At 39.5% G+C, this 121896-nt stretch overlaps 1 protein-coding gene across 2 annotated transcripts; it reads left to right on the forward strand.

Moving 5' to 3' along the window:
- Positions 1 to 48866: 48866 nt before the first annotated feature.
- LIFR (LIF receptor subunit alpha) lies at positions 48867 to 119574 on the forward strand. 2 transcript variants are annotated; one of them, XM_081053898.1, is made up of 20 exons: positions 48867 to 49180; positions 70623 to 70783; positions 72152 to 72266; positions 74614 to 74753; positions 80152 to 80315; positions 85778 to 85952; positions 87593 to 87853; positions 91744 to 91873; positions 92318 to 92487; positions 94364 to 94509; positions 95518 to 95680; positions 97594 to 97664; positions 99182 to 99395; positions 101688 to 101867; positions 104574 to 104675; positions 105249 to 105416; positions 110014 to 110175; positions 111106 to 111199; positions 112871 to 112949; positions 113328 to 119574. In XM_081053898.1, the coding sequence occupies exons 2-20, from the start codon at positions 70642 to 70644 to the stop codon at positions 113949 to 113951; spliced, it is 3300 nt and encodes a 1099-aa protein (XP_080910024.1). In that variant the 5' UTR covers positions 48867 to 49180; positions 70623 to 70641; the 3' UTR covers positions 113952 to 119574. The 2 variants fall into 2 exon arrangements, with proteins under 2 accessions (XP_080910024.1, XP_080910025.1); XM_081053899.1 differs by lacking the exon at positions 48867 to 49180 and adding an exon at positions 52379 to 53928.
- The last annotated feature ends 2322 nt before the right edge of the window (positions 119575 to 121896 follow it).

Consider the following 121896-nt stretch of genomic DNA (forward strand, 5'->3'; position numbering starts at 1 on the left):
GGGAAAAGAACAGAGACATGTGGAAGGGTGGGGAGGGAACCTGAATGCCCCTTTTGGAGGATGAAAATGTTACATTTGGATTGGACTGTTGAGGACAGCGAATGAGAAGAAGCTATTCTTGATAGGGTGGAACTCCTGGATAGTAAGTTACTAGAATAAAAAGAAAAACAGACTGCTTGGAAATCACCTCAAGATTTATGTAACACTATAATTAATGTTTCATTAGTCATAGGCATTAAAGGAGGACTTTAAAAGTTATACTGCGTTTCCTTCGACTCTCATAAATTCAGTCATATTTACCTACTTCACTCTCCCTCCTTAGATAAAAGAGAAAAGGGAGGCTAGAAAGGATGAGAGAGAGCAATTTCCAAAGCCTAAGAGATTAGTCCTAACTCCACAATTTAAACCACATAATTCTACCATTTACGTTTGTAGGGGACCATCATTTCATCTGTGTTTTTTAATGATATTCTCATACAGAAAGATCACCGATTATGTCTACAATGGCAAAAGTAGTTATGGCTTTGGTAAAACGATGTATGATATTAGGTTGGTGCAAAAGTAATTGAGGTTTTTGCAATCATTTTTAACCTTTTAAACCGCAATTACTTTTGCACCAACCTAATACGATATACATATATGTTTTACATATGTGCAGTAAATTCTTTGAAACAAACAAAAACAATTCAGAAACACTTTAAAGAGGTGGTTTACGTAATTCACCAGGGTTTTCAGGTTTAGGGAGCAAATGACTTTCTTTTAATAGAGAATCATAAATTTTAAAGCAGAAAGAGATGTTAAAGTTTATCTGGTCCATCAATTATCAATCTTAAAAAAAAAACGAAAAAACCTGTACTACGAGAATGTTGTATTATCCAATTCTACCCTTAAAAAGGCATTTGGCTAACTACAAGGAATGTTAAAAGGTGCTTAAGCTTCAAAAGAAAAAAAGAAAAAATCATTAGCTCTCTATTTCTCCTTCTGACATATATAACTACCATTTTGCCACTGCTCATTCAATAGTTTAGGAAATATGCTGTTAATTCAGCATCTTCAAGTATTTCAATGGAAATAAACCAATTGCTACTTGGAAAAATTGTTGAAATGTGTTTGGAGAACCTTACACCAAGGTTTAGCTGGTTGCCGTCCAGGTCCCATATCATGTTACAAACAGGCTGCTTTTAGACTAGCTCAGCTTGTGCTTACTTTTTTTTTTTTTAAAGGTCATGGAAGCTGAAGGTTGAAAAAACAAACAGAAAAAAACACATTTTCTTCAACTTAGAGATAAGCGGGCAACCCAAAGAACATGTTCTTTACAGTAAGACCTCAGGAATAATACTGAATAGAAATTCAACCAAGTGGATCTGACAGAAGCCCAGGCAGACATCCAGGAGAATTATGTGGTGAGCTGCTGAGTCACACCTGTGCCTTTCTTTCCTCATCTGTACATTGGGGATATAAGTGATGACGTCTGTATCACTATGAAAGCATGATCCCATTTGTATATATTTTTTAAATGTTTATGAATATATCATTTCTGAAAGAGACTTCCTCTCGAGAGATAAAGGTAGAGTTAATGCACAATAAACAACAAAATAACTATTAATAAAATGATCTATGCATTTGTTTTTGAAATATTTTCCAAGACTTTTGGGAATGAAAATGGTGAGGGTGGAAAAGGTAAAAGAGGAAAGAGGCTTGCTTTTCATTGTCGTGTGTGAAAGAAAAAAGTATCATGTGCAAGTGTAACTTTTCCAATAAAAGTACTAATTAGTTCTAAACACCCTGTTTCCCCGAAAATAAGACCTAGCCAGACAATCAGCTCTAATGTATCTCTTGGAGCAAAAAGTAATTATAATATAATATAATATAATATAATATAATATAATATAATATAATACTAGATCTTTTATATTATTTTGCTCCAAAAGACACATTAGAGATAATTGATTGTCTGGCTAGGTCTTATTTTCAGGGAAACACCGCATATAGGTGGGATGACATGAATTGTGTGATTTAAGACGCTTATGAACCACGTCCCGATCAGTAAGTCATGGAGGTATTGGGTTGCCTCTAACCGAAACACCCCTATAAGAGAAAGTATCACTTGATAAGAAAGGATTGGGCTTGGCAGTGGGACAGACGTGAATTTGAGAACTGGTTCCATCACCTAGTGTGGAGCTATACAGCACTGAGAATGTTAGCCTCTGAGCCTGTTTCCTCTGTAAAACATGAAATAATATCCACTTTGTAGGTTGTTGGGAGAATGGAATCAGGCAATAGAAGTACTAGCTTTAATTACAATTTTTAAACAATATGCATTGGTATTGCAGATAAGTTTCACTCTCTGGTCATGATTTATTGTCTCATCCTGGATCTGCCCCCACTAATATTGATTGACTGATTTTACAAACATACACTGGTAGCACTTGCTACATGATAGGCACTCTTCTTAATTCCACGTGTATTGTAACTCATTGAGTCCTCAGAAGAGTCCTAGGAGGTAGGTACTATGATTATCATCCACATTTTACAGATGAGAAAACTGAGACACAGAGAGGTCAAGTAATTTTCCTAGAGTCACACAGACAGCAAGTGGTGAGGCCAGGATTCCAGTCTGTGCACTGAGCACAATGCTTAGCATAAACCCATATGCTGCACTGTCTCTGTGCAAAACTGGAAATATAGCCTGATGTCTTTAAAACAATTGGTCTTCTTTGGGTGAATGTACTGGATAACCAAGTCAGAGGTGCTACTCTGCTTCTTTCTCTCATCCAGGGTCTGGGAGTTAAATAGGAACCAGTGAAAAGGGTCTGCTTCCCTCAGCCTCAGCAGGTGCAGAAAATGTCCCCCCAGGGCCTCCAGGTACCCGAACTCAGGCTGTGCGTCATCACATTTGTATCTCTGCTGCCTCAATGCAAATAGGAAATAATAAATTGTGCTTGTATTTCCTGCATTTGATAAACATTTGTTTGGTGCCCACTGTGTGCTTGGATCTTCCAGTCAAGAACAGAGTGAATGACCAGTGCCTGCCCCCCCCCCCGCCCCCGGAAGCCTGAAGTATTGTGATGGGAGACCACTACGACAGTAACAGGAAAACACAACAACAATAGGATAATAGATGGAAGATGTTAAGTGAGTTGCGTTTAGAGATACGATTCAGCCTGGGGCAGGCCAGTTCAAAGCTGAAGTCTGACCACAGGAATGAATGTGAAAAGAGAACATGCTGGAAGACTTGATTTTCTTTACATAATAAACTCTTCTGATGTTCACATCCAATCCAGAAGTTCAGCCTCTGGAGGTATTAGGATACCCACGTTTCCCTTGCTGGGGATTGAATTGGTGACTGTCCTAGCATCAGTGATGAAGATCAGTACCTCCGGCAGTGCTGCCTGAGCCCCTGAGCCTGGGCAGCGTCTCCTCTGTTCTCCAGGGTCACCCTGGGCACCATTCCATCTTTGCTCTTTGCTCTTGTGTTATAAGGACCTGCTTACGGCTCTTCCCCTGCCCTGACGTTTGGAGGGACTCAGTTAAACCAGATCACAGGTCTCTGCTGAAAGACTTCCCTGAGCTCATGTGATTATCAAACATATAGCTTTTGTCAAACATGTTTGACCATATGTTCTCATGTGAGGGATGCCTTTTACTTACTTGTGGGACTAGAACTCTGAAGAACACAGTTTTAGCACTGCTATGCTAGCTAGGAAGGGCTGAGAATCATGAGACAAGAACATGCGCTCCAGGAGCTCAGATTTTAGTGGGAAAGACAAAAGCCTAAGCAAGGAATTCAGTCCACTAAGTACTAGATTACAGGTATGTACAGGGGTGTGGTAGCAGACGTGTACAGAGAAACAAGAAAAGGTCAGAAGAAGCTTCAAAGAGCAGCTGATACAAGAACTGAGTTTTCAAGGATGAGTTGGCCTCCCCCAGGATACAAGGAAAGGTCATTCCAGCTGGCAATAAGCATGAGTAAAGGCAAGGAATTACGAAACCATGTCTATTCAGGAGATTGCCACTAGTTGTAGATGAAGCATGAGGTACTCAGTACTCGGAAAGGGGCTATAAATAAACCTAAAAGGAAGAGGGCAAATCAGGAAGGAGATTCTGTTCTAGGGATCGTGTTTAAATTTTATCTGGTGGTAGGAAATGAGAAGTCATTGAACACTGGAGTAAGATCATCAACTTTCTACTTTGAAAATTATTGAGTGGCATGGAGGTCAGATTGCAGGGATTGTAAAACTGGACACAAATGACTGGTTAAAAAATGGCTGAAATATCCAGGTGAGACATGATGGGGGATAACCAAGAAATTTGCAGTGGAGAAAGAAAAGTGTGACCAAATGAACAAATGATTAAGAGGCAAAATTGACTTATGGATGGATGAAGGAAGATGAGTCAAAGATGACTCTCCAGTTTCTGGCTTGGATGATTGGTGGCTGGTTGTATCATTATCAAGAGAAAGAACACAAGCAGAGGAACAGTCAGCTTGGAGAAGAAGAGAATGGCTTCAGTTTGGGGCATAATGATTTGTTTGAGGAATGTTGATTTTTAGGTTTTCATGGAATCTGTAGATAGAACTACAGTTCTGGAGTAGAGGCTGGAGATACATATTTGGGAGTTGCCAACCTAAAAATAGTATCTCAAGCCATGGGAGTGGATATCAGCCAGCAAAATGAAAAAGGAAATGAAAAGAAGCAAGCCAAGTGCAGAATGCTGGAGACCAAATGCCAAGTGAGCATGGAGGAAGGATGAAGAGAACCCAGGAGAGTGATGTGGCAAAGCCTCGTGGAAACATGGTCTGGAAGTCAGCACTATATAAGGAGTGCACTACCCATGCAAGAGCTGTGTCATGATCAGAACTCGGGGTCTGTACGAGCCATCTTGAACTGACACCAGACTTGCCTGCACCTTAAATCTCTCCCCCTTCCTATTTCTACTCCAGTCCTTCAAGTTTGTACCCTGGTTGACTGCCCCACCCCCAACGTCAATCTTCCTTCTGCGTTCCCCACTCTACCTCCATCCTGGTCTATTTCATCAGACCAGTGTGTGCTTCTAGCATCGACCCAGGGCTGCTGGCCACTTTGTTAAAAGGTGCTTGCTCCTTCCCTCAATTCCAGAGGACCAGGCCCAAAATGATCAGGAAAGGATCAGGGCTTGAGTCTTAGAATTCCAAGTCATTCTCAAAGAAGCCATAGTTGAGACCTTGGATGAGATTGTCAAGGTAGAGTTTGAAAAAGGAGAGGAGAGAGATGAAAAGAAATTTGAGCAGGAATCTGCTTTCAGGGGACCAAGAGAGGAACAGGACCCGCAAGGAAGGCTGAAGAGTAATATTCAAGCAGATTGGAAAAACAAGCAAGCAAACAAACCCCAAGAAAACACAGTGACATAGAAACTGTGGGAGGCAGCTGGTAAATGAAAGAAGGGTGTTCACAGTGCTGAATGCTCAGTTTGCAGAAGGATTCTCAGGAACAGGCCGATGGATTTGGTAATGCAGAAGTCAGACAATTTGCTAAAGACAGTTTTCAGTCCCTTGATGGTGGTGGAACTCAAATAGTTAAAAGTAAAAGGAATGGGAGCGGCTAGATAGCTCAGTTAGAGCGGGAACTCTGAACAACAGGGTTGCTGGTTTGACTCCTACATGGGATGGTGGGCTGGGCCCCCTGCAACTAAGACTGAAAACAGCCACTGGACTTGGAGCTGAGCTGCACCCTCCACAACTAGACTAAAGGACAACAATCTGGAGCTGATGGGCCCTGGAGTAACACACTGTTCCCTAATATTCCCCAGTAAAATTTATAAAAAAGAAAAAGAAAAAAAAAGTAAAGGGAATGGAGGCAAAAAGAAGTCTCTTTCCAGAAGTTTAATGATGGAGAAGTATAATGATAGAGGTTTATTTAATTAATTCATTTACTACATTTAATTCTTAGGCATCTACTCTGTCCAAGCCATAAGAGGATAAAAAAATTTTTTTAAGTGTCTAAAGCTGCCCTTAATAGTAAAGAACCTGCAACAGAATGGAGAACATAAGCTACACATAAAAAGTTAAGTTACATTGCAGAATTGCTTGCCATTTTCCATGCTCAGACCTCTTCTCACTCTACTTTTGTCCGTTTGTAAGTTCATCCACTCCCACAGCTTCAAAGACCACCTGGGACATAAGCCCTCTACACTAACTGAGCTGTGCCGTAGGTCTCTACCTGCCCTCCAATCTCCAGATCCTTGCTTCTGCCTCCAAATGGAAGTCTTCCATATCTACTGGTATTCTTATACCCCATGGATTCTGTGACTGGGCTGGGTACCCTTTTAATATTGGTGCCAGCACACTTAAAGTCAAATTTGAGGTCACTTTACCAAAAACGCTTATCTTAGCTCTAGGACTTTAAGGCAGTGGTTTTCAATCTGTAGTTCCTGGAGACCTAGGCATGGCCCCCAGTTTATCTTATAGAACGGAGAATGGAAAGATATTGTATTTATGCAACCTGTATCCCTGACTCACTTTTTGTCATTACTTTTTGTTTCTTCTGTGGCCCATTTCTATTTCTAAGTCATGCTCTTTTATTGGAAGCACAGTGCTTGGGGAAGCCTGCTCATTCTCTGTCAGGGCCATAGGTCTGGGTGAGGTTTAGGACCCAGAAAGGGGTATTGTTGGGACGCTGTCCTGTGCATGGTAGGATGTCGAGCAGTATCCCTGGCCTCTGCCCCTAGGTGCAAGTAGCACCCTTCTTCCCAGTTGTGACAACAAAGAAGACATTGACAATGTCCCTTGATTGAGACCCACTACTCTCGTGCTTTTGCTGCTGGTTCTTTTGCTCCTGCAAAGCAATGTTTGTAATTACAGTGACTCATTTTTTAGCCCAGGAGAGATGGCATCCCTGGACCAGAGGGGAAGGGAAAGCCCTTTCCCCTTGCTTTGTAATCCTCTCACTCTACAAACTGCTTCTGTGTCTTTTCTTTATGCAACACTGAACTCTCCAGCTCAGACCTCCTGGTCCTGGGTTGATAATCTCATTACAGCTAATCCTGTTTACAGCCATTCTCTTGGCAGAACAATCTTGTCAGGACCCAGGCTCTGGAGGCTCTTTCCTTGCTACCTACTTTTCTTGCTGCTCCATTGTTCCTGAGGACTGTGGCCTGGCTGAGTGTGAGCTTTCATTGATAGGGCTTATCCTGTTTACGGGGAGTCTGCAAAAGGGCCTCATCAAATACTTCCATCCTTTCCTTCAAGAAATGGCTCCCTTTGATCTGTGCAAGGCAAAAGTATGTTTATCAGAAGCTGGGCTTCCTTTAGCTGATGATGGGGACATCCTGTCCCAGAAAGTTCCCCAAAATAATACTTTCTGAATTTCAGCATATTTTCAGGATTCTTTTTTATTGGTAAGCATTTTTTGCAGGGTATCTCTTTATGGCAAGTGAAGAACGGGGCTGGTTTTTGTTTTTGAAGCCCAAGGTAACACAAAGCTGAATAGTTTTCTGCAAATCACCACCAAACAGGAAAAAAGGACAGGTCTGGTGATAATATAAACTTGAAACTGGGACAATATATAAGATTAGGGCTGGCCAGGTGAGATCCCTTTTCATGTTGCCAATTTAAAACTCCAAGTTATTTCACAAGATGAAAAAGCAGGTCATGGGTGTTAGTCATCTGGACAATAGGGTAGTGGAAGCCTGTTCAGTTATGTAGATGAATGTGTTGTGTCTGCTCGCTCACGGGCTATGAAAGCATTCGTGAGTCAGGTAGAAATAGAGATGGAGGATTTATTAAAGTAAGAGAAGGGTCCGCTGGGCAGAGTCTGTTGGAAACTACTGCAAACTCCTGTGTCGAGTCTTTGTTTGGTCTCAAATTTTATATTTTCTAACCAGGATGTAAATTGCTTTGGCCTATAGTGGAATTTTCTACTGATTTCAGCTTTGTCCGTTGGAATGGGGGAATGTTCAGTTAAACTGGTTATTGATTAAACTGGTTATCAAAACCTTTGCATATGTTATGTAGATTTAAGTTGGAGTGAGGAGTGGATCCCACACAGATACAAAATCTCTCCCAAGTCCCAGGGCCAGCGCTGGGCCGAGGTAAACAGAACCATTGAACCTGCACAGTAAATGCATAGGAAGCAGAATCATTAAGAGGCAAAGAAAAGAAAGCTTTCAAAAAGTCCCAAGCTAGATTACACTTGTTAAATTATACCCAAGATCCAAATCTCAAAATAGAAGATTTAGTGCCACCGTTACAATCCACTGTCTTAACAGAATGATAAGTGGATTTTATACTTGCTTAGTTTTTTTTTTTTTTTTTTAGGATCTTTATTTTTTTTATTTATTTTTTTTTAATTTTTTTTAAAAATGTATTTATTGGGGTGACAATTGTTAATGAAATTACATAATTTCAGGTGTACAATTCTGTATTACAGATTCTCTGTCTATAGCAGTGGTTCTCAAAGTGTGGTCCTTAAGTCCAGCAGCATCACCAAAGAACTTGTTACAGCCCCCTGGCCACCCTCCACCGTCCCCAGATACTGAACTGGCAACTCTGGAGGTGGCGCCAGCAATCTGTGTGTTAAGGAGCCCTCCAGGTGATTCTGGTGCCTGCTAGAGGCTGAGAACCACCAGTCTACGTCAATAACCCCCAAAGTGCTGCATTTATACAGAATCACTTAGGAAGCTGATTAACACACAGAGTCCCAGATCCCATCCCTAAAGATACAGAACATGGGTCACTTGGTCTAGGGTGGATCCTGGAAGCCTGTCTTATTTTTTGTTTGTTTTATTAAAACATAGTTGACAAAAATAATATACTAATTTCAGGGGCACCACATAGTGATTCTACATTTATATACCATGTGATCACCATAAGTCTAGTAACCATCTGTCACCATACAAAGTTATGAGATTATTGACTCTATGTGTCCTCTGCGGTGCATTATACCCCTTTGGCCTATTTATTTTATAACTGGAAGTTCATCCTGCTTGTTTCCCTTCACCTTTTTTACGTCCCTCCTCTCTGGCAGCAATCAGTTTGTTCTTTGTATCTATGAGTCTGTCTCTGGTTTGTTTGGGTTTGTTCATTTGTTTTGTTTTTTTACATTTCACATATAAGTGAAATCATAAAGGATTTGTCTTTCTCTGTCTGACTTATTTCACTCAGCATAACGTTCTCTAGGTCCATCCATGTTGTCGCAAATGGCAAGATTTTATTTATTTGTATTGTTGAATAATAGTTCATTATATATACCACTTCTGTACCCATTTGTCTATCAATGGACACCGAGCTTGCTTCCATATCACGGCTATTATAAATAATGCTGCAAGGAACTTAGGGGTGCATGTCTTTTTGAGTTTGCGTTTTTGTTTTCTTTGGATAAATACCCAGAAATGGAATTGCTGGATGATATGGTAGTTCTATTTTTAAGTTTTTGAGTTAACTCCATACTGTTTTCCACAGTGGCTGCACCAATTTGCAATCCCACCAACAGTGCACAGAGGGATCCCTTTTCTCCACATCCGCGCCAGCACTTTTAGATAATAGCTATTCCCACAAGTATGAGGTGATTATCTCAGGTGTTTGGTTTTGATTTACATTTCCCTGATGATAAGTGATGTTCAGCATCTTTCAGATGTCTACTGGCCATCTGTATGTCTCTCTTGGGGAAATGCCTATTCAGGTCCCCTGCCCATTTTTTAATTGAACTGTTTTGCTTTTTTGATATTGGATTATACGTGTTCTTCATATATTTTGGATATTAACCTCTTATCAGACATGTCATTTGCAAATATCTTAATATCTTCTCCCATTTAGTGGACTATCTTTTCATTTTGTTGATGATTTCCTTTACTGTGCAGAAGCTTTTTAGTATGATGTAGTCCCATTTATTTATTTTTGCTGTTGTTTCCTTTCCCCAGGGATATGTACTCAAAAAATATACTGTTTTATACTGCACTTATTTGTCAAAATAAAGATTCTCATATACAAAAATATATATATTGCTAAGACTGATGTTAAAGAGTTTCGGTCTATGTCTTCTTTTGGGAGTTTTATGGGTTAAGGTTTTACATGTAAGTCTTTGATCTATTTTGAGTTTATTTTTATATGTGGTGTAAGAAAGTGGTCCAGCTTCATTTTTTTTTTTTTTGTATGTGTGTATCTATTCAGCTTTCCAAACACCATTTATTGAAGAGACTGTCATTTCTCCCATTGTGTATTCTTCCCTCCTTTGTCATGGATTAATTCACTGTATAACACTGGGTTTATTTCTGGGCTCTCTATTTCTTTCCATTGATCTATGTGTCTGTTTTTGTGTAACTACCATACTGTTCTGATTACCATAGCTTTGTAGAATAGTTTGGTCAGGGTGTGTGATATTTCCAAGTTTGTTCTTCTTTCTTAGGATTGCTTTGGTAATTCAGGGTGTTTTGTGGTTTCATATAAACTTTAGGATTATCTGTTCTATTTCTGTGAAAAATACCACTGGTATTTTTGATAGGGATTGCACTGAATTTGTAGATTTCTTTGTGTAGTATTTTTAATTATGTTAATTCTTCCTATCCATGAGCATAGTATAGCCTTCCAATTATTTGTGTCATCTTTAATTTCTTTCATCAGTGTCTTATAGTTTTCAGAGGACAGGTCTTTCACCTCCTTGGTTAAATTTATTCCTAGGTATTTTATTCTTTTTGATGCAATTGAGATCATTTTCTTAATTTTTTCTTCCTGCAGTTCCCATTTGTTTGTCAGGTACCTAGGGGTTAGTATGGATTTTTTTTTTTTCAAGTCTAGTCTAGTCTTTAAATCACTGACTTATCTCAATGCCTCATAGCAGGTTTGTATGCCCTCACGAGCGCCTGAGTGATATCCCTCCTACTGCAGACCATCCAGTTAGGGGTGGGATTCCCACAATTACCCTGTCTCTGTCTTTCCTGACCCTTTTCTATGTGGTCTATCTCTCGTTTGTTGTGCAAAAGCTGATCAATTAACACACAGTTGTTCTTCAGGAGGAATTGGTCTCTATATAGGTGCACTTTTGGTGTGTCCGCGGAGGAGATTGAGTATTAGGGTCTTTCTACACCACCATCTAGGACTTGCCTCTGCCTTGTTAATAAGCACCTCAGGATGACTTGGATGCAGAGGTCCAAGGTTCAAGTTCAGAGAAACACTGACCTATGTACATAGGGGCAGTAGAAAATTTCCACTGTACTCCAGCACTGTTCTGAAGAGACTCCCTTCATGGCTAAGAATGAGCAGGTATTACAGTTTAGCTTCCCTCCCAGTCATTCTGTGAAGCTGGCAGCTAGGGTTACCTATTGTGGCAGGTGGTTCTTTTCAGGATTACTCTAATACTAGAAGGTTAGACTGGCCCTATCAGTTCCTTTCACGCTGATATCTGAAGCAGTTTGCTAACTCCTAACCTGGGTTGGGCTCACCTGCTGGCCTGGAGGCAAAAGCTTTTTATCCCATTATCAGTTCCCTTGAGCCACAATCCAAGATAAAACTTGGTTTTCCCAGGAGTTTTGTTTTGCACAGCTGATGCATTCCAATCATTGTTGGGGTGTATTTTCCTTCTCCTCTTTCCCTCCAGCCCCGGGACTTTGTATTTGGTGCATATATAGTCTCCTTGTTTCGACATCCTCAAATCCTAACCCTCTCTCCCAAATGCTGTCTCTCCCACCAGGTACCTGGCCCTTCACTCTGCAGAACTGTGCTCACTAAGACCACTATCAACTCTGAGTCCCAGCTCAGAATGGAAGCTGTTGCACCTTAGCTTTTAGGTACAGTATTGTTGTGGTTTCCCTCCTGCCTTCCTATCTTCGTCACCCGTGTCCCTTTAGGCTTGTTATCACCCCACTTTTATGTCAGTTCCAAGGGTCTCTCAGGACTCTGCCCTTAGCTCTCCACTAATAAAAAATAATACTTCTCAAAAGGTTGATTTTGATCTGTTTTCAACAGACTCTTTCTCCAGTCAGTCATTGGCATCTTACAGAGATGGTCATCCTTTGTTCCCTGCCATATAACCACACCAGCCCCTGTTGGGAACCCCACAATAGTAAAGGATAGCGTCCCCGTAGAACCACGGTATGCAGTTATGTAGTTTGTGCGTACAAGCACATCTGAGGAAGGGAACAGTGTGAACTAAAATCCAGCTTGTGCTGTGTTCACCGAAATGAGTGCCTGACATTGTGCTGGGGATACCTGGAGGAAGGTGTACTGGCTTTTTGTTGTTGTTGTTTTTTTAGTGTGACAAATATTTATGTAAACACATAATTACACTAGATTATCAACTGAGATTAGAATGATATGTTTTTGTTGTCATCTCATTGTTTATGTGAAAATGTACTCTTTTGGAGAGCTTGAAAATATTTTATGGGAAATAGTTAATTCATTAATTTTATTTCTTGGAGCAGTTTTAGGTTTACCGATAGACTGAGTAGAAAGTACAGAGTTCCCTGATACTCCTACCCACTCCCTCCCATCCCACCTCCAGCTTCCCCAATTATTAGCTCCTTGCAGTAGTGTGGTACATGTTATAATTGATGAACCAATATTGATACATTATTAGGAACTAAAGTCCATACTTTACAGTAGGGTTCTCTCCTGGTGTTGTACATTCTATTGGTATTGACAAATATATAATGACATGTAGTCACCATTTTTGTATTGTACAGAATAGTTTCACTGCTCTAAAAACACCCTGTGTGTTTTATGTGTTCACCTTTCCCACCCTTCCCTCCCCTCCCTAGACCCTGGAAACCACTGGTCTTTTTACCCTTTCACAGTTTTGCAGAAGGTATGTTTTTTGCTTTGTACAAAGGAATATCTGCCAGCCAAAACCACAGGGATATTTCTACCCAGTGGCACACCATTTTTAAAATTTAGCCAATGCCTTGAGTCTAAGATCACACCCAAAGTAGGATCTTTCTCTGGGTCACTTGAGTGTATCCCATCTTTCTTGTTTCTCCTTATCTAACACGTCTTTTTCTTGGTAAATATTACCTTCTGCTCCCCTTTCTCCCATTCATCCATCCCTCTCCTTCTCTGATGCATTTCTATGTCAGTGCTATCTAGAACTTTCTTCAATGATGGAAATATTCGATACCTCTGTAGGCCAGTACAGTAGCCACTACCTTCAGGTGGCTCTTGAGCGCTTGAAAGGGGACTACTGTGATGGAGGAACTGAATTTTAAAATTCTATTTCATTTTAATGATCTCAACTTAGCCCCAGGTGTCTAGTGACAATTTTACTGGACAGCACAGGTTTAAGTTTTTACCTATGCCAGATCACCCATTCTGATACCATTCTACCTTCATACTTTAAATTCTTCCCTTCCTCTTGAATCTTCCCTAATCAGAAAAGAAACAGAATTCCGCCTGACCTCGTTGCTGAAACACATAGCTCCCATGTCTATCCCACTCACCACCATCAAATACGTGCATATGCTTTTCTTCTACAGAACATTAAGATGTCTTGTAAAAGTTCTTTAATTTATGAGACTCTTCCATGTTTTTTGTCTATACATATTTATGTCTTCCTCTATAAAATGTTTTCTGTCAAAACTCTAGAAAAAAACTCCTAGAAAACATAGTAGAATTATATAACTAACACTTTCATTGGCAGTAACTATAAACCATTGTTAGTGGGTTAACACATGCCATTTTAGATGATTGTGGCACAACATTAAAGGCATGAAAAAAGGAGAAAAGAAGAAACAATATCATCAAAAGAAATTAAGGCTTTCTGTCCAGGATTCAGCATGGAGTAAGGAGCTGTGGCTCTCAGGAGGCGGGAGTTCTAAGGCTACCTGTGCCACCCACCAGCAGACCTGTGACATTGGTCATTTTACTTAATCACTCAGGGACTCAGCTTTGTCTTTCATAGAACACAGGGTTTTGCCCAGATGCTCCCATGTAAGGTGTCTCTTAGATTAAAATGCTCCTTGTGTCAAAAGTAGTCTGGGAATAACTGGACAAGTTGAAGCTAACTTTTGTCACCCAGAATATTTCACATGATCCCACCCCTACCACCGCTTTCCCCACCTGGCAGTGTTTGTGTTGAACACATCAACTTTGCTAAGGACAAGTCCAAAACAATATTTTAAGAACCAACAAAACCCAGGTCAGAGTGAGTCATTGGTCCTTCTATAGTGGCTAAACCGACCACAAAAGTTTGTGAAGAGTGTATATGGCGTCCTTAAAACATCAGCCCAAACCTTTTATTTCTAGTGCTTTGAACAGAAATAAACACAGTCATTAAGCCCAATTCTGTGTTCCACCAAACAGATGAAAAGTTAAAGTATAAGCATGGATTCCCTAGCTGAGTATGTCTTGTCTGCATGCCCATGTGAGTGGTCAGTGAAATGCCTGGGCTTTGTTATAGAAGCGGTAGGAAATCTTTCCATAGAAAAACAGGGTGAGTGTGTGCTAGAATAAAGATCTGTGTTCTGGAACTCTTAATGTGCACATAATTACCACTTAGGCTTCCAAGCTAAAGGATTTGCTAATGACAACTAAAACGGAACACGATCCAGAGTGAAATAATTGATTCATGACTTGGGAGGGTCTGAGTAGATTGTCCTCAGCCAAGTGCCTAAATGTTTTTTTCTTTCTCTCCTTCAACCTTGCTTCTGCAGCCCCCTGTGTGGAATGGGAATAGCATTGTTGTGATGACTAAGTGACACTTGGGGCACAGCCTTGCAAACTCTTCCTCCCAAGTCATTGGCATCGTTGCAATTATACATTTGTTTACATCAGCACTTTACTGTCTCTCTTTCCTCAACTGTAAATTTCAGGAGGGCATGGATTGTGTCATTTTTGGCTCTGCGCAGGGAGTAAGGAGTCAGCAAAAATCTTTTGAATGAAACATGTCAGCCATTTGCAGCCACTGGAGTCAAATCCCTGGGCCTGGATCCTTTGTTCTTGGGCAAGTGACTGTCCTGCCTATGCCTTCATTTCCTCTTCTGTAAAGGAAGATTATAATGGCGTCTAGTTGATTGGATAGTTGTGAAATGTAAGTGAGATAACACATGCAAAGAGCTTAGAACTGTGTCTGGCACATGGTGAGGACTCAGTACATGTTAGTGATTTTTAATGTTCGTGATAATGTTAGTTGATATGTAATAAGCCTTTAAAAATGACAGTTCTTCTTCTTATTTACTGTCATTGAAAGAATATTTGCCTTTTGAAGTATCAGTTATATGGAGGTCCTCCATTGCTTATACTATAAGAGGACCACTGCTTACCTTTATTTGCCGTGCTCATGGGCAGAGACTCTGCCAAAGGAAACACCAAAATGGTGTTCACAATGGTATATGGGTCTCTAAGGTCCAAGGGAAATTTAGAGTGTTGTTCCACCTCCCTATATCCATCCCTGTCTTCCCTCCCAGGACCCTCCTCTCATCTCTGTTTGGCCAGTCCTCCCAGAAAGTCCCCAGCTTGCAAATCAGCCTTCCCTGTAGGATCTGTCTTTACCCGTAGTTAAAGGATGCTTTTCAGCAACTTGTTCTCTTGTGAAAATAATTTATTTCCCGAAGGTAAATGATAGAAGCCTATATTCTTGTATTTAAGACAGGAAGGGAAAACAAGAGAAAAGACTTGAGGCTAATTCTAAAGTCTCCGTTTACTAACTGAGTCACCTTCGGTAAGTTTCTTGATTAATTGCGTCTCAGAATATCATCAGTTAGGTGGAATAATGAGTATGTGATCTACCTACTGGGCTTATGAAAATTAAATGAGATAAACAGATAAAGGACCTCGTTCCAATTAAGATAAGAGAGTTTCTAAGTTGTGAAAAGTAGAAATTTTGCCACCTCCCACCCTTCCAACTCTAGCCCTGAGTTTCCAAATTGATGTGGGAGATTTAGCTAAGGGTGTTTTCCTTTCTCTAGGGACTCCTTTTTTAAATGGTGAGACTTCTTCTTGTCCCACAAAGGACAAAAGAGAGAGTGGGGAAGGACACACACACTTTGTTTTCAAATTCTTCGTCTTCTGTTTCTTCTCTAATTTGTAAATGAAATTTGAATAATGTCATAATTCCATTCCAGTATTTTTCATACACTGTTCTTTAATGGAATAAGGTTATCAAATTTTATCCTTACCTCCCTCCTTTAATTTTCTGAATTTAATGACACTAGATTTGAATTTTAAGGCATTTTCAGGAACAAGATTTTGCCCATATAATTTGGGATTCAATTTCATTATTTGAGAACTGACACTTGTTAAAAATCAAATTATTTTTAATAAGCAAAATCACATTGATCCATTTTCTTTTCTTTTTTACAATTAAGAAACACTTTAATATTCATAGTTCTTGAAATTACAACACTATGTACTACTATTTCTTCTTTAAACGTGATCTAGCAAGATCAATAGTTAACTTTTAGAAAAAAGTGGGGGAAAGAAGAGTTTGCATGACACTTAAAAAAGGCAGTATCCCAAGAAAAAAAAATTGTAAAAGAATGATAAAAGTATTATAGATCTCCTCAATGTAAAAGTACAATAAATACTAAGAAATACAGAGGGTGCCAAAAAATATATACACATTTTTAAGAGAGGAAAAAACTGTATTAAAATTGTAGTACTCGATATATAACCATAACAAAAGTTGAATACAAGTCATGTTTGACTTCTGCAATTACAAGAGGTGCTCAAAGTGGTTGCCATCAATGCAATTTTAATATAGTTTTTTTTTTCCTTTCTTAAAATATGTATACTTTTTCTGGCATCCTCTGATAACCTGATCCATTTTATTCTGATGGGTAGGATATATAAAAATATTGCTAACCTATAAACATGTGGTTTAGGTAGATGATTGGGTAAATGATCTGGGGGGAAAAAAGAGAAAACTGCTTGGCTGTACAGCCCTGAGAGTTTGGTTTTTCAGAGGACAGATACTGATCTCCTAGTTTGAACTTTCTACCTGTGTGAGCTTGAGTAGTGACCTGACCTTCTGAACCTCAGTCTACTCACCTGCAACAGGGTACCCATTTCACAAGGTTGTTTTCAGAATTAAATTGGATAGTGGGGATATTGCTACGTAGAAGGAAGAATGGGTTCCTTCACAGACCTGAATTCCAGTTAAACTTTTTCTTTGATATAATGTTACTATAATTAAAAAACAAAATGGTCCTTGGGATATGTATGAATGGAGGGGGTCAGAATACAGTTTCCAAATTTTCCTGTAGTAACCAAGAAGGAAGAAAAGCCAGGATATAGAAGGTCTGGCAATTAAGTTCATGAACTTGTTACAATGTTGCTAAGCTTTTTTGATATCAGAGGGATTATTCATTATTAATTTGTACCAACTGGACAAGCAGTTAACCAAATTTACTATTTGGAAATGCTGAAAAGGCTGTGTGAAAAAGTTAGACGACCTGAACTTTTCACCAACAATTCACGGCTCTTGCATCACGACAATGCAACAGCTCACACAGCACTGTCTGTGAGGGAGTTGTCAGCCAATAAACAAATAACTATATTGGAACACCCTCCCTACTCACCTGATCTGGCCACCAATGACTTCTTTTTTTACCCAAAGATAAAGGAAATATGAAAGGAAGACATTTTGAGGACATCCAGGACATCAAGGATAATATGACAGTTCCGATGGACATTCCAGAAAGAGTTCCCAAATTGCTTAGAAGGGTGGACTAGGTGCTGGCATCAGTGCATAGCTTCCCAAGGGGAGTACTTCAAAGGTGACCATAGTGATATTCAGCAATGAGGTATAGAGCACTTTTTCTAGGCTGAGTTCACGAACTTAGTTGTCTGACCTTCATATCTCCTGGCCAGGACCTTTGCACCCCATACACATATCATGTTCCCAGGTACATATTAAGCATGAGACACACGTGTTTTTGAATGGTCTTTTGGTGGGTGTGATAGAGATAAGTCACCCTGACTAGAATGAAGGTAGTAAAACCAGAAGATGTAAGAGAATGATGGATTAAGAACAAAAGATGGACATCTATGACACTGGGTTTAAATTCCAGCTTTAGGGAGGAGGACCCTTCACTGGAAAAATGCTGACGGTCCTCCATTCCTCCTCCTGAAGCCACACACCTCAGTCTGACCCCCGTATGTCTCCGAGGCCCCCAAAGTCACTGTCCCTTCACTGGATCCCAAGAAATTATTCTGTTTCAATCACAGAGATTCTCTACTTGTGCATGTTGTTTGTACTTTAAAAAAACAAAAAAGAATGAAAAGTGGTGGCTTCAAACAGGAAGAAGGCAGTGTGTGTGCTATGTGAGCAACCAACACCATCCTTCCATAACGGAGAAACAGACAAGGTAGCTGAGTGTTCACAGCCACGGGAGCAGAAGACCACGAGGAGCACAACATGCAAAGGTGCAGAGTTGTTCTGATTACGTCCAAGTACTACATCACTACACGCTCCTCAAACTGGAGGACACAAAACAAGAGCACCCAATACATCTTTGTGAAGCAACAAGTGTATTGCAAGATTTGTAAGAAACAAGTACTTTAATAAGAACCATCTTCCTCTAAAAGATCAGGAGAGAAAGGCCCCGGGAAAAACAGTCCAGTCTCCGAAGTCCCACCCAGGTGGGGGCCGAGTGGTGGACCTGCAGTGAGGGCAGCCTTTCCTCTTGTCCCCCAGGAGGCTCCAGGCCATCCTCCGAGCTCACCAGCAATTTTGGGTATGATGCTTCTGAAGGCCACGGTGATGGCAGGTGCCCCCCTGATATGAATCCCATACAGAGCACACCCGGGCAGTTTGCACAACTCCATCGTCCGCTGGACCAAGTCCTCTTGCCCACAGCTCTGTGCACACACAAGTGTACTCCTTGCACTCCTGCCAGCTGCAGTTTCTGTCCTGCCTCTGGCCAATCTCCCCCACCAAGTGGCTGGGCCCTTGGACCTCAGCATGTGCGAGTTCAGCATTTAAAATGCAGGGAGTCTGGCTTGACCTCCCCAGAGTCTGTTTGTAGCCCTGCCTTAGCTGTCACAATCTAAGTGGGCTTCACTTTATTGAGTTTGGACAGCTCCCTTTAGGACAGCCTAAGGCAGAGCTTTCTTAAGAAGTTGCAGTACCTCCTAGCCACCCCCCCTCCCCGCCATCCGTGCCTGGTTTCCTCTGGGGTTCCGCTGCTGCTGCTACTGCTCGGGCTGTGTCTGGTGAGGGAGACCCCAGAGCTACTCTGGGGGCCAGGACTAAGGGTGGGGGTCCTCCATCAAGGTCTGGATCCGAGAGTGGCAGTCCTGAGCTTCGGGCTGGGTCCAGGAGTGACGGTCCAGGCTTCGGGCTGGCTGGAGGACCGGCCTTCTGTCCTGACTTGTGGTTGTCAGGCTGCTCCTCTGCCTGTTGGAAACTGGAGTACTCTGGCTGAACCTTCTGAGCTGGAGCAGGACTGTGGTCAGGGGAATGGAAGGGCCTTACCCAGATGGTGCGACCCTGGAATTTGGGCTTTTCTGTATTGAGAATCACGTATGTGGCCATGACATTGTTGAATGTCTTGTTAGTTATCTCCTGGATCCGGTCCCACTGAAAGCCAAGGTTCACCATCTCCTTTGTTATCCAGGGGTCTATGTCATCATGGGGTGGCTCATTATAGGGCCTGAGTTCCTCCTCCGGGCCCATGTTTAGCCCCGGGTCCGGCATGATGTCTATTAAATTTTCTCTATCCTGGGGCTTGAGGGTTATCAGTTTTTTTTTGGAAGTTTTCTACTTCAAGGATAAAAAGAATGGTATGGCGTACTTCCCCTTCAAGCCCCGCTGGCCCAGCTGCCTCCAGGTGCTTCCCTCGAAAGGGAGGGTCCTAGTGACCAGCCCATACAGCATCACTCCTAGCCTCCAAATGTCCACTGCAGGACCATCATACTCTGGGTCCAGGAAGAGTTCTGGGGCAATATATAAGGGGCTGCCACAGATTGTGCTTGGTTTACTGGTATTGAACTGCATGCTGAATCCAAAGTCAGCAATTTTGGCATTCATTTTACTGTTGAACAGCATGTTCTGTGGCTTCAGGTCCCTGTGAGCAATGACCCTGTGGTGGCAGTAGTGCACGGCTGATACCAGCTGCCTCGTTCTCTTTCATACGGCCGTGGGTCTTCAGGGAGTCCAGCATATTCCCTTCGCTCACGTGTTCCATTATCAGGAAGAATGATTCCTCGGTGCCAATCACCTCATATAATTGCACTGTATTGGGACGATGCAATGCTTTCATGCAGCTGACTTCTCTCAGGAGAAGCCTGTGGAGGCTGGTGAGGCCCTGCGGCTTTATGATTTTGATAGCACCTCTGTCTCAGTGGGAATGTGCTGGCCCAACTTCACCTTGGCATAGGTGCCCTGGCCAATGGTGTTCAGGAGCTGTAATGGCCAGTAAGGGGCTCCTGGTCAGCAGAGGTGGTGCAAGTTCATGCAACATGGTGACCGGCTAACTACATTCACTGACAATACTAACTATGCTCACTATGCTTACTAACTATGCTAATGAACAATAAAAACTACACTAACTATGCCGACTAATATCCTAACTATATCAACAATATTACTAACTATGCTAATAAACAATAATAACTACACTAACTGTGCTGACTAAATATACTAACTATATCAACAATGCTAACTATACTAACTGTATTAACAATGCTAAAAAAAAAAAGAGAATACTAACTGAAAAAATTTAAAGAAAAAAGTGAGAAAAAAATAATGAAAAAAATGAAAAAACAAAAAATTGAGAAAATTAAAATAAAAGAATGACAAAAAAGAACCAAAGAAAAAATGGGAAAAGAAAAAATAAGAAAAAAGAAAATAATAAAAAAAAAATGATAAAAAAAAAAAAAACAAGAGTGTAGAGGAAAAATAAAATGGGGGGAAAAAGGAGAAAACAAACTAACAGGTCCAAGTCCAACAGGTCACCACAAATCAGCTTCCTGGGCTTATACCGACAAAAGCCTCAGCCCAACCAGGGCCTTATGTAGGAATTTTTTGTAATTACACACTGGTGCTTTATGAGGTCAGAGCCAGATACTGACCCATCACTGCCAAGGATAAATCACAGTGGTTTTTCTCAATTTTTGGTCTCAAGATCCCTTTACTCTAAAAAACAATGGGGAAGGACCCCCAGAGAGCTTTTTGTTTATGTGGGACATTGAAGACTGACACTTTATTAGAATTTAAAATCTGTAGGATGCTTAAAAAAAAAAAAAAAGATGTATATTAGAATGTTCTTCCCAGGGTGGGGGGTAAGGTAGTGAATAGTGTTGTGTTTTGAAAAGTCCCTAAAATATGATATGTTTTCACTCCCTCAGCCAAGAAATGGTGCTGCCCTGTGAGAATCACTGCTTGGGTGTATAATGAATTAGCGTTTTATGTAAAATGTTCATGTAAAATGTATCTACAAGCAATTGTTCTTAAAATTTATCTTCTGTTATTAATACCATGGATTAGCTAAGCAGTTCCCTTTGAAAATAATTTCAGATGTGTATTCATTTTGGATACTTTAAGTTTTTTTGTTTTTTTGTTTTTAATACATGGGACCTTGTTGAAAGTGAAAAATAATGGAAAGTGGTAATAAAAGAAAAATATTGGGGGAATCATTTCATAGATTATATAAATGCCTAATCCCTGTGCTGTATACCTGAAACCAATATAAAATAATATTGAATATCAAATATATATATAGTCACAGGATGTAAAGTACAGCATAGGGAATATAGTCAATGGTACTGCAATAACTATGTATGATATTAGATAGTAGACTCGGTGGGGTTATCACTTTGTGAGGGGTGTAAATGTCTAATCATTATGTTGTTTTGCACACCTCAAACTAATACAAAATAAATAAATAATGGTACCACCACACACAAAAAAATCCAGCTTTAGAGTGACTTTGGACAGAAGTACTTAATTTTTCTCAATCTCAGTTTAAATCTGGTGTTTAATCTCCCTACCCACACTCCTGCGACTGACACACACACACACACACACACACGCACACCAATGACAACAGCTACCACTTTGAATGACTTTACACTGCCTTAGGATAAAGGCCCAAGTATGGCCTACAAGATCTGGCCACTGCCTATCTTTCCATCCTTCTGGCTTCCTATTTTAGCCGCAGTTCTCTTAGTCCCAGCAGTAGACTTTCACCCCCAGTGTCAATACTGCCTCCCCCTTTATGTGAATAACCATGAATGTCTAGGCTTAAACATCATTTGTCAGTAAGATTTTCCCACCCATTCCCAGCTAGGTTAGAGTACTTGTTATAATTCAGGAGTGTCCAAACTGCAGCCTGCGGGCCAACTGCAGCCCGCAATCCATCGTTAATTGGCCCGCAGCGAATTCCAAAAATATATTTAGTTTACTTAAATAAACCAGGGGAGGCAATACGTACTTCACCTCGAGTGAGTGGCCCGGCTGTTTGTGTATTTTACCGCATATGGCCCTTGGTGGAAAACGTTGAAAAAAGTTTTGACACCGCCCGTGTTATATGCTCTTAGTTTCCCTCTTTCTTCATGCTCCCTGCACTATGTCTCTTTCTACCCTTTCGACAACATGAGTTATCTGTGGAAGCATTGAGGGTGAGTCCAGGGTGGGTGGGGAGCATCAGGTCCACTTTTTTCACTATTGCAGTCCCAGAGGCTAGCCCCACAGTCGCTCATAATACTCAGTGACTGGATGCGTGAAGGACTTAATTTCAGGAGACTGATATCTACTCATAGACTTGTGAGGGTCAAGGGAGATGATGTTTGTATAGAGTTTAGCAAAACTCATGGCACATGATAAATGTCTGTGTCAAGGATGACTATTGTCATTGAATGCTTAAGGGATGAATTTGTTTCACTGCTAAATTCTTTGGTGTGTACTTCTCCAAATGGTGGAGTTAAAGGAAAATAAGCACGCTGCCTTTTTGCACCTATTCTTTTGAATACTATTTGAGAGTTTTAGAGCAGAATGAGATGAAACAAAGTGCCAAACCTAAAATTGGAGCCAGGATAGACGACGGCTTTGATGTGATAGCTCTAGCGTAATTGTATGTTTGCATGGGCCTCAGGTCTGGCTACGCTCCAGGTGCAAACATTTACAACCCAATTCATCAACAAGATGTTACCAGCGTGGAGAGTTTTTTTGTTTTGTTTTGTTTTGTTTTTAACAAAAAAACCCAGAAATATGATCTATGCCTATAGAAACCTACATGTTAGTACTTGGAAAATGAGTGCAGTGAGTATCAGATCAAAATACAGGTTGCAAAAGTATTTTTCAATACTTTTGGAATCAACTTATGAAATCCACGTGAAAGTCAATACTTGAGTCTTATACCTGAGTAACACAAGGTGAATATGGTTCCTACAACTGGAATTTTAAGGTAGGGTTTTCATAATGGAGAACAGATTATGTAAAATTTGGGGTGGTAGAGTTGCATTTTCTTTTATTGAACCATTATAAATAATTGTGTGACTTCTTTTATTTTCAGCTGACCAGGTCTCTTAAGTTACAAATTTTGCTGAAAATCTAAGATGAGTAGGATACAGGTAATGATTCTTAGTGCTGGGAGAAAGTTCGTGATTCAAAAGAATGAAGTCATAATGTTGGTATGTCATGTATCATAACTGATGTTTTAAAATGGGAACTTTAATCCATCTTCTAAGAGTGGTCCAAAATTGTATGAGAAGGTGGTGGTGGAGGGTAGGCAGTGGATATGAAGGGACATTTGGAAAGAGGAAGGAAAACCTAACTAGCTTCTACCTCTTCGAAACTATAATCCCTCTACTTCTAGTGGCCTGAGACTGGCTTTTCTCTGAGGATCCCTCATTGAGCTTCTATTAACAGACTTCATGTATCAGGAATGTGTTTGGTTGCAAGTAACAGAAAACCCAACAATAGTGGCTTCAACAAATAAGGGTTTATTTTTCACACGTTACAGAAATCCAGAGTTAGGTGGTTGCTGGGATTGTTTGAAATTCATAATGCCATGAGGGATCCCGTCATTTTGTCTTTCTGCTCTGCTATCCTTAGGTCCTCACATTCTAAGATGTTTGCTGTAGTTCACCTCTGCTTTGAAAGCACGGAGAGAGTAGTGTCTCTGTCTCCTTTAAATGGGAAGTTAAAGGCTTTATCAGAATTCCCAGGTAAACGTCTACTTGTGTTTCATTGGCTGGGAAAAATGAATATTTAGTTGGACAATTATTTAGTGAGAAAAAGAGGGAAGTGGGTATTGGATGAGCAATTAACGGTGGTGCCACACTTGGCTTAGTCAGGAAGGAAATGGATTGACTTACATATTCAGCCAGGCTTCTTGGTAGGGAGTGGGTGAATAAGTGAAGATTTGACAGGCCTTTTCTGGTGGCTTCCAAACCCATAATAGCTCAGCTAGCAAGGAACTCACTAATGATATTTTGCTATTAACTGATACTTTGAAGATTGTGATGTTATTTGTAATAAGGTAGATAGCCACTGAGCTAAGCTAGATGCTTTTCTCCATAGGAGATGAGCGACTAAATCACTCATCTACGCAAAGGCGCTCTGCTCTGAGTATCTAGAAGATGAGTTCATAGGTGACTCGCTGTGACTGTGTGTCCCTGTGCTTTAGAAATACCTGAGCCTTTCTGATATCCAGGCTGGCACACAGCCTTTTTGCCACATTGGAAAGAGATCTGAAAATTCCCATTCCATTCCATTTGCAAAAGCCACCACAGCATTTCTTCTTCTGACCCTAATGGGAAGCACATGGAGATCATTGACTGTTGCGAGCCCTTCGATGCTCAAATTATGTTTTTCAAGCAAAGGCTATGATAAGCTAACCTCCCAACATGACCCTGGCAAAAGTCAGTAGCCTTGCTTATTCTGGCCACATTCCTGGTGCAATCCAGGCTTCTGGGAAGATTCACTTTAATTACAACCTCCTTCACCCTCTTTCTCCCTCTTGCACTCATAATCTCTTATATAACATGTGTTAGAAATACCAAAACTGAAAAATGTCTTTCTTGAAATAATTAAATAGATGTAATTTGCTTTTATTAGAAGATCTGGTCAAATTAACATGTTGTACTGTTTTTCTAAGGCACACATAACTTAAATTCTCTTTGTTTCTTTACTTTTTATGTCACAGTGAAACTTTCACTTTTGTTTTCTATGGCAAAGACAATAAAGAGACATATGGTATCGTCTAAATTTTCTTTAGCCATACGATATCCTATAAGGAATATTTCTTTTAAATACTTTTTTTTTTGTATACTAATAAGTTCTCATGAGAACTGGTTCTTTTCCAAAAAGTTTTGCATGGAGCTTATGTATGAAAGTTAAAATTCACACTAATTAACTCAAACTATATTGGCTAATTCTAGAAACACTACATTCTCCATAAATCATGAAAATATTAGCCTATGTTTAAATGCCAGATCCAAAAAGCATTTTCAGTTGTTCCATATTACTTACTACAAAATGTATGTCCTGTTTTTGCCTTCAATTCCACAGCAACTCAAGGTAACAAACACTAACTGAGCATCTTAAGTATGTCAAAGGCGTTCTGCTCTGAGTATCAGGCGGAATTAGACACACCGGCACCTGCTCTCAAAAGGACTCTTTTTCTGTTAAGAGGAAACAGACACATAAACAAGTAATTACAATGCAATGTAATAAAACACAATGATAGAAAGTTATGCAGGGACAGGATTTAACTCTGCTGGAGGACGGTGAAGAGGGGGCACCAGAAAGAGTTCTAGAAGGAAAGTGATGCCTGAGGAAAGCTTTTCTTGATTGGAGGGGGGCTGAGGGAGTGGCAGGAAGGCATTCTGGGCAGAAAGAAATCAAGTAGAGATGTGCAGTAGAATGCAAATTTGTAACCACTAAGCTGTTTATGGTTATAGTCTGTGAGGTTTTTTTTTTTTTAAACCACAGTTTAGTGGTTACCAGAGCGTAAGGGAGGAGGGGGGATGGTGGAAGAGGGAAAAGGGGGTCAAATGTATGGTGATGGAAGGAGAACTGACCCTGGGTGGTGAGCACACAATGTGATATATAGATGACCTATTATATAAATGTGCCCTTGAAATCTATGTAATTTTACCAACCATAGTCACCCCAATAATTTAATTTTAAAAACTACAGAAAAAATGCAGATTAGAAGTGATGAGAATCTGAATTAAGACAGTGCTGGTGAGGAGATGGCAGGGGATGAATTTTCAGTACTTTGAAGGAAAAACTGAACACCTTAGCAATTTAATTTAGTATCTTCTTGAAAGGCTACCACAGATGAAACTTATTGATGGTTCATCGAGATGATTTCACTCGTATTCTTTTCAACAGATAATCTGATTTGAGGCAAAGTTTTGACAACTACTATGTGGACATAATCTGTTTTCATTTGAATATTATGTGTATATAAAGGCCCAAGGTTATCTGCATAAACAAGGCATTTGTTCTGGGTACATAGCAATGGACTGAAGGCAAAATAAGAAAATGATCTCTGTATCTAGTGGGTATGGAGAACAAAACCAAGCTGACTTTCTTACTGGTCTCTAAGTCTCCTTTCTTCCTGTATGAAGGAGTTACTTGGCTACTTACCACTGCATGTAGACAGAAAAGCTTTCCCAATTTTGCCTATCAAATGACGAAGCAGCAGACTGCCTCATTCATTTATTTTGTTGACATGTTCTGAGTACTAGGATGTTTGGAACTGGGGAATAGAGAAGTCAAGAAATTGTAGTCCTTGCCCACAAGAGAAAGGAGTATGTAAACAGATACTTAGTACAGTGTGATAAGCACTTTGTTAGAAATGGGGGCCAGAGTCCTGAGAGAATGCAGAGAAATGAGCTAATTGCCCAGTGGCAACAAAAGAACTTCACAAAGGTGGTGATAAGATAGCTTTGAACAGTTTGAAGAATGGGGAAAAGGAGGGACAAATGGTGGCATTTCAAATATAGGGAACCCTGGGAGACAATATCATTGTTTTTAATTACTTGCTCCATCTCCCTGTGAAAGGTTGATGTTTCCCTGGCCCAGTTAAGTTCTGGCTTGGTCATGTGACTTGCTTTGATTAAGAAAATGTGACTGTTTTGTGCCATTTCTGAATAAAACTTTTAAGGTCCATTATGATATTCCAACATTACTCTTATTCCCTCTGCCACCTGAGAAAATCATTTTCAGAAAGGGGTTGCTCAGTCAGTGTGAGTCTCAGAGTAAAGAAGACTCTTAGAGTAGAGCTGAAGCCAACCTGTAGAAAACATGTAATGTAAGAAAGAAATAAACCTGTGTTGTTGAAAACCACTGAGACGTGAGGATGGTTGTTATAGCAGCAACTTAGAAAAGCTGACTAAGTCAGAAGCAATATATGCAAAGGTGCAGAACTATGAATAGGTATGAGTGTTTGAGGAATGGCGAGTTTAGCATGGACCGGGGTTTAGACTTAGTGTTTAGAGTCAGTGAAGCTGGAAAAGTAGCTTGGGAATCAATTGAAGGGTCTTAAATGTCCTGCTAAGAAAGTTGGACTTTATTCTTTAAATGGCAGAAAGCCAATAGAAGCTAAGGAATGACATGATAAGATTTGTTTCTTAGGAAGATGATTCTAATGGAAGTGGAAAGAGACTAGTACCAATGAAAGCAGCTAGAAAGGTATGATAGTAGCAACTAATTAATTGTGCACTTACTATGTACCAGGCATTTTGCATATATTTATCAAAGTAATCCTCACAACAACCCCATTTGGTAAGTGTTATAATGGTTCATTTTTTTAATAGGCAAGGAAACAGAGGCACAGAGACGTTAAGTATCTTGGCTTGGTCACTGCACAAGAAGTGGTAGAGTCAGAATCCCATCCCAAGCCACCTGGGCCAGAAACCATACTCTTCACCACTACACTCCAGACACATGGTACTCACCACCTGGACTAAGTGCATGAGACAAAGAAGAAGGTCTCAAGTCTCATATTTCTGAGATTGCACAGAATACGGGCATGAGTTGGAGGCTAGGGTGAGAGAAATGAAGGGCCACAGACAATACCTCATTGTTTTATTTAGGAGACTAACTAGCTGGTGAAACAATGACTGGAAACAGGGAATATGAAATCAAGTTTGGGCAAGAAAATGAAGAGTTTTGTTGGGGAAATGCTCATTTTGAGGTACATACACAATACCTGGTAGTGATTAGAATATGGTACCAAAGCTCAGGAGCAATGTGGGGTGGAGACAGATCCAGGTGGGCCAGAGAGCAGACTAATTCCCCTGGCAGATGTAATGAGTGAGCTGAAAAGAGGGCCAAGGGCAGAAATCAGAAGAACCCCATTATTTAAGAAGTAGACCTAGAAGCAGGAGCCAGGGAGAGACCGAGAGGCAGTGATAAAGGCCAGAAAGGTGTCAGAGACCAGAGTATGGGTTTTCAAACAGATGTTCACCGTCAGTGACTTAAAAGTAGAAAAATCGGGAGGTGACCATGGCCACCTCTGTGGTGTGCTTCAGCCACATAATGACTTGGAGAGACAAGAACCTCCACTTACACAGCGGCATAAACAGTGTAGCTCACTAGCGTCCCCAGTGCAAGGATACATTGAGTGGAGGTAGATAAAAAGTTAAAAATGTGCTTCCCCAATCATGACTTTGTAACTACAGAACTGCTTATGAACTTTTAAAATGATGGGTTCCCATAAATTAAAAAAAAAAGTACATTACTTCAATTTACGGGAATTGCCTAATTCCAAACACAGTAGTGAATAAGATTTAAAAGTAAAATCTTTTCTGGAACACTCCCATACCTGGAAGAACCAGCTTATTAGATTCATTTCTTATGTGCTCTCCAGTAACACTATTAAATTTCAACAGCCTTTAACTAGTTAGAATGATATTAAAGATATTTGCATAGACTTTCCCTAGCTTTTGATGACTTAGTGGAAAACCAGAATATTTTTTTTACATACAAATAGCTTAAAGCTACACAGAATTTATTATGCAATATTCTACTAGGAATATCCCACATGTATGTTTTGTAGTCGGGGAAGAAGAAAATATTATTTTGTCTACAACACAAATGACATCCTTCTCTAGTGCACCTAAAATTGTTGAAGTATGTTGAGATGGTGTTTGAAAAGGGTTTCATGGAAACAAAACTTAGAAACATGGGGTTAAATAATATTACTTTTTTTTCCATTGAAGGATTTCCAAGAGCCTTTAATATGCTGGTTTACTCTGTATAGCTCCAGAGATGACTACAGTATGCAGAAGTCTTTAAACTTATGTGACTGTAAATTCCCCACTTTTTTTCAAGAATGCATGACCTATTTTATCAAATGTCCTATATGGCAGATTATATTTCTATTTAAAATATTTTCTGTCTCTCCCTATACTATCCTTTTCAATAAGATTATCCTTTCCTACTCCAGTGAACATAGGAGTGGTCATGTGACCTGCTTTGGCCAGTGTAATGTGGCTGAAAGTAACCTGTGTCACTTCTGAGCAGACACTTTAAGAGCCAGCCTGTAGTCCATCTATCTTTTCACCCTCTGGCTACAAAAGGCCAGCTACAGTCCAGAGAGAGTGTTCCCATAACCCAGAGTTCTGGAGTATGCTGTGATGGAAATGTAAATGCATAAGAAATAATCTTTAATGTTGTAAGCTGCTGTTAATATTTTGGGTTATTTGTTACCACAGCTAACTTCCCCTAAGCTGACTACATCCTACCTCTAAATTACTTGCATTCTAAATTACTTGAACCTTACTGCTTATTCCATGTGTACTCATTCAGTCTCAATCTTATAAATGATGAGATGTTCTTAGAATTATTCTTTAGGTTCAGACAGTAGCACTTGAAGATGAACTGAAAAATATGTATGAAACAGGACTTAAAACAATGGTACACATACTCTTGTATGAGGTCTGACAATCAAGTTTGTGAACTCATCCTCGAAAAAGTGCTACATACCTCATTGCTGAATATCACTATAGTCACCTTCCAAAGTACTCCCTTTGGGAAGCTATGCACTGATGCCAGCACCTAGTACACCCTTCAAAGCAATTTTAGAACTCTTTTTCTGGAATGGCCATCAGAGCTGTCATCGTATTACACTTGATGTCCTGAATGTCATCAAAATGTCTTTCTTTGAATATTTCCTTTGCCTTCAGGTAATGAAAGAAGTAATTGGGTGCCAGATCAGGTGAGTAGGGAGGGTGTTCCAATACAGTCATTTGTTTACTGGCTAAAAATTCCCTCACAGACAATGCCGTATGAGCTGGTGCATTGTCGTAATGTAAGAACCATGAATTATTGGCGAAAAGTTCAGATTATGTAACTTTTTCATGCAATCTTTTCAGCACTTCCAAATAGTAAACTTGGTTAATTGTTTGTCCAGTTGGTACAAATTCATAATAAATAATCCCTCTGATATCAAGAAAGGTTAGCAACATCGTTGCAACAAGTTCTCGAACTTAATTGTCAGACCTCGTGTGTGTGTGTGTGTGTGTGTGTGTGTGTGTGTGTGTGTGTGTGTGTGTGTTGGTTACAGAATTGAAAGGTCCATGGTTTGAGGAAATGAAATTTAGTTATTCACTGAGCATGCAGGACATGTTGGAACTGGAGGCCAGATCTGCCTCTGGGAAGGTATCAGGAGTGGGGGATGTTGTGGGTAAGAGGGTGAGATGAGGATGGTGTGCAGGTTCTATGGGAGGAAAACCCAGCCGGCAAGGCACTGCCTGGAGAATCTGGGGACAGTGATTTGTAACAGTAAAGTTTGGCAAGGTGTCATCAGGCAGAAGTCCTGGCAATTGGTTAGGAAATGAACATAGAGCAGGAAATAGGGAGGTAGATAGAGTAAGGGTGTTAGTCAGCTGAAATCAGGGCTTCACTTATAGTTGGATCTAGATGCTCAAAAGTTCGTGTCAAGTATCTATTTCTTTCCATCTCTCAACTTGACTTTCCTCCATGTCAGCTTCATTCTTGGGTGGATTCTCCCATGAGGAGCAAGATGGCAGCTCCCAGTTTAGTGATCCCCAAACTGAATCTCACTGGTCTGGCATGGGAAAGCTAACCTATGGCTTGAGGTGCCCTTTTTGGCCAGAATTGGACTATGTGCCCATTTCTGGAGACAGGGACGAAGTTCCAGCTGCCTGAATTACGAATACTCCCCCAAAAGAAATTGGGTCACTGTTTCCAGCAGCAAGGGGGTAATGAGGACTGGGCAGGAAAAATTCAATCTGTCTACTGTAGACTTGATGACACTTTTCCTATTGTGAACGAGCAATCTAACAGGAAAGGGAACTCACTGGATTTTTCCCCCCAAAGTGAGTTTTTTTATCAGATGAATAAAGCAAGCAATTTTATTCCAAAGTGTTTGAAGTAAGCAAAGTATCTATTCTTTTTGGAGAAAATAACAGAGAGGAGCTCACTGTTATAGACCTCAGCTCTAATTGCAGTCTTAGGAACCTGTGTTTTCTACTTCAACGTTGCCTGTTGATAAAAATTTTCCACTAGATATGTTAAACCTACATACTTATTAACCTTGCTTTGAATTCACAATTATTTAGTTTGCATGGAAGCCATGTTTTCTTCAGGTACATAAAGTTTAATGAGAAAACTACTGGCAATCTCTTGTCCCTTTAACTCAATTACTAAAAGCGGGAATCAGAGACATTTGCTACAGAGTTCTCAAAATATCACAGAGAAAAGCAGTTCAGTCTTCATTATGACTTCTGTTGACTCATGTGTGATTTTTACACCACGATGCTGCATATCAAGTCTCTTTATCGAAACAGGTTTTGGATTCTGTGGTATCTTTCTATTTATAGCTCATCTTTTCACTTATTTATTATCATGGCAAAATTTTAGAGTAAGGGAGCTTATAAGTAGAGATGTTTATTGACCTGTTTCCTTTACCTGAAGAAAGGTTCCTCTGCTTGTATTCCAAGTATAATTAGGCTCTTTTGCTCAATGTTTTGTTTATGTACTGTGTTCGTCTGATGCCTTATATACAATGAGTGTCTAATAAATGTCACTAATTAATGACTCAGCACAGGGCCCATGTGTTTTGCCTTATGCCAGCATTCACGGAAGCACTTGGAGTCATTTCTGAGACAACTTGGAACTTTGCCAAGATCTAGATATTTGGGATGTTTTATCAGAAATTTGGGAAATTCCAAAAATGAGATTTTTTTTAATGTGGCTTCTTTCTAAAAATCAAAACATCACAGCCATATTTATTTGTTAATGCTCAAAATATAAAGTGGAGCACAATTAATAAAGTGAAGTTTATTTAGGAAGGCTATGAAACTCTTTCAAGTTGTTGACAGCCTCAGCCCTCAAGATTTCAACATCTGACTGCTCAGAGAAATATCTCTGATGTATATAATCCATAAATAACTGTGTGATCATGCAGAACAAGCAATTTATGCCCTTTCTCCCTTCACATTTCCTTTTCTGCAGGGCTGATAAAATAACAAGTGTATTTGTTGTTTTCAGACCATTGTAGAAAACATGGAACCAGCCAGGAAGTTCGACTCTTGCCCCTGCAGCTTACTGACTATTGTGAAGGTGATTTATGACTACCATCCCATATAGCATTCAGGAACTGAAAAAGTGAAGGACATGGAGGGCTTATCTGTGTCAGTCCCTTCCTGTGGTAGCTTGTAGAAAAGCTGTTAGACGTCAGAATGGAAAGAGAGAGGAGGGAGGAGAGCGAGTTGGCTGAATACCATGGCCAGATGTCCAGAAACCAAATCATAATAGTCTTTTCAACTGGTGTCCTTGAATTCCTTGAGCTATTCATGAAATTCTTATAACCTCGAATATCTGTTTATGTCATCAGTGTCAGTTCAAATCATGGATTCCTCAGACAACTTGATAAATGATCTTCAATTTTATCTCAGACAAATGCATTCTGGTTCAATCAATTGTTTTGGTTATGTGAGCACTTTGGGACTGTATCCATAGATCTATTTCTAGTTAAAGATTTAGTTTTCAAAGTGTTGCTTGACCAATTTTCACAAGTTTGTGCTTTGGATGTATCTGGATTTTGCCCAAACCTCTCCTTCCAACAGGCACACAAGCAAACCTGAGGTAAAAGTGTCATGTATTTGGTTACTTGATCTTTTCTTATCACAGGCAACTAACTACTGTATCCAGATAAGTCCCTACCGGCATTAGTGTGAGGCCTGCCAAGGAGACTGTCTAATGTCACATTAGCACGGTAAAACTAATGACCAACCCAACTGAAAGTCCTCCTTCACTCGAGGTTCTAACGGCATGTTGACTCTTGGCATTTACAGTTGTTTGCTTATTGAACCGTGTCAGGTTTCTATGGCTCCGAGTGCTGGCTCGCGTTACAGTCAAGTGGAAGCAAGAAAATTCAGGCAAGCCTTTCATGGAAAGATAGGCCTGCCACAATTTCAGGTTTCTTGGTAAATGAACAGAGAAAAGGGAGATGTAATCTCCCTTGACTTCTCCAAGATTTTGACAGAAGGAAGTTGTGGAGTTGGGGATGTGGGTAGGTCATGTTAGAACTGGAGATCAGACCTGCCTCTGCCTCTGGGAAGTCAGTGGGTGGGGTGCTGCTGGTAGAAGGGGAGGGAGGAGGATAGTGTGCAGGTCCTGTTGGGGTGGGGTGGGGGTAAAGTAGCAGAGGGGCACAGACCCTGGGACAGGAAGGTGGCAATCGAGACAAGTAATCTGCACTAGAAGGGTTAGGTAAGGTATGAGCAAGTGAATGTCCTCTCAGGGTTGGGCTAAGCAAGACCAGATGTGGTGGGAAGGAATAAGGTAGCCAAAGTCATGGCACCATCTGGGACTAAGGGGTAGACCCTAGTCTTGGGAGATGGAGAATATAAGGCAGCAGTAAGGCAGAAGAAGCACAGTGATTAAATCCTGAAGCAATCTGATTACAACAGTGACTTTGTCACGAAGAGTGAGGAAAAGGGAACTAATATTCATTGATTGCCTCCCATATGCATGTCAGACATTGAACTGGGCTATAGATTTAATTCGTGTATCCATTCAACAAGTTTTAATTTAGCACCTACTATGTACCGGTCACTGCTCTAGGCACAGATGAATGAGCAGTGAACAAAACGAAATCCTTGGCCCCTTGGATCTTACATTGGCATAAGGGAGACAGACAACAAACAAAATAAATGAACTTTACACTAGATTAGAGGGTAATAAGTATTCTGGAGAAAAACAAAGCAAGGTTAGAGAGATGGGGAGTGGAGGATTAAAATTTTAAATGAGGCCAGGGAAAACCTAACAGGGAAGGTGACCTTTGAGCAAATTCTTGAGGGAGTGAGCAATACAGATACCTGGAAGAACATTCCAGGCAGAGGAAATAACAGGAGCAGACGTTGTGTTGTGAGGTAAGAGCGTGCCTGGTATAGTCAAGAACAGAAGAAAGATCAGAATGGCTGTATTCCTACAAGTGGAGGCAGAACAGAAGGAAATAAGAGAAGAAGCAGGCTAGGGTACAGGTAAAGATATCATCATTAGGCCAGTGGTTCTCCACTAGGGTCAATTTGCTTCCTGGGCAGCAAATTGCTTCCTGGGGAGACTGGGCAGAAAAAATTCAATCTGTCTACTATAGACTTGATGACACTTTTCCTATTGTAAACCAGCAATTTAACAAGGCAGGGAACTCACTGGACTTTTTTCTCCCAAAAGGAGATTTTTTTCCTCAGATGAATAAAGCAAGCAATTTTATTCCAAAGTGTTTGAAGTAAGTAAGATATCTACTCCTTTTGGAGAAAATATCAGAGAGGAGCTCAATGTCTAATTGCAGTCTCAGGAACCTGTGTTTTCTACTTCAACGTTGCCTGTTAATAAAATTTTTCCATTAGATATGTTTTCCACTAGATATTTGGCAGTGTCTGGAGACATTTTTGGTTATCACAGTTGGGGGCTGTTTGTTTCAATTTAGACTTTGAACAATTGAAATTGGGCTCTTTACATGCATAGGAAGTTCCCATCTGGGCAAATGCATGGCCAGCACATTGGACAGAGGCATTAGATTTCAGACTGGTCTCTGTACATTGAAGTAGTCAGACACAAACAGATATGAAGTTGTTGTGTAAAGCCTATTAATGAAGTATGATATACATAAAGAACAGTGTACATGTCAACAGTACACATTGGTGAATTTTCAAAAGTGGAACACCAGGTAACTAGCACCCAGATTAAGAAACAGAACGTGATCGGTACCCTGAAAGCCCCATGCTGCTTCCTCTAATCACTACTCTTCCCAGAGTAGCCACTCTTCTGATTTTTAAGACTGTAAATTAGTTTTGCCAGTTCTTGAACTTCTTATGATGGAATCCCATAGCATGTACTTGGCTTCCTTCCCTCAACATTATATTAGTGACATTCATTCACATTGTTGTGTAAAGTTGTAGACCTTTCATTCTCATTGTTATGTAATATGCCATTGTGTAAATATAAAACAGTTCATCTAGTCTACCCGGATAGGCATTTGGATAGGTTCCAGTTTAGGGTTACGATTAGTGCTGCTATGAAAGTTCCAGTGCATGCCTCTTTGTGACGACACGTACACATCTTCTTGGGTGTACATCTAGGAATGGAATTGCATGGTGTAGGAAGAAAAGAAAGCATCCTAAAATGAAATGTAGCTTATTCTAGCTAGAGCAGTAAACAATGTGTATAGATGTAATGGCGAAGGTTTGGATAGGTTTAACAATGAAAGAAAAAATCCAGAGCTTAGGATAGAAAAGGCTGCGATGGCCAGGATGTGTAGGTTAAGCTAAGGAGAACAATAGTTTACGTGGATAGGCAGCTTGCAGAAACCAAATAGCAGCTGTGGGAGGTAGTAAAGGGCTTGGGTAGGCGTCAAAAAGTCCTGAGTTTGAATCTTGCTCTGGCAAATGTAACCGTGTGACTTGAATGCATAGCTGAAAGCTTTGGCTTTCCATTGCAGGCGATGGAATGGGAAGATTAAATGTATTCATTCAACAACCACTGATGGAATACACACCCATGTGCAGGGTACTAGAGATACAGTGGTGAAAAAAACAAAAGGATCCTAGTCATCACTGATTTTACTGGGAAAGAATTCAGTGAACAATGGTCATTTAATCACAATTATGGTGAGTGCAATGAAGGGAGACTACCTAGGCTGGGGGTCTGGGAAGCTTCTCTGAGGCCAAGTAGACACCAGCCAAGCCAAGAGCTGGAGTGAGAAATCCCAGTCAGATGAAACAGCATGAGGAAAATCTAAGGAAGGTAAGGAGCTTGGCCTGTGTGAGGAAGAGACGGTGAGTGTGCAAAAAGAAAGCAAATGGAAGAGCAGCAGGGAGAGGAGATGGGAGGGGCAGGCAGGGCCTTTAAGTGATGAGCTTTACCTTAATTGAGGGTTAAGCGTTTGAAACTAACACGAAGAGAGAGCTGAGAATGGAGTAGGAGTGGTGACACAGTCGGGTGAGTGCAAAGATACAGATTGATTGGTGAATTACCATTTCAGTCTTCATCCATGAATACATTTACATTTATGGGCTGATGGACTGCTAAGTGACTCTGGTAGTGTTTGAAATTATTTGGGTCACCACTGAACTGAAATTATTTGCAGTCAGTCACTATTGACTGCATGGATACATAAATAGTAGTATATGAGGTTAACACAACCTGAAAAAATTCTGTTTAAGATTAATTCCCTTTGCTCTGATATTACATTAACTTGGTTCTTTATGTAGACTTTCATTCTAGGAACAGTACCTAATACGTGTTGTGTTACTATGCACCAACTTCCAATCTAAGGAGTAGGTAACAGGTGTATTCTCTCATTTAATCCTCATCATAACCCAGGGAGGTAGGTTATATTATAGTCTCTCTTTCACTGATGGGGAAGTAAACACCGCAAGGCACACTGATCCACCTGCCCGAGATCACATGGTTAGTAAGCGTAGAGCGAGGATTCACACTCAGGCAGTCTGATTCCAGCCCACAAGCTCTCAAGGACCATGCCTCCAGAAAAAGGTCACAAACAAGTCAACAAAAACATCTGGTTGATTTGGTTGCTCCACTTCTCATTTTAAATTAATAAATTGACATCATGCATTACACATGAATCTTGTGGGTTGATTAGCATGACTCTATTCCCTAGGGCTTCATCCCCTCACAGTGGATTACGAAGGCTGAGCTTCCAAACCTGCAAACCTAGCTGTGGATCACTGACTGGACCTCAGGAGAATGACAGGCGTAGAGATTGGGCAGGTACACAGGGTCCAAATTGCACAAGCCTTGTAGACCATGGAGGTGTTTTAGATTATTTTCTTGGTGCGGATCTGATTGGTTAGGAGGTGAATGCAATAGTCTGGGTGAGAGATGCTGGCCAGTTAGACCAGGGTGATAGCAGTTAAAATAGAGACGAAATGAGAGTTTCTAAGTAAAAGTCCTCGCAGATTGCTTGGGACATGATGAGAACATTGTGGCTATTGTTAAGAAAAAAGCCAAATTTATTTCAATGTAGCAGGCCAAAATTCATGGACTGGAAACTTCTGCCTAACAGAAGTTTTAGGCAGAGAAAGATTGTTGAGAAAGATTCCGAACCCCTTTCAGACCTGTGTGGAGTCTTGTGATGAATGAGAGATGTCTGCCATAAGCTCTGAATAAGCAGCTGGTAGCATGCATACTGAGGGGTGCTTTGATAATGATTTTCAAGTAAAGGCAAGATTCTTATACAGGTAGTTTTGTCATTTTTCTTAATATAAAAATATTAAAATATCTGAAATATGATATAAAAGATAGGAAGGCTTAAACTTTAAAAGGATATTTTTTATTAGGAAAAAGCAATGTCTGATGGATGGTGGATTATAGAAACTTGCTGAATTCACCTCAGGTTTGTAAATATTCATGGACAATACATTGCCCGTGAAGCGTTCTTCGGGCAAGTTAGTTTGAGTTAGGTGAAATTCTTTGTTCCCCTTGTAGAGATCCATAATGCAGATTAGCATGTTAAACGTTAAACGTTCAGAAAAGCAAGCACACCAAAGAAACCTCTTTAATGTTGTTGCTCCCAGAGTTTTCCAAATTGACTTAACTCTGGAATTTTTTTCACCCAACACTTATTAATATCTCATAGAAGCACATGCATTCATGTTGTGTTACAATAATATGATGCGGTGCTACAACATTTGGTCAAGTCTTAATTTTTGGTGCTGGCTTTTGCAGAGTTCCATCAGTGAAAGAAAGAGCTAGAGGAAAAAGGAGCCCAGGACATCGTATTTGTTTGCGTTTAGAGAATCATTCTCACTTAACAATAATTGATTGTTTACGTGGAAACTTTGCTCTGAATCCAATCACTGACTGTGTGACTGACAATATTTAACTTTTAGCTGATGAAGATCAATTCCAAATCTGAACCCACGTTCTGAAGTTGCTTGAATTTGGACTACCCAGCAGACACACAGATTGCACAGATGGGGACCAGTCACAGAACACTAGGGCTTATTCATTTTGAAACAATTTAAAATTCACTTCCAATTTTCAGTTCAGTGCTTGGTACATGAAAATCACTCCACAAATATCTTTTGAGGAAATGAATGAATGTATAACTGAATGAATAATTATGTTCACTATTTGTTCTCATAGCAGAAGGTAATTATGAAACCAGTATGTGTTTGTGCCAAATCTAGGAGAAATTTTAAATAAGACAATGAGTCTGAGAAATAAACAAAATTTCCCCTTTTTAATTTTTTTTGTTTTGAGATTTAGCAAGTTAGATCAACTATTGTTTGAATTATACACATTGAAAAAATTAACGCCTCTGGGCAAAAACTGGCTAATGTTATTGAGTAACTTTGTCCTCTAATAACTTGGACAAGTTTGTGGGCATTAGACAAGTCACATAATCTCCTTGTTTTCTTGTCTCCTGGACTAGGTGATCTCTAAAATCCCTTTCAATTCAAAAATGTCTGTGAATCTATTCACTTATAAATGCGATGCTTTGTGCTTGCTTTTTCCTTGCCACATTGGAAAAGTTCATAATTTTCATCATAAAACCAGTCTGAGGCCAGATTGAAAAGGCCCCAGGAAAGCAAAGAATTCCAATGTTTTGCAAGAATATCCTTTCATTAAAGGAATGCTCGTAAGAGGAAAACAAGAGCTCTATTAACAGATATCCCTACACGAGAGCTGTATGAAGTCCCCTTTGCGGAGTACCTGCATCTCAGAGAGAGCAGCAGTCTCCTCTGCAGCAGACTTGATAAGCATGGACGAAGACTGGTCAAAACAGACACTGGTGACACAGGCAGGTCCCCTCATCATCTCTACGAGCCAACACTTACATGTGCTTATTAAGTGGTAGCCACTTTTCTAAATGCTCTATTTATACTAATTCATTTAATCCTGACAATAATCCTATGAAGTAGGTGTTGTTACTGTTCCTATTATACAGATGGGCAAACTGAGGCATAATATGTTGAATTTACCCATGATTAGGAAGTGGTGGAGCCAAATTTAAACCCAGGTAGTATGGTTACAGAAGCTTCATCCTCGACCACTCTGCTATACTGCTGTCTCAGGATATTGTCCTGCCATTGATGAAAGCTGAAACCAAGGCATCCAACATTTATGGGGAGCTCACTATGCTAAATGTGGTTAGGGAGTGAGGGGGGTGAAATGATGAGGACCTCATTGCTGCTCTTGCCCAGGTAACAAATAAGCGACTCACTCCAGACCGAATGAAATGGTTCTGAGGAAAGAGGAAGATAGAATTTGAGCTAGCCTCCAAGAATGGATTTTGATAGATAGGATTTCTGGAGGAGAGCATTTCAGATCCAAGCAGCAGCATGGTGTGCGACATAGGTGTGTTTGCCCAGATTGTGAGACGTGCAGTGGGGAGATGATGCTTGGCTCTTAGAAAGTTCCGGATTCTATGCTAAGGTGTCTAACTCTAATTCTATCGGCAATAAGGAGAAATCTGGCTTTTACTCTGTAGTATAATTCTTGAGGTAGCATGGTGGGCTGTAGTCAAGCAGGAGGAATGAGAAATTAAATCAGGGCAGTTTCAGAGACAAATGGAAAAAGGGATGGTGTAGTGGGTGTCGTGCCCAGACCCTCTTCAAGAATAAAGGTCTTATTGTCCAAGTCACTGGGGATGCTGCCAACAGAGACTCCTCAGCTGTCAAGCCCCTTTACCCATGGACATGCTCTCTTCCTGGGCTGGTTGGTATCCAGTGACTGATTATTGTGGGGGTTTAAAGACCCCTACCTCTTACCACCGCTCAGGACAGCTCCGAAGGATCATCATAGCTTCAGAACACCCAGCATTGCCGTTGAACTTCTTTTTCTGCTCAGGCCTGCTCTTTCCCTTCTCTTCAATAGGCTGTTGTCCCAATAGCACTCCTTAAGAAACCACCTCCATGATAGTCTGTTTAAGAGTCTGCGTCCTAGGAAACTCAATGGCTGTATGATGCATTGTGGAAATGAAATCCACATATGGGTATCTGTACAGAAATGTAGCAAGTGAAAGAGAAGGATGAGTCAAAGAAGATGCCTATCCAAGGTAGCTAGAAAGATGATAGTTTAAGCTAGCATGATTTCTACCCTGGACGACTGTAATGGGCCCCTCAATGGTTTCCCTGATTCTCTTCTTGACCCAAATAAGCGACTGTTCACACACTGGCCAGAGGGATCACATACAGAAGAAAATCCAAAGTCTTTATCATACCCCCAGTGCTCCACCTAATCAGGCCCCAGATACCTCTCCGACTTCCACGCTCACCATGCACCAGTCACTCTGGCCTCCTTGAAGTTCTGGAACATGTCAGCCTTGTACCTGTTAGTCCTCCAGATATTCCCAAGGCTCCATCTCTCATTTCATTTAGGCTTCTCTGCTCAGAAACTCCTTCTCAGGGAGGGCTCCCCACTTACCCCATTTAAAATAGCAACCCCTATTATTCTCAGTCCCTTAAACCCTTTATTTTTTTCCAAAGCACTTATTTCAAGTTGACACTGACATTATATGATTTACGTATTTATTTGTTGACGTGTTCGTTGTCTGTTTCTCTCTCTAGAATGAGAGGTCTATGAGGGCAAGAACTGTATGTTGTTGACTGTCATATCCCTGGTCAGGCACATCATCTGCGTATAAGTTAATGAAAATTGGGGACATAGGAGTAGTGTACTTTCAGCAGAAAATACGAGTTTCATTTGAAAATGTTGAATCTGAACAGCCTTTCGAATAGTTGTATCCGAGGTTGAGAAAACAGTTACCAGTTCGGATTTCCAGGTAAAGACAGAAAAGAGGAAGTTCCTCAGAGTGTGTATTGGGGAGAAGTTTATTGGGGAGAATGAGTAGAACCACAGTTCCCAAGTTGCTCTGGGGAATATTAGTCTCATGAGGGGCTCTTTGGGGAAAAAAAAAAAAAAAAAGAAGAAGCATGCCCATATTTTTTCAATGGAACAGAACCCAATTCAAATAGGTTTAATAAAAGAAAAATAAATAAGTAAGCAAAGAAAGGAAGAAAGACAGAGATAGAGATAGAGATGAGAGATAGAGAGACAGGCAGATAGAGGTAGAGATCTCCATACGTGTATGTATATGTGTGTGTATGTATACATGAGAGGCACACAGAAGGAGAAAAGAAAGGAAGACTTTATATTGGCTCGTGCATCTGCAAAGTCCAGAGGTTCAGGCTGGACTGGACACAGGGACTCAGACAGTGAGTCCAGAACTGGACTCTCTTCACCCCTCAGTTTTGCTCTTCTCTTCTCTGAGGCAACTGCTTTCTCAGCCAGGCTCTTTTGAAATGGATCACATATGGCAAAAGATCACCAGAACTATTTCCAATTCCTTCCTATCAGCAAACCCAGCTAAAAACCTGACTCTTCCACAACAGTTCCAAAAATATTCAAGGATTTGGGTCTAAGGAGCTGGCCTGGCTTGAGTCAGACGCCTAGAGGGATAAATGGTCTGATTCATGTTGCCTGGGACATATTTGATACGCTGAGCTGGGGGCTCCCAGAAGCTGACTGTGTGTGTCACTTCCCAACTCTGCATTCCGTGATTTCACCTTGGTAGCTTGAAATTGGCCATGGTGGGAATACTGTACCATGAAAATAGGCAAATGCTGTAAATCAGAGCTATTTTTCTTAGGAGAATTGGTTGTTAAACACTAAGCAGCCCATCACTGGTCACATGATCGTTTCTAAAGCCAGGGAATGGGGGACAAACCCACTAGAACTCAAGAACTAAGAATGGGGGAAGGGTGGATCCTCAAAGGGCAATCAGGATGCTGTTACTGAAGGAATGAACATTGGGCAGTATCCTCTATACTGTATATTGTTATATTATCACGTCCCGTGCCATCCCTTCCCATCACATTTGGGGATCCACAATAAATTTATAGCTTTAAAATGGCCTGAAAACGTCAAAGCTGTTTGGGTTTATTGTCACCTAAAACCTACTATGATTAAGGAGCTCCTTTTTTAATAAAACTCTGACTAACTTCGCAACATCTTTGGAAAACAGTGAACTAGAGTATAGCAACACAAGATAGGGGAACTGAGAACGGAAATATAATTAATATGAAGATCTGTTGCTGTGTTAGTGGCTGGGGAAAAAAATGGTTCTTTTATGTTCCCCTCTCCCTTGCATAGCAATTAGAAAATATGTAAAATGAAGGAAGTGTTGATTTTACAGCAACTGATATGGCTGCATATTTTAATTTTGACTTTTAGCCACTAGAAAGATTTTAAAAATCAAAGAAACAACAAGTTTTCTATATCTTTTGTGCTGATTATTATATGTTAATTTGTAATACTTTTATGAGCTGTAATTCACCTCGGGCTTTTGAAAAATCAAATGTTAAGGTGTTAAATATTTAGGTCTAAACTTAATCTACTGCCGTGACAGGAACAAAAAATGAAAAACAGAGCAATAGAGGTTAGTTAATAGGAAATTAATTTTAAAGCAGTTTTTCTTTCTTTCTTTTTCTTTTTTTTTTTCTGGCAACTCAGGGTCATACAGGACATTCTGACCATGTTTTAAAAGGGTCTTACAATGTAAACTTCATAAAGATAAAGGCTCTGTTTGTTTTCCTCATTGTTGTATTTTTAGCATTTATGTGTAATTAAGTACGCAATACATATTTGTTGAATATGAACTTAAAAATCTAATAATGATGACAGAGATACGTTTTTATGCCACTTTACACTTCCTCATAAACGTGCCCATCACACCTCCCTTCAGGTAGGAATTGATCTTTTTGTCCACAGCCCCTGATCACAAATCTACAAAGCCATCTGAAAATGTTTATGCTTATTCATGATCTCTCCCACTCCCTTTATGCCCTGCGTTGCAAAATTAGTTAGGGTTGCATTTTAACCATTTGTAGGAAAGGAATCTTCATTGCGCAATCTTCATTGATATCTGTTATACTGAAAACTCTGCAGAATACTAACATTGTCTTTAAGTGATATTTTTTATTTTCTTAAGATAGACGAATGTATTGAAAATCTAGGGCTCATAAACTTAGTATACTTCTGAGAAAGTCCTAACTAAGCTGCTGTGTGTAAAATAAAGATGTTATCATAAGGCATAAGCAAAAGGAACACTCTCTCTAAATCCAATGGAAATATCTAGGGGTGCTCCTGGCTGTTGGGGGCTTTGAATATAAAGATACTTTCATAGTGAAGTAAGCAGTCACCCCACACAGGTAAACGGTAGTGTGAAAATCTGATCATGGTGTCTCAATGCAGACGGGAGAAGCTTGGGGACAGTGTAGTGAGCCAGGTGTCACAAAGACACAGTGCTATACAATATGGCAGAACTCAAACAATACCCAGAAGAAACAGCATGTCATCGGTCTCAATAAATAATGAAATCTGAAACAGGAATGTGAAGAAAAAGAGTTGGATTCAAGCCAACAGAGGCAAAGCAGAGTAGCATATTGGACTAAGGAGACACTGGAGAGCACGCCCTTTGGGTTGGGAAAGGCTTTGTGGAGCTCTTGGTCAAAACCCAACTTTGTCAAAGCCTCGCCTACAGTGGTAGTGAGTAGTAGGCAAGATCCTTGTGAAGCCCCTGAAACTAGAAGTGGTGAAAGCTTTGGTGGCCGGTACCGACGGGAATGCAGAGTCTAGTTATTAGAAGTGGGGTTTTGGACCCAGACTGAGATGGTTGGAATTGTGCTGTTGTCAATAACTGGGTGGCTTCCTTTGTGAAATGGGGATGGCAACCCTCCCTGCAACTCACAGAGTTGCTGAGAGGATAGAATGAGTTGTTGGTACACAATACCCAGCACACTGTACATGCTCAATAAGTGTTCATTGCTGTTACCTACCAACTAAGTATTCTGAACCCTACATCTAGTCAATGTCTTCTAAATCATCATAACGACTTTGGAATTAGATTGGTATGTTCAATCTTTGTTATTTTACTTTTTTGAGCTTTGATCTCTTTATCTGTAAAGTGGGACTGATACCTATAACACAAAAAAATGCCTTGCAGTGAGACTATTTATGTTACTAACCAATTAATATCAATATCCCCACTGGAGGGTCACTGGAGGGTCTCTCTTTCCTAGGGTTAAGAAAAAAAAAATCTAGCATGCTTAGGTTAATTTGTATAATCCAGATTAGGCCTGCCCAGGTATATAGGACGGGATTCTATGAACACTTGAATTTGAAATGAACGGTACCTTAATTTAGGTAGTGTTAAGGTTTCTGTCAGCTCTTTGAGCATAAGCTTCTGTGATTAAACAAAAAGGCCAGAAATCTGGGATTTCTTGGGCATGTCTCAGAAAGAATCTCAGAGCCGCAGACTTTCTCTTTGAGAGTGATATCCTCAGTTACTTTAAATTCCAGCACGGAAATCATCAACAGAAATGTCCCTGTTGACCAGAACTGCCATAGTGATGACTACTTTTGTTTTCCGAGAGGAGACTCAGGCAATGTACCAGATTAGGTACTCAAAGGAAACCCTAGGGACATTGCTGTTTTTGAAATTATTTAACTGACTCATTATTTTTCAGCTACCTAATGTGTTCTAGACGTTGAATTAACCCTGCTGGCAAATGTGTAACCATTGAAAAATTTTCAGTCAGAAGCTGGAAACATGAACTCACTCTCTTTTGCTGTTGTACAGGCCATTGAAGGCTGCGGATTAAGTGCATTAGTTAGGATAATATATTCAAAGATTTAAGGAATTTGGGTCCAATTTAAAACCACTCTACTACCTCTGGTTTGACCTCAGTTCAATTCCTTAATCTTTTGGCCTCTTTCTCCATCTGTGCAAAATGCCTCTGGCAACACACTGTGTAGAGTAGCTGTAGGAATAAATTAAATAATGGGCTTAATATCACCACTGAGAATGGAGTAAATTGCTCTTTTGTGGGATCCATTAGCTCAACTGAGAATATTAGCACAGGATTCTGGGTCTGTGATGGACTATACGGAATAAGGTAGCATCAATTTTAATGTCTTGCTTTGCCCTAAAATGACTCTAGACAACAGATAAAAAGAATGCAGGAGAAGAAAGAGAAAACAGAGGTGAGGCCTCAGTAAGTGAAAAGAAGAGATAAAGGGTGAAGGGATGGAGGACCCTTCGATAAAATGGGAGGTAAGAGTGGAGACATATGCAGAAAGAGAAGATGAGAGTGGCAGGAAGAAAACCGAGAGGATTATTGAGTGAGAGGAAGAGCAAAGATGTGAAATGAAGATTCTAATCAGACAGTAGTTTGTTGGGATCAAATGGGAGGTATGGAGAAGAGGGCAGAGCAGAGGGGCAGACAGGGTGTATTCCAGAAAGAGACGGTTTGCTCATGGTGTTCCCCTTGTCCTTTCAGTGGCTTTCTCCACACTCCTGCTACTCCCCTAGGCTTCTGACTCTGAGAATTAGCTTTAACAGCTTAAGGTATTAACCTCTCAAAACTATAAGAAATTTAACAAGAGTCTTGAGGTGACAGGTCTTAAAGACCCAAGGAGTTAAATAAATGATAGTCTGTTGGGGGAAGGGCCCTTACTCGATGCTCCTCAAATCAAACTATTAAGTGTAGTCATGTAGGACAGGAAATGATAGGCAAATAACAAAAGGAATCTAAGAGAACAAAGACAGTTTTATGGGCATCTTAGTGATACCTGTTTATTCCTCATAATCCTCTAAGCTTTACCCACTAAGGATAACAGGATTTTATAACCACCTCACAACCTCATCTAGCCTCAAAGCAGGCTCATAGATCTGCTTTGATAGACTCAGAAGCGGTAGCAGAAATCACAATAATGATAACATTCACAGCTAATATTTATTGCTTACTTTGTATCAGGCGCATACACCATGAATTCTTCCAAAAGGGATTTGAGGTGGTTTGCAATAAAAGACAAACTATAGGAGGGGAGGAAAATATATACATACACACCTTGGCTGAGGAAAACTATAGCAAATTTAACACAGCAGTAAGTGGTTTTACAGAAATTAACTCCTTTGTTCTCTCCACCACCCTATGAAGTAGGCACTTTTAATTACCCCTTTTTATGGAGAAGAAAACTGGGAAAACCAAGGTTGGATATTATATCCTTGTCTTGCTTTCAACCGCGAGTATTAAAAACAAATAAACAAATAAACAAACACTTGGTAAGAGTCTTGCTACTTACTTTTAACTTGAAAGCTGTTCACCATAAAAAATATATTAGCTCTGCCTGCTACCAAAAGATGGCCACAGCCGTTGTTGTATAGCGTCTCTCTTAACTTAGACTTCTGAAAATCCTCACATAAAGACCCTTATGACACATTCCTCTCAGAGCCTGGGCCGGGAAAGACTTTCCTTTAAGTAAACTATGATTCCTTCCACTTGGCAATGAGAATTATGAAAATCTTCATTTCTCCTATTTCACTTGGCTATGAGGAAGCTTGGAGCTAAGTTTTGTGCTCAAATGCTATTGTTAGTCTCAGTCAGAATTTTTCTTGACTTTTTTTTTTTTTAAACATTTGTCTTTCATTGCAAACCACCTGAGTCTCTTTGGAAGAAGGCATAATATAAACAAACAAAGACAAACGAAATACAGTCCTGTTGGGGCCATGCTAGGAATATAATAATTACCAAAATAGTTTACATAAGACCCCTGAAATCTTTTTATCTGAGAGTATTCTAAACAGAATCATGGGCAGATACTATTATTCATGGTCTTTATCACATTTTTCATGCCCCTCAAGTAGCATTCCAACCACTTTGGGTAAGGAACATAACATGTAGAGAAAATTAGCTGATTGCTCTCATATGTCTTCTTGTTACAGGAATCTTATTAAAGTTTTGAATCTTGTCCAAAACTGTGCTCTAAAATAAACCAATTTAAATCTACATTTATCAGTCAGGCTTAAAATGAAGAATAGTTTCACTCATTTCAACAATTCACTGGTTAATAACTGCTTAATTTGTAGATTTTATTTGGTCCCAAAATTTCTTCTAAGAACAAAGCCATATCTCAGCCCACTGATACTCTATTACCCATCCTGAGAAGCCTGTTTAAGGGCCGAGATGTGAGTAATTTAATAGCAAAACCCCATCATCTCACGTTTGCTGCTTTTGTGATTCATCCTTTCAAAGAACAAAGCCTCTCATTTCCAGAACTTTCATTATAGGTGTGATTTCCTCTGCTTCTATCTACTTGATTTCAGTAATTTAGCAGCTTGACTATAGTGACTTCATTTTATTTGTTCACTCTATTCCTCAAAAGTATTACTTCTGATGTTCAAAATATGCACATTGATAGAGTTGGTCATCAGGACACACAGGTAGGGACCACGTCGTACCGTGAAACATTTTCATCTGGTAGGAAGCCCAATGTACTGGCTGGTGTTTTGCTGCCCATTTTACTTACTTTATCAACAGGGAAATGTTATTTCAGAAAATAAGCATCATTTTGCCAACTTAGAAATTGCTTTGGAATTTCATCCAAAGGTCTCTCTAAAAAACACATTGGCCTCAGTGCTGGTGCAACAAATAAATCACAAATGAAACAAGATGGTTTCTCATTGAAGGTGTGTCTGCAGAGCCCGGTGACTCTGCGTGCCAGGGGCTCTATCTGGCACATTTCTGAACTTTGCAAAATTAATTGTGCCGAAGAGAACATCATCAAACGCGTCCGGCATAGAGCGTAAACATCTTCAAATCATGATTCTGTGCCATCAAACGCTCTCCAGCTAATTTCATTTGGTGCATTACTCTGGAAGAAAATCGAGGCCAAGTGAAACTGCGGAAATGGGAACAATGCTGGGAGGAAAAATCTCACCCCATTAAGAGAGCCGTTTTTTTCTCCGTACAAATATGCCCACCACGCCTTGGAGGCACGACTGTAAGGCTCCAGGATATTCTTAGAATGCCCCGCGGGCCCTCTCGGGGTGAGTGAGCGCTGCACCAGGGCGGAGGAAGGTAGCCCGAGCCGCAGCGACCCAGCCCTCGGGGCATTTTAGGTAACTCAGAGAATCTTACGTAGCAATCGCTCACGCCCCCCCTCCCTCCTGCACCCCGCCGCCCCACTCCAAGGCACAGAAGCTGGTTTTCATGTGTGTTTACAGAGGAAGCTAGAACACGGCTGCACGTTTTCCTCCCCTCCATGCACTGTTTGCAGAGTGCATTGCCAGCATTTTGGGTGCCATTCTCCTCCCCGCAGGGCCGCCGCGCACTAGGCCCGCCTGGCGTGAGGGTTTGCACCGGCTCGGCAGCGTCGCTCTCCCTGGCTTTTCCGTGACCTTCCGAGACTGGCCTCGGGACGGGACTCTCCGCGGAAGCACCACTCCTGGCGCAGGAGCCTCGCGCGCCGCCGCTCTCCTGCGACTCCCAGGGGCCGCCTCGCGGGCGAGCGCCGGACGCGCGCGACCGGGCCGGGGGGCGGCGGCGGGGGCGCGCGCGCGGCTTCCGGCGGGGGCGCGCGGGGCGCGCGGGGCCGGGCGGCGGGGCGGGGCGGGGCGGGGGCGGGGCCTGGGCTGCAGCGCCCCCCGCCGAGTGGCGTGCAGGCGCCGCCCCCGCGCGCCGCAGACCCGGCTGGATCGTCTCCGCCGCGGCGGTGGCGGTGGCCGTTACCCTTGCCTGTGCGCGGCTCTGGCGGCGGCCGGCGCTCTCGGGGCTCGCAGAGGGCAGCGGGCCGCCCCTCGCCCGTGGCCGCCTCGCGCCGTCCCAGCTGGGACCGGGAGGCGAGGCGGCGGCGGGTCGTGCTCGGCCCTCCTCCTTGCCTCCAGCCCCGGGCGACTGCGGACTCCGGGCAGCCCCCGGGCGGCGGCCGAGGCAGCGGAGCCGACGGCGGGGGATGGCGAGATAGCGGCGCGGGAGCGGCCCGTGAGTCCCGGGGGCGGGTGGGCGCGGCGCGGGGAGTGCGGCCGCGGAGCCCGAAGCCCGTTCCGTGGGCGCGTCGCCGCGAGCGCCTGGGCACCGCTCCGGCCGGCTCCGGTCCCCGGGTCGGGGCAGGGTCCCAGACGGGTGCCCTGGGTGGGGGGCGGGGGCGAGGCGCTCCGTGCCGTGCGGCTCCGCGCGCGCCCTGGGACGCTCGGGTCCCGGAGGGCGCCCACTCCGCGGCTGCGAACCTGTGCCCCACGGAGGGCGAGCAGGGCTAAGACCAGAGGCTACTACCTGGGGCACGGAACGCCGCTCTAATGTTTATTTTCCTTCGGAGATGTGATCCAGCAAAGAGGTCCGTGACCCAGTGCCGCGACTCTTCCTTAAACCAGTTCTTCGTCCCTTCTGTACTGACAGTGTACTCTCTGCTTTACCTGTATGTTTGTATGCTGATATCCCGAGGTGCTGTACTTATTACGTGCAAAATTAAAGTGTGGGCGACCACAGTTAGCCTTCATGAAAAAAAATGCCACGACTGCTGTGTTGTTAAAAAGGACAGAGCCGGAGTCATTAAGTTCTGACCGACAGAAAACTGCACATCAAGTGTTGTGCATTTGCAGCGGGGGTTTGAATAATGGGATTCTGGTCCTCACTTTCGGTTACCAAAACTATATGAGGTCTGATTTGAAGTTAGGTATCTTTGTGTTCCTTTTTGTTATGGGTGTGTTTCCTAGTCAAATATTGATAACAACGTGTGGTGGTGTTATGAGTGGCGATCGTATGGAAATAATTTCTTTTTTCATTTATTGTTGTGTTCTTTTAAGATACACATTCAACAGAAAAGTTTCAGTTTAAACTTTGCCTTCTTATTTGTTCGTTTTCCTTTTTAGATTTGTCTTTACATCTTTAAAAAAAAAATGCTTGGAGCAAAATTAATGTCACTTAATATCAGTTAGGGGTACGAAAATGATTCCTAACAAATTTAAAGCAAACTCCCCTCCCCCACAAATGAAAACACTTTAATAAGCTTTTGTGTAGTGCAAGTGATGCTTGCCCCTCCCCTGAAAGATTATTTTGCCACAGATCTGAAATTCCACTAATATCATAGGGTTCCTTGTCTAAGTCTGGCAGAGGAAAGGAAACCTAAGTATAGTGTGTTTTTAAAAAAGCAGGAGACAGTCCTCTTGTTTCCTACTTTGACTTTATTTTATGGCCAGGTGGAAATTGTGTTGGTTTGGAGGTTTCATTAGGTAGTTACACGCTCAATTTAAATGTGAGGTATGTTTTTTGGGTGAACCGAACAGCTTTCTCCCTTCCAAGAATTGAATTGAGGCTTATTTGCTTTGTAATAGGTGAGATCACTAGCGCGCCTCTCTAATTAGTGGAGACTTGGATTCTCTTCTGGGAATTAAGGATCGGGAACTGTGCCATCAAAGAGGATAAACTTTTGTGATTTTTCAAGGCTTTTGCTTTTTGATGGTTATCCTTGACTAATATGTTGGTAATAGTGTAAAGTATTACAATATTAAAATGTATCATATTAATTTGTGGGACAGGTGATTTATGCACACTGGAGAAGATTCAACAGATATAAAAAGCTATAGAATGGAAAGTGTCCCTCTCTCCCCCACGCCCCACAGCAGCACTCTGTTCTCCCCAGGACCTGGGGTTACCAGCCCCTTGTGTATATCTTTCCAGATCTGGCCTATGCTAGTATAAACATTTACTATGTGTTCTTTTTATTTGTCTTTCCACAAATAAAGACACATTGTATACTCTGTTCTGCACCAGCTCCCTACCTTCCCTGTAGAGTACTAAATCTTGGCAGCCTCTCTATCAGTACCTAAGAGAGCTGTCTCACTCCCTAACAGCTGCTGAGTACTCCATTAAGGATAAACCATAATTGATTTAACCTATTCTTTATTGAGACCTGTGTAGGTTGTTTCTAATATTTTGCTATAAAATTGTAAAACACTAGTTTTTGAGGTTTTTAAGTGGATTTCAATTATTCCCAAAAGCCCACAGGCAATAGTAACTTGCTTGTTTGCATCCCATTCCAGGAAATAAATGCCCTTTCTCTCCAGTGTATATCTTTTGCTTTTATGTCATTTTAGAGCTATCCATAAGGATCTTTGGTGTCTTTGTGGTGAAGCATGAGCCATGATGGCCAGTAACTAAAATCATATTCCTTGAGTAACACCTTAGCTCTTTGTTTCAACACAAGGAATAAAAGAACAGATGTAAATTTTTAAGGATCAACTGTAAGAAAAATTCTCAATGAGCTTAAATATTTTTGAACACGGCGAAAGGCATGTATCTTTGATTAAATTGAAGGCAAAGGTGGTTTGTGTTTTATAAAACTTATTTGCCAGTAGGTACTAAAATCCCTGCCTTCTGTAGATTATCACCAATAGCTCATATTTTAATATTGCTGAAATACAGTTACAAATTGTACAGTTTGGGAGGTTATTAATAAGTCTTAAGGAGGAATATGCTTTTAGAAACTACTTGGCTCTTTTATTTTAAATTAAAATTGAGTGCTTTCAGCATAGAATAAATGGTAGAAGTAATGCTAATGCTAAAACAGCCCGATACATTATAAAATTTGAGTATTAGCCAATATTGAGGTTTATATTTCCATTTTTTTAAAAGACTAGTGTAAGGTATAATGATCTTTTTGTTGTAACTGATCAAACAAATCTTTTGGCAGTTAAAGAGTTTTCTTTTTCCTTTATTATTTGGTACCTGTCATTGTGATAGAAAACCGCTAATACTGCCTATTTTTGCTCTTCTTAAATAAGAATTTATTGAGCGTCTGTTGTATTTCAGGCAACTTCTAGGAACTAAGAATACAGCTGTGCACAGGACTGGCAGGCCCCACTATGAGTTCACATTTTAGAGGGAGAGATGCAATAAAGGAGATAATATCTGATAGTGACAAGTACTTGAAAAATAATAGAATAGCATTGCTGTAGTAAAGGGGCAGGGAGAGATGCCACTGTTTTAGATTGAGTGGCCCTAGAAGCCTCTCTGAGATGGAGAGATTTGAGCTGAGAGTTGAAGGACGGGAAGAAGCCTTTGTTTTTTGCAGGGAGAGTGGTTCAGGCAGAGGGAACAGCAAGTGCAAAGGCCCTGGAGTGGGGCTGAGCCTCACATGCCTGAGCAACAGAGGGCTGCCTGTGTGGTGGAGTTTATGATGAAGGGGAAAGGGGGAGAGTGGCAGGCAGGAGAGAGCAGGCGCCTGGACTGGTGCCCTGTGTATTTGCCCATGTCAAGGAATGTTTACAGGAGTGGAGGAGAGACCTAGGCTGGTGGAGCTCCTCCACCTGCTGGAAGCCCCAGAGAGCAGGCACCCTCAGCTTTCTTTTGTTCCTCATTGCTTTCCCAACACCAGGAACAGCCTTCATCACAATGGGCTGTGAATATTTGTTGAATTAACGAATAATCAAAGTTGAAACAATAATCTTGCCTAATTTGGGTCAAAATGCGTGAATTCAGAAGTCTTTTCTCTGAGCTTTCCATCTTGGCTCTGGCCCTTGACATTACCAAATCTGTTTTACTGTTAACACAGCCTCTAAATCATTGCTCTAGGTCAGTTGTATTTGATTGCTATTACATGAAATTTACGTATGAAGCCTTTAAGACGTACCTGATTTTCCAGGACATGATAGTGATTTCTGAGTCATTTAGTCGGTAGTTTCCTCTTTGATTTCAGTGGATTAGCCATTTGCTTAAGTGTGAAATTTTCAAAGATGCCTTTTTGTTTTTTGGTGTTTTTTTTTGTGTGTGTATTGAATATCTTAATTCTTTTGAGCCAATGACAGACTAATGAACACATATATGGATTTTATGCAGGTACTTTTTTTTTTTTGTCCTCAGGAAGAATGTGTGCATGTTCTATTTCAGGGAATATCAGGAACTGTGGTATTTCCTCTTCCGAACTTCTAATCTGTTTGTCATTCTAAATATATGTTCCTTTATGTTAATTGAAAGCTCAGGAAATGAGTTTTGGGCCAAACGATTGTTATAAACATCTCATAGGAATCTGTTGTCTTTATCTTGCCTGTGACTGTTGGGCTCCCGTTCAACATCAGGAGTTCTGTGATCTTGCAGAATGAGCGTTTTTAATTATTTCATTTCCAATTCTAATTGGTCGATACCACAACCCAATAAGTTGTTTCCATGTAAGATAAGTTTATCTTTCAACCCTCTCAGAAGCTCTGTGCAAACACTCGGTAAAGAATGTATCCTGTGACTCCTAAATCTTAAGCTAAGTCACTATCATCGCAGCGAAAGCTCTTCATTCAGGCAAATAGCAGAGGCAGCACGTAAGCATCTGTTTTACATGGAACTGGTTGTGGTAAATCTGGAAACTTAGATGTTTGAGTTGAAGTACTTTTACTACTTCCTGTACATTTCCTTTGTGAACTGTAGGCACGCAGGAATTCCCAATTCATCCTACGTTGTCTGTAATTCCAACACGTACCCTTTTCACCAGTTGCTGCTGCTACTGTGAGCGAAAGGTGTGTTGTACGTTTTATGTTGGAAGTTGAGAAAAATTTCCCGTGGGTGAATTTTTCCTGTACTTTTGCGCAGAGGTGAGAACCTCTTGGCTCTTACCCATTCTTCTCGTTTGTAGGGCAGGTACAGAGGAAGACTGGAAACGTCTGTGCCTATAGATGAGAGTACATGTGCTGTTAAGTGGCAGTACCCTGAGAGACCACAAGGAGGCGCCACTACTTCCTGAAAGGGTTTGTGTGGCGCTTTCCTTCCCTGGGGAGTCGGGGGGGCGCTTGGGATACTGAGGCCCCTCGCTGTGCTGGCCTCTTACCTGCTGTCAGAAACAGGCTTGTCCAAGGAGACCCTGATCTGAGGACAATTGAAATGGTGGTGGCAGGAGCATCAGGTGGAAAATAACAAGTGGTGGCAGTAGTGCCTCCCTTTTCTAATATTAGAAATGCAAATGGAGCAGTGAGTTGTAGACATTGTACAGACAGAATTGTGTGCGTCTGTTGTGTTGGGGTCTGGGGGTACGCTGGGGAGAAGTAAGAGTTCTTCACTGGAACGTCGGTGCTGCAGCCCCTGAGGGTGCCAGCCTTAAAGCGGGGTGCCAGCCCATCCCATCCACCGCCATACCAGTGAGGTCCTGGTTCACGTTTCATGTCTTGGTATTTACAGTGCAGTGCAAAAGTGAAGGAGGTTCTAGAAACCTAAGAAACAGTTAAAGTTGGGAGCAAAAATCTTTTTTTTTTCTTCTACAATTATTTTTTTAAATTTATTGGGGTGACAATTGTTAGTGAAATTACATAGATTTCAGGTGTACAATTCTGTATTACATCATCTATAAATCCCACTGTGTGTTCACCACCCAGAGTCAGTTCTCCTTCCATCACCATATATTTGACCCACTTTCTCCTCTTTTACCCCCCTCCACCTCCTTACTCTCTGGTAACTACTAACTATTGTCTGTGTCTATGAGTTCTTGTTTCTCATTTGTTTGTGTTGTCTCCTTTTGTTGTTTTTGGTTTATATACCACATATCAGTGAAATCATAGGGTTCTCTGCTTTTTCTGTCTGACTTATTTCGCTTAGCATTATTCTCTCGAGATCCATCCATGTTGTCACAAATGCTCCTATATCATCTTTCCTTAACGCCGAATAGTATTCCATTGTGTATATGTACCACAACTTCTTTATCCATTCATCTATCGAAGGACATTTTGGTTGTTTCCATGTCTTGGCCACCATAAACAAAGCTGCAATGAACATTGGAGCACACGTGTCTCTATAGAGAAATGCTTTTATATTTTTGGGGTAGATACCCAGGAGAGCGATTGCTGGGTCATATGGTAATTCTATTCGTAATTTCTTGAGGAACCTCCACATTGCCTTCCATAGCGGCTGCACCAGTCTGCATTCCCACCAACAGTGTATGAGAGTTCCTTTTTCTCCACAGCCTCTCCAACACTTGGTATTATTTGTCTTGTTGATGAAAGCCATTCTGACTGGGGTGAGGTGATATCTCATTGTGGTTTTCATTTGCATTTCTTCGATGATTAGTGATGTTGAGCATTTTTTCATATGTCTATTTGCCATTTGTATGTCCTCTTTGGAGAAATGTCTCTTCAGGTCGTCTGCCCATTTTTCAATTGGGTTGTTTGTTTTTCTGTTGTTGAGCTTCATGAGTTCCTTGTATATTTTGGATATTAGCCCCTCATCAGAGGCACTGTTTGCAAAAATCTTCTCCCATTCAGTTGGTTGCCTCTTTATTTTGTCGATGGTTTCTTCTGCTGTGCAGAAGCTTTTAAGTTTCACATAGTCCCATTTGTTTATTTTAGCTTTTACTTCCATTGCCGTTGGAGTCAGATTCATAAAATGCTCTTTGAACCCAAGGTCCATAAGTTTAGAAGAAAACTTATGTTTTCTTCTATGCAGTTTATTGTGTCAGGTCTTATGCTTAAGTCTTTGATCCATTTTGAATTAATTTTGGTATATGGTGACAGATAGCAGTCCAGTTTCATTCTTCTGCACGTGGCTATCCAATTCTCCCAGCACCATTTATTGAAGAGGCTGTCTTTCCTCCATTGTATGTTTTCAGCTTCTTTGTCAAAAATTATCTGTCCATATTTATGTGGTTTTATTTCTGGGTTCTCAATTCTATTCCATTGGTCTATGTGTCTGTTTTTCCGCCAATACCAAGCTGTTTTGATTATTGTAGCCCTGTAGTACAAGCAAAAATCAGGGAGTGTGATACCTCCAGTATTGCTCTTTTTTTTTTAAGATTGCTTTGGCTATTCGGGGTCTTTTGTGGTTCCAAACAAATCTGATGATTTTTTGTTCTATTTCTTTAAAAAATGGCAATGGGATTTTAATGGGGATTGCATTAAATCTGTATATTGCTTTGGGTAATATGGCCATTTTAACTATGTTGATTCTTCCAATCCATGAGCACGGAATGTCTTTCCATTTCTTTGTGTCGTCTTCAATTTCTTTCAAAAATGTCTTATAGTTTTCAGCATATAAATCCTTCACATCCTTGGTTAAGTTTATTCCTAGGTATTTTATTCTTTTTGCTGCAATTGCAAAGGGAATTGTTTTTTGTATTTCTTTTTCTGAGATTTCATTGTTAGTATATAGGAATGCAATGGACTTTTGTACGTTGATTTTGTAGCCAGCAACTATACTGTGTTAGTTGATTGTTTCTAACAGCTTTTTGGTGGAGTCTTTAGGGTTTTCTATATATAACATCATGTCATCTGCAGAGTGATAATTTAACTTCTTCATTCCCAATTTGGATGCGTTTTATTTCTTTCTCTTGCCTGATGGCTCTGGCAAGGACTTCCAACACTATGTTGAAAAGCAGAGGTGATAGGGACAGCCCTGTCCTGTTCATGAACGTAGAGCAAAGGACTTCAGTTTTTCACCATTAATTATGAGATTAGCTGAGGGCTTGTCGTATATGGCCTTTATTATGTTAAGGTATTTTCCTTCTATACCTATTTTACTAAGTGTTTTAATCATAAATGGATGTTGTATCTTGTCAAATGCTTTTTCTGCATCAATTGATATAATCATATGATTTTTGTTCTTTATTTTGTTTATCTGATGTATCACATTGATGGATTTGCAGATGTTGAACCATCCTTGGGGAGCAAAAATCTTCATCTAACTGGAACCTTATCCTATGTTTATTCCTTGAACATACCTGAATCACCAAAGTTTTACTATAGACGTAAAATTATTTTTCTTCGAAAGCCTAGGTCTGATTTCATGGAAGAACTGTATAGAACTTAGAATGCAAAGCTCTTATAAGTAGTCGGAATTTAAACATTCAAACAAAACCAGAGGACATCTAGAATTTGAAAGCCAGAAGAGACCTCAGATCAGCTGGCCAACTTCTTAAGTTTACTGATAAAGAAACCAAGACCCTAAGGTGTTGTAATTTGCCCTAGTATCCAGTGGTTCCAGACTGGCGTCCTAATGGGTTTGCTGATTCTTCACTGCAGGGTTCTGGAACAGCAGCTCCTTAAAGGCAGAACCCTGGGCTTCACCACTGTGCCTTAGCATGGAGCAGTGCCCAGCCCCTACTGGGCATGCAGAGATTTGTGGAATAAATGAATATCTGAAAGGATTTCGAGAACTTCAGATTGCACATTAGCTATGAGATAGTATTTATAAATTTTCAAAGAGTATACAATTTCTTGAGTTTTTCATTAAAAAATAGAACATGTTGCTATGAAAGCCCAAGCTAGTAAGCCTAGTCTTAGCCAGACAGGCAAGTGAAGATACGGTCTTTCACTTACCAGCTTGGCATATTTCTGTGCCTGGTGTCACGAGGTTTTCTAATAGTCATTCTTTTAAATTCAGTCTGCTGGGATCTGGTGTCATTAAAATTTTATATTTTGTATTTGAAAACATGTACTTTAAAATCTAGCATTTGTTTTATGAATTGTTTGCTGTTTTGCTAGATATGTTTTATTAGTAGTTTCACTGTTTTTAGAATTTAGGGCTATGTAGGGATTTGATTGTTTAAAGACAAATCTAACCAACTGGAGGGTTTTGGAAATTGTCACTTTCAAATGCTACTGGTGGGTGTTTCAATTGTTACAACTTTCCAGGAGGGCAATTTTGTATTACTCATCGAAAGCCTCAAAAATGTGCCATGTCCCTTAGTCAGACATTTCCACCACGAGGAATTTAAGGGAAAAAAAAAAAAAAGCATGTGTACAGAGACCAGTCTATAGCAGTGGTTCTTGACTAAGCTGTGCATGTGGAAGTCCTATTCCTGTTAGGAGCTTTCTCCCCAGGGTGATTCTTAACTTGGTAGGAAGTGTGCTTAGTGGGGTGTCGCAAAATCAGGAGGGAGGTGCTTTCTGAAAGTTTGGGGAAAACTCATCTCTAGATTCTGCTGACCTCCTCAAAAAGTACATGCCAAAAACCCTCTGATTTTCAAAGATGATTTTTGTGGTTTTGTTTGTCATGGTGTGTATAAATGAGAAACAACTTAAATGCTCAATAATAGGAAGATTGATTACACAGATTGTGGTATATACATGCAATGGAAAACCCTTTGTTCATTAACGATGAGGTAGGGGAGTATTTATTGATGTGGAAAGATACTCAAAATTTGTAAACTGAAAAAGCAGATTGTAAAATTGTGTGTGTAAGTTGATCTAAGTTTTTGTTTGTGTTTTCGGAGGGTGAATGTGTGTGAGAGAGGGAGTGTGTGTGTGTGTGGACAGTTTCCTGATTTTGTAGGAAAATTATATACCAACTTTTAGGTGAGATTATCTTTGTTGAAATTACAGGTGACTGTTATTCTTTTTATCTTCCTGAGTTCCAACATGAAGAGCATATTACATAGTAAAAAGGATGAGATCAGATCCCATTTCCCATTTACTGGTTTTATGGGAGGTTCTGCGTCTGTTTCCTTATCTGTGAAAATGGCGATAGTAACATCAAGCTCACAGTGCCTTCATGTAGAGGTGGACAGGTGTTCCTTCCACCTTACCAACTTGATACGATGATTGAGGCCAATATTATGTTCCTATTAATACCGGATTTCAAGCAGAATAATTTTATTTTATAACTTATATCAAACTGTTGTGAAAAACACTTGGGGGCATTCTAACAAAATATTTCATGGCTGCTGGTCACTGGGAAATATTTTGTTGAGTCTTTACATACTTTAAAACAAATTCTTTCTGTTGACAAGAAATGATATTTTGAATCGAGACTTTTTCTTCTTTTTTTGTTGTCTTCAGTAATCCTATATAAGTTCTTGGAGGTCAGGGTCTGATCTTTCAGAGTTGTTGGAATGCAATGTGATTCATTCATTCAGTAGCTATTCCTTTTTCTTTTTTTCCTGCCAGGCAGTGGGTAGGCATCAGATATGCAGCCGTGCCCAGGACAGACATGCCCCGCCCCGTGAATGACACAGGACATGACGTGGCCAGGGCCAGCAGGCACACACGCTCAGTGCCTCAGTGCGTGGTGGTACAGCTGACTGTCAGTTAGGCCTCATTTCCTCTCCTTCAATTTTAGAAGAAACTTTGTTGTTGTGTTCCTGTTGTGTTCCAGTGAACACAAACACGCCTTCCGCCTGCTTATTCCACAAACTACGTAAGGAACAGACTAGGTTATTTCTCCTTGACATTCACCAATGATTTAGTGATGGCTTATATTATACCTGTGTGAGAATATCCTAGGCTAATAGGCTTAAAATTGCTACTATATATATCTTCTGTGAAAGACTTGCCTTTTTGAGATTATCTTTTATAAAATTACTGAGATAGGTTCCTACTAATAAATTTAGCATGAATGGAATTCATGAATATTCTATTTGAAAAATTCCAGCACGTAATCTTAACTGAGGATGAAGGCGTAAAGCGTTCAGTGTAAAATAATGTTTCCATTTGACAGTCTACAGAACTACATTAATTGTGTAATTTTCTTCCTTATGTAGGGACAATTTTATTTTTTGAGTTGGCAACCGTTGTAAATATTTTGATACAAAGTAGACTCTCAGAAGTCACGAAAAATGTCTTGGAACTTTCATGACAAATACTCACCTTGCATTTTATTTCCTTCATTCGGCCTAATAAAAGAAGATGGTTTCACAAATCATTTTTTCTTGTTCTTGTGTTGAATGCATGGTAGCTTAAGTCATGTCACAGGTCGGAGCTACCAGCAAAGTCAACATTTGATTCTTTATTTATCACACATTTCTTTCTGTCTGCCCTATTGCTTTCCATAACCCACTTTACTCCTCCTGCCCCCACTGGAACCAGCAGTTTGGTTTCTTTTTTTGGTTGGGGAGAGGGACAGTTTTCACAAAGAAACACTCTTTGTCTCTCTTAATAAGATGTACTGAATATGTAATGGCAAATAGAGAGCAACCAAGCTGTGTTGACATGCAGACATTAGACTGTTGGGTAGACCGAATTTAGCCAACTCATCCTTTCTCAGATGCCAGCGTCCATGAAATTACAGGTGACTCTGTTTGGGAACGTTCAGCTCACTTACAAATAGTCAAGCTGTGATTGCTGCACTCATGCGTTTCATGGACTATCGCTGGGATCAAAAACTCATGCATGTAGGGACAGTGGAAGTCTCTGCTTGCTGAGTGGGTGTGATTTGTGTTTTATCTTTATGCTTTTAATAGAGACAATAGGAACTGTTTCACTTTCTTCTCAGTTCTACTGCAAGATAGACAACAGTGATACTCTGGATGGCAACTGACATCTGTCTCGGTGTTGGGGGGACAGACGGGGGAAGGTTGCATCTGGAGCAATGTGCATGTGCTGAGTGTTGAAGAACGAGTTGGTGTTTCTCAACTGGACAAGGAAGAGTGGCGTGAGCAGGCCATTCCAAGGAGAGGGTACAGTGTGTACAGTGACACAGGATGACAACCTGGCACGTTTGGTGGGACTCGAGCACAGGAGCATTGTGGAGCAGTGGCAGAGATGGGATTGGGAAGGTAGGCGGCATGAAACAGCAGAGCCTCATGCCATGCTAAGGTTGCCACCTTTTCTGGTTGGCCAGGGAAAGCCATGGAAAATGTCAAGCATTTGAGACTGCCATTTCAGAAGGGTGACTCCAGGTTGTGCCATGGAGGGCTTGGGAGTCCAGCAGCCAGTGAGGAGCACTGCAGTGGTGCAGGCCCAGGGGAGAGCCCCCTGCCAGGCTCCAACTAGGCCCGGCCCTGGAAGCTTGTCTGTATTTTCTTTATAATGTTGAGGCAGTGACACATGCAGTAGTAATGACTACTGCTTACACATGCCGTAGTAAGCTCCTCTCATGCTCGGTCTCCCGTGCCCCTTTTTAAAGCTTCTGATTAAACTTAGTGAGAAAGCATTAGTGTGTTTAAAGCTCTCAAATATGTTGATGTCTTATCCTTAAGTTGCTAAACGGTCAAGGGGTCCCAAAGTGTGGGTGGTATTATAAAACTGGGAGCAGGTGAAGTCCAGAGTGACAAGGTAGCCGCTGAAGCTGCAGCTGTTGATCAGACGGTACCAAGTGTCAGTTATAAGATGCAGAAGTCCTGGGGCTCTAACGCACAGCACGGTGACTGTGGTTAATCGTACTTACTGTCTTGTGTACGTGAGAGCTGCTGGGAGAGGAGAGCGAAGCCTCTTCACCACATACACAAAGGAAGGTAAGTGTGGGCTGACAGATGTGTTAATTAACTTAGTTGTGGGAATCATTTCATAATGTAGATGTATATCAAATCATCACATTGTACACTTTAAATATATACAATTTTATTTGTCAGTTATACCTCCTTAAAGCTGGGAGAAAAAAATAGGAAGTAGGTTGCACTTATGGAGAGATGGGATAAGAATACTTAGAGTAAGGTTTATATTGGAGTGAGAATTAATCATAATTTGGGCAGTATACAGACAATAATAATAGCTTATGGTTCATATTAATAATACCTTAATGTTGGGTTATCTACTTACGGATTTTTCAGACTGAAAATGAATCCTCCCATTTTACTACCACTGGAGGACAGGATTTTAGACATGTTTTGTGATAAAACAAGGAGACAAACACTTACTATCCCTCCTCTCATTATTTTGGCAGTTATATTCCATTGTCGGCCCATTTCATGAACCAGTCTTCCATGTTCTTCCCACACATTGCTGCCAAATCATATTTCGTCCTACCTGTATTTATTCATTTTATGCATGCTATTGTTGCTTTCATCATCATTTGATTTTGTACCCTGATATTATCAATGCTAAATTGATCTTATTAGATTAGGTTGTTGGCTTAATTTATCAGAATACTCATTATTACATCCAGTATTGGCTACTTTGCCCATTTTTTTCATCCACAGATTTGATGAATGTACTCTTTTTTTTTTGTTTTTAATCTTCATCCGGTTCATTAATGAAAATGCCAAAAAAAACCCAGAACTCTATCACGTCTGTGCATAACCTTTGTCCAGGTAACCCGTCCACGCATTAGCACCTTTTGAGTCAGGCTGATCACGTAGCTTTTTTTTACAACCTGTATTTCTTCATCTTGCTCATAAGTATCTTTCAAGCATCTGATAAGATCTTGTTCAGACTGAGGTGGTGGCTGGTTGTTTTGTTTCCTGAACATCCACTGCCTGACCTTTGTCACGATGTGATAAATGGAAGTGCTTGGTGAAGCAGGTGATCTTTCCCCCCAAGAACAGCATTCATTTGGGTAGGGGGTGGGTGTGATCAGCATTCTGGGTCACATTCTTCATCTCCGAGTTCATAGGGGTGACAAACACGCTGTCACATCTAAGCATAATACAACTATAAATTTTTGAATGACATTTAAAGTATGGAAAGTAGGCCCTGGATCATAGTTGTGTGATTTTAGAAATATTAGGGGATTTCTCCGCTATTTCTGTCACCTAGTCACTAGGTGACTAGGAATAGGGACTGGAGCCCAGAACTTCGGACTCCGGTTCAGTGAATTCTTGCCCCACATTTTTCAGTTTCGAGTAATGGTCTAGAGATGAGATTTGTAGTCAGACCTGGATACAAATCCAGGTTCTGCCTCCAACGAGCTGTGTGACCTCAAGCAAGTTTCAGAACCTCTCTGTGCCTCCTTTTCCTTGTTATAAGAAAGGGGAGAATAACGATACTGACCTCATAGGGTTGTCACAGAGATTAAACTTGATATGCATTTAAAGAATTTAACACAGTGCCTGCTTGTAATAAATAGTACAGAAGTAATGCATAATATCAGAAATATAATATCTATGAATTCTATATCATCATGGTTAACTCAGCTAAAACCAGCATTTCACCTACACAAAACTATTACATATTAATATTTTTCCTTCTTAGAATTTAAAAGGGGCTTAAGGGTAGTTTTACCCCATGTAGTTAGAAAAAACCCTCCAGCAATTCAAGCTGATGTTGCCTTTTGATTCGTAAAATTTTCTATAGCAGACCAGTGCATTCTAAAGCGTCCTGTTCACCTTTCTCTTCAGAACGTAAGGAACCAGTTGGGTCCTCACCACAGACCCATTGGGGTGGACTTGTTCAGTTCACTCAATAAATCCTGAATATCTAGCACATGTAAAACCTTCTTACGTGCAAGGTCAGTCTCTGCTCTTAGCATAATTAATGATTATGAAATTAATTATAAGAAAAGATGGTGGGAGGCAGGGAAAGAAAAAGCTCTGTAATCCCTGGGATGATGTGCTGCACCCCAAGTACAAGTTAAACGAAGTGCAGTGGGAGCGTTCAGAGAGCGCTGCTATCTGGAGGTGACGGTCTGCAAGAGACCCGAGTGGCAGAGAGGCCCCAAGGCTGGGGAGTCGAGGAGCAGGGCAGATTGTGGGGTCCTCATTTGAATCGAGTTTGTCCTCTCTATAGCTGAGCACTTAGTAGGACAGCCTTCTGACCGTTGGCCTGGAGCTTGAACAAATGCTGAGGGTTAGAGAGAGAGAGGCGATTTGAAGCCAGGAGAGTCATTTTGGGAGATGGATTGTGGGAGGCCGTTGCTGGAGGCCATGAGATGAAATGAACTAAGTAGTGACTTAAATTACCTGTGCCTGAGATGAAGGCCTGAGCCAGAGCAGTGACAATGAACAATAGAGGGGGAGGTGAGTGGAAAGAATCAAGGCAGGTTTAGAGGTAAAACTGGTGGAAGGGATGAGGAAGGAGGGGGAGTCGGGAGAGGCTAGTTTACGAAGGGGGACAGGAGCATAAGAGAGCCAGTCTGGAAGGGAAAGTGAGTTCAATTGTGTGCATGTAGAGCTTGGAAGGAGTCGATGAAGTATCTAAGTGGATACGTAGTATCTCAACGTTTTGTTATTCCTGTCCTGAAGGACCTCAGCTGAGTGGATTTTTATAGATAAACAAGAAACTTGTCTAGCAGATGGTTAATCTGTAACAGGGAAGAGGCCAATACTGGAACTACAGATTTGGAAGTCATTGGTTATGAGTGGAGGGTAAAGCCACGGGAATAGATGATGCTGTTCCCTGAGGACGCAGTGGAGAAGCAGTGGGCTCTGAAAGGATTCCCCGAGGAAGCTGAGAAGGAATGGTACCTGCGGCATCGTGTGTCGGCGGGTGAGGGAATGGGTTATTTAATTAATGGTTTGGGGATAAGTGGTAACCATTTTGGGGGGGGGGAATGGTTCCTCTTGGCATGAGAAATAAGTTTTGATCAGAAACCATAAAGGACAAAAGTGAGAAATCTGACTTAATGAAGAAGTAAACAAAAACCTCATTGGAAAGTAAGAAAGCAAACCAGGAAATACATTTGCAATGTATATAAGAGTTAATACGCATCTTATGATATTTCTTTCTTATCAAGTAGTGAGGAAAAGATTAATGCCTAATTACAAAAATGGGCAGAAGAATTTGCAGTTTATAAATAAAGTGTTGCAAATTATCGATAAACATATGAAAAACTATTTTGACCACACAAGCAAGAAAATGCCATTTATGACCAAACAGTTGAAAGAGATTAAAAAAAGAGAGAGATAATCCTTGACCTTGGTGAGTGTGGAGACGCAGGTACTGGGAAGTGGAGCTGTTTCTGATTCTTTTTGAAGATAAGCTTTTTATCATGCTTTCTTGCATGTTAAAGGTCTCTTGGATATTTTTGAACAGGAAAGGATGTTCTTCAGGTTTCTTTAATAATAGAAGGGTCCCCCTTGTGATAGAGGAAAGAAACAAGTATATTTGTTTGATAGACATTTGTTAACATTTTTCAAAGGCTGTTGCGTGCCAGTCACTTACAGCCTAGCTGAGGTGGGAGATGAGTAGATTATATATGCCACTGTTCCATGTGGTAATAGAGCTTCAGAGGGCCCTGAAGGATGAGGACTGGAGTACTGAGAACGTTGTCCACGGGTATTCCATAGACGCAGTGGTTTGAGGGGAAGCCCCCAAACATACATACATACAGTGCGAGTATGGGGTGCTTGGGGAGCTGCAAATGGTGAGCCCCGCTCTGGTTTGGAGTGGGGCGGGACAAGGGGAGGCCACTTGTAGGGCTTTTTCTACCAGGCTGACCAGGAGCTTGATGTTGGAGCAGGGAGAGCCTTGGAAAGGCGATGACCTGGAGTGACGTGCTCAAATCTGTTCTGACGAGCTGAAGTTGGTAGTGAACAGGCTCTTGAATTAACAGAAGTCCTCACTGGAGTGCCGATTACCAAAACCCACACAGAGCATCGTAAGGATCCTAAAAATAAGAAGTCCAGATGACTGTGTATAAAAAATTCCCAGGAAATGCAGACAAACTTAAAAATTGACAAGCATATTCTATTTGAATCACAGACCAAGAAATAACTGGTTATTTTGGAGAAACAATATCCTGTATAATCCACAAAGGTATATTCTTAAAAACGTAACAAAACTTAAATTTCAGTTTTAAATTATCTTCCTGAATGCAGAATGCAAATTAAAATATGGTAATGGAAACTGTAAGCAGTCGAGCTGTCCTCCGACTTAGATTGCCAAACTTCCTGGTTGGCAGTGCCTTTAGTGTTTCATTAATGTTTTTACCCAGGTGCGCCCAGGTCAAAAGAAATACCTAACAGTTCTTTTTATGAAGTAGTTAGGTGCAAACAACCTAAGGAGTATTTATGACCTGACACTTTAACAGCAGTTTGAAAAATAATGCATATCAACTTAAAGCAAAAATAACATTTTTATTTCATTTTGAAAAAGCCCCATGTGTGAACCTGTTGGGTACTGTATAACTTCTCAAACCTTGGAGATTGAGTGGACATGCCACACTCATTTCCATTTCTGCATTGAGTTTTGGGTGGTATTTGTGTTTCATCACAGCAACCAGTGACCCTTTCCTTCCCCTTCACAAAGATATGGCGTCATTGAAAGGCATGTAGCGTGGCCTAGCATTGAACCTGAACTACCTTGAACTAAAGGTCCTGACAGTGTTGAACAGATGTCACTTTCTTTCCTTTGAAAGTTTAAAACACACTGTAATACCCAGTCGGTTTGCTTCTGTGGCTTGGGGCACCTCTGTGCATGGTTTGGGAACCGCAGCCCTGACTTGGGTTCCCAGTGTTGGCAGTACTGGGGTTAGTTAGCATGAAGCCTGAAAATCAAAGCGTGCTTCGTGGACATACATTCATTTGTCTTGCTATGCATTCATCCCTCAGCCGGCTGCGAGTTTCGAGTGTCTGCTCCATGCCAGGCACGTGCCGGACACTGGGGCTAGCAGTGCACGCCTCCTAGGGAGCTCACGGCCTGTGGGAGGAATTACAAAATTGGGAAGTGATGCATTCGGGCAGCGGCCAGCAAAGTTAACATAAGGGGCCAGGGAGTAAATATTTTAGGCTTTGTAGGCCATGCAGTCTCTGGAAGTTACTCAGCCCTAACACCGTAGTGGGAAAGCAGCCATGGGCAACACATAAACAGTGGATATGACTGTATTCTAGTAAAACTATTTACAAATGCAGAGGTGGATCGAATTTGGCTCATGGGTCATAGTTTGTGCAACTCCTGTAACAGGGATGTAATTAAAGTGTCCTGGGAGCAGAAGAAGGAGCAGCTAACCTTTGGGGGAATCCCAGAAGGTATTGCAGAGGTGATGCTGAGCTCTTCCACCTCCTACCAGAGCTTCCCAGGTGACTCAAGGGTGGTGCCAGAAAGGAGTACAGAGGAAATTCCAGGCACAAGGAAAAACAGGTGCAAATAAACTCATGAAGGGCTCCAGCAGCTTGGAGAAGTATTAATTTTAATGTGACCTGGAATGAGATTGGGGCAAGGGGGTGTGGGGTGGGCACACAGTGCTTCTTCCCTGCGTTAAAACTCAAGTTTTATGGACCATTTTACTCATTTATTTGTTTTCTACCTCATTTTGGGGGGTGAATTACGTCCTCTAGTAATAACCTCTAGAGAATGGGCGAACAGTGTTTTGCACCTGCCTGGGTAGTTTACATGTTACGCCCCTCCAGGCATTCTCATGGGCTCTCTGCTGCTGCCTCAAGAGACAGCTATCCTAATTTTGAAAATTAGCTCCTGAAATTCTATAAAAATGTGTTCCCCTTTAAGAATAAAGCCTTGGGGGGGGGGGAAGGCAAGTTCTGATACTGTTGCTATCAGAAAGGAGCTGAGACAAGTTCCACCTGTCCCTTTTTTCCCCTAGAAGTACACGTACATTGGCAGGCTCTGTTCATGTCCTGGCCTCAAATAAGTCCATTTGAAAGTTTTGCTTGGTACAAAACCCAGATCTATTACAAGTATAATATTATATTGCCTAAATGAAAATTTTGCGTAAGTCATTTAGTGTGACGACAAAAGCAAGTCTTCCGTATCATCCTGCCTGTTTTCGGTTAAGCAGGCCTTGGTGATACTGCCTTTGGTTCTTCTGTTCCCGAGCAACCCGCCCTGGGCTCCCGACCTCCTGAGGAGCGGCCCTGACCTTGTGCTGCTGTGTCTGCCTGCTTGCCGCCTGCCAACAGCAGCGGACTATTGCAGCTTAACTTTGGGAAGTTTCTCATAGGGACTCTGAAAGGTGCTGGGCTCTGTGCTGCAGGGCTGGCCGCTAAAGCAGGGAAGGATTAAGTGATTTGCCTTCAGTCACACCACTGAGAAAATGGAGTCAGGATGAGTCTGAGTACACCTGGCCCAGAGCTCCTTGGCTGCCTCCGGCCCCCTCTTGTCACTTCGGGGACACACTTCTCTTTTTTGGAATAACTGTGACTTTGTAGTGAGGGTCTGTCTCATTTCAAGATAATGTTTAGCCAGTCCGTGAATATGGTTTGTGGCCATTTGTGTATGCTTTATTGAGTTATTCCTGCACACGCTATGTAATTCTATAACATTAGCAACTGGCATTTTAGACATTCCACGAATACATTTTCATTCTAATGAGTAAGCTTAATGATAATGGAATTGACTAGGAAGTTGTTTATCCAGAAAATAATTGAACACTTAAAATGTGTGCTTGTGACTTGTGCGTGTTTTGGTTATATTTATTTAAGCTATTTGGGATTCTTTTCCTCGTTTTTTGACAGTACTCAGCAATAATCAAAAGATATTGCCATTTCCTTTCTCTAAGAAGAATGTTTTTTAATTCTTTTATTAGGCTTCAGTTATTTAGATGTTGGATTTCCTTTTCTTTATCAAGTCTGTTTCTCATATTTCCTTTCTCACGTTTTCTATTTTTGTCTTCTTTTTTCTGAGATTGCTCAATGCTTTAATCTGTCATTTTAGAAATTTTAATATCAGGCAATGTATTTAACTTAGAAGAGCTATTTTTATTTCTGATTATTCCTTTTTCATTGCATCCTTTTCTTGTTTCTATGGCTGCGCCATGTTTGCTCTGAGAATACTATTTAGAGGTGGTTGTCATCTGTTGTTTTTTTGTTTGTTTGTTTTTGTTTTTAGTTTTCCTGTTTTCCACATTATCCCTATTTTCTCTGGGAGTAATTTTTATTTTCCTTTTGGTCATCTAATTTATCCTGAATTTCTCTTTAATGTTGTAGGCTTTGTGATCCTTGGTCGTCTGTTCCAGTGTAAGAATGAGACAACATTAGGCCTGACAAGGAGAACATTGGAAGGACTTGTTGCCTGGCAGCCTTTGTTCAACAAGGGACAGGGACATCTTTTCTCTGAAGACTCCCTCAATGTCAGATGTGGAAAGCTTTCCTGTTTGGCACCTCTGTCTTTGCTAGCTGCTCTGATTTTCTTACCTGTTCTTTTACATTCTGTGTGGAGTGGGAAGTAGGCGCATATCAACGTTGACTTTGAATCTTTTAGTTTCAACCCCAGTAAGTCACTGCCTTCTCCTTCACGTACCCCGAGAGAATATAAGTGGCACCGCCCGTCCTCCATCATTGTATTTCCACCAAATCTAGTAGCCATCCTTGCTTCTTATGAGGTCTCCCTATACCTCACACAATACACAGAATACACTCACAGCACTTACTATGTGCTTGGCATTATTCCATATATTATTCCATATATTTATTCATATAATCTTCACAACAAACTTATGAGGAAAATACAGTTATCCCTACTTTACAGATAAGAAACCGAGGCACGCAGAGGTGAAGATCGCCCAATAGGTGCAAAGCTGGGGTTCAGACCCCATCTGTGATTTTAACCCCCATGCTACCCTGCGTGGAATGCGCCGATCGGAGGACCCCGCCTCTGGAGCAGCTTGATTCTGACCGCCTCGTGCATTCTTAGAACCCCAGTCCTTGGCGCTGACATTTTCATTTGGACTGTGGTTTCCCTACCTCTGCTCTTCTCCCCTAGAATCTGTCTTCCAAGTGGCAGCTGGAGAAATCTTCCTAAAGTGTAAATCGGATTGTGATCTTCCCTGATTAAAACACTGCGGTGGTTTCTCATCTCAACCTCAGTAAACCCCGTGTCCTTTCGATGGCCATGAGGCCCTCTGTGGCCGGCCCAGCCCACATCTCTGACTTGTCGCCCTCCTCTCGTCCTGGGAAGCTTGTCCTTGTCTTAGGGTCTGTGTACTCGATCCTCTTTCTTCTGATCCTATAGTGCCGGTGGTCTTCTCATCAGTCAGATGTCAGCTCAGGTAGCAGACTTCCCTCACACATTCTCACACACGTTGACGTACTCTAGTTTTTCAAGTATGGACCAAGATCTGAAATTTCTTACCTGTTTGTATATGTGTCTCTGCGTGCCAGAGCCTAAACCCCTTGAGGGCAGGCGCTTTGTCTAGTTCAGTGTTGTGCCTTCCGTGCCAGGATTAGGGAAGGCCAGGCACTCAGCGTTTGCTGTCAATTACCCAGGAGCTCTCGGCTGAGCAGCACCTGCCGCTGTCACAGCCCCTCCCTGCCACCCACCAGACCCAGGCGTTCAGTTTTCAACAGCTCTGTCTTGCAATCTCCTCTAGCAACGTCCCTTTCCCATTACATTTGTTGTGATGTTAAACTTTAGTCATTTGTGCGTTATTATCAATTATTATTAGTTTTTATCAATATTTTTGTCATCTACAAACACCCTCTATTATTATTTACTCGTTTTTGCTCTCTTTAAACTATTCAAATTTATATGAAATAGAAACTTTATGTCACAGTGTAAATGGAAAAGAAAAACAATATTGTCATAAATCAGTGACTATAGAAGTTAATGTATACGAAATAAAATTTAAAATGTCATTCCACATATCACTTAAAATTGTCAAAACTTCAGTTTTATGCACCGTTTTTCTTTACCTTAGTAACATTAGAGTGGGGAGTTGATAAACATGTATTCAGTTATAATCTTGAACTTGAATCTTATCTCTTGAAAATTGACCCTATAATAGATCCCTGAAGCAACAGCTGTGTCTGATTTTAAATGTCTCCTGAAGCCAAGTCAGCTTGAGTCCAGTATCCCCAAAGTTACTAATGTACACTATATTTCAGTAGTTGTCAGTATCCATTTTCAGTGTTTGTGTGCAAAGCATAAGGCCTGTGTTTTCAGCAATTTGAACACCATTTGAACTTCTCATCTAGGACTGAAGACATTGCACGGATGGTGGACATTTCCGTATGTTTCAGACAACCATCCTGGATGGTGGACAGTAAAAGAATGAGGATAACTTCAAGTTTCCGGTGGCTCTTATCAGCATTTATTCTTCTATACTTAATGAATCAAGTAAATAGCCAGAAAAGGGGTAAGTGCATCAGAGTCATAGAGAATGAACCGATTACATTGCCATCTTGTGCCTTTATTGAAACCTTTAGGTTTTCAGTGGTTAAAATCCATTTCTTTGTCTTCTTTTTTCTATGTTCTTTTGGTTTCTTTTAAAAGGGACCTTAAAATGTCATGTACAATGAAATCAAATATCTTTCTTTAATAATATTTATTTTCATCTTATTTAAATACTTTAAGAATGTTTGTGTTGATGTTATCCTAGCTTCTTTCTAGAAAGACCATTATCATCCTTCTGCCCCTGAGTTTAGTTGTTATATTATTTCCGCAATTAAACTGATCTTCTCTTTTCCCCGTGATCACCATGGAATAAGTTGATTACGATTACTGATGGTTTCTAATGTGAACGCTTGTAATGGTTTTGTTTTCTATCTTATAAATAGCTTTAAAATAAGTTACTGCTGTTATGGATATCATGCCAACTATACATAAAAATTAAAGAAAAAACTTTTTTCATAGATACTTATATAGAGGATCTAAGATAGAAGACCTTTTACACACTATAATTACTTTTTTCCCTTCCCTCCCTTTCTTCTTTCTTTTCTTTTTTCCTTTTGTCCTCCTTCTTTCCCTCCTTCTTGTACCCTCCATTTTTCTTCCTTTTCATTTCCCTTTTAGAATGACATTTTTTTCATTGTATAGTGCTTACGTATTCCATGACGTAATGTTATTTTATAGATATCGGTACTATTAGGATTGTAATCTTCTGAATTGTTACTTTTCAGTTGTTTACATCCACATGAAATATATTTTTTGAGTCCTTTGTGAGTTCATTACTGTATAAATTTAATATGCTTCATAAAAATCTAAAGGTTGTTGATGGGATTTCTATGTAGGTGGCATTCTGGTAGCGAGCAGTAAAGCAGTGGTGCCTGGGAGTGTTTAGAAGCTATGTTTGTGGGCATGGGAAAGACATCATTTTTCCCTAGAGCTACTTTTTTTTTTTTTTTTTGCAAATGGGGCTATGGAGATTAAAATTATCCCAGGTCCTCTCGTGGTCTCATCACTGAATCTACACAGGCACTCCCTCTACTTAGCTTAGTTGCCGGGAAGTGGAATTTTTGATAGAAGCCTAACCCCTAAGTGGTTTAGTGGTTGGCCCACTTTCATCAGGTTACTCTCGAGCTTTTTTAAGCTAGAGCTACAGAAAGAAATATAAAACCAGTCACCTCCTATGACAGCAGGTTCAGCTCAGCACAGAGAACATGGACCCTTTGCAGACACCTATGCTTGTGCTTACGATCGAAAACAGTTTAAAAACTTATTGACATTTTACAATGTAGTTAAATTATTAAGCATGGTATGTGTGTGTGTGTGGTTTCTCCTCCAGGAGCTCCTCATGACTTGAAGTGTATAACTAACAATTTACAAGTGTGGGACTGTTCTTGGAAAGCACCCTCCGGAGCGGGCCATGGTTCTGTTTATGAAGTTTGCATTGAAAACAGGTAATAGAAACACATTCATGACTTTACAGGTACAACCCCAAAGTGTTAGAGCATTAAGATTTTGTTGTGTAAATTTTTAAATGAAATTTCAAGTCTTAACTCACTATTTCCTAAAAATTGTGAATCTTACCTTAATCAAGATGTAAACAAACCTTTCTCCTGGCCAAACCTGTGTTTCTCTTCTGAGTAGGGAGCACACTTCTCCTGTGCTGTGGGTTCTGATCTCCTGGGGAAGGTTCACTGGTCTATCCCAAACCATCGTCTACCTGTATCAGTTAGGTTGATGTTTTAACTGTGCCTAACAGGGGATGTCGGTCATAGTGGCTTAACAGGTAGGCATTTACTCTCACGTAAAAGGTCTGGAGTAGGCAGTTCAAGGCTGACATGGTGTGTATGGCTGGGAGAGACCCAGGTTCCTCTGTATCATGCTACTCTGCCATCTTTAGCATGTGATCTCATGGTTCAAGACGATGATTGAGGAGAGGCTATCATATCTACATTCCAGAAAGCAGGAAGGAAAAGAAGGGTTTTTTTTCTTTAAGGAGACTTCTAAGAAGTCCCACACACCTCTGCTTACATTTCATTGGCAGAACTTAGGTGAGTAAACCTAGTTGCACAGAGGCTGGGTCATGTCCTCTAGCTGAATGGCAGTGTGCCCAGATAAACGGTGGGATAATGCTATTAAGGACAGGGGGGAAGTGGATGTGAGGAGGCAAGTGGCAGGTTCTGTCACACCACCTGACTCTCTCAGGTAATGTTGGAGTGGGCTAGAAGCTGCAGAGCCTGGACTTGAGGCCTTTGGGCTGCCTGCAAGCCAGAGTGATTCCTCTCGCTTTCTCCTGATCCCAGCAGGGCACTGGATTATTTCAGGGTAATTTATCAGCCTGGATGAATTCAGGTGTGTTTCAGAAACAACTCTCACATCTTATTTTCTGCTGTGAAAATAAAGGATGATTTCCTGCTTGTGTTTTGTGTGTTCTTGGGTCAGCTGACATCTCTGGCCCCTGTCTCTTCTTTAGGGCCTCGGACCGAGGGGCCCCCACCCTGCAGTGCTCAGGCAGTATGTCCAGGGAAGGAGGGAGAGGAAGGAGGGAGCACAGCCTGTGCTGGCTTTTAGAGCTTCCTTCCTGAAGTGATAGATGTGACTTTCACTCCAGTTTCTATGCAAATAAAGTCACATCGCCATGCTTTGCTTCAGAGGAGCAGGGAAGTGCAATCCTACTGTGAGTCCAGAAGGAAAGAACCTGAAAAATTCAATACATAGTACTAAGGAACCATAGGCTGCACAGAGGGGAAGTTAGTTCCGTCTCCCCGCGAGTGCACAGTGAACAAATCCTAAGAAGCTTCTGTCGAGAGCTGACAGAACTGTATGTGAAGGGCCAGAGGCCTTTGGCTAGCAGTCCGGCGCCCCAGAGGGTTCTCAGAGGAAATGTGCTTGTGGAGCAGGAATGCTCAGTGTTCTCAACAGAAAAGGACAGAAGGACATTCCAGGCTAAAAGAAAATTGGGTACAATGGTATGAACATATGAGATGGCACAATTTAGAGAATTCAGGTGGCTTTGTGTTACTGGCACCAAAAGAAGCCTCGTTCCTATGAATTGACTTTCAAGCCCTCAGTCCTAAGTGGTAAACAGTGTGAAGAGGCCTGGGCTAGCTGCTGGGGCAGGGGCAGGGAGAGGGAGCCACCAAAAGTCCCTATGCGTGAATTAAAATGTTTTGAGAACTTAGAAGTGTATATGAATAATTGTAAAAAGAATGTGAGTGTGTTCTATAAAGATACAAAGAGCCATAGAACCACAGAGGAAAAAAACACTTTTGTCTGAGAGATAATGGATGGGAAACTAGACACATTTTAAAAGCAGAACTGATGAGAAAGTTTTGTTCAGTGAACCATGAGCCAAGACAGAGCAGACAAATTAAAGGCATGATTTTAGAAATGACAAGTAGCCAGTTTGCTTTCTGAGATTAGTGTTGTTGAGCACCACCTTAGTGTACATCTGATCTGGAAGTATGGGGTGTTCAGGGAGGTGGGGGGTAAGGCTGCAAAGGGAAGTGGGGTGACAGTTGGAAGAGCATGCTAAAATCTGAAATTTCTTGAAAAAATCATCTAGTCAGCTTTCAGTTTACTCAACCTTCTAGTACAATCTGGTTATTTTTCCTACACCCACATCGAAGTACTTACCGTTAACCTCTTTTTTTCATTCTTAAAATGCAGTGTAACTTGTCATACTTTTGTATACAAAAGAGCATAAAGTATTTTCCAGTGCATTTTGTGTTAATCAACTTTTAATGAAAATTATACTGCTGATTTTATCTGCTGATTAAAATTTGATTTCTTATATTGCAGGTCCTATTCTTGCTATCAATTGGGGAAAACAAATACTAAAATCCCAACGCTTTTACCTGGTGATCATGAGATAACGATAAACCCTCTACATGATTTTGGAAGTTCTATAAGTAAATTCATACTAAATGAGAAGAATGTTTGTAAGTATTTGAAAATAACTCAGAACAGTGCTTTTGTTAGTGTTGTGTTTTGTAATTGGCAGAAATTGACTATTCTTTTGAATTTCAGTTGTTTTACTAATACATTCATTTACCCAGCAACCATAGTGTGGTTGTGGAGCATAGCCACCATCAAGAAGGAAACACACTTGTCCTCTAGGCAATCAAAATAGATGACACAACATTCAAGAGCCTTCTCAAAGTTGAATACTTTTTTTAGACGCTTTACCTTGTTTCCTGCATACCTTTAGAATTTCTCAGATGCCCCTTGCTCTAGGAAGTAGTCTTTGACCAACCCCTCCCAGAGACCCCATTCCTGTCTTATCTTTCCCCTTAGGCAGTCTGTATTTCTCCTTTGTGACATTTCTCACAATTCCATTAGTAATTTATTATGTCATTAGGTGCTTACTGTGTGTCACCTTACCAAGAAAACAAGTCCCATGAGGGCAGGACTTTGATCCCACACCTAGCACTTAGCCCAGAGCCTTGTACACTGCAGGTATCTTTTACAAATGTACTGACTGAATGCCCTATTACATATGCTGCAAGCTGAGTGGAAGCATGAAATAACCCCAGGCTGACAGAGATGGACATTTTGCTATGCAATGAGACTCTCTTAATGGTGGGGTAAGCAGGTTTGTTGGCTCCTGACAACAGTTATGTAATGGCATCATAATGATATTATAATAAGTCTCATGAAGATGGCTTACTTTGAAGCCAGGGAAAGAAAATAGAATTAACGTAGTGATCTGTCCAATTTTATGGGCAGGACGCATGTTTGCAGTGGTCTGTGTCTGAGACAGCATAGATTTTGAAAGGATAATAACAAAGCACGCTCTCCAGAAACTTAGAATCTGTCCTATCTTCTGGCCAAAGTGTTGTCTGCGTAATGCTACTTAGGGTCATCTTTCAAGATAAAGAGAGAAGAGCACGTTTGTTGTTTTCTTTCTAAGGTTGTATGTGAGGTCCATGTGAGATTGTTTTATCCAGACCAGCCATGATCCCAGTACCCCCAGAGAATACTGTGAACCATGAAATACATTTTCTATACATATACATATAAGCAGTGAGGTTCATATTACTTTATAACCTGCTTCACAGAAGACGTAGATTTTCCACTTGTTATCTAAATAAATCTGTATTATTTTTACCGGCTGCATAGTATTCCATCAAATGGAGGTACTATAATGACTTTAAGTGATTATTAACATCAAGGTTTTTCTTTCCAATTTTTCAATAGTATAACTAATGCTTTAATGAACATCTTTTGCACATATATGTTTTCCAATTTGTGTGATAATTTCCTTGGGCTAACTTTCTAGAACTGTTAATGCTGCATTAAAGACATTCCTCTTTTTATGACTTCTGATATCCATTGCCAATTGTTCTCCAAAAATTTTGAATCTCTTTGCATTCCTACAAACATCGTATTAGAGGGTGACTGTTCTTCCTCATCTTTCCAGAACTGGATATTGTCTCAGTTTTGCCATTTCAATCTGATGGCCCCCAAATTATTACGCTGCTGTTTTTGCATTTCTATGATTACTCTTTAAAAGAAAATTATCAGTCATTTTTATTCTTTTCTGAGCTATTTGTACCCTTTGTAAATGTTTTCATGTTGAAATTTATCTTTTTCCTCATCTGTTCACAAGAGCTCTCTCTGTATTATGGTTATTAATTCTGTCATATTGCTGCAAATATTTTTCCAAATTTAAACTTTGTGGTATTTTTTTATACCACAGATTTTCACTTTATATAAACAGAATCTTTTGCTATTTTTCTTTATGAGTTTATGGTTCTGTTTTCATGCTTGATTTAAATCTTTCATTCATATGGAATTATTTTATAGTAAGGTATGAGGAATTTAACTTAATTTTATTCACATTTTAAAAAAGTTCCCTAGGAGTCTGTCAGAGAGCCTGTTTTTTGTTTTTTTTTTTTTTTTTTGTCTGATTTTTCAGTAAGTATTCAGAAGGTTCTGTCTGGAAAGCCACTTTAAGATGACAGTGTTAGAAACAATTAGAAAGGCAAATCAAGACAGACCGTTGGTGACTTATTTGATTAACATTAATAGTTAATTGTTTTTGCATATCATGTGATTTGTTGATAGCATTTGTAATAATGGCTCGATTGTGATTTGAATATTAGATTAACAGTATCCCAATACTAAGATATTACTACGACTGCTAAGATAACATTGATAAGAAAATTGAAAAGCAAATTAGATGAATATAGAGAGGTGGATGTATCAGCAAATCTTTGAGCACCTACTATGCAAGAGAAGCTATGAAATGATAAGTAGCTGTGCATTAGAGAAGCTGGGGTTTTCTATTTTTGGCAATTTGCTACTAAATAAAAGTATGAGAAATTAAGTTTTCTCTAGCATCTTAAGATGCTTTCAAAAGTGTACATAGAAAGCAAACAAGATACACGCACACGTAATACGCTTCTAATTGGCACGGGCAGACATAAAAATAAGTCTTTCTAAGAATTTTAATGTCTAAGTTTCTAAAACTAACCTGAAAATTTGGATCTGTCTGAGGCAGAATAAATTCTGTCGATCCCGTAAATGAGCTGGGACAGCTCCCATCTTCGGATGTTCTAAGGCAAAAACAACATGGCGGTAATGGGTAAAGATGCACTAGCTTTAAAAACTAAACAAGACTGATGAAATTTCTTTCCTAGCTGGAAAGTTCCTAGTTTCTAGAAGACAAGTTAAAATGGTCCTCAAGTGTCTGTATTTTAGCTGGAGAGAAATGCAGATGATAGTTCATGGGAATTTAGGAGGACTTCCCATGTATACTGTAAAGAAAGAAGTAAAACAGGTGTGCGTGTGTGTTCAATCCTTTCATTTGTAATTACTGTCTTTAGTTTGAAATATGGGTTATGACTTGTATTTTGAAGAGCAGCCTACTGCTGTTTAGATAAAATGTAAGTTATATGGGCTTTTCAGGGAGGAAAGCATTTTAATAGATGAGTGTTGCCTTAGTAAAAGACTCCCATGTTTCATCATTTTTAAGTTACTGTATCTTGATATCTTGAAACATTTGAGCGAACCACGTTCTTGGAAGCCTCTGCTCTGTGTGTTCACACGGGCACCTTGAACTTTCCCTCTCCTGGCACTAAATCAACTTCTTTCTCCTGGTTTCCTCCTTTTTTAAAAGCAGCGCCCCACTTAATACTGTGAAGCATCCTCTCCGGTCCTTATATTCGGTCCTTATATAGCTGTGTAACTGTTGACTTTGCTGTGTACTTTAGACTTTAAATGTACTAGTTCCTGTGCAGCCCTCAACATTCCACATAAATCCAGTGTAGAGCCCTGTGATCAGCAGATTTTAATTACATTTATCAAGTACTTACTTTTAAGTTCCAGGACTAATTTATGTTGATCTGCTCCGCCATTTTTGTTGTTGAGCACAGTCAGCTGCCCTACTCCTGTAAATGCCGGCAGTGTGTGCTTGCCATGACTTTATTTAATTGACCCTTGAGCCTCGTGGAGAAGCACTAGGATAGACAGATAGGAGCCCTGAGAGTGTAGAGTGTAGATTTCTTTGAACTCATCTTCTTCATCTTACTGTCATTTGAAGAGGGAACATGCATAAGAGAGAGTCCCAAGTTTCTCTGGCCTTCATACAGAAAGCCTATGTTTTATAGAACGGAACAGGATCATATCTTGTGTTTTCCAATGATCTAAAAAATTTTCAGTGGTGCTGCCGGATGGCTCAGGTGGTTAGAGTGCGAGCTGTCAACAAGGTTGCTGGTTCAATTCCCACAGTGGGATGGTGGGCTGAGCCCCCTGCAACTAAAGATTTAAAATGGAGACTAGACTTGGAGCTGAGCTGCGCCCTCCACAACTAGATTGAAGGACAACGACTCGGAGCTGATGGGGCCTGAAGAAGCACACTGTTCTCCATTATTCTCCAATAAAATTTAAAAAAAAAAATTAAGTAACTTAACTCATCCCTTCTAAGTAGGGAGACTTGAAGATTTTTCTGTAACTTTCTTTAGTTTACCAGTGTCTCCCTGTGACAGCTCCATATCCTTGAGCAGGGTTTTTCTCTTTACCTTTTGTAATGCAGCTTCAGAGCCCACTGCCCTCCCAAGCTTCTTTCTCAAATATTGATAGTCCCCTCACCAGTGTCAGTGGTCATTTCTGTCTTCCTCTATGAGTTCTATTTTACTTGGTCTACATGACATCCCATTTCTTTTGGTCTCAGTCATCCTGGATTTTCTATGACTTCCTTCTGCTTCCATGTCATTCCTTCTCACCATACTTGCTCTGGTTCCTTGAAGGTATAACTGTCTATCCATTGACCCCAAACAAGCTTTGGCTGTTTTGTGTCTGTGTGTTCACATTCATATCTTCAGCTACACTCAGTGAGCTCCTCTTGAATCTGCGTCCACGGTTCTCACTCAGCTGTCTGCAGACCCCTCCATTGATCACCTCTTGTTCCCCTGACACTTAGCCACAGCCAGTCTCCTGCATCTCTTCACAATCGTTCCTCATTCCTTTTGCCTTTTTTGCTGCCTCTGGGCTACAAATTTGAGGAGATCTTAAATGTTTGCTTTTCTCATTGTACTAATCCTTCATTTCTCTGATCCAGTCATTTCTTTGAAATGCCCATCAGATTTTGTCTTTTCTTATCCATATGTGGTATCATGATCCAAGCCGTATTGCTCTCGCCAGTCCTTTTCCAGGAGTCTCCTACTTGATCACCTTGCCTCTTTCTCAGTCCCCTGTGTACCACTGCTAACATAGCCTTTCTGGACTTCTAGATCCTGCTAAGTACTTCTTAGATCTGCACAGTAACCCATTGGCTTCCGCCCCTAGAGACCTTGGTCATTACTATGGTCTTGCTGCTATTTACGGATAACCTTAACCAGGAACAGCCCATGGCATCCTTATGTAGGGAATTCCCACAGCTCTGACAGTGAGAGATGAGTTGGAAGGCTCAGAGAAAACAGATAGAAAGCTTTACCAAAGCGAGCTTTCTATATTCTGATGTTTTCTTAGGCCCAACCTACAGCCACACAAAAGGCCTTTTTTACTTCTCTCTGAGGTTGCCTACTTGTAGGTCCCAGAGCAGATGACACCAGAGTGTGGTGGGAACCCAGTTTCCATTTGTATTCGAAGAGATATTACGGATTTGAAACAACCAGCTGATAAATAATTTTCTCAAATGTGGCTGATGAATCATTGTTGCTGCTTATACAAATAAATATATTTGTTCTCTTTCTTCATTAATAGGTTCAAGAGTTTGCTTTTAATTCTTGACAATTTTTCAAACAGGAAGGGAGTTTAAAATTAGTTGATTAATTGAATTACAATATGTAAAATCATTACTTAACTGAGTGTTATCTTTGGTTTCCTTTTTTTAAGCTTTCATCCCAGACACTCCAGAGATCTTGAATTTGTCAGCTGATTTTCCAACTTCTACATTACACCTAACGTGGAATGATAAGGGTTCTGTTTTTCTACACCAGTCAAATGTCATTTGGGAAATTAAAATTCTACGTAAAGAGAATGTGGAAGTCATAAAATTAGTAAGTCTGAATAAAACAGAGTGTTTTTTTTTTTTCCTATGACTTTAAAGAAACTGAGTACTCTGTAAAAAATTTTTAAGGTGACGTCAGTGAACCTTTGGATTATTAAGTAGATCAAATATCCTTTCAGGGTTCATTAAAAACTATACACTTTGACTCAAAAATCACTTAATGGTTAAAATAATGTATAACCATTATAAGAAGTTTTGGAAATGAAGGGACAAAAATCCATGATTCTACCATTTGAACACAATAAATGTTATCTTTGTGTTTGCCTGTCTAGCCGGTTTTATATGCATGTTTTTACATAAATGAAATAAAAGTGTACATGTAATTTAGTCTATTATTTTTTGTCTAATGTTCCAAGTATAAAAATAAATGTTTTGAAACATTTAATCATAGTAATTGTTGAGAAATTTTGTATAAATCTATTAGTTCAGATTTATTTTAATCTGCAATAACATTCTTATATTTAGTAGTACATACTTTTTTTTCTCTTATTTTTTAAAATCCTGTTTGTGAATGGTTTTCTTGTGATCTGCCTTTAGTTTGTTCTTAATCTAAGGGATAATGAGAAATAATAATGAAAAGTTTTGACAGCTGGTACATGGTAATTCCCCTCTTACCCTTTTTCTCTTTCCTTCCATAATGGATTTGAAATATGTTTCGTTATAAATTTAAGAATTAAAAAGACCATCTCATGATTGCACAATTTATTTGCCTAATTACATAGATAAGGTAGTAAAGACAACAAATGGGATTATTCTGTATGTCTTAGTTACTGTCTTATTTTTCCTTTTTGACAAGGAAGTATTATATTTCTAAAATAGTAACAGTCATATTTGCTGTTCGCACGGATCTTACTGCTTCTGGCGTTCCTGACACTGTCGTAAAAGCTCCCTATATGTTAAGTCTGCATCCTCACAACAGGCCGCTGAGGGAGGCACTACTAGCATCATCCCCATTTTACAAACGAAGATACAGTGTCCCAGGAAGACATTAAGTGAGGGAGCCAGGACTCAGACCTAGGCAGTTTGGGTCCACAGTTGGCTCCTAACCACTACAGTTTATTTTACATACTTATATATATATGTAATATACATATATATGTAATATACATATATATGTAATATACATATATATATGATATATATATTTTCATCTCAGATGCCTTCTTTTTTAACCTATCCAAATTGAACCTACATTGAAGACCAAGGTCAAATTCTACCCCTATTTTAAAGTCCATCCTAATTATCTCAGTCTAAAATGCTCTTTCTTTTCTTGACTTTAAATGGCAATTCTTGCCTGTCAGTCTCATTTGCAGCTAAATTATATGGAGCTCTACCATTGTCTTAAAATTGTTCCTTATTCAAAATTGTGTTGAGTAGCTTTTTATTATGGCTTAACATACTGTATTCTGAGTTACTACTTACTGGCTTAGAGTGACTTCTCATTTGTAAAGTGCTAATGTTTGCTCTAGTTAATGACATGATATTTATAAAGCTGCTGAACAACTGTTAGTTGTTATTACTTCCTTTGTGGGCTAGATTTTTAAAAACTAATTTAAGGATGCTAGAATAGGAGGGATTCTCTGAATCGTGAGTGAAAGCGAACATGAATATACGGAAATATTGTTCTAAGGTTATCTGACTCATTGCCACAAGATGCATAACAAGACAAATAAAGGAAAGGTAGTAATTTCCTACTTTTGGGAATATGATCTTTGAAAAAAAATCTTTGTGTGGGGCGATATGGCAAGAGGTAATAAAAATAGAAATAGAACAGATTAATTTTAAAAAGTGAAATATCCAAGGATAAATGATCCAGGTCCATAAAAATGTGATATTTTCATTTATAATTTTATGTTTTTAATGTCAGTATTTAAGTTAGAATTGCTTATAGTCAGTCATTTTGTGAGAGGTTATAATGCTGTTATTTTATAATAAAGACCAAGAATCCTATACATTAGTGTTTCATTTATAAGTTTCATTTATGAAACATAAATGTTTGTCATTTATGACTTGACAGTTTCTGCTCATGGCCTCACATACAGCTGTGGAAGCTGTGCATTGCACAGACGAGGATGTGAACGCACCTGGGAGTTACACAGTACCCTTTCCCCTCCCATTTTTCTTTCCTTGTAAACAGCCAATATTAATTCAATTTTAGCTGATTTTCTTATCTCTGTTTTTCCAAATAGTATGCTAATATTGCTTTTTCTTTTTCTTTTTCTTCTTTTCTTTTTTTCAATTTTGAGCAATGTTTTGCACAATGAACGATGAAAATTTAGTTTCCTCTCATCTCCCAACCCAGGCAGACACACTCATGTGCTTGTGTGTTTGCTTTTGTGCTGTCTTTTTCTGACATTTTCTGTCTTTTCCCAATATCATTCTGTTACAATTTTGGTAGACCAATATTCATTGTTTGTATTGTAGTTATAGAAACACTATCCACAACTGAACCAAGTAGTATGTACTATTCTACTATTCTTTTCCTTTTTTGGAGTGGGGGTACAGTTTCTCATATTGTATTTTCAGTTTTATTTGTCTGCTTCATTGATTCAATCCTCAGTTCTATCCAGGTTGTGTAAATCTCCTGTTGAAATTTTCAACCATACTAGTATTTTATCAGTTGAATATTTGTGCATAAATCTCTCTGAGAGCCTCTAACTTACTTCCCAACCCTTTTGATTTAAGGGCTCACACAAACACTGACAATATTTATGTAGCACAGAGTCTGGTAAATAGCTGGGGATTCTTGTGACCACAGGTGTCTCAGGAGCTCCAGTGGCCTCAACTTCTACCACCCAACCCTAGGTTTGCAGATTCAAACCTAGGTATGCCCATAACCCATGCAAGACAAACCTCAGTGTCTTCTGGCACATTCATTAGGAAGCTATGGTCTAGGGGGTCTCCATGATCATTCAGGGGATTCCTTTTACCTTTTTCTTTTGATGGGTCTTCTTTTTCCTGAATTCCGTTTTCCTTTTATTTCTTCATTTTGGGTGGATGCATATATTCTAGCAGTTATTTGCTATTTATTGTACATATCCTCTGCTATTTATAACTGCCTTTCAGATATATTTTATTTTTGAAATTTAAATTAGTTATCAACAAAATTTAAAAGAATGTCTATTTCACATATTGAGAAGATGCAGAACAATTGGAACTTTTCATACACTTCTAGTGGGAATATAAAGTACTACTTGGTGAATACATTGAGACAAGACATTTATGAAAAATGATTTTATTCCTCACTCATGACTGCTAGTTTAGCTGGGTATATAATTCTAGGTTGGGAAATTTTCTCAAGATTTTGAAGACATTGTTCATTTTTTTTTTTTTTAATTGTCATGGATCTGTCTTTGTCTGTTGTGCTGGACACTCATTTTGACTGAAAACACAGGTTTGTCCACTTGGGAAATTTTCTTATTTTATGTCTTTGATTTCCTCATCTCTGTTTTCTTCTTTTTTTCCTTAGAACTTTGGATTTTTAGAAATTTGACCTTCCAGACTGATCCTCTACTTGTTTTATCATTCCTCCTTTCCATCTACATTTTGCTCTATTTTCTGAGCAGTTTTTCTTAAGCTTTATCTTACAGTCCTGATACTAAATTTCCATTAACATATATATATATTTTTAATTTACAAGGGATCCCCTCCTTTTTTAACAAAAAACTTTTTTAAAAATTTATTTTAAGTGTGATTTTCCAGGACCCATCAGCTCCAAGTCAAGTAGTTGTTTCAGTCTAGTTGTGGAGGACACAGCTCACACTGGCCCATGTGGGGATCGAACCGGCAACCCTGGTGTTATGAGCATCATGCTCTAAGCAACTGAGCTAACCAGCCGCCCCCTCCCTTTTTTAAATGTATCTTGTTCTTGTTTCATGGATACAGTATCTTATCTCTGAGAGTATCAGTGATTTTTAAAGAAATGTTTTTTGTTTTTTCTTTCTATGCAATCTATTTCTTCAAGTTGCTTTTTTTCTTTATTTTGATCTTTGACTTTTATATTAGAACTTTTCTCCACTTTCTGTTCATCTTGGTCGCTGCTCATATTTAAATGAATGGCTCTTAAAAATAAGAAAAATCTACTTGGAACTTCTGTTTGCCTACATGAGACTTGTTGACTGGGGGCTCATCATAGGTAATGAGGATGGGCTGTCTAGTTATTAATATTATTTTAGGCAAAAATCTTAATATTATTTTAGTTCTTTATCTTGATCTGTTCATATGCCCCAGAAAAGTTTGTTTAGAGTCCTATCTGGTAATCACAACTTGGCCATCACTATCCTGGGAATAGAGTAGGGAAAGAAGGCAGGAGTCTTACCCCAGCCTTCAGAATGCATAGGTTAGCAATGTCCTTATTTTTGGTATGGTATTCCCCATTCACAAATTTTCTTGAGGCTCTTCAATCCAGAGGTATTCTGGTTTACTTTTCCAGAGCATAAATCTCTATTGTTCTGCCAAGGTGAAGAAGGGTAGTCCTTTGGTAGCATAGAATGTGGGAGAGGATCTGGGTACCTAACGCATCCAAATAACTTTCAAGCAATCCTCCTGTTTTTCACCTCACCTTCACTATTCACTATGCATTTCCAGGGGAACTTGGTACAGCTACTTCCTGAACCCTTTGGCATTTCTGTGATAGAATTCAGGTTGTTTCTGGCTTTCCCATTGGAGTCTTGAGATTCGGCTTTCTCAGGTCTTCTGAGTCAGTTATCATTATTCATCTACTCTTTAGTATCCAGAATTTTATTGGTAGTGTTTCTTTATTGTTTTTTTGATTTTGTTTTTTTTTGCCCTTGTGCATTTACACATAAAAAAAAATCCTGTGTACTCTTGTTTTAGAGGGATTTCAGGAGATAAGAGAGACGGAAATGCATTTATTTAATCTGTTGTCTTTAACTGGAAGTCCCAAGGTCTCTTTTAGTAAATCCTCAATATTTGATTGAAATCTTGCCTTTTTTTTTTCACAATTGAGGTTAATGCTTTTTATTACTATAAGTTACATATTTAAAAATAAAATTTAAAATTTGTAATACTTCTGTAAAAAGCAAATCCAGTCTAAAACAATAATTTATCTTGTGGAAATGCTTTTCCTCACTTGACTTTAATTCTTGGAGTTATAAACCCATTATTTTTTCTCCACGACAAATGAAGATCATTTTAGGCAATGGCATATTTTCTTCTGAACTGTGTTGAATGTTTTGGAATATCAATATCATGAATAATAATCAATAGGGCCTAAAACTGTAGAAGTGAATATAAATAAATCATTACTATTCATTACTATTGACTCTGCTATTATTCTTTATAGAAAACTGAGATAGTTTTACAAAAGGACAAACCTTTAACTTACTTAGCTGGTGATTATATACAGTCTATTGTGTTTTTTAATCCTAAAGGAAAGAAGAATGTATCAGTATTGGGCAATACAATTTTGTGTTTGTGTTCATTTTTTAGCTGACCTACAACACCACTCTGAACGGTAAGGATACAGTTCATCGCTGGAGTTGGACCTCCGACATGCCCTTGGAGTGCACCACTCACTACGTGGGAATTAGAAGCTACATTGATGATTCTCATTTCTCTGGTCGCAAAGAGTGGAGTGACTGGAGCCCACTGAAGAACATTTCTTGTAAGCTTATATTTAAAAAGAATTTTTGTTTCAAGTGCATTAGATTAATCTTGCTTAAGGGTAAGTTTTAGTTGAAGTTTTCAGTTCTCTGAGCCCCATTTGGCAGCAGGAAGGTCACCTGGGGATCTCCCAGTCCCCCATCCCAGAACCTTTTGATTCAGAAAGTCTGAGGTAGGCTTCAGGAAACTGTATTTTTAAAGAACTTGTTGAGTGATTGGATTGGATAAACATCCAGATTTGAAAATCACTGTGGTAGACATCGAAGAACATTTAAAAAATTTATATACATGGTAATGAGATCAAGTCTATACTTTTAAAAATGGCTCCCAATTTCTCATCTACACAGCGGACCCATGTGAACCAGAGTTATTTGCAGAGAACATGAGAATCTGCAAGTGTGCCAAAAATCATCAGTACACTTAGTGAAAGTTCTATACAGGTGGAATGTTGGCAGTATGGGAGAGGACCTACAGTTGACAATAAAATGAAGTCCTTTAAAAGGCTGGTAATCATTGGAGATTATTCACTTTAGTGACAATTTGGATAAATGGATCAGAGGAAGGAAGGCCTAAAAGTGGATAGATAAGGAGAATCTTGTTGCAGTTTACCAAGGGACAATGAAAGCATAACCGGGACACTTGGTTTAGAAATGAAAAGGGGGAAACCTGTGAAAATGCTGAAAAAACAGAATTAGTAACTGTGCATCTTCCTGGTAAGGGAGAAATAGAGCCAAAGATGACTGTCATCAGCGTATATGTAATGTGAAAATTTTTAAATCCTAAAGGTTACCATAAGTTAGGGAAAGAGGAATGGAGACCAATGACCCATTCCTTAGAAATTTGTATGTCTAAGGGGAGGTTGAAAGAAAAAGAGGCCAGAACAGCAAACAGCATCCAGAGGGTTAAGAGTAGCCCGGGAGGGTACAGTGGTATGGAACCGGAGAGAGAAGGAGGACTTTCGGCAGCACACCAGATGCTGTGCAAGTCAAAGGGGAAAATACTCAGAAGTGGTCATTGGATTGAGAATTAGGCCAGCCCGCCACTTCAGAAGAATGGTCAGTGTAGAAGTCAGATCGCAGTCTATCAAAGAGTAAATAGGTAGAAAGGAGACTAGAGGCTATTGCTGTTTAGGAAAATAGAAACATTGGCTATTAGATTGGCTGTTTAGGAAAATAAAAACAAAGTGTGGCTTTAACCTGCAGACAGTTAGGAATAAAGAAAAAGCAATTTTTAGGATGTGGAGTACTGAAATGTATTTAGAGTGATGGAAAGTAAGAAGACTGCCTTAAATATATAGAATCATTTTAGAGGAATGTAATTATTTAATAAGTGACTTTTTCTTGGTGTTGATTTTTCACATGTGAATATAAACCCATTTATTGAACCTTTCGAACTTCTTAGACATTAACTCTAACCTTTAGACATTGGCCTACAATCACCTTCGGCTCCCCCACCATAGGTAAATGAAACCACACACACTTTCGTTTCTTGTTATTTGTTTGCTCCTTTGAAACCTGGGGGACATACCTTATCTTCGGGCCACCATTATTACAAAGCACCTAACAGTATGTTTTATATATACTGGCCTATTTTATGGTAAAAGATGTCTAAAGTATTTGTAATTCCTTTTGCTCTTTCTAGGGTCTTTTGATCCTGATTATCAGGGTAACGTTTTTCCTCAAGACAAAGTGATTCTTGTGGGCTCAGCTATAACAGTTTGTTGTGTGACTCAAGAAAAAGTGTTGTCAGCACAGATCGGCAATACACAATGTCCCCTTATTCGTCTTGATGGGGAAAATGTTGCAATCAAGATCTATAATATTTCTGTTTCTGAAAGTAGTGGAACAAATGTGGTTTTCGCAACAAAAGAAAGCATGTTGGGAACAGTTATTTTTGCGGGATGTAAGTATAAAGTTGTTGTTTTTAAAGAGCTTCTATTAATCTGTTTTTGTCCTCTGAAAGCTTTAATGCTTTTTCAGGGTGGGGTGATTCTATTTCTTTCTTATTTTTTTATTCTTTAATATAACATATGTGAAGGCACCATAATTTTTGCTTGTTTAAAGATGAGTTCTAAGCTTACTTTCTACATATCTGTATCTATATAACTTGTACGTTTTGTAATGAGATTTAAAATGTTCAGCTACTTTCTTTTAGTTTAAATTCTTAGTTAACAGATTTGTTGAGTCAAGAGTAGTTAGTATATAATATTTCTAAATCCTACATTGTTAAGGAATTATTTTATATAAGTTAATTTTCCACCTAATTATAGCATACCTTTTCTAAAATAAGTACCCAAATTAAAGAAATAGAAATAATTTTACACAAACTTATTTCAATAGCATAATATATGCTTCTCCAGCTTTTAAATACTATATTTGAGAAGAGGGTAGCTGCATGACCTGGGTGAGAAGACTTCCTCTCTCGCCGTGTTCTGTGTGTAATGTAGTCGCATGCTACAAAATGCAGGGCATCTTTAGTATTAACTTGGCACTCCTACAGTTCTAAAACTCCATGGCATTTCCAAAAGTTGTTGTGGGGACTGCCCTCCCTGTATGACTTATGTTGAATGTCCAGAGATAATTTTGCATCTTGAGTTATCCTCCCCTATGGTTACCGTAATGTGGTGCCCTGCCTCCAGCAGTGTTTCCTGTCTGTCCTCCCTGCTCTGCATTTGGTCTAAGGGGCTCTCTCATGGATAAAAGTGTGTGAGATGTAGTGAGTGGGTCTTGTGATTTTCTTTTGATTGCTTAGTGATTTTCTTATGCTTTTTTATGATTTTTAGCTGAGCTCTAGATCAGCAGTTCTCAGTCTCTTTCTTACTTCCGTAGAAACTGAATGATGAGTTACATTCAGTTGCTGGTCTACTTCCAAGGCAATAACCAGGATTAGGTGCACTTCTCAGCTTGATGGCTGTAACCTTACTCTCTTTTTGCCTTCCCAGTAATACATTGTGGGATTCAAGGGAGGGTGAGGCTGTGTTCAAAATTAAATTTTAGAAAATTAAATTTTCTTTCCTAATGGAATTTTAGGAAGAGACTTGCAACATTCCACACAAATGATCTTCGCATCTCAGTTGAAAACCAGTGTTATATGTAGTGAAGCTGCCTGATAGTTGATAACCAGAAAGTAAGATATCCACTTAAAAGTACCAAAAAATAAAATAAAACTTAAAAGCTGAGAATATTCAGTTTTTATTATTTCAAATAGTGTTCTAATCTTCTGTCACAGTTCTAGATAAAATAAACCCATTTAATTCATAATTTAACTGTTTGTAACATTTGGAGGTTGAAATATTGCTCTGTATTGATCAACTCAGGAGCAGCTGGAGAATTTCCCTTCTGAGGGAGCGCTTTAGAAATTTACAACAAGGGCAGTTTATGGTGTGAATTAGGAATCAAGATTCATTTATTTCCTTTCCCCTATGAATAACCTGTTAACCCACAATTTATGGAAAAGATTGAAAAGAATTTTAGAATCAGCTAGTCAGTTTCCCCTATACACACACATACATAATCAAAACCTGCCAGACTTTTGATTTGGATTACATTAAATCTATCAATTTAGGAGATCACTGTAGGAAATTTTCATTCTTATAATATTGAGTCACCTAAACCATGAAAATGGTACATCTCTCCATTTAGTTAGGTCTTCTTTAATTTATCTTAGTGATATGAGATCTTGTATATCTTTTAGTAAATTACCCCTACATGTTTGATGTTTGTGCTAATAAAAATGGCTTTTTTTCCTCTTTAGTTTATTAAAATAAATTTGTTATCTAGCAGACAGAAGGATAGTTATTTACCAATACTTGTCAGTGTTCATGCATGAGCTAATTTAGTCATAAGCAAAATAGATATTATAAACATTATTTGTTCTGTAATCATTCAAATTAGTTATTTTATTGACCTAAAGTTAATCTTTCATTATACTTAATATATTTTAAAATAATACACTGTAACAGGATTAGAGCCTGTAAATGTTTATATCACATGTCAAACTTTATACTTTCTCATTTGAAAATATTTTCATAAAAACTGACTTCATTTTTTACATTGCATTTTTTATTTGCTGGTACATAGAAATGCAATTGACTTATACCTAGCTTTTGACTAGCTTCAGTTGATTTTTTTATGAATTCATTTCTTTGGGTAAAAAAGGAACATCCTTGCATTACCTTTTAAATACTGCCCTCTCTTATTTTTTTCTCCTCTGTCTTTGCTTCCTCTTCTTTCTAGTTTGCTCCTGTTGTTTGAATTTTAAGTATTTCAACTTAATATATCTGCCAAAAACTAAAACAATCGGCATTTTAAATATAATAAAAACGTTGGTATGTCATTTTAATAAAATGACTGAAAGTTTGGGCTTAGATTTAAAACAATTTTCAAAACAAATAATGTTAGTTTCATTATCCAGACTTTCATATAAATACGCATTTTTCCTCCTAGTATTACCTAAAATATCACTGAAAGACGTTATTGTTATCTCTGGGGACGGTGTGTGAAATTTTCTAAGTCTTAGTTGAAAAAGTAAAAACTGTTTTAAGAATTTAGGTTTTTTTAAATATTATTTTACAAATTTTTCAACAAGTAGATAATTGTTTTTTAGAAAACTTACCTTCAGTGACAGATAGTTTGGATCAATATGATACTAGGAAGTATCAGTTTCTATGTATGCCTGGTTAAACTTAATTATAGAAATATCAATTTCTATACTCAGTGTCAGACTGCAGAATTTTCCCTTTTTACTTTAAAAGTCTCAGACACACTTAGCAAACACATTTTTTTCTATTCATGCCTGAACAAAGCCAGAAAGAATAGTTTCAATAAAGAACAAAAACAACAGAAGAGCAGTAGCCACTTTGAATATAGGGAGATGTAGAATTTTACTGAATTAGTTTGTTAATAATAGTCCTTGTAACTTGTTTAAGATCTCTGAAACTTGCAACATGCAACTTATGTTGACTTTTAATATGATTTGATATTCTTTTCAAATCACAGTATATAGATGATAGATAATAATACTTTTAATCCATAGATGTTTTTGACTTGTTGGACACAACTTCCTTTGATAGATTTGGTAGACCCAAATAGGATTTAAGGGAAAGAAATGATAGTCGGTATCTTCAGGATGCTATTGGAGAGTTTTCAAATGAGCTAATAGTCACTCTTTAGAATATTTTAATCTGTCATTTCTAATGTAATATGAATTTCAAAAAAACATGCCATAGAAAGAATAATTCCTGCATTGTTCAAGAAGTAAAATAAGTTTTTTTAAACTAAAATTTATTGGGGTGACAATAGTAAATTACATAGGTTTCAAGTGTACAATCCTGTAATACATCATCTATATATCATAATTATTTCATTTTTTAAGGAAATTCTACAAAATATAATTAACATTTATGGATCATTACATTTTCAGGGAAAATATATGTAATGATAAACGTGAACTGGCATCTTAAGATGTTTAACCATAGAGCTGGGAGGACCATGGATGGAGTTGACTCCTTGTTTACTCTCTAGTCCTGACTTCCTGTTAAAACTTTGTGGTAACTTTCTGGGGGAAGGATGCTAATAAATAGAATAGCCATCTTGGAATTGGGGCCTTTCTTCTTCACGTGGGCGGCCGGGTGGAGTGCCGGTCAGAGGTGTGCATTCGCACGCTCCTGAGGTGACCTCATTTCTTTTTCTTTTCCCAAATAAACTGTGCTTTTTTTTGGTGGAATTTCTGGAGAGTTATTATTTTTTCAGGTGACAGTAACAATAAATAACTACATTTATTTTTCCTTTTAGATCCACCTGATATTCCTCAAAAACTGAATTGTGAGACATATGATTTAAAAGAGATCACATGTACGTGGGATCCGGGAAGACCGACAGCATTGGTGGGCCCACGCAGTACAGTTTACACTTTATTTGAAAGGTAAACGTCACAAGTAAAGAATGTCAAGCTTAACTAGCAAGGAGCCCACTAGAAGGCTGTTACGTGACCCAGGGAGGTGTTCTGTCACATTTATGTAATGAAGTTATACAACCAAATATGCAGTATAAAATTGGATGTATTAGTAATACTGCAATTAAACGCATGTAGACTCGATTTGTCTCCTTTTTTAAAAAGCCTAGAAAAAAGAACCCTCAAATAGGAATAGAGACTGTTTCTTGGTAATGGGCTTATGGCAGATTATTTTCTTCTATTTATTCAGTTGTATACATTTTCTTCCCTGAGAATGTAGTAACCTATAATTAGAAATGTAAGCACGGAAAACATTAATTATTAGAAACTTACCCATTCATTTTTTTCTGCATTATTTATCTCTTGTCATTTTGATACTATTTTAATATTCTTTATTCCTCTCTTAATTTGCAGTTTTTCAGGAAAATATGTCAGGTATAAAAGAGTTGAAGTGCCCACGAATGAAAGCTATCAGTTATTCTTTCAAATGTTTCCAAATCAAGAAATATATAATTTTACTTTGAATGCTCACAATTCTCTGGGTCATTCAGAATCAACAATTTTAGTTAACATCACTGAAAAAGGTAAGCTTCTACATAAACCCCTATCTTAAAAATAACTTTAGAAGTGGTGAAATGTGTTGAGATTAATGAAAAGTGCTTCTGGGGATTACTTTTTACTAATTATTTTCTTTATAATTAATTAATATCAATCTTGTAAATTTAATTTTAAAGGCTTTAAAATGTATAATTTCAAGTTTCACCATTTTATTGAATTCAAATGTAAGTTTGAAGTCATTTACCGTCAGTGACTTGATCTAATAATTTTTGATTGATTTCTGAAAAAATTTTTGCCCAATTTTTAAAGACTTTTTATTTTGAAATATTTGTAGACTCATAGGGGGTTATAAAAATAACGAGAGCCCTGTGACCCCTTCAGTTGGCTTTCCCCAATGGTAACATCTTATGTAACTCGAGCAGTATCCAAACTAGGCAGCTGACCCTGGTTTAGTACTGTGATCCATACTGCTGACCTAGACTGTGACCTTGCTCAGCTTTCACTGGTTTGTACATGCTTTCAAGTATGTGTGGTGTGTGTGTGTATAGTTCTATGCAGTCAGATTCATGTACTGATTCACGTACCAATACAGTCAAGATACAGGCCTGTTCACAAAGGAACTTCCTCATGCTGCTCCTTTAGCAACACCCCCAACACACACACACACACACACACACACACACACACACACACTCTCTCTCTCTCTCTCTCTCTCTCTCTCTCTCTCTCTCTCTCTCTCTCTCTCTCACACTCACACTCACATCCCTGTCCTCAGAAACAACTCATATGATCTTCATCCTATTGTCTTGTCATTTTGAGAATGTTATATAAATGGAATCATACAGTATATAACCTTTGGAGATGGACATTTTTTACTAAGGATAATGCCCGTGACCTCCATCCAAGTATAATAGTAAATAGTTCCTTTTTATTGCTGATTTCTTAATTTTTACCAATCCTATTAATATGTAGTTCAAAACAGAAATCAAATATGGTATATCTTTTTGACATTCATTCCTGTGATCATTCCATGTGTATCAACTCCATGTCAGGCTCTGCAACACACAGCATTGGCATGAAGGCTTCTCTTAGAGACTCACAGTCACGAGAGAAAGGGCTTAAACCAAATGCATTCTAATACAGCCTGGCAAGTGATTAGTACATGACCCTGTTGCCTTGTTTGTAAATATGTCACTTTTATCAATTATTTCTTCCCATCATCTTTTTTATTTCCTGATTTTTCCTAAGGACAAAATGGCTACATTATGTACTGAAGTGATAGTGTTTGTCTGTATTTGTCTGCCCTCTGCCATTTTAACCTTATTTACTACACTGATTCTTCCTCACCGCTCCAGTTGGTGTATGCGTATCACCAACCTAACGTGCACTTTGCTCCCCTGTGTCTTTGCGTTTGCTGTGTCCCCAACCTGAAACACATTTCTGTATTCGTCTGACCAACTTTAGTCTGATTCTTCCTTCACAGCTCATCTTAAGTCCCATCTTCACTATAGGACTCTCCTTACCATGCTTACATCTAAATTCCTATAGCAGTTAATATCTGTACCACACATTGAGAACTTAACAAAAATCCTCTTATTAATTTTCTTCCTCTTTGTCATTCCCCAAGTAAATTAGGGGTTCCTTAAAGGTAGAGATTATGATCGGACTACCTTTTAGTATTCCTAACAACAGTTGAGGAACCTGGACATGCTTGGTTCTTAAAAAATGTTGACATGTTGTCAGCAGTAAAGAGGGTATTGTGTATTCCACAAGTACTGGGTTCAATATTGTTGATCAGCACTAACAATACCTCTCACTTTTTAAAAAATTGTCTTTGATTCTCATTTGTCATATTAGAAAATAACTTTTAAAGTAATTAATCTTTAAAAATTATATTTACAGTTTATCCCCATACTCCTACTTCAATCAAAGTGAAGGATATTAATTCAACAGCTGTTACACTTTCCTGGCATTTACCAGGCAACTTTGCAAACATTAAATTGTTGTGTCAAATTGAAATTAACAAAACTAATTCCGTACGAGAAGTGGTGAGTAAGGTTCTTCTATAAACTTCCTTAGAAGTTATTTTGAATAAAATACTTAGTTTTCAAAAAGAATTAAGTAAATTTATATGTATAAGCTCTGATTATTTATTATAGAGAGATACTAAGAACCGATATGTGTATATTTATATATGTCAATGTAATCACAGCACCGATTTAGCACTTGAAAACATTTATCCTGGAGATTATAGACATAAGTTTGACTTTACTATTCACATTGTTTCTAGGTCTAGTATAGACCCTGGCATGTAGCTGCTGCTTAGTATATTTGTGAGTGAATGAGTAGTTTTTGCTGTAACCTTTAGCATTAGATAATGGACTAATTGGCACCAGAGAGAAGATTTGATTTTTAAAACCGCTTAGTGCGGCAACAGGAGCAAGTTATAATTGGTCATTATAAGTCAAAACATGACTTTTTAATACATTTTAAATACTTAGGTTGACTTTTATACTGCACCATCTTGTAATTTGTGGTAAGTCCAAAATAAATGATACTGTACTTAAATATTCATTTGGAAACTTATTGATGATTTCTAGAAAATTAGGCACACTGCAGAATGTAACCCCAAAAGCTCCTTTGTATTAAATAATTGGGAGCTCAGAGGCTTTCTTGAGGTATGCAAATCCTCAAATTTGTTTTGAATTGCTTTATTTTAATTTTATTTAAACATTTGTTGAATAGTCGACATGTTTAGCACAATACTAGAGGTAGTAAGTGTCATATAAAAAAAGATGTAAAAGATGATGCCTGCCTCCGGTAAACTTCCAAACATCATCTGAATAATATATGTAGTCCTCAAGGTCATCTTAGATTACTAAAATATGTTAAGGTTTAGTGCGTCACCATTAGCCATTGACAGATTATCAAAATTATATCCTCCTCTCTGCATGATTTAATTGACCATTTTTTGGATTAAAAGTGTGTGTGTGTACTCACACACAGGACATTTCATATACATTTACATATACACATATTTGTTTGTTTTCTAATAGCGGAATGTCACAATCAAAGGAGTAGGAAATTCAAATTATCCTGTTGCTGTGGACAAGTTAAATCCATATACTATGTATAGCTTTCGGATTCGTTGTTCTAGTGAAACTTTCTGGAAATGGAGTAAATGGAGCAATGGAAAACAATATTTAACCACAGAAGCCAGTAAGTTAACTAAATGATTTATGGCTAATTATTACTATGGATCCTGAAATCTTACAACTATTTTTAAAGAAAACGTCACCAAACTGACTAAAAATAGGAGAATGCTTAGATAAATTGTGTAACTGTATAATGTCTGCTAGTAAAATATCCAGACATTTTAAAGGATGGTTTTTAAAGTTTCGTGTTCATATGGAAAAATGCTTGGCATGAGTTATGTGAAAATACTAGGCTACCTTATCTACAGTGTGATTGCATCTATATTAAAATGTTGCTTGGGAAACCAGACTTAAAACCATGATAAGATTATGGGGTAATTTTTGTTTAACACTTTTTCTTCCTTTTTCTAGAATTTTCATAATCTGTTTAGTTTGCCATTTTATTTAAAACAATTATTAATAAAGAGAATTTCTTGGAACTTTCATTTCTGACCTCAGCCTGAGAAATGGGGCTAAAAGTTCTTGAACTTCAGTTTCTACAGTACACTGAGGTCAAAATATGTGTAAAATCAGGTAACTGGTTTTCTGAGCATGATAATTTCCAAAGACAGAATGAGATTCTATCCTTGATTAATCAGATGTCATCTTTAAAACAAAAAATACTTAGACTTAGGTGTGATTTTCAGGACTCATTCATCAAAAGATAGCAAAAGCTTTATTTGTATTATATAGGGAATACAAAATTTCTTCCGAAGAATTTAACAAACAAAACAAAAAATGATAGATGTTAATTCAGATTTTGTCTCTCCACGTGAAGACTAGAGAATAGAGGAACTTTGCAAAATGTGTAAGCATTATTTGGGTCATCAGAAATGCATCCTATGCATGAGTCCAGCAAAAGAGTATATTAGTTATCTATTGCTATGTGACAAATTACCCCAAAACTCAGTGCCTTAAAACAGCAAACATTTGTTATCTCACAGTGTCTATGCATCAGAAATTCAAAGGCAGCTTAGCTGAGTGGCCGTGGCTGAGAGTCTCTTCATGAGTCTGCAGTCAGGATGTGTGTGGGGGACGGGGGGCTACAGGCTCTGTTGGAGCTAGAGGATCTGCTTTTAGGATGGTTGGTTCACTCACGTGGCTGCAGGCAGGAGACCTCAGTTACTGACCATGCAGGCTTCTCCATAGGGCTGCTGGAGTGTCATAACATCGCAGCCAGCTCCTCCTAGACTACTGGTCATACAGGCCAGCCCCGATACAGTGTGGTGGGGACCACCTAAGGGCATGCATGTCAGGAGGCACGACCAATATCACTGGTCCTTTTGGAGACTGGCTGCCACAGGCACTTTTGCTTTCAGTTGATAAGCTATTGTTGCCAAAACGAAAGAAACATTTTGTTTATGCTTCTTCTTAATGAAGCATAATTAATTCACTTAACAAATATTTACTGAGTACCCACCATGTGTGTTGTGGGGGTGGGGGGGTTGCAATTTTAAATAGGGTAGTTGGAAAAGACCTCCCTACTAAGGTAACACTTAAGTTGAGATATAAAGTTTAGGGAGCAAGCCACATGGTCTATTCAGGAGAAGAGAGTTCTATGCAGAGGAAGAGAGGGCACAGAAGGTACAGAAAGCCTGACGCAGGTTTCCTCCGTGTGTTTGAGGACCAGCCAGGAAGCCAGTGTGTGGCCAGAGCCGACTTCAGTAAGGAGAGATGAGAGGCTGTGAGACGAGGTTCCCTGCACCTCACTTACAGCACTGAGGGTGCTTTTAACTGTTCTCAGGTGCCTTGTCTTTTGCAGACGTTGAGGGCTTTCCTTACTTCATTTTCTAAGTGGAAGCCACTTAACTGCTTCTCGTTTTTAGTGGAAATTCCAAAAACCTAGAAAAATTATTCAGGAACCACCATCACAATTGCTGACATTATAAACTGACATAATACACATCTTAAATACTAACTTTTAAATCTCTTTCCCAGTTCCTTCAAAGGGACCAGATACTTGGAGAGAGTGGAGTTCTGATGGGAAAAACTTAATAATATATTGGAAGGTAAATAGCTTAATTTTTCCTTAAATGTTTATATAACTTTATTATGCTAAACTACCTAACTTACATATGGTACTTGGGTTGTCACGGAGCCAGGATTTCCTAGACGGCTTTGTTGGCAGTATTGCTGGGACCGTAACCCGGCTCCTAAAACCCCCAGATTCCTCATCACTTCTGATACACCACAGTCGTTTTAGTGAGTATCTTCTCAGTTCTGAGCATTCTTTAGTTTGATTTTATGAGGCCCCTAAAGGACCCGAGCATTGCATGAGTTCCATCTCTCTCACTTTAGTCAGAAACCTAACTGGAAGCTATAATTTAGAATCCTGAGTGTTTACGTTAGCATTTTTTCTTCGATGAATAGGAAACCAACTTTCTATATATTTTACATGTAATTTGTTTCCCTTAAATAAATTGCATTATACTATGACAAAATTTTAGATAAAATACGAATTACAATATGTTTTACTACCTTTTCCCTAGTAGAGCAAACATTTTTGTTGCTATATTTTTTATATGATATATGAATATTTAAAACATAATTGTTTACCACATCAAATTTCATAAGAGCAGTTATAATCAGATTCCTTTAAATAGTGAATTTTATTACTGAAAGTAAAACAATGTTCTATAAAAATTTGACCTCAGTACGGCTTTGAGTAAAGTGAAGCCTGTGTGCAAGTTCCGTGTGGGCTCCACTGCTGTATGTGACTGTTGCCCCCCTGTTACTCTCGACTGGAAATTCCCCTGGCTGCACTCAGTTTTCTGTCACATTTCACAATAATGGAGTAATGATTACACAGATTTCTTCAATGTAGAGAAAGCTTGGAATATTGTTCAAACTAGATGAATGTTTTACCAAGGATTAAACATAGTGAAGTGATTCTGAATCTAATGTCAGTGATGAGGTTAATTGTTCTACCATATTTGGGTAGAAAAGTAAGTTGATTTTGACATGGGGAGAGATCGGAGCTAAAGACAAAGCTTTGAGTAGCATATCAATGGGACCACTTGGGAGAGTGTACAGGGTGGAAAGAGGCCAAGTGTGGAACCCTAGGTGATGGCAGCATATAAGGGACCAGCAAAGGAGGAAGGTACAACGGAGGAGATTGGAAAGGTCAGAGGGGCCGGAAGACCAGAAGAAAGTAATACACATTTTCTGTAAATTAGCATGTTCTACTTTAAAATGGTAAGCATTTAGAAAACAATATGATGCCATAGTTTATTTTTATGTAGAGCAATGTTTCTCATAACCTTTTTTGGTTTGCTTCTGAAAAAATGAGGCTAAATATTGTTTTGTATCTACGTAATTGTTAATTTTTATATTTAAGGGGACTTATAGCATGTATCATCTTTCTTCAGTGTCACTTTCCTTGATTCATCCAGGTTTGTTAACTTCACCTTTGCTAATATTACCTTGTTATGATTAGTATAGTGTCCAGTTGTGACTTGATGGCTTTGGCTCATCACATAGTTACTTTTTGCAGGTTTTTATAATAGAATTTTTCTCTTTTTCATAGCCTTTACCCATTAATGAAGCTAATGGAAAAATACTCTTCTATAATGTATCATGTTCATCAGATGAGAAAACACAGTCCCTTTCTGAGATCCCTGATCCTCAACACAAGGCAGAAATACAGCTTGATAAAAATGATTACATTATCAGTGTGGTGGCAAAAAATTCTGTTGGCTCATCACCACCTTCTAAAATAGCTAGTATGGAAATTCCAAATGGTGAGTAATGAAGATAATGTAATTTATAACGGGAAATTAAAGTGAAGCATTTTGAAGGTGTTGCTTACTGTCAGATACATCAGCTTTCTTCTCGTATCCTCCTGCTGATATATGTACGTAAGGAGGAACAGCTCAGTGAAAGACAGCAGGCATTAGTGCTCACTTGAAGCGTGTACACTGATGGATCGTATCATTACTGTACCCAATTACTTTAACATGCATCGTTAGAGAGTTATGGTGGAGCATACCACTCTTAGGAAGAAATGTTTTAACAGTTTATCAGATACCGTTTCACACGTCTCCCCCAAGACCATGAGAGTTGATGTTTATATCAGCTTGACTATTTTCAAACTGGGAAAAAACACTCATTTTAAATGGCAGCTCTGTTGATAATACATTCTTTGTTAATGGGAATCCTTTACTGATCAGTTCTTCCTAAAGTCTAAGTTAGATCTTTAATATAATTTAAAAAATTGTGGTGTGATTTTAAAATTACTTCCTTTATAGTTTATGGATCACCAGTAACTAAATCCATTCCTCCTTAGTGGCCTCAACAGCTTCTTGACTCTTGAGTGTTAAATGGTGACTTCTGCCTCTTCTCCCTACTAACTCCTCTTCTGAGTTATTCCCTGACCCTCCCTTTGCTGTCCTGCCCCGATATGAGGCGCCTTTCTTTGACCACCCAGCCTAGAGGAAGACAAATTGGTCCAGTTAGGCTCTTCTAAGAATCTTTTCAGCTCTTGCTCATTGAAGCAGTGTTTTATCACTTGTTACTGAACTGGTTCTTTGCTTTGTTTTAGTGGGACTTGGGGGAGTTAGAAGGAAGGAATGGGGGAGCACAGAACATTTCAGAGTCGTAGAACACTGACCAGAACCAGACACTAGTGCACGTCTAGCAGCACACACCAGAGAAGGTGGAGGTAAAAAAGAAAGAGATGTGTGAACAACGCATAAGGTAACCTGATTTAGATTACACATTTCATTGCTCTCACAATGATAGGCAAGAGCTGTCTTATTTTTTAAGTCAGAACTATGTTTTCACCTGTTCCAAGTGTCCCTCAGAAGATAGTAACTTACAGAACTCACAGTGGCTAGTCATCGAGCTCTCTGGTGACTGAAGCCCCAGAACAAGTCATTGTTTCTAGAGGATTTGCCCCGTTAGGGGCCTGGCAGCCTCAGCACAGGTTTCCATTGTAGGTTTGTAATCACACTGAGCCAAAAAGCTGTTATATCCAAGACTTCTGTATTCTAAGCCAAACTGTTGTCTTGTGTTCAGTAGTATTACTAGTTTATGCAAATTAATTTATGCAAATTTTGTTCAAAAAGTCTATGCCTGTTTACTAAACCCTTAAACATGCGTTGTTATAGGAATTACCCAAATCCATGGATGTTCAAGTCCTCATATAAAGTGGTGTATACAGTTGCATACACTGGCCCTCTGTCTCCTCAGATTCCTAACCAGGGATTGAAAATACTGTCAAAGGATCCACAGTTGGTTGAATCAGCAGACACAAAACCTGCCGATATGGAGGGCTGAGTGTACTACTTTCTCCTGTTACCATGGAAAATGTCCCTCTCCCTTTGGGCCACACTGCCCTAGTCACATTAATTCCTCCCTCCCAACTTGGGGTCTCCCTTATCCCCTGGGCTGGGATGGGGAAACCAAACCCCACCATGGCCTCTTCCCCCTCCTTTCTCTGCATCTCACCCCTCCATCCTCCACGGGCCCTGTTTAGGGTTTTTCTCTCTGTGCGCACACTGGCCATCCCATCCCACAGCTTGTCCAGAGCATTTCAGCGGACTCCTCCCCTCTCTCTGCCCTGTCTCCAGAATCCCTTCAGCCCACGTGTGGGGGAGCCATCTTCCTGGAAAGAAGAGAGGGGCTGGTTCATCCATAGCACATTACTGTGCTCCCACTCTGTGCTGGGGCTAGGTTTGCAGGCAGGGCCCCGTCTGCTCTCACGGAGCTCACATCCATGGTGGTGATGAGGGGAGGGACTCAGACCACGCACGCACTCTCCACACCAGCCCCCGGCCTGCCATGTCCCCTCTGGGGCCCCACTACGTCGCCACCTGATCCTAGGTGCCCTTTTATTACTTGGTTTCAGCTGCTGAATTAATCTCTATGTACTGGTAACTACTATAGGTACAACAAAAATAATAGCAACACTGAAAGGATGAGAACTGTGTTAAAATTTCTGTACAGCGAAGTCATTTGTATAACTCTTGCCCATTTTCATGAGATTTACCTTATTATTAACATCAGTAAAATATCTTTTTGTCTTGTTGAAGATGATCTCAAAATAGAGCAAACTGTTGGGATGGGAAATGGGATTCTCCTCACCTGGAATTACGATCCCAACATGACTTGCGACTATGTTATTAAATGGTGTAACTCATCTCAATCCAAGCCCTGCCTTATGGACTGGAAAAAAGTCCCTTCAAACAGCACCCAAACCGTAATAGAATCTGGTAAGTATGTCTCAGAGTTCTTTAAAAATATTTTTAAAAAGAGCAACACATGGTGTGACTTGTTGCAGTGAAGTGACCGTTCTCTCTTACCACTGGGCCAGGTGTGGATTGGTTTAACTTCTGGAAGGTGGTTTGTGGCCTTATGTGTGTGAGGGAGTTCACATCCTTTGATTTAGTAATTTCTTGTCCAGGAATTTATTCTGATAAATAATCAGAGAGCAACACAGATTTACATCTAAGAATTTCACCACAGCATTATTTATGATCGTAAAAATTGGAAACCAACAAACTATCAACAGAAGAATGAGTCAGTTATGGTACATCTATAAAATGGAATGTCAGGTAGCACTAAACTTTGTGTTGAAGATTGAACAACCTGGGGAAATGCTCATGAAAAGAAGGCTGCAAAACTGGAAGGAGTGTGACCTCACTCATGGAGCTTTTGCCCTTGTTTGCCCAGGGCCCATGTTACTGAGGTCAGGGACTTGCATGCGTTACCACTCTGCCTCGTGTCAATCAAGGGGCATGAATGTGGCAGTGGCCACAGTGTGCGTGGGGGCCAGTTCCCAGGCCTGACGGCTAATGAGCCCAAGCCCTGGGCCACTTTGATACGGTGCAGCCTGAAGCTCAGCCACAGGGGCACTTGGTAACCTACCTGGTAAACCATCCTGGTCCTTTGGGATTGCCATCCTCTTTCCACTGTCACGGTGCCTTCTGAGTACTTGATGAAGGTATTGTGTCTCTACCCGTGGGAATTCTGGAACCGGCAGCCTGTGGGTAGTGGGTAGTGACGTCCTTTCCCACTCGTGGCTCCCCGCATGTGTTAATGAAGTTCAGGTGAGCAAGGAGCTGCTGCTGATTCTCTCCCAGGGAACACGTTCTACGTTTCCTTTTTCTACTGTCAAATGGTTAGGGTGAGTTCCATTCATTAGATTAATATATGTAGGCTCGGATTATTTTCCAGTCCTACTTGGCGTAATTGGCCGAGGCGGTGAGGGCTCTCTTTCCCCTTTCCCCCAGCATCGGGCACTGACCAGCAGGCTGGCCGCCCTTCCCCTTTCTTGCTCCTTCCCTTGCGTTTCCCGCACAGCTAGCCACCTGCGCCTTAACACTGGTCCAGTGTCCTCTGTGTACTTTCTAACCCCTCTTCCATTTGTTCTTCTGGGCTTTGAGGGTAATCAGGTGGCCTGGGGCTGGGTGGGCAGAATGATGTGGAGCCGCGTCTCCTTAGATACAGTCTCTGAATAGAAGGTTAAGATGTCACCTATAGGTTGAGAAGGAAAATTTTCTATACCAAGGCACATGAGCAGAGGCCCTCCAGTGGTCTGGAGAAGTCAGGTAGCCTGCTCAAGGTCACAAAACTAATAAGTGCTAGCACTAGGACTCAACTTCAAAGCAATACAAAGCTTTAAGAGGCTGGGAATTTTGTCTTTTATTTATTGCTGTTAGAATAGTGTGTGGCCGTAGGAGGCACTTTCCTGTTTTGCCCTCATCCAGTCATCGACTCTTTCAACTCTTCTCTCTTATGACATCAAAACATGTCCCTGTTGCTCTAATCCACTGAGGTTCTCTCTCTTTTTAGGCATCAGAACCCTATAGAATATTGATATACATAATTGAAACATTAAGTATAGGTTTACTAATGTACGTGAGGTATAAAGTCATAACCTCAAGAGTACCTGTCTAGAAAGAAAAAGGTTCCAAAATGGTGTTAGAGGTTGACCATCTCACTTTTGAGCCTGTAGATCACTGGTGTTCTGTGGGCACATAATTGGAGCGCTAGTGCTTGAACCACACTAGAAGAATTGCATTCCACAGATTAAATGCCATCGCGTATACTGCCATTTCCCCCCCGAGCAGTGTGTTCTTCCTAGACCACCACTGGTGAGCTCCTAATTGTTTAGTTGTCACTTTTTGGTGGCTTTTTTTCCTTCTTTGTGGTGCTGCTGTCAATAACACGCCCCTCGAGTCTAACACACTGTGTTACACTTACCCCTGTTTGTCTTCCCACTTCTCTGCCAGCTTCCCCAGGCCACAGCCTTGTTATATCCACCTCTGGGTTCCCAACATTTCACACACGGCATTGTATTGAGGAGGCATTTAAACGGGGCTTTTTGAATTGAAGTTACACAGCTTCTCTTGTATATCTTGTGACATTTACTAAGTGGCGATTCTGTATAGAGGAACAGACTCTAAGACCTTGAATACTGAATTGAATACTGAGGTGTCACAGTAGAGTGGAAATTTTAGTATCTGCTTTTTGGAGCAAGGAGAGAACAATGGTTGCTTTCCAATCCCAAACTAACACTAGTTAGGGAAGGACTTTTCAGAGGCATGATGTGGACCTGGGACGTATCGTTAGTAAACTGACTCTGGACCGAATCTGAGAAGAAGTCATCATTATTGCTTGATTTTTAAGGAACAAAATGAAAGCCTTGATCACCATTTTTTCCATCTTCAAAGTGATATCATTTTATAATGGTAAACTTTTTATTACAATAGAAGTGAATTTGTTTAATTTTTTAGTCAATATTCAGTCTGAATATTTACCAATTTTGCAAATATGGATGTATTTTTTTATAATAATGTATATGTTTACAATTAGCTTTGGAACTTTCAGACTCAGTTATCAGTCGGATGTGTCTAAGGCAGGTCTGTGTGGTCACGTGTGCTTACGAGGGCTCCCCCCTTGTGCTCATCCTGTAGATCAGTTCCGACCGGGTGTAAGGTACACTGTTTTCCTGTATGGGTGCAGAAGTCAAGGATATCAATTACTGCGTTCTGTAATCGGATATATAGAAGAATTGGGTAAGTTAACTGGGTACGTTTCCTTAGAGTTCAAGGTAACATGAGAAATTATAAATGGACAACAATCAGGATCTAAAAAAGCTCTGATTACATGGGATGTGTAGTTCAAGGAAGTAAAAATAATTTGTATAATACATTTAAAATTATTTGTGATTACTTATTCTTCATTCGTTTAATGTTTATATTTCTTACTGAAAAATTAAATCTTAATTTGGATGTCTAAAATACTCAATTTGCACTTAATGCAAATTTAAGCAACTATTAACTTATTCCAGACTTCAGTAAAGATGGGAAATATAAATGAAGTCTATTTGAGTAGCAACTTAAAGATTTTTGCATAGGTTGCTTCCCTAGCTTGGTATTATGTTCAAAAGTTGTAAGTTCTACATTTGTGTGTCTGGTTATTAGCTTCACAGCAAAAGTGTTTGTGACAATATCTGTGAAAGTTTGTGATTAAGTAGAGAATAAAGTTTTAATTCCAAGTTTAGCTATTTTTGAAGCCAGAAACATTAATGTCTTAACTCTGTATTAGTAAACTCTCCTTTAGCTGTTGACGTTTTCTTCCTTTTACAGCTCCAATCGTTGCACCAGATTTTACTGTTGAGGATACATCTGCAGATTCCATATTAGTAAAATGGGAAGACATTCCTGTGGAAGAGCTTAGAGGCTTTTTAAGAGGATATTTATTTTACTTTGAAAAAGGAGAGAGAGACACATCTAAGATGAGGGGTTTGGAATCTGGTAAGTAAATTACTAGAGTGAGTATAGTGCTTCTTAGACATTCTTCATTAATCACAAAAGAACAGGAAAGGAAAGAAAGTGCTGCTGATTACTATAATACTGGTTCCCAAAACTGTCTGAAAAATAGGGAAATGAAAATGCAGTCATTTTCTGAATATGAGAATTTTAAGATTTTAAGTATGTGCTAAATGATGTGGAGTCATTCAGAAATCATTTATTCTGAAGCCTTTGATCGTAAGCCCTATAGGACAGAAACCATCTCTTACTAGTCTTGCATGATCAATAACATAGCATCTTATGAAGGTTACTTAAAAAAAAGTCTTCCTGTATTTAATGGAGGAAAAAAACTCAGGAACCCAAAGAATGGCTCAGCTTTTTCTTTGTTATCTGACAAAAAGCTGCCCTCACAGTTAGCCACAGCCTTAAAGAGCTGGGAAACTTAATTGACTTGATGGGTCGAGTTCATCCATTAGATCTTAAAAAGTACAGTCAATCCTTGACAACTGGTAAGTGTATGTGCAAAGAATTTAGAGAATTCTTAAATTTACAAACACAGAAATGTTTATGCAGACTTCTGGCTTTTCCCTAAGTTATGTTTCTGTTGGAGTTAGCGCTTTCTTATTCATAGCTGCATAACACAAACATATCATCTTTTCAATTTGAAAGCTTTCATTCCCCTTAATGACCTTTCCTCAGAAAGAAACCGTTTTAATTATTTAATGCTGGTCTGACAAGTAGAGAGCCTCATTGCTGCACCAAGATGCTGACCAGGCATTAGCTAAGTCACTTCCAGAGAGCAGCTGCATTAAATGTGCACCATCCCCAGATCACTAAGTTCTGCATTTCCTGAACCTTTAATGTTGCCTGTGGAGGAGGGAAACCCTAAATATGAAATTCTACAAAGATCCGGAGTCTAGTGTAATTTTCCTCAAATGCTCAAAGTTTACACTTGAGCCAGTTAAAACTCTGGACTTCCAGCATCTAGACTTCCATTTAGAACTGGTGGATTGGTCACTAAAATCAGAGTAAAAGAGAAAAAAATTTAAAAAGCACGTATAAAGGCACAAAGAGAACTAGAGAGGCAACAGTACCCCCCAAAAGTGGATTTAAACATTTGGGGGCTATTGGAAGTGGGGCAAATGACCTAGAGGAGTGGAGGATGGTAAAATCTGGATGGATAGTCAGTTATCAGTGAGAATTAATTTAATTCATTCTTCAGTGCCAGGATTGGAGGAAAATGGTTAGGATGGATCTGGGCTGAATGTTGGAGGTGATTGAAAATCTGTAAGGAGCAGTCCTACACCAGCTTCATATAGCTAATGTGAATGCCCTCTCCCCTGCTTGAAGACAAGAGGTTTATTCTTTGGAGAAACTGAACCAGAGAACCTCCAGACAGGGGGACGCCTGAAGCTGTATAACCTTCCCTTTTCCTCCTTTTCACCCGGCGATTTGGACATCTTCAGCGAAGCCTATTTCCCCAGTCAAGAGATTAGAGGATCTTTCTTTGGGAAAAGTAAATGGTTCCTGAGGAAAGACGTAAAAGATGCTGATGTTTGGGGGATTGTCCCCATGAAAAGCTAGGAACCCACCCGGTCATTCCCCACCAGGCATAAGTGAAGCCCACAAACCAATAAATCTCACCCACGCACAGTAAGCCTCTGTGGGCCTTTGTGGCTCGCTCTGAAATGTCACTAGCAGCCAGGGATAACCAGATGGTTGAGAAAGCTTCTAACATGAAAGACAGAAATCAGAGGAGACAGACTCAATGGGGAAAAACAGAAATTTAAAACAAAAAACAAGATTGTCCTTGGATCATTGAGATAAACTCTATTTATTGGAAAGACATGGCACTTATAAAAAGTAAAAATCAGAAGACAGGTAAAAACGCCTCAAAATTAAAAATGTGATCAGAAATTTTTTTAAGGAATTAGAAGACAGAGAAATTAAATGGAAAATTGAGAAATTCATCCCAAAATTAGACAGAGGAGAAAACTGAAACTTAAAAGAAAGTTGAAGCATCAAAAACCTGCAGTATCCTGCTTTACAGGAGTTCCGTCAAGAGAAGAGTGAAATGGAGAGAAGAAAAATTTTTTTTTTAAATATTTTATTGGGGAACAGGACTTTATTGGGAACAGTGTGTACTTCCAGGACTTTTTTCCAAGTGAAGTTGTTGTCCTTTCAATCTTAGTTGTGGAGGGTGCCGTTTTTTTTTTTTTTTTTTTAGCTTCAAGTTGTTGTCCTTTCAGTCTTAGTTGTGGAGGGCGCAGCTCAGCTCCAGGTCCAGTCGCCGTTGCTAGTTGCAGGGCACGCAGTCCATCATCCCTTGCGGGAGTCGAACCGGCAACCTGTGGTTGAGAGGATGTGCTCCAACCAACTGAGCCATCCGGGAGCTCAGCAGCAGCTCAGCTCAAGGTGCCGTGTTCAATCTTAGTTGCAAGGGGTGCTGCCCATCATCCCTTGCGGGAGTCAAGGAATTGAACTGGCAACCTTGGGGTTGAGAGCTCTCTCCAACCAACTGAGCCATCCTGGAGGCAGCTCAGCTCAAGGTGCTGTGTTCAATCTTAGGGGCGGAGCCCACCATCCCTTGTGGGACTCGAGGAGTTGAACCGGCAACCTTGTGGTTGAGAGCCCACTGGCCCATGTGGGAATCGAACCAGTAACCTTCAGAGTTAGGAGCACGAAGCTCCAACTGCCTGAGCCACCGGGCTGGCCTGAGAAGAAAATTTTTAAAGACATAGCATTAAAAAATTTCCCAGAACTGGAAGACCTCAGTATATAGAGTAAAAGATCCCATTAAGTACACAGTAAAATAAATAGAAAAATTAGATCTATGCCAAGGCATGTCATCATGAATTTTCGAGCATCTGATGTATAAAGAAAAAATCCTAGAGACAATCAGAGAAAAGCAGCTCGTGTGCAAGGGGTCAGGAATAAGAAGGATAGCAGCCTTCTCAACAACACACCAGATACTAGAAGGGACCACAGATGTGTCTTCAAAATACCGAGTGAAAATTATTTTTAACCTATGATTCTATTCTTGGCCAATCTATCGACTGATTTGAGAGGGGGACACATTTTTAGGCATGCAAGCCTGCCCATATTTCTTCCTCCCTGTACCCCTTCTCAGGAAGCTGCCAGAGGAATGCATCAACCTGAGGAAATCAGTGGGGAGGCAGCAGTCTCGAAGGCTTCCAGTCTAGAGGAGGTGCTCCAAGAAGGAGGCCCTGGGAGGGAAGTGGGCAGGAGCTGGGGGAGGGCAGTAGCACTAGGCCTTGGTGTGCTGGTCCACACGGAACATTGTACTGAATTATTCATTTGAGGATGTGGGAAGAATTAGGAATTGATACATTAAGCAAATGAGGATAAAGATCAGTGACAACAACAGAAAAACAGGAAAGAAAACATAATTCCAAGCATTTTGCCTTAGCAGTAATCCGTATTTCTATGATCACAGTAAGATAAACACTGAATTTACCAAATGTTTTGATGTTTCGGTATGACCGACGTGGGGTTGGGGGGAGAAGGGGTAGTGGTGGGGGGGAGAGAGCTAAGTTTTCATCCACCTCGTAGGACGTGAGTAGATCATGTCTAAAATTTAAAACTCAAGCACGACCAGTTTAGGTTTATTTTGAAAATTGGAAATAAATACCCAAGGAATTTGATAACATGATTTTTAAATGGGTTGTACACGGTGGGGGAAGGTGCTGGCAAGGAACTGCTCTTTTTTGGTTATTAACCATTTAGTATGGTTTAATTTTTTAAACTGTGGTCTTGTATTATGTTGGTTAAAATTTTTAGAAGTAATCATTTAAACAGCTCTTTACGCTTCTTTTTCAAATGACTCCAAGGCTTCCTCATTAGTGTCTCATTTGAGAACTCAGATGCACTGCCTCTTTTCCTGAGTGGTTGGGAGTAATCTCCATTGATTTGTTCTTTTGCTCCCTCGAGTCTCTCACTGGACTTCTACTGTGTTTCCCTGAAAATAAGACATAGCTGGACAATCAGCTCTAATGCATCTTTTGGAGCAAAAATTAGTATAATACCCGGTCTTATTTTAATATAAGACTGGGTATGATACAATATAATATAATATAAGACCCGGTCTTACATTAATTTTTGCTCCAAAAGACGCATTAGAGCTGATTGTATGGCTAGGTCTTATTTTCGGGGAAACACTGTAGGCAGGATCAGCCTGAGTGACAGCATCCCCACCTCAGTGAGTTTTGGTTGTAGTGGTTTTTCATGCTGTTAATAACAAAGAAAAATGACTTATAGTGATTGTCTGTTATATGCCAGGCAGTATTTTAGAGAATGGTTATGAAAACTTCACCAGTGAGGTAGGGTCGTGATATTCTATTTCATAGTTAGAGACTCTCAGTTTCAGGGTGGTTTAAATAATAGGTCCAGATCACATAGCTACGTACTAACTGGCAGAGGTAGAACTTGGCGATGGCACTGGCTGGCTCCACGGGCCTTGGCCCTGGAGCTGGCCAGCAGCTGGACTCATCTGAAAAGCATATGGGTGTGACAGCTATGAGTAACCATGTGTTTAAAATGATATAGAGATCTGTAATAATAATCTTCACTTTAAAAATAGGTCGTTCTGATGTAAAGATAAAAAATATTACGGACATATCCCAGAAGACACTGAGAATTGCTGATCTTCAAGGGAAAACAAGTTACCATCTTGTCTTGCGAGCCTATACAAATGGTGGAATGGGCCCAGAGAAGAGCATGTTTGTGGTGACAAAGGAAAATTGTGAGTTAAATATTGCCATTGAGATGCTTTCCAAATGCATAGTGATTGTAGTGATTTTCATTTATGAAGAAACCCCCTCTTTTTTAAATTTCACATTTTGTTGTAGTTTTATAGTGGGTAGAGGGCAGTGTTAAAAGGCCCTGAGACGATTTCATAGGCATTCTTTTCAGTTATTTGAAGCTATTTCCTAATGAGTACCTAGGAAATTAGTGAATTAAGGGTACATCTGAAGTCTATAGAGTTCTAAATTCATGTTGAATTATGTAATGGTCAAGTGTTTTAAAATTTTTTGCCCTATGTCTTCTTGATTTTTAACATATCCAAGGAAAAGTGAAAGAAACTATTCTAAAAAAAAATGTGTTAAGCACAACACTTACAAATTTGAGATGCAAAGTGGAGAAGAGTGATGGACTTGACCATCTTGTCAACAACAAAGGACTTTAATTTGGTCCCGAGTATCTCGATCCCTGAGTTGGTGTTCACGCACACTCTTAAATAAAGGACCGTGAGGATATGGTTCTTAGCTGGGGGTGATTTTGCCTTCTCAGGGACACTTGGCAATGTCTGGTGACACTTTTGGTTGTCCTAACTGCAGGTGCTACTGGGATCTAGTGGTTAGCAGCTCAGGGATGCTGCTGAACTTCCTACAGTGTACCTTGTAGCCCTCCTCCCACCACACGTACGATGAGGAAATCTCTGGCCTACAATGTCAATAGTGCCGAGACTGAGAAACCCTGCTCTAAAGAATTTAAGTATTAGTATAAAAATTATTAAAATAATTGAAGTTATATTTTAATAATTTTCAGTGTCCCTGGAGCAGTTAGGATTTTTTCCTTTTCATCTACCAACTTAAATATCTTCTAATATAAATGTATTCTATACTTCATACTAAAAATGGGGATTTTAATATTTGCAATATTCTCTTTTCAGCCGTGGGATTGATCATTGCCATCCTCATCCCAGTCGCAGTGGCTGTCATTGTTGGAGTGGTAACCAGTATCCTTTGCTATCGGAAACGAGAATGGTAATGCTACCTGTGTTTACTCTTGCTGTTCTGTTCTTACGGGCATGGTTATTCAGTTTATCTTTAACAAACAAGTATGTTTTTTTGGTTGAAGCTAGTTAGTAAAAAAAAAAAAAAGAAGAAGATTTGTTTTAGTCACAATTAATGTTAGGCAAGAACATGTTATAGTATTTAAAAGTTTAAAAATTAAAGTTAAAATATAAAGGTTTCCCTACTGTATTTACTATAATTTAAAGTAATAACAGTTGTACTAAAAATAATAAAAATTACAAGCTTAAATATGACAATAGCTAAGTTAAATATAGCAAGATTAAATGTAGTTTAATAATTAAAATCTCAATTGTCTGGGTGACCTATTCAGAAAATCTGGTCATTTATTCATATATTCAACAAATGTGGATGAATCCTCCCAGGTGAAGAGAGATACAGTGGTGAACTGAATAAGCATGGTCCTTAAGACTTACAGCATACTGGTGAAGAAGGGCATTGTACCCATTATCATGCAATCAATACATGCTTACAAAGTATTAGTGGGTACTAGGAAAGGTACTGGGTGCCATGAGAATAGCAAGGGAACCATGTCACTGGAGGTGGTCAGCCATGGCTTCACTGTGGGAGTTCCACCTGAACAGAGTCCCGAAAGCTAAGGAGAGGAGAAAGGATGTTCCAGGAAGAGAGAATGATTTCTCTGAGGACTCAGAAATTGGAAGAAAGTTGATCTTCTTGAGAAAGTGTGTCCGGGTGAAACCAGAGCGTGAGTAGCATGAGGTGAGCTGAGGTGAGCTGAGGTGAGGTGAGGTGAGCAGAGCAGAGACTCAGCGGGAGAGAGCGCCTCGTGATCAACTGGCAGGAGCTGTCCTGGGCTGGGCTTCGGGCACCTGGATAGCATAGCCAGTCCTCACTGTTCATGCATAGCCAGTCCTCACTGGCCTTAAAAACGTCATCATTTATGACAAAGACAAGGATGTATTCTAGCAATCCTGGCTTAGAAATCAAAATAGCAATAATTAAGAACTATAGAATACCCTGTTTTGATATATTCTCACTACCATATTCTCACTACCAAAAATCACATCTTAAAAATGATTGGAATACAAAAAAAAAGTAAAATAAGAGAGTTTGAAGTTAGCGCATTTCAAAATTACATTAACAAAGCTTTTGTTCGTGTAGGAATTTCAAATAATAAAGTTCTTTTGAACAGTTGTAAATACATGACACTGAGAAATCTGGTTTTTGTTTAGTTTCTGTTCAAGATGACTAACTTGCCTTTTTGTAAGAGTCCAGAGTCTCTTAGCAGTAGAGACTGCATAATGCGAATGTGTTCCCTGAGTGATCCCATTTGCTTCGTGAACGTGTTGTTTGTGTGTGAGCAATGCATATATTTTACTTTGCCCGGATAGCACAGACACCATTTTAATTCTTTGCTTTCCATTTTCATAGGATATGTAAGATATTGTAGTTCTAGAAATAGAAGAAGTGTTCATCATTTTCAAATTGTAACACATTGTATAGAAAGCTCCAGCGAATGATTACACTAAAAATAATCTTCCATTTTTCTCTCATGTTTATTGAAACATTCTTATGAAATGTCAAAGTAGGTCTCACGATTTATTGTTATCTAATTGCTAATCTTAAAATTATTAAATGTACTTAATCATTCTTTATTTAAAGGATTAAAGAAACCTTCTACCCTGATATTCCAAATCCAGAAAATTGTAAAGCATTACAGTTTCAAAAAAGTGTCTGTGAGGTAATCCTTTATTTTTTTATATTTATCTTTGAAGTACTGGCTTTTTTTTAAGTCTTTTGTGAAAAATTTTTAACATGCAAATGTCATCCTAAGTAAACTACGTTGAAAAAATAAGTGCTTTAATATCTGGTGAATTCTTAAAAATTATTAATTTGAGATCACTTGTACCATGCTCTTTTTTCCACTACTATTAATAGCAAGAAAACTTAATATGTAGACAAAAGTAGCTTTGCTCTAGTGTGCACTACAGAATAGTAGAGACAAGTTTCTATAAGCAGATGCAAAGAAATATACAAACTAATGCCCCTTGTTGTAGTGGGGGGCATTGCGGCAGCTTTTAGTGCTATCCTTAATCTCTGTTTTACGATTGATTTCTAGGGAAACAGTGCTCTTAAAACACTGGAAATGAATCCATGTACCCCAAATACTGTTGAGGTTCTGGAAACTCGAACCACAGTTCCTAAAATAGAAGATACAGAAATAATTTCCCCAGTAGCTGAGCGTCCAGAAGATCGCTGTGATGCAGAACCCGAAAACCACGTGGTTGTGTCCTATTGTCCACCGGTCATTGAGGAAGAAATACCAAACCCAGGAGCAGATGATACCGCAGGGACCTCGCAAGTCATTTACATCGATATCCAGTCCATGTATCAGCCCCAGGCAAAGCCCGAGGAAGAACAAGAACCCGACACTGTGGGAGGGGCAGGCTATAAGCCACAAATGCACCTGCCCGTTACTTCCACTGTGGAAGACACAGCTGCAGAAGACGACTTAGACAAAACTGCAGGTTACCGACCGCAGGCCAATGTCAATACGTGGAACTTGGTATCTCCAGACTCTCCCAGATCCACAGACAGCAACAGTGAAATTGTGTCTTTTGGAAGCCCATGCTCCATTAACTCCCGGCAGTTTTTGATTCCTCCTAAGGATGAAGACTCTCCTAAATCTAATGGAGGGGGGTGGTCCTTTACAAACTTTTTCCAGAACAAACCCAACGATTAACAGTGTCACCTGTCACTTCCGTCTGCCATCTCAATAAGCTCTCATTGCTAGTGTTGCCGCATCAGCACTGGGCATCTCGGAGGGATCCTGTGAAGTACTGTTAGTGAGGTGGACTTCACTACATGCAAGTTACACTAAAAGTGTTAATGTGCTTTTAATGTAGTCTAAAAGCAAAGTGTAGTAATGCAGAAATTCAATCCACACAACTCAAGATTTGGAGCTATTGGTGATTCGAGCCAAAGAATTCTCACGTCCTCTACCTTCAAGAAGCACTTCGAGCCTAATTCTGTCCAGTCCATACGTGCAGAACAAATCCCCCAGCCGCTGTGTTGTGTTCTGTCATTAGTGGTTTTCTCATATGTATCCTTTATGGAATTGCAAGCAGGTTTGCAGGCAAGGGCGAGAAATATCAAAGTAACGTGACGATGTTGATTTGCCTGACATTTGCTCCATTGGATGAAAACCAAGCACAGATTTTAAAACTTTTAACACTATTCTCCTCTGTCCACAGCATTTATAAAAGTTAATATAATTTTTAATGTAGTGACAGCTATTTAGTGTTTTGTTTGATAAAGTATGCTGATTTCTGGGCCTACTGTATAATTGTTATCCAACAGTTCTCAGGGGTGCAAACTTGGAAAACGAGCGTGACACTGAGCAGCCCAAATCACAATCGTCTTTTCTGGCTTTGGTAGGTTTTTCAAACCTCTCTGTTATTTTTTAACTTTTATGCCAGCTTCCCATATCACAGTTGGTTGCCCTAATATTTGAAACTTAAATTTCTAAGACTATAGATCTAAGTTGTTTTTAAAAAGTCTGGGTTATTTTTTATTCTACAGTGTCAGTTTTATAAATCCATGAACAAATTCAATATTATTCATAAACACATAATTCCAGTGACTTACTGTTTGAGACGACCACTAAGCAATGTCTAGCCACATTAGCTATCTGTGTAGCTCTCACTGGCTTCGGTTCTTCCTGAGAGGGCTGTGCCATTGAGCCCCGATCACCCAGGCAGTGCCCTCCTTGACACCTTGCAGCAGATGTCCCTCCTGACTGTTCATCTTAGCTGTTCCTCTCTTAAATGACCATCAGTCCAGACTGTCTGGTTCCAGACCTCAACATTTTAAATATAAATGAAACAGACAATGTTTCTTACAGGAACAATTATTCAAGGGCTATTTCATATGAAATGTCATAAAGTCGGTGTAAGTCAGTGGGCAGACTGTGGAAAAGTGGAGCAGTTGCTACGTGAGCTGCCCAGAGCTGTATCTCACAGCCTCCGCTGCTCACCCTTGGTTCTCAGAGGTGATGTCAAGAATGAATGCGGTTCTTAGAAAAGCAGATAAAAAACTACAAAGTGGATCTTACATTGTTCTTTCCCTCAGGTTGTCTATGCATTTTGTGCTTTGATAGTTACGGAAAGAGAAATTAAAAATTTGAGATACCTGACTAAGTCAAGATATACCTGTTTTGTTATCAGTTCTGTAATTGTACATAATGGATCAGGTTTGTTGTTTTTTCTAGCTCTTAACGATCTTTATAAAAACCATGTTGTAGATAAAAGCCACAGGGTGACAAAGGACAAAATCTATATAGGTACTTTGTTTATGAATTCAGATTTTTACTGCTAGAATTCAGCTAAATTCCTGAGCTTCATGATACATGGACATGTGGAATGAAAATAGAAATTTTCAACAGTAAAACATGTATCAAACCAGAGCCATCACTAGCAGAGTTTTCTCTGTCATCTAATTTCTCCTCTTGGGCCCCTTTCTTAGCTTCCTTCTACCCGACACACTCAGACCTGGGGCTGCCTTCTCTCCCTGCCGAAGCGTGTCCTCACAGCACCCCTCTTGCCCCCAGCCCACGCTTTGTTACCATACAGGTTCTTGACTTCATCTCTCTAAGATAAGGATACATGTTGGCTAAGGTAAAGATGAGTTGGTCTACATTACACTAAACTGAGATCATGGGGAAAGACCAAAAAAGACTGTGTGATCTCTGTCAACACTATGTATTTCAACTGTGACCATCTGGATCCTGTGCCCTTCTAACCTATGTGACGACTCATTTCTTTGGCTGATGGTGACTATCACTGGGGCTCTTGAGTCCTCTCACTCTGTCCAAGACTTCACTGCTTGTTCTGTATGGAAAAGGTTGAGTGCTATTCACCTGTCCCCTGCTTCCGAAGGTCCATCCACAACAATCATTAGGTTAATGAGAAGCAGAGTAACGTTCTTAGTCTGGCAAGCTTCTTATAACTCGCTGTACTCTTGGAAGAATGTGGTTTAGGTCTGAGTCCAAAGCAGGTTCCTTATTGTTCCCCACTGAACTGAAGACAGCCAAGACCCACTGTGCTGATCAGAAGTTACTGCCTCCCAACCCCTGCCCCAACTGGGCATATGGTGGCAGCCTAAGCAGGGCAAAGAAGAGGGAAGGGTAGAGAGAGAAGACAGCCTTTGTCACGTACCGGGTTTGTGGCACTGGAGACACTGTCAGTGTGAAAGGTGGTCTCCTATGGTCATTCTCTGTCCAGTCATATTAGTTCCTCTCCCTGGGGGAGGAGTAACTAAAGGCTTGTTGGAAGGGGCAGCTAGATGGGTTCCCTCCATCCCTTCCTGCCTGGGAAGAGGACTGGGAAATCTTTCTTTCCTCAACTAAAGCCCAATCATTGGCTAGAAAATCCCAAATGTCTGAACTGGAATTATGTTCCACTATGTACGTTGAATAGTACTACATACAGAACACATTTACACATCCCTTATAAACCAATTTCAAGTCAGGCTTCCCTTGTGAGGAATGGAGATTCTGGTAGTCATTATGACTATTTCTCTTGTGAGTGGCCCTCTTAAATAACATTTCATATAAAAATATTCTTAGAAGACTTAGCTAGGCTTTTAACATTAGATAGTCCTTTTACATTATGTATTGCATGGATTAGTACCCATATGCAATTGAAGTCTTCATGTGTTGAACCTGTAGAAGCCTGGATCTGAGATTGTGGCCCTGGCTCTCTGGATAGTTGAATTGTGTGTTTATGTGCTTAAGTGATAGCGGGGCTGTGATCCTGCAGCTCAGACCCAGACGCAGCCATTTCGCAGAAATGTTGAAGGGCAAAAGTATCATTTTCCATACCAGCATTACTTGCATGGCTCATGGATCTGAAAGATTACATTTAGAACATTGAGTCCTAAAAACTGTGGCCAAAGTCACATTCTTCAAACTTCATGCAGCTTGTATTCTTGTGGGAAATTAGTCCTATAATTTCTTGATTGTCTTCATACCGTCCATACTTAAAGAACATCACTGTCCTTTCAGTATTTGAATAATGTAGTTTAGTGAAGGAGACCAAAGAATATTTTCTTCCAAAGGGAATTTGAAATCAGTTTTATGGTATTTTGAAGTTAAAGTACTCCCTCTAACACGTCAATATGCAGAAAATGTTATCTCAAAACTTCTACTGCTCAGGCATAAGATCTGAGAAGACTTTTTACTTATACTCTCAAGTAATTTTTGCTGTTTTCTGTTTTGATCCATGTTAAAATTTGTACATCTTTTCTGAAACCTTTTTTCTCATTTTGAAAGTATAAAATTGGGCATCTCAAGAGTAAAATGCAGGATCATTAGCTAATTACAAAGACTAGGCACATAGGGGAAGTTCAGTGATTTCGTGTTGACGGAGTCCCATCCCAGGCTGCAGATTCAAGAGAGTGCTATCTGCAGGGTGGAATGTATGAAGATGTAACTTGTGTAGATCTGAGACTGTTGGCTCGAAGCTTCATTACTCTAAAAGTGGCTCCACAGTTGGAGTGAAAACTTCAGGAAGACTCATGCAAAAGCATCACTAGATACCGTATTTCTCCCTAATTTTAAGTGTTCATAGTTTCTTTGTACTTGGTGGGTATACAGATTGGGACATGTTTGTACCAACCAGCCTGTGTTCTAGCAAACATCAGTGTGTGAATTTAATTGATTAAGCACTCATTCTTTTAATAAACTTTCTTCCAAGCATTTATTTTAAAATGGAATTTCCTGGTAAAACAAAGTTTCATGATACCCTGCCCATCTTGTTTTTTGTATCCAGAAGAAAATTTTTCACACAAGAAATGATTTGTGGCCAAACTTACGGGAAATGCATCTGAAGACATGACATTAGAATATCATTGGAAATTACTTGGTTTGAATTTGGTCTGGGTCTGTCTTCATGGATTATGTACCAGGGTTATCAGTGCCAGTATGGAAGATTACGAATAACATTCAGTTAGTATGTCAGGCTTTCTTGTGTGTGGTAAAAATTTAGGGGATGTAGTTTGATGTAGAATAAATCCAAATCTGTATAATTATGATATTGACTTACGACAAGATTCTATTATTTTTAACCACGAGTAGTGCTTATTTCTCCCTATGTTAGAAATATTAATACTTTGGATTTTAGGTGTCCTACCATGTTTCCCCGAAAATAAGAACAGGTCTTATACCATATTTCCCCGAAAATAAGACCGGGTTTTATATTAATTTTTGCTCCAAAAGATACATTAGAGTGTATTTTCAGGGGATGTCTTATTTTTTCCATGTACGACAATCTACATTTATTCAAGTACAGTCATGTCATCTTGTGGAACATTGTCATAACATATGTCCATCTGGCTGACGATCTTAACTGGGGCTTATTTTCGGGGTAGGTCTTATTTTCGGGGAAACAGTTATAATCAGAATTTACCTATGCAAGACAAATTCTAACTGCAACATTTTTATGAAAATTAAAAGTAGTATTTTAAGAGGGAATCCCTCTGAATGTTTTTCTGTGCAAGTGCCTAGCTGAAGAACCATAGAAACAGTAAATTCAAAAACTTTTAAATAAATAAACCCTAACTAATTGAATATTAACCAAATACAAAGCAGTAATAACTTATGTTGCTTTTTGGTTGTTATAATTGAATACCCTAAAAACTAAGAGAGATGAATAGAGAAAAATTAGTATTTAATCAATAAGGAAATTGATTTTATTACATTTATATGTATCTCCTAAGATTTATGTAAATCTTTGCTGTAGCCAATCAGAATTAAAAAAAAAAAAAATACAACATAGACCTTATGCTGCACTTAAGCCAACAATGCTTTGTACACCTTTGAATGGCTCACTTAAAAGTACTGAATTCTCTTATATACTTTAAAATGTATATTAGAATTATTCTATTTTAAATGGGTAACTTTTAATTTCTGAACTTACTACTTTTCCTAAGCATTCCAGTGGTGTATTCTAAAAGATCAAAAGATTTCTATGTGGTAATACAATTTTCATTAAGACATGGATAAGTTAACTATTAGGTTTAACATTAGTATTTTTGCAATTGATCAAAGAAAACTACTGAATAATGATTTTCATTATTTTTTTTTCAAATATTCTGCTCCCAGTTTGATTCCAAATACTTTCCCCCGTTACTTATGATATATCCTTCTATTGAATTTCTTTTCTTCCAACATATGTTTAGGAAAAATGTGAACACATTATGAATAGTTGAAGACAACACACAAAAAGAAATCCTATTCAGTTTATTGTTGGGGAAGGGTAGTTACATGATACCCTGGGATTTGTTTTATCCTATTATTACCCCCCACCAAAAAAAAAAAAAAAAACGAAATAAAAAACAACAGCGTGGATTTTTCTTAAAAAACATTTCAATTCAGAAAATGCTTGAAAAAGATTGTCTTGGATAGCAAGACATCCTAAATTTGAGATGTCATCACCTTAAAGGGTGTGTCCAAAGGTCAAAAATCATTTTCAAATACTCAACGTTTTTAGTGGGAATGTGTTACTATTTATTCTCTTTCATTAGCTGGCAATAAATTCTTATAATGCTAGGAAATTACCATTTTTTACTTTCAAAATTACATTATAGTGAATTACTGTTTACAAAATACACATACTGTGAACAGATACAAGTTTTTGTCTTCTATAAGGTTGTTTGTAGAATGAGTGTTTTTTTAAAGGGGATGTTATATGTTAAATATTTTCAGTTTTTTAATAAATGCTAACAATTGTTTACTAATTTTTTTTGGTCAGGTTTGTGCAAATGTAGCTGAAAGATAGGGAGAAACTGCAGATCTAAAACTTCCCCTTTTCATTTCTTGAAATATTACCACTACAGACCTTTTTCTGAACCTGAATGATCAGTTGTGATGCTCTATATCTAAAATCATACTTAATCATATAAGGAAATATTTAAATACTATACACATACAGGAAGCAAACTTTAGGTTGTAGTATATTTGTGTGGTTCAGTCTAATTCACAGAATTCTGAGTTATGGAATAAAACAACTCCACTTAAAGAGATAACAACTGAAGTATTTTGCCTTGTGAAAATTGGGAGATTATGTTGCTGTTAGAAGGGAAAATTTGGCCACTTTATATCATTGTATAATTTCACAATTTAGTTTCCATATCTTTTGGAAAACATGGTTATAGTAAGAACATAGAATATAAGTAACCTATTACTAAGATACCTTAAATGTAAAACTAGTATGCTTAGCCGTTAACTCTTAAAGATGTTACTTATGTCTGTTTTTAAAATATGCATGTATTTAACAATTTTATCATAGTATTGTCGGAAAAAATAAATATATTTTCTTACAACTTACACTGACAGATATGGGCATTATTGTTTGTTTTTCTTCCTGTTTTAGGCACTTAGGAAAAGTGGCTTCTACTTTGTTGTTGTTAATACTTTTGATTCTATCGCATAAGAATCACACTGGTTATATAGCGGTCACATAGGGCTGTAACTAAATATTTAATGTTTTAATGCGTTGCTATGCCATTGACACAATCATGTTTCATTAAATATATTTACTAGAAAAGTTAGCATAAAAATTATCAAATAATGGGAATCTAACATTATAAGATAAATACTAAATAAATAAATACTGGTCCTTAAAGTATGGTTTTTAATTTATTTCCTATGAAGATACCTTAAACATTTCTGGAAATTCTAGGAATACATCAAAATGTTATTGCAATTTACTGAATTTGGAAATACAGGCATTATTTCAGCAAAACTAATAATTTTAAAGTATGAATTGATCTGAAATAGTATTTCATGAAGGGGAGAAGTTACGTCTTTAGTCATGTAGTCTACGTTTACTGAGAGTAACAGATAAAATACCATAAGAATGGGCTTGGATTTAACCTGGAGAAACTGTAGACCCATTTTAAATTAACTGGAACACGTGTTAGTATTTAAGTACTAGAAGAGTTTGTTAATATGCTCGATCCTATAGGGAGATCTCCGTGCATAACTTGTTTCCCAGATGGTGAATTCTGGAGCCAAAACGTGTAGCACTACCAACCCTAGGAAGTTTGAAAAGTTCAAAAACAGGAATGATGTGATTATTAGGGGAAAGAAAAACAGATGTATGAGTAATCATTTTTTAATGTATAGTATTCTGTACCACACTAAAATAATTAACTCACTAGCTCAAGTTCTATACAAAAGAACTGCATAAGGATGATTTTGAATGGCCTATAAATTTGATCCATGCCCCTGCCCCTCGAGTGACTCACAGTGAAACTGAATTAAAAGTAGTCTGCAAGAACCAGGGCAGTTGAAATAACAAGAGATGTCTTGAACTGATTTGGGATTAAATGGGAGCTGATTTTATCCCAGAGTGATTAGTCTCAGATTAAAGAGACAAAAGCTTTTGAGGGTGATTTTGATAAAAACAGTTAAGTAGACATCCTGTTACCTTTCCGCAGCACGGAGCACAATTCTGATGCTGTGTTTATAAGGAGTTGAACAGTGTCTGTCTGAGTCGCCCTGAATCCACAAAGCGCAGCACAGTATCTGCAACGTCACAAGTGCTTGATTAAAAAAAATAGCTTCATTCTACACATTCTTCAAACAGAATGTGTTTCCCTGGATGTTAGAAATGCGTTATGTTACA

The sequence above is a fragment of the Rhinolophus hipposideros genome, assembly GCF_964194185.1.
Source record: "Rhinolophus hipposideros genome assembly, chromosome: 7".
NCBI classification, from domain to species: domain Eukaryota; kingdom Metazoa; phylum Chordata; class Mammalia; order Chiroptera; family Rhinolophidae; genus Rhinolophus; species Rhinolophus hipposideros.

Coding starts and splice junctions, on each gene's coding strand:
- LIFR (XM_081053898.1), top strand. CDS start 70,642: ATGGTGGACATTTCCGTATGTTTCAGACAACCATCCTGGATGGTGGAC. Junction 95,681..97,593: donor ATATTTAACCACAGAAGCCA/GTAAGTTAACTA, acceptor TCTCTTTCCCAG/TTCCTTCAAAGGGACCAGAT. Junction 97,665..99,181: donor ACTTAATAATATATTGGAAG/GTAAATAGCTTA, acceptor TCTTTTTCATAG/CCTTTACCCATTAATGAAGC.